The sequence below is a fragment of the Protomyctophum bolini genome (genome assembly GCF_963924005.1).
Source record: "Protomyctophum bolini genome assembly, chromosome: 21".
In the NCBI taxonomy this organism is placed as follows: domain Eukaryota; kingdom Metazoa; phylum Chordata; class Actinopteri; order Myctophiformes; family Myctophidae; genus Protomyctophum; species Protomyctophum bolini.
The window spans coordinates 12,689,073-12,833,251 of NC_137882.1; the positions used below are offsets into that span (position 1 = coordinate 12,689,073).

General features: G+C 43.4%; 5 protein-coding genes across 5 annotated transcripts in view; 4 read left to right on the top strand and 1 right to left on the bottom strand.

Annotated features, from left to right (window-relative positions):
* Window positions 1-37,958, top strand: part of myripb (myosin VIIA and Rab interacting protein b) — a gene marked incomplete at its 5' end in the record, with an annotated part of 160,646 nt that extends 122,688 nt beyond the window's left edge. The window contains 17 exons of the mRNA XM_080793321.1: window positions 37-173; window positions 14,291-14,371; window positions 15,618-15,715; window positions 16,561-16,641; window positions 16,857-17,033; window positions 20,708-20,870; window positions 20,973-21,253; window positions 22,804-23,055; window positions 23,482-23,634; window positions 25,894-26,135; window positions 27,023-27,521; window positions 29,475-29,537; window positions 33,027-33,215; window positions 33,583-33,744; window positions 34,058-34,153; window positions 34,315-34,387; window positions 37,109-37,958. Of these exons, the coding sequence (XP_080649447.1) occupies window positions 37-173; window positions 14,291-14,371; window positions 15,618-15,715; window positions 16,561-16,641; window positions 16,857-17,033; window positions 20,708-20,870; window positions 20,973-21,253; window positions 22,804-23,055; window positions 23,482-23,634; window positions 25,894-26,135; window positions 27,023-27,521; window positions 29,475-29,537; window positions 33,027-33,215; window positions 33,583-33,744; window positions 34,058-34,153; window positions 34,315-34,387; window positions 37,109-37,146 (2,785 nt within the window). The 3' untranslated portion in view covers window positions 37,147-37,958. The remainder of the gene's footprint in view (window positions 1-36; window positions 174-14,290; window positions 14,372-15,617; window positions 15,716-16,560; window positions 16,642-16,856; window positions 17,034-20,707; window positions 20,871-20,972; window positions 21,254-22,803; window positions 23,056-23,481; window positions 23,635-25,893; window positions 26,136-27,022; window positions 27,522-29,474; window positions 29,538-33,026; window positions 33,216-33,582; window positions 33,745-34,057; window positions 34,154-34,314; window positions 34,388-37,108) is intronic.
* A 10,469-nt stretch (window positions 37,959-48,427) lies between these two features.
* shrprbck1r (sharpin and rbck1 related) lies at window positions 48,428-71,272 on the top strand. The gene is made up of 14 exons (XM_080793939.1): window positions 48,428-48,887; window positions 49,587-49,761; window positions 58,921-59,007; window positions 59,624-59,765; window positions 60,000-60,090; window positions 60,588-60,927; window positions 61,740-61,858; window positions 63,149-63,331; window positions 65,827-65,987; window positions 66,345-66,456; window positions 67,008-67,187; window positions 67,944-68,042; window positions 69,019-69,162; window positions 69,739-71,272. The coding sequence occupies exons 1-14, from the start codon at window positions 48,615-48,617 to the stop codon at window positions 69,817-69,819; spliced, it is 2,187 nt and encodes a 728-aa protein (XP_080650065.1). The 5' UTR covers window positions 48,428-48,614; the 3' UTR covers window positions 69,820-71,272.
* Window positions 71,273-75,183: 3,911 nt separating this feature from the next.
* Window positions 75,184-104,314, top strand: oplah (5-oxoprolinase, ATP-hydrolysing). The gene is made up of 28 exons (XM_080793666.1): window positions 75,184-75,334; window positions 75,849-76,065; window positions 77,990-78,181; window positions 81,637-81,751; window positions 82,819-82,942; window positions 83,546-83,741; window positions 83,921-84,086; window positions 84,360-84,498; window positions 85,220-85,287; window positions 85,706-85,878; window positions 86,068-86,211; window positions 86,862-86,974; window positions 88,169-88,339; window positions 88,949-89,086; window positions 89,524-89,662; window positions 90,348-90,460; window positions 90,886-91,037; window positions 91,429-91,589; window positions 92,095-92,196; window positions 92,364-92,538; window positions 95,091-95,275; window positions 95,687-95,833; window positions 98,624-98,758; window positions 100,531-100,680; window positions 101,000-101,157; window positions 101,475-101,635; window positions 102,058-102,155; window positions 102,333-104,314. Exons 2-28 carry the CDS (start codon window positions 75,895-75,897, stop codon window positions 102,495-102,497), a joined length of 3,951 nt encoding a protein of 1,316 aa, XP_080649792.1. The 5' UTR covers window positions 75,184-75,334; window positions 75,849-75,894; the 3' UTR covers window positions 102,498-104,314.
* Window positions 104,315-106,764: 2,450 nt separating this feature from the next.
* On the bottom strand, window positions 106,765-109,262 carry foxh1 (forkhead box H1; the record flags this gene model as incomplete). The annotated part of the gene is made up of 3 exons (XM_080793323.1): window positions 106,765-107,733; window positions 107,923-108,027; window positions 108,771-109,262. The coding sequence occupies 3 exons, from the start codon at window positions 109,260-109,262 to the stop codon at window positions 106,765-106,767; spliced, it is 1,566 nt and encodes a 521-aa protein (XP_080649449.1).
* A 6,153-nt stretch (window positions 109,263-115,415) lies between these two features.
* ppp1r16a (protein phosphatase 1, regulatory subunit 16A) lies at window positions 115,416-140,978 on the top strand. Its single transcript, XM_080793483.1, has 11 exons — window positions 115,416-115,455; window positions 126,282-127,534; window positions 130,069-130,139; window positions 131,668-131,813; window positions 132,029-132,132; window positions 132,898-133,022; window positions 133,162-133,287; window positions 133,458-133,533; window positions 135,539-135,668; window positions 137,546-137,708; window positions 138,375-140,978. Exons 2-11 carry the CDS (start codon window positions 127,288-127,290, stop codon window positions 138,924-138,926), a joined length of 1,740 nt encoding a protein of 579 aa, XP_080649609.1. The 5' UTR covers window positions 115,416-115,455; window positions 126,282-127,287; the 3' UTR covers window positions 138,927-140,978.
* The last annotated feature ends 3,201 nt before the right edge of the window (window positions 140,979-144,179 follow it).

Sequence of the window (144,179 nt, forward strand, 5' to 3'; positions counted from 1 at the left end):
CTTCCTCCCTCCCTCCCTCCTGTCCTTCTCCTGCAGGGTTTTGAGGGTGCAGTCTCTGGAATGGTACTACAACAATGTGAAGAGTCGCTTCAAGAGGTTCGGCAGCGCTAAGGTCCTGAAGACCCTGTACCAGAAGCACATCATAGAGAGCGGAGCCCTCTCTGATCTCCCAGGTAACTCCCTACTCCTCTGCCTTTCATCGCATCAAACACACATCGGCCTAGCTGGGTGTCTGTGGTTGATTTGAGTTTGTTTTGTGGGTTTCCTTTTATCTTTTGTTTTCAGCATTCAGTCAACATTTGTATTTCTCCTGCTCCGCTGTTGCTCCATTCTGAATCTTTGGTTTGGGCCTATGTACCAGTGCTGTGCACAGGTTGTTTGGTAACTATCGACCATTATTTGATGACATCGGTTAGTTCAGTCAGACAACTCACGAATAGATTTAACCAATATTTATTATAGAATGAGAATACAAGAGTGCATATAATATTTTATCATGGCGTTTGGCTCTGCTACATTTTTCTCCCTGCTCTGCACAATCAAACACCATCGTTAAACATTAAGGGAGATAGATATACAATATGGGGAACATAAATATGTATATATGGGTGGTGGTGGGAGCAAACATCACATAACAGCAACCAGGAACCATAAGCAGAAGGAAGGCAGGAAGAGCATGCAGTCTAGTGAGCTTAAGTAGCCCGCCCAATTGGTCAGCTGACATGTGGGCCTTGCACACACTGAATACACCCACATAGTAATGCAGCATATTAACCCCTTGAGTATATGAATGTGCCCTTGAGCACGGCATGAAACCCCTCGAGTATATCTGACTGAACTAACTCTGCAAGCTACGTATCATTTATCGACATATGCAGTTATGAAGCCGATGTGGCTCGATCTTTAACCTTTTAAAATCTTTCAAAAATAGCCGATATACAAGCTAGTATAGCTAGAAAGGCTAGTATTTTATTTTTTTGTTTGCTTCTAAGTTTTATATTGTTCTCAAATAGAAACTTTAATCAAAAAGTGTTTGATTAGAAAATGTTGCTTTTACAAGAAATATAAATGAAACGTGAACATCAGAGACCAGTGATCTAGGACTCTTCAAAATGGGATCGGCATGGGTCTGGATCTAGGTTCATATACAGCAGCTCAACTGTGGATTTTCACACAGAGAAAGTGAGCTGCAAAAAGCATTATAAAATCAAAAACACTTATTTTCAGGAATCAAAGCTAATTGTTTGACTACACACCATACTGATTTCCACAGTTACAACTTACGAATGAGTAATTTTCATTGTTTCAGCTCAGTTTGCTGTCAAATCAAGGGTTGTGTAAGCCAGGGGGCAGCAAACGAAACGTACAGACAAATGCTGATGGTTGCTGATTGCTTATTTGTTCATGTTGCATGATTACCCATTTTCCACACGTTATACTACAAAAGTAGTAAATAATAGCCAACCTACAAGTTCACAATGTGTGGCATTGTGCTGCATTGTGAGCTTGTATACCGGTATCTGCATATTTTAAAATGTTTTGATGTGTGACAATGAGTCTGAAGTGTGTCTGAAGGTACAAAGGTGAAAACTACATTGGGTCCACTAGAACACAGGTTCTTTTTTCCATTTCCTAAAAATTAACCGTTTCGGACATACAAGGTTTCCACCCGGCAGCAACATTGTGGTATAGAAAACACTCCATGCACAGGTTTGAGTTGGGCGTTGGAAGAGTAATCCCAGTATGATATCAGCAGCTTCTCTGTAAGCCTAATAGAACAGACAGAGTGCCATACAGCTGGGCATGTACAGTAGCACTGTGAATAAGGGGAATATAAAATTCAAGTGCAAAATAAGTAGTTTTTCACTGCTGTTTCTCAATACTCCCTGAAATCCTTGTCCAGAGCTTGAAAAGCCAGCAACACTTTCATGTATGTAGGCTACAATGACTGTGTGACTGCGTGCGTGCGTGCTGCCTGGTGGCGTGTTGGCTCACGGCTGTGTGTCTGCTTGAAGATCATGGTGGATACATGTCCCATGGGTAGCCAACATGCCCACTAATCCAACCCGCAGGCTGGGCCACTGTGATTCATCCGTGTCTGTATGTGTGTGCAGCATCAGGGAAGGTTTGATCCTACCGCCTCCAGATGCCACACTTTGGACCTTAGTCTTTAGCTACAGGGCTTTATTACAAGCTCTGGCACACAGTCAAAGTAGGATCTTCTATGCCTCTTATCTCTGAAACTACGAGCGCTGTCCGTGGTTATGATGATCCATCCGAGGTTCGGATGTGATTTGTGATTTTGTATCGCATCGCTCCCGACATGTTAACGTTTCTGGCGAAAGGTAAACAGCATGAGCTCATGCTAACATAAGCCGATCGTTACAATGGCGGCCTCCAAGCCGGGAAAGCGGAAATGAAAATGGCCAAATATAGAGAAATATCCCTGACAAAGCTTACCTACACTCGACTACCACCTATTGGCACAGAATATCGAATAATTGAACATTTCAGGAAAACGTTTTTCCCACACTAACACATCTCCTAACATCTCCATTCGTTCGACATTGCATGCTGCTATGGAGCTCCTCTCTTACATCACCTAGAGAGGAAATAGCATTCTGTTTTTCTATTATTGTATCAACTCACACAAGCCCCGCAGATTATACTCCCCCAAAACACTACTTCCTCTCTAATATTAAAAATGTTTGGCCACAGGTCCACATCAGAAAATATTTACTTCCAGGGACCCCGATAAGAGATGATTTTTGTTAAAACATTTCTAAATTCTTCACCATTCTTTGTCAGTTTTTCAAAACTAGCTGTGAATAGCCAAAGTCTAAAATCGGGTTAACGTGGTTAAACTGACTTTGATGCTATATTACTTCATTTTGTTGGAGACACCGTGGAGCCCCTTCAAGGACCCCGGGGGTCCACGGACACACTTTGAGAACCACTGCAGTGGTTCTGCGGTAATATGTGTGTATCATATCATCATGTGTTTTGTAGACTCAAATTGTGTATTCATGTGCATGTGAAAGATGTGTGGGTTGACACTGTTTGCTCTGTGCATGTGTGGATGAACATGCGTTCATATCATGCATGCACATGTACAATTTATTTATACTCAATCGGTCGGTTGTTGTCGCTTGTACAAGTCGGAGGCTGTTTGATTTATTGACTTGCCAGCATCTCTCATCTTGCAAAGTGTGAGTTATGCATGGGTTTTCTCTCTATCCTGACCTCTCTGCTCTTGTGTGCGTGACTGCGTGTGTGTGTGTCCATGCATTTTATTGCTTTGCTATAGCTAAGAGACGCACGTATACGCAAGCACGTGCACGCACGCACGCACATTTGTAATACTGTAACTATCCCAAAAATTGCTGAAAAACATAAACATATTTGATCTTTAAACAACGATTTTTAAAATGTAAACATTTTTGCTCACAAGTACTGTATAGTATAAAAGCACACACACACACACACACACGCGCGAGCGAGCGCATGCACACACTCAAACACAGCCCTCTCTGTGTCGTATATCAGGCGGAATAGGTTAAGACTGTAAACATGGCCACAGAATGAGCAAAGACAGGACCTGTCAGAAAAGGGGATTGGGCTTTAATTTACTCCAAAGGCCTTGTCTTCAAGAGGACATTTTCCTTTGTAGCGCTTGTGCCTAATTTGTGTATGAAACGGAACACAACTATTTGTTTTACAAAATATACGATGGTGACAGTTTATCCATATAGGTACAACTAAAACCTTTATGACCCCTCGGAGGTCGACCTCGGCTTTAATGAGATTTCACTTCAGGCTCTGAATCACTGCTCCCTAAACTTAGTGTTTTGCTTGGTCAGCTCAGCTGCAGTTGTGGATAGTAACAAACTTCATTTACTTGAGTATATACTGTGCTTAAGTACATTTTGGAGTGTCTGTACCTTACTTGAGTATTTGTATTGTTGGATACTTACTTGCTGTATGACTTTCACTCCACTACATTTCTTGGAAGAGGAGAAGTATTAATTAACCATAGACATATAAAGGCTCTGGAGCGTATGTGCTCAAGGGAGGGCTTCCTTGCGAAGCCCCGCGGAAGCATGAGTGTCTCACAGAGCGCATGTTCGGGTCTGATAAGTCCCGGAAAAGATGAGCTGTGCACAACGTGGCGAAAGCTTGTAGGTCTTGGGAGTTGAGTATACTTTGCCCACCACTGCTGAGGTTTCACTTTAGGCTCTGAATAAAAACAGCTCCCTGTTGAACTTACAGTGTGTGTTTTGCTTGGTCAGCTGTGGGAGCAAAGAGTTTCACATCAACTGCATCAGATAATGATGACAACCCCAGAAATGAAAGACTGGAGGTTTGCATGTACAGTAATGTGTAACCGGCCTCTGGAACATAAAACATCCTCGTATACCTTTCTCCCCTATTATACCGTTGCTGTCGGGCGCAAACATTGTATGTCCAAAACTGTACATTTTCAGTAAATGAGGGGGGGGGGGGGGGGGGGGAACCTGTGGTATTTATTATTTAGTAACAAGTTCTTTTTAATATTTTGCGTTCGTTAAATATGTATAAACCCCACAGGCTGATTTTCAGCCTTGCATCTCTAATTTGGGCATGTCATTGTAGGCAAAATCTTTCCATTTCTTTAAAAAATATATATCCGATCTACTGTTTAACCACTTCAACCCCATATGGTTTAGCTGAGTCCCTCTGAGCTCTATGCTAGTGTATTTTCAGCTTTCTGTTATTGTGGGGAAAGCTTTCGCTGAAAATAGCCGCTATAACTCGTCAGCTATTTTCTAACTTTTGCACAACCTTGGGACAAAGCATAAATATGGCATTTAATTCATGAAATAAAACCACTGAAAAGATTACATTTATAGATACCAGGTTTCTGGCCAACTGTGACAATATATGACGAGCTGTGGGCTCCTTTCATATGTTGTGAAATAGGTTTCATTTATCATCCCCCCAGCGATGCAGTAGCTAGTCAAATCAATTATAGACCAGTGGGAAATCACAGGGCAAGTGACAGTCAGTGAGAGAGATGTGACTCTTTTACATCTATCATGTCCCCGGAGAGAACATAATGACCTTCACACCTAAGTGGAAGCCAACACGAAAGATGGTATTTATACTTTGTACTTATACGTCCATCATCTCCACTGAAAGCCCAAGAAGCAGCTACCAGTCTACTGTGAGTATGTGTGTGTAGAGAGTGACAACTGACTCTGAGAGGCCCTCCTCCGATGGTGGTCTATACAGGGGACATGTGGTCGGCAGTCTGCTCAAGCTCCCCGCATTTTCATGCTCACACTGCTCTGCCATGCCCCACCTTTTCATATAGGCGTACGTATACGCGGTTCAGGGTCCATTGCCGGTGTGGTAGAAGTTCTCCTTCAACTCCATCTGAGTCCAGAATGTACTGGTGGATACGTGTTTCTTACCTCACTGTGTAAAAGATCATGTATTTGTTCCTTATTGATTGAGCTGTCTCCCCCCCCCCCCCCCCCCCCCCTACTTCTTCGTCTTCCCTTTCTTTTTATGGACATACTGTAACAAAAACAATTTGTGGTGCAACAGCGTGGTGCATAAAAATGTATTTCGCCGCATTGTTTTACACCTGTAAACCTTGTTGCTTCATGTTACAATGAAGTTGATTCGTTTTAGACAGAACCTCAGGAATAGAACTAACCATCTCTCACACACACGTACACACGCACGCATGCACGCACGCACGCACACACGCACGCCACACACACACACACACACACACACACGCACACACGCACGCGCACTAACACTTGTCAAACAGTAAAATGGACAAAGATAAGGTTTCAACCACTGATAGGCATCGCTGAATGCTGTGACACATTTTACAGCAGAAACAGATATAGGACTCACTGAGACGTCGTAACCTAAACGTTTATAGAATGATAGCGTTCACTTTAACACTACATACCTGTTCCTCTTCCATTTATTTATTGATCTTGTAGATCCTGAGAGGTAGATCCTGTAGATCCTTGTAGATTTATGGATCTTGTAGATATCTTGTAGATATTTTAAGCGAAGATATTGAATGTCGAGTGAAAACACAAAAGACACTAGGGGAGCGCAGTGCAGAAACGGGCACGTTTCGTGTTTAAGAGCTCCTTCAGCAGCCATTGCTTCAAATTTTTGGCGTGATAGTTTAAATTTAAATCTTTTCACCCTTTCACCCTTTTTCCAAAAAATATATGTTAATGACGTTTAGAAGATTTAGAACACTTCCTGGAGTCTTTATGTGTGCAATATGTGATTTTAGATTTTAGCAGTGTCCATGATGTCACATAAACTGGTCTCACTTCCTTCCTGGTCTACATCAAGGAAGCTCTGAGAAGGAAGTGAAGTGGTCACGTGACTGGGCTGCGCCATGACACTTTCATGGACACTTTCATGGGAGCCAAACTACCCGGAAGTTTGGCAGAATGCATTGGAGTCAATGAGAGCTCCGTGACCAGCTCATGAACAAACATTATTTATGAACAATTGAGACCTTTTGTGAAGTAATCACTTCTGGAAAATAACAGAAGACATGTAACACATTATTGTCTGCTGTGTTGTTATTCAATGTGTACACTGTGTAATTTTTATAGAGGTATGGTATCTCTATAAAAATAGAGATACAAAGTACATTTCTTTGTACAAAGTACATATCGCGATACTTCCCACCGTTTTCTGTCTGGCAGCCAAATATCGCTGTTCATGAATAATGTTTGTTATGAGCTGGTCCAGCCAGCTCCATTCACTGCCATGTACTCATTGCACTCCCTGTGTGAGTTTGGCTCCCATGAAAGTGTCCATGAAAGTGTCATAGCGCAGCCCAGTCACGTGACCACTTCCCTTCCTTCTCAGAGCTTCCTTGGTCTACATGTTGTCTCATTAAGACAGCCCTCCCCCTATCCACAAGGAGGAGCAGTGCACCAAAGCATTATGGGAATTGTAGTCCAGGAAGGGAGTGAGCCCAGTGTCTGTGACATCATGGACACTGCTAAAATAGAATATCTAAACCCACATATTACACGCATAAAGACCCCAGGAAAGTGTTCTAAATCTAAACGTCATTAACAATTCAAAAGGGTGAATTGCCCCTTTAACTTTTTCCCCACCATTTGGTGCCCTCCAAGGTTAGTGCCCTGTGCTGCAGCACCTAAAGCCCTCCACTGGTCGTGCGAGTCGTCAATCTGTCCATCAGGAGCAGGTGAGGTGTGTCTTGCTCAAGGACACCTCCTCCTCCTGAACCACTTACTATACACCACATAGTAATTTACTGTCCCTGTCTAGGATTGGATAGCAAGACCACACCTTTATTAGACTCTATAGGGCTATAGGCCAGGGCTATCTTCCACCCGGCGCAAGAAGGTGCTAAGGGGGGCATTGCAGTTGTCTACGCTATTTTCTAACGAACGCGGTTGTAGTTTTTACGTAATATTAAACGACCCCTTTAGCTGAGAGAGAGAGAGATGAAGCAGGGCTATATATCGGGAAAAACCTCTCATCCAGTAAGAATGACGTGAACCCATTAGCCTCCTGGCTTTATTTATCTGTCTCTACTCCATGGACAGCAGTTAACCGTCGTCAATATCCATAGAGCTCTGACTCAAGGACGCACAAGATTCCAGGCAGCATCTTAAATTGGTGGTTTAAATGAAGAAGAACAGAACTGAGCAAGTGATTATTACCGGTACTGGTACATTGATATGTCAAGATATCTCGCATTTGTCTGACATTAGTAATACACTTTTTTCGGAAAATGTCAATATCCTCCAATCGACACCATTGCAATGTTCCAGGCGTTCCCCAGCTAAATAATATGGTATTCATGAACCAATGAATGGACCCTTAAAGGTTTGTAACGCTGACCATGTACAAATGGAACCAAATGGACCCATGAAGGGTCCGTTTGGTTCCATTTGTACACGGTCAGAGTTATGGGGGTCCGTAGTCTACTGCATACCAAAGTGGGAGTCATTAAAAAAATAAATAAAAAAAGTTTGAGAACCACTGTGTGGTTAAAACATTAATATATCCGTGTTTTGGAGCATTGTTGTGGTTGTTGGGTGTGGATGTGTGATATGACTCAGCTCAGTGTGTCTGTGGGGATTGAAGGGCAGAATGTTAAACAGGAGCCCATGGCCACTGCTGTCAATGTAACATATTCTGTAGCCTCATGGCAAACCTCCACAGGAGGCCATGTGCAGCGCAATATCAACACACGCAAAATACATATCGCAAAAAACACAAATATAACCTCCAAGATTTTAACAACTGGCATAGTTGATGATGACTGTGTGTGTGTGTGTGTGTGTGTGTGTGTGTGTGTGCGTGTGCGCGTGCATGCATGAGTGCGCGCTGTGCGTGCGTTGATGTTGATGGAGCAACCATGTGACCTCGGGCAGCTGAACATTGAGCCTGGCTGTACTCTCCGGGGTCAGGAAATGTATTGATCTCCATAAACCATCTGGTTTTATCATGCACGCACGCACAAGCACACACACACACACACACACACACACACACACACACACACACACACACACACACACACACACACACAGAAATCTCTTTTTTCCTCGTAACATCAATCCAGCCTTCTCAGAACATGCTGCACAGGGTTTATCACACTCAACACGATTCAACACATATATACTGTATAAGGATGTCCGATACCTTTTTTTGCTCCCGATCCGATTCCGATCATTTTTTGTGGCTTTCGCCTTTATTTTATATATTTTTATGGAGGGACAGACAGTAGGCTGACAGGAAATGGGGAGAGAGATGGGGGGGGAAGACATGCAGTAAAGGCCGTCGGGATCGGGAGTCGAACCCCCGGCACACTGCCAGACTGGATTACCAGCCAAGGTGCCTGGACCATTGAGCCATGACCCAGGCCCCGATCACGTTTTTTAGCTTTCCGATCATTTGAAAATTACGTGATCAGCAATAGACATTGTGGGGACAATGTTCTGGTCTTCACAAGACAAATAGTGGTTTTATGGTTACATTTGGGGTAGTTACTGGTATGCTGTGTTCACACTGACAGATACAAAGATAGTCTACCTTTCATTTCCAATGGGAGCCGGCAACATGACGATACAAAGAAAAAAGCTACAAAAGCTAGAACGCTATGAATACATTGAGCTGTCTTCAAGTTCACATACAACAAAGCGACAGATCACCATAGCTTTTGTTTGTTTGTGTCTGCCTGTGTGAATGCAGCATTAGGATTAAAGTTATGAGGCCAAATCCGTTCACAAAACATTACATCCAGATTTGATTGGCCAATCTTTCGTGTGACATTGTCTGACCAATGACCATCACTAGTAAAGTACATCCTCTCATTATTGGACTATTACCCTCTACTGCCTCTAGGCATCCATATCATGGGCATGTACTGTATGGGCAAAGAAAAAAGGCGAAAATGGTTTAACTTTTTTATTTTAAAATAGTGCTGGGGACCCTTCCTGGAACCTCCTCAAGGTCAAGGAAGGACCCATGGCATGGGGTTCACCAGACCCCACTTTGAGAACCACTGGTATAGACGAATTCAGAAACGGGTCTCATGGTCGCAGTATGAGGTATAAAGTACGGCAGCCTTGTGTTCATAAAACAGAAAGATTGGTTATTGGGTAAGACTGACGTTATGTATGTTTCAGGACCTTTCACTGCTTCGTCTCAACCATTACTCAATGGCTCTGGTCTCAGCTACAGCGGTGGATATTTTGACATAAAATGTGTAAAAACAGTCAATACGATGGCAACAAGACCCACCAAAATAAAATGTAGTCGACTAAATCAACTGTAGATGTTATGATATTTAGTTGACTAAAACTAGACTAACACTAAAACATTCCAGGTGACTAAAATGTGAGTAAAACTAAAATCAAAATTTGCTGCCAAAAACAACACTGCATTACACAGCCTGTAATTGTCTGTACCTACTGTACAGCAACACAGCTCTGGACAGACAGGTAATTCCTAAATAGGAATTATAAAATAGGGATTAGTTGCTAATGGAATAATTGCTTGGCTGCTTGCAAGACAATGATATTCATTTAGCATCACTGCACACATTTTACTACAATGTGTGTGTATTCCTTCAACCTGACATTCCCATTAAACTAGGCTATGTTTAATTTCCATATAGCCTATATACATCCACTTACTTGGAAATGGAAATGGAAGCTACAATATATTACAGTATATGCCTACGCATAAAGTAAAACATCTAACTATGCTCTCAAATTGTGCATTCATTAGTCATCTCCATCACTGTCCTCCCTTGATAATACACTTCTGCCCAATGCCCACAGGTACAGATAATCCGTCTTTTATTTTTATTATTATAATTGAAAAACAGTTGCTTTATGTTAGCCTATTGCTGCTAGCTCTGACTGACCCTGGCTGAGATGTCTCGAGTTGGTCCCGCCCACGTCAGTAGGTTTAATGTCAAATTATTATTTAGTTTGCTTCAGCGCATCCATTAATTTATTCACGCCGTCGTAACAACATACACCTGTAGGTTACCGCGACTACAATTACATTTTCCATACGATGTTCAGAAGTGATGTTAAGAGAAGATAAAATAAATTCCGCCCACAGAGGTTGTCGTATTTAAAATATATATATAATGAGGAGGAGGTGCGTCGTTGCGTACAATATTTATACGTCACACTATCCGTGTTTTTTTCATTGGCCCGTTTGACTGTCAAGGGTTCAGCCTCCAGGAAGAAACCCTAAATACAAAGTTATTACACCATTGCACATAAAAACGACTCCAGGGTGTCTAATGAAGTACGGTCACCTCATAAACACATGAAAAACTGGAAAAATACAAAAATTGTGGCACTCCATCTTTAAATCCTATACGCTACGGCCTTAATTCTACATTGTCCTGGACTTGCTGAGGATAATTCCCTATATGCTGTTGGGCCTCTCCTCTCCACACCCTCCCAAATGACGGTCCAACCAGGCGAGAACAGTACAACTCCATTTGACACACAGCATGATCCCACTTCTGCCAGTGTGTGAAACAGCTCTCGCACAGATCCTGAAATAGAGTGCCGGTACAATACACATGTACAAAGTGTTCTCCCATCTAGAAGGCAGCCGGGGCTGTGCTGTGACCTGATTGCAATGTCCCCGGTTCGATTCTGCACAGCTTGGCGTGCTGCTCGGCATGTTTAACTCCCCTGGTTCTGCTATGGTGAGTTACAATAGGGTCCAGAGAACAGCAGGCGACACCATCTCTTAACAGCCAGGCGCCGCAAACCGCTGAGAAGCCTGAGACTGTCTTTGTGCACTCATCCTGAAAGAGATGGGGAGAGAGAGAGAGAGAGAGAGAGAGAGAGAGAGAAAATAACTATCTCTGACAGAAAATGCACAATCTTTTTATAGTTTCACAAGATAGTATTACCCAAAGTAAGTAAAAGTAATGTGACACAGCTCTGTTTACACCTTTATTTAATTCCTATTTATATCCAATACTTATTTGCAAATACGGTACATTGTTTTATTTTGATTGTCTTGTTCCACTTCTGCTTTGGCAATGTAAACGTACGTTTTCTCATGCCAATAAAGCTCCTTTGAATTTAATTGAATTGAATTGAGAAAGTGATCTCGGTACATAGCCTACAAGCAGAGCAACTATACATTTAATATATATATATATATTTTTTTTTAAAGTGAATGCAAAATATTGAAATACAGCTGTGATTTTTTTTTATCCCAAGCTAAACCTTCCTATGTGGATTTATGACAGCACAATTCTTATGGTTGTGTGTATCTTATGTAACACAGCTCTGTTTGCACATGCATTTCTTTATTCCCCATCTAATTCCACATACTGTACCTTGTTTTGTTTTGATTGTCTCACATTTGCTTTGGCAATGTCAACGTATGTATGTTTTCTCATTCCAATAAAGTCCCTTTGAATTGAACAGAGAGAGATACAGAGAGAGACACTGACTGACTGACTGGGGAATTGGACTGGGGAATTGCGTGTTGTGTCTTGATTTGAGACTACAGGCTGGAAATGGAGCTTCGTGTGTTGTCTGCCACAAGAGGGCTTGGGGATGTTGGGAGCGATTACATTTTGACTGAACAGGAAGCAGTTATGGGGCTGAGATGCAGACTGTGGTCGGGGGAATGAGAGGAGAAATGAGCCGGATGTCGGTCCTCTGACTCCAGTGGTAATCTGTCTGTCTGTCAGCGCTATCCTAGTGGTCTGGCACAGAGTCTTCCCTATGTTGCCCGTCTGTCTGTCTGTCCGTCTGTCTGTTTATCTTTTTAACTCGTCCGTGGCTTGGTGTTATGGTTTAGCATCTTTGCTTTGACCGTAGGATGACATGAGAAGCACTCAACATGGAGAAACATGGGAGAAACTTCTGGCAGGATGTAATGGCAGCTATAGAGTACATGGTTCTCAAAGTTCTGATGTCTTGCTGTCGCTAACCTTCATTCCTCTCCTATAAAATCAGTTAACCATTTTAAACCTACAGTATACATTCCTAATCCTATATAGGATAATACAAACGTTATTCAATATTAACCACTTTTGCTGGGGACCCCCTGGAACTCCTAAGGAGAGAACCACTGCTCTATTTCAGTGACAAATAACACTACTAGCTTTCTTCCCTGCTGTCAATAAATGTTTTTCCAAATATCTATCTTCTCCTTTAATTTTTCCTATCTTCAGATTTGGTACCTCATATCCCCTTTTGTAACTGACTGTGTATCATTTTACAAAAAACTAGTAACTATAACTAATTATACTTTTTAAAAGTAACTTGAACATCACTGGTCAGAACATCATTGTGATGTCAGGCCAGCTCTGCTTTTGTGCTGGTTCTGGACAGCCGACTCGACACCGGGCACGAGCGGTTTTCGAGTTACAGGCGTACGTACTGTACACATGTACAGAGACTTGGTGCATTTATAGATACTAGAGAGGTGCTTGTGGGGCCTCTACGGCGGTGCCCGTTGGGCACTGGCCTACTTGGAACCCACCCAGATATTATGTCTGTGTCCCTTTTATGCCCAACGTCAGAATGATGTCAGATTTCTGTATGTGTCTCTCTGACCTCCTTTCCACCGGTTGGTTCCCAATGGGAACCGGTTTCAGAGGACTTGAAGTGGACCACAAACACCTCAAACATCTTAAAAAAGGCCCACCAGTGACTCTACTTCCTCAGGAGGCTGAGACAAGCTGGCCTCAATACCTCAGTGCGGGAGGCGTTCTACAGGTGTGTAGTGGAGAGTACTCTCACATTCTCCATCACCACCTGGTATGGGAACTGCTCTGCTGCTGACAAGAAGGCACTGCAGAGGGTGGTGAAAAACGCCCAGATCATCACACACAGCAGTCTCCCGTCCATCGAGGACATCTACACCAGCAGGTGCAAGAGCACTGCGGCTCGCATTATGGAGGACCCCGCTCACCCAGCCCATGAACTGTTTGCCCCGCTCCCCTCGGGTAGGGGGCTGCGCTCCATCAAAGCCAAGACTGAAAGGCTCAAACGCAGCTTCTATCCGGGGACTGTCAGGCTACTGAACTCCTAAGTAAAATAAAATGCACTTTAGCTGTTTTTATTTATTTCCAGCTTATGGAGTTCTGTGTCAGGCATTCCCAAATATGGAGTGTTGTGAGGTCAGAAAAGGCCAGCTCTGTGTCAGGCATGCCCAAATATGGACTGTTGTGAGGTCAGAACAGGCCAGCTCCATATCTGGACCTTGGGCAGTGGCCGGTCCAGAGCCCGGGCAGAGGCCTTTTTGTGGTGGTTCTGGACAACCGTGGGTCCGACCGACTCGACACCGGGCACTGCACTGAGTGCACTCCCTGTGGTGGTGTGGAACGCGTGCGCTTTTGAAGTCTGTAGGGCTATTGGAGCCTCCTAATCCCTTATTTGCAGATACCTGTAGAATTCATGTTTATCTAGCAGCTCGTACAATATTTATCACATAGTTAGATCTTTGAAACTCTCCAACTTCTCATCCTTAGTACACATTGCCTTCATTCCTTTATCGCTCCACTGCTTAAACCCCTTATCATATTCTGCAGGTTTAAATGAGCTATGAAAGGCCACGCATTTTCAAATCTTTATATCCTCTTTTAGCCTATTAAATTCAACACTAATGTGGCATTCAATGAAACTATACCGTAATTATATAATTCTCTCTCTCTCTCTCTCTCTCTCTCTCTCTGTCTCTCTCTCTCTCTCTCTCTCTCTCTCTCTATCTCTCTCAGAAGACAGTCTTCACGAAGGCAGTAATGATAATGATGGCAGCATCTGTGGCAGTGAGGCCGCTTTCTACAGGCAGAGTGAAGGTAACACATGGTACTGTGTGTGTTGTGTTGTGTTGTAACTTGTGTTGTGTTGTGTTTAGGGTTGGGATCCTTTTGGATTGTAACGATTCAGTTTCCTAACGAATCCCCCTTAACTATATGCACTTTATACCTATTGGGAGCCTATATTTATTGTTGAACTGTCCTATTGCTGAATGAAATGTCTTACTGCTGGAATTGTTCTATTAATTACATCTTGCTGACCAATTAATTTAAATAAAGACTTTTGTATATTGGTTACACTCGGTCCGAAGGGTTCCCTTTTACGGTTCCAAATGGACCCGTAGAAGCCTGTAACTCTGAGAGGGTGTAAATGTGTACACTCTCAGAGTTATGGTGGTCCTTGAAATTAAAACGTTTGAGAACCACCTATTCCTCCATGTTGGATCCTGTTCCTCCGATTCCTCCGGTTCTAAACCGCAACCTGTGTCGTGTCGTGTCGTGTCGTGTTACAGAGGCAACATTATGAGTCATATGATGAATGATAACATTGAGATCTGATCTGTATTTTGAACACATTTTTAAGCCACTGAGGTTTCATTCTGCATGCTGTCGTGACATTATCTGGGTATGAGTCACGGTCTGACCCTGACCCTGACTCATACCGTAGACTCAAAAACTATTTAGAATCAATTAGCATCAATGATACTCAAACTCAATGTGTGCACAGACTGCACACATATACCCCCCCCCACACACACACACACACACACACACACACACACACACACACACACACACACACATATATATACACAACGAGCTTGCACACGATTAGGCAATCCCCTCCAACATTAAAGCTAACTAATTTGCATATGATTATGAGTTGTTTGTGCAATGATACAAATCTGCCATTTAGATTATGATGATGATCCTCAGAAGACTGAATGCAAACACAGGATGTGTCACTGATGGAGAGAAATCACACTATTACGGGATGGTGTTCGTTTTTTGGAATTGCAATTAGCATTTTGGTTTAGAGCCATCAAATGGAAGTCTGCACATGTAACGTGTGTGCGTGTGTGTGTGTGTGTGTGTGTGTGTGTGTGTGTGTGTGTGTGTTTGCACGTGTGTCTGTGTGTGTGTGTGTGTGTGTGTGTGTGTGTGTGTGTGTGTGTGTGTGTGTGTGTGTGTGTGTGTGTGTGTGCGTGTGCGTGTGCGTGTGCGTGTGTGTGTGTGTGTGTGTGCGTGTGCGTGTGTGTGTGTGTGTGTGCGTGTGCGATCTCAGGACACAGCATGGCAGAGACGCTCACAGTTGCACTGCGGGTGGCTGAGGAGGCCATAGAGGAAGCCATCGCCAAAGCGGAGGAGTTCAGTGACAGCTTGGTGAGACAAACATTCATTTTACATGATGATGATTTTGTTTTCAATTGTTTTGTCCCACTTTCAATGTGGCAATGTAAGTGTATGTTTTCTCATGCGAATGAAGGCCCTTTGAATTGAATGGAATCTAATTGAATTGGGGTGCCGACAGCGGAGCGGTTAAGGTGTAAAACCACATAATGCCCTGTTTCCTGACAGTCCTTGGTTCCATTCCAGAGCCTGATGGACTTTTGCTGCATGCCACTGCACGACCTTCTGTCCCATGTTCCCTGTCTCTCTTCACTGTGAACTATTGTATCAATTAAGGCAGAAAAAGACCCCACATACATTATCAAAAAACGGAATTGTCTCTCATTCTTACACCCCCCCCCAACATACACACACACACACACACACACACACACACACACAACCCCCTCTCTCTGTCACGCATGCTTCATTTATGCTCTGTATAGTACACCAGTGCCGTGATGCGAAAACAGCCGATACACAAGCCCACAGCACGCCGTGGATATCAGCTGTTTTCATCGTGCGACATTGATGTACGATGAAGCATTTGTTGGGCTTAACACGAAGCATTTGCTGGGCTTAACTTCCTCTCCTCTCTCCTCTCTCCTGGTTTTCACTCCTCTCTCCTCTTTCATGGTCTTCATATCAGAGAGATGCAGCCGTGGTTTTCTCATTGAAACTCAAGCCAAAAGCCTCTTGGTAATTCACAGCCACTTTGAGAAAGCTTTGACGTGTGTGATTGTGTGTGTGACTGTGACTGTGTGTGTGTGTGTGTGTGTGTGTGTGTGTGTGTGTGTGTGTGTGTGTGTGTGTGTGTGTGTGTGTGCGTGTGCGTGCAGGAGAAGCAGAATGAGGCTCGGTATCTACGGGACCACAAAGAAGAGCTTATAGAGGAACTCGCCACAACCATTGTGCAAAAGGTAGGCTGTGTTTCTTTTATTCACTTGTCAAGTTACATTTCAACATAACAGGAAAACTCTATATACTATCAAAGTCTGTTTGTCTCAAAGGAGGACAAGCGTAGCTAATGGTGGTTTACAAAATGTGCTGGTGCAAAAGGCATACACGAGGTAATTTGACATAATGGCGAAATGGCCGCCGTGTGAACATGGATCAATGTACGTATGTCTTTCAGATCATCCAGAGGAGGAAGCGTTCTGAGATGCAGACAGAGTATGAGTTGGTCTGGCCCCTGCATCAGTCTCTGAGTCAACCTGCCAACCTGCCATCTCCCTCCCAGGAGTCCCAGCCTCACACTTCCTCCTCCCAGGGAGCCCAGGACCAGCTCAAGACCTCCTCCTCCACTCTGTGGGTCAGTATGTAGACCAGATGTTTGTCACTGCACGTACTGTATATACTGTATATATTTGGCACCTGTCAGCATGGAGCGTTGGGGGGGGGGGGGGGGAGCTACTCACTGGCAGGAGAGTCAGTAGGGTAGCAACACACAGAAGTATGTGGGGAGGAATTAATTGGTATCTACTAGTAACTAGTCGCTAGATACCTCCGTGTTGATCACATGACTATAGAGATTATGTGTACAGATTTGCGTGATGTTTGGACAAAATCTGTAGGAGTAATATCAAAAAAATAGTTTTGTCAAAATTGGCCTCCTGGTGGCTCTTTAACAGGGCAATGTTGAAAAATGCAGACCAAAGGTTTTTCTTTGGCCTCTAGGGAGTGTGCGTGCAAAGACATTTTATATTTCTTTGCACGCACAGCCTCCTGGTGGCACTATAACAGGCTGATGTGGGCCAGATGTTCTGCTTTGTCATCCAGCCCGTTGATCCGGCCGACCGGACGGACGGAAGGACAGGGGGCAAAACATAGTCTCTCTCGGCCACGCCTTCGGCCTGGCGGAGACACAAGCATTAAGACTGTATACACGCATGCAGCTTGCATTTAAGTTCGAAAATCTAAACCTTTTCTGGATCAGGGCTGAGGGCCCACTTGAAAATCTCAAAAGCGTTCGCGGCCCACTCATCTGACCACTGAACACGGCAGCTGTACGGCTGCCACCAACAAGTTGGATACATGATCTAACAGAGCTTACTACAAGCTGAGCTGCGCTCCACCCGCTGTTTTCCTTTTCATTCTGCTCAGCTCCGCCTCCCCATATGTACGTAGGCCAGGCATTTTCCTTTCATGCTCTTGTTTGGATGACCCACATTTCAGGAACTACAAACAGCCAACGGCGCATACACTCATGCACACACTCGTGCACACACGCACTATGCGCACGCACACACACACACACACACACACACACACACACACACACACACACACACACACACACAAACACAAACACACCCCTGAGGCTGACACACCAGCTCGTTTAATTGCCTGGTTGAATCTTTGTGTACAGTATGTGTGCTATTTTCCATCAATATTTTGTGTTAACAGTTGTAATTAAAACAAACAACACAACCGGGAGTACAAGGGTTAGGGTTAGTTCGAGTTATTTCTGATTTCTGGTACTGTATGTCATTTTGAACTTGACCTTCATTGTGACTTTGACCGTTTTCCCCCCCAGTTAATCATCTCTTCAGTGCAGCCCAGAGTCATAGAGTAAGACAGAGTTACGACAACTCCGTTCACTTCATGGGGCCAGTCCAATCTTCTACATATACTTCTTGTCCGGAAGTTGGACAGAAATGCATTGGACTCAGGCATCAGCCCAGCTTTAATGATCTTAAATCCCTTTATTTTAGATTGTATTTTAGTAATAGTACAACATAAACATTACAGAGACTTTAGTTGAAAACTATGTATTTCAAACTCCAGCTTGTCCCTGTTCAGGCTGTATGAACAGCGCTCGAGCGCTCAGTTTTCTGCCTCAATGTCCTAACTCTGTCTTACTCTATGGCTCTGGTGCCCCTCAATGTCCTAACTGTCTTACTCTATGGCTCTGGTGCAGCCTAGATGATTGATTCACACAATTCAGGTTCATTGTCACATCACATCACGAAACAAAACAAAATTTGTTTTTGTGCGAGCTCCATCGTGTTTTGCTATTTCCAAAAAGAAGATAAGAAGAAAGGAAGGAGAGACAGGGGAGCAAGAAAAACATTAATATAATATATGTTTTTTATAGATAATGTACACACATATACAGCAGCTGTAGCATATCCACCCGGTATAGTATGTATGAGTTGCATCAACATAGCAGCAAGTACAGTGTACATGTATATTAGACATTATGGTGCAAAAGGAATAGCAGCACGTTGTACACAAGACGAAGGTGCAAAGAGCACATTGTCAGATTCCATCATTCATGAACGCACACACACACACACACACACACACACACACACACAGTGATTACAATAGCATGACCTCCGTTGCTGTGAGCATGGTAATTAACATTTCATATTAGCTGTTATTGTGTTGCCATTAATAACAGAGAGAACAATTAGCGAGCTGTGTGTTCATAATGGGGCACTTTAAGCTTCAGATTTACACCCAGTGTAAGAGGCCATTGTTTAAGGCCGTGGCTTTCTGTCAAGATAATATTCTATAATAGGATTTAAGCCTCTCACAGATTTATGGTTCTTATTAAGTACAAATTGTGAATTTGGGGGAACTTAATGTTCTTACCTGCCAAAAATGAAAGAAACTACTACTGCTCTGGCAAAGAGCTTTGGCACGAGAGAGAGATATTTCAGTGTTCATTAATTACTTAATACCTCACTAAACGGGAACATTCAAGATTTGAATTGTTACATCTTGTGTACAATTACTTTATTCTGGTTCCTCAGACATTATAGCATCAATAATAAACAATATCATTAATTACTTAAATACCTCACTAAACAGGAACATTCAAGATTCACGATTTGAATTGTTACATCTTGTGTACAATTACAATTTATTCTGGTTCCTCAGACATTGTAGCGGCAATAATAAACTATGACAAAGAAATAACATAAAAATAATAATGAGAGAATAGCAGCAATGGTAAGACGGACAGGATAACAGTTTGTATAATGGTCCTATACTGCACTTGAGGGGCTTATAAATATCTATGTGCATGTATCTCTATGGGTTTGTAAAAGCTGCAAAGTGCTATGTCCCAGTATCAGTGGCTTGGAGGTCCCTGGCATAAAATATTTTCAGATGGTGGTCTGCGGCCAAATAAGTATTAATTTGGGGGTCCTTGACACTAAATCGTTTTGAGAACCACTGCGTTAAAATAACATTTTATTCACACACACAAAGTCATGGATGCCAGCTTCAACGTCCCACAATGCCTGTGGACCAACGTGTCAGATAATATTTGTTGGTAAATGTTAGTACATTAGTTGTTGGTGTACTACCAGAGGCTTTGCCTTCACAGTGCATGTACAGTTCACACAGTGACAGCGTCAATCACACAAAATTACACTTAACAAAAAACCTTCCAGCATCATGGCATCGTCGCTGTCCAAAACACTTAATTCTCAGCCAATGAAAAAGATAATCCGTGTTCCAATGGATCCAATCCATTGGAACACGGATTCAGTTGATACTTTTCATTGGTTCAATATTTATAACCCACAGTTAAAGGTTCCTTGCACGCACGCACGCACGCAGGCACGCACGCACGCACGCAGGCACACACGCAGGCACGCACGCACGCACAAGATGCTTTCCTGCAAGCGCAGTTAGTTGAATTCCAGCTCCCCCTGCTGGTGAGATGAGTGAAGCAGTACATTTTTGTCCATGCAGGATGCAGCACTGTTATCTCAGAGGAAATAACAACATACTCAAGCACTGTACTTTTTACCTGAGTAGGTACATTTTTCTCAGAGCGAAATTATTCTACTTTTTACTCCACTACAATTAGTTGAAAACTGTAGTTACAGGTTTCTTTGTATAGATCTAGATTATTATTACAAAACATAGGCTACATTAACCAATTAAGACGTTATACTTGATTTTTTTAAGCACAATGTGAACATAAATAAAACTCCTCAAATGTGCGTATGTGTTTCTACACTGCAGCGGTCCCGTTCCGCCTTCTCCCTCACCAGTGACGACTCCCCGGAGAAAGGCCCAGGGGAGGTGGGTGCTGTTGGGAGCTTCCAGGAATACGCGTCTCTGAAGAGGGAGCCCAAGGCTGCCTCTCTGCCCACCTGGAAGAGCATGGACCGCCTGGACAACTCCTGTAAGAACCCCACAATGCTTTGTGTTTTCTACATTGTCTATGTTTCTACATTGCCCCAATGCAACAGATGATTTGTTATAATCCATTGTGACCCGCTCCCAGGCGCGTCCTCGGTGCTCCAGAGCCCGGATGGCAACTGGATCGCCCTGCCGAGCTCACAGCTTTCGCGGCCCAGCCTGCTGGCCAAGAGGAAGAGCCTGGCGTACAGCGTTCTGGAGAAGGAGTCCGGCGTCGTCTCCGCCTACGACGAGATGGGCTCCGACTCGGAAGGCGGCGATGACGAGGGCGGCTGGGTGGCGGCGCTGCGGCAGTTTCGCCGCAAGCTGTCCGACGAGACCTACTACACAGACTCACAGCATGACCCCGAGTGGACGTACACCCAGGTTGTAACCCTAACCCTCTCTTTTCAAGGCTTCGTGTTTGTTTAGATTTTATTAGTTTTCGTGTTAGTTTAGTATTGTGATATGGGGTAGTCAAGGGCTAGATTCTACATGCTCAGAAGAATAGGAAACATAGTCCAATATGTATGGTAGAGTAGAGTATGTTAATACAATATAACATACAATTGCGGTGGTTGTTTTTGGTCTCCCTGCTCTTCTATAGGGCATAGCAGTGGGCGTGGTTTTCTGGCACAGCTGAAAAAACCTGCCATTCATTCAAACTGGCCCCCTCCATCAAGACTTTTAAATCCTGCCTAAAGACCCACCTTTATACCTTGGCTTTTAACACCGTTAACTTTCTATGGTCCATGTTTTGTGTCTCTGTTTTTGTATTGTTTGTTCTGTGTGTTCTTGCTGTTGTTTTCTGTGCTTTAGCTACAGTGTATTTAGTTTAATTTTTCTGTACAGCACTTTGTGCCTGTGGAAGGTCCGGAGGGACCGAAACGTTGCTTCATTAAATAAAACAATAATCTTATGCCGAGCAGATACACAGTGTGCGGGTGTACCTTATTGCTTTCATTTTGCACTTTTGTAAAACTTAAATTGTAAAATGTGCTTCATAAATAAAGTGGATTGGATTTGATTGGAATTATTTTAAGCCTAGAATCAAGCCATCCAGGATCCTGGTGATTCATGACCATAATACCTTAGATTCTGCGAAGAAGGAAAAAAATGAATATTTAATTATAAATGTATACTACTATACTACTATACTACATTTAATAAACATGCTTTGTTTTCAAAATATCAAAGGTTTTATGGTCATGATTCACCAGGATCCTGGATGGCTTGATTCTAGGCTTAAAATAATTGATATAAATAAATATTTTTGTAAAAATGAATGGCAGATTTTTCAGTGGTGCCAGAAAACCCTGCCGACTGCTATGCCCTATGGAGACATTTAGATCCTGTGTCTAGCTTGGACACCACCTTTGACACGACTCTGTTTCTGGTTTGAAACGAACATTGACCTGAAGGTCAAAATCCAGTTGCTCCCGTAAGCAAGCGGGCATGCTTTGTAAAATATTTCAGCTCTTGCACAGGAGACCTGCTGGTTTCAAATTCGGGGTAGAACGGGAAAGCTTTTCGTTAGTTTTCGTTATAACTCCTATAATAACTATTGTTTTTATTTTTTTATTATTTTTATTCTACTTTTTATTGAATTTTAATCAAACATACATGTAAACGAAACGACTATGACAATTGACAATACATACAACAGAAACAAAACAAAACAAGACAATATACGTACAATACACACAAGGGGAGATATCTGCCTCTCTTCTCTATTGATGATCATAATACATCACCCCAAACAGGTGCATCTGCTTCTACAGGTTAAACAGATTTAACTGAATTTAAACAAAATCAGGTCTTATGTTAGAGACACGAGTAATCCATCTAAACCAGTTATCTGTGAAGACTTCAACTTGACCTCTAAAGCTGAATGTAATTCTCTCCATAATAACGTATAATAACTCTTGTCTACCCAGCACCTTCCGGTCACCTCTCCGTCGTCGGGTCAGTACACCAACACGGAGACCCTCAACTCGGACTCGGAGGCCTCGTCGTCCGTGGTGTCCTCCTCCGCCGCGCGGCGCTGCAGGTCTCCCCACAACCTGCTGAAGACGGAGACCCACCTCCACCCCCAGCACCAGGCCCTCTACCACCACCACCACCACCACCACAACGTCCCTCCACACCCGCTGCACCCAGACACACTGGACGTCAACTTTAACCCCAAGGTCATTCGTCCCCACCTTCGCTACTGTTAACACTAACTGTTGCATTAACAATATATCTATTATAAAGTGTTATATTAATATCATGTATGGTTCTATAATACTGTACCCCCCCAAATTCAAATTGACTGTATTTGGCCGCAGACCAAAACATTTAATACAAGATTTGTGTTGTTAAAATGTTCCAAATTTGTGTGATGTTTTGAAAATAGCACATCAGCTTTTATCAAATAGCCGATAGGGTATAGGTGATTAAACTGATTTAGATTTTAGATTTTGTCATATTAACTAATTTTGCCGGGGAGCCCCTTTAAGGACCCTGGGGGTCCCCGCCCGGACCCCCTACTTTGGGAACCACTGGATTAAACGATAAAGTATTGCGACTCTTGTCCTAATTGTAAAGTGAAAGTGATATACATTCACCTTCAGGTGTTGGGAGACAGCAGCGAGGCCGAGGAGAGACACAATGAAGGTCATGTGCGAAGGTCACGGAGACGCAGGAAGAGCAGGAGAGGGTCGCCAGCAGAACAGGACAGGACTGTAAGCCAGAGTCACACACAGCCCATCTATCCAATAGTACAGGTAAACTTATACTGTACCACACACAGCCCATCTATCCAATAGTACAGGTAAACCTATACTGTACCACACACAGTCCATCTATCCACTAGTACAGGTAAACCTATACTGTACCACACACAGCCCATCTATCCACTAGTACAGGTAAACCTATACTAGTGTACCACACACAGCCCATCTATCCACTAGTACAGGTAAACCTATACTGTACCACACACAGCCCATCTATCCACTAGTACAGGTAAACCTATACTGTACCACACACAGCCCATTTATCCACTAGTACAGGTACACTTATACTGTACCACACACAGCCCATCTATCCACTAGTACAGGTAAACCTATACTGTACCACACACAGCCCATCTATCCACTAGTACAGGTAAACCTATACTAGTGTACCACACACAGCCCAACTATCCACTAGTACAGGTAAACCTATACTGTACCACACACAGCCCATTTATCCACTAGTACAGGTAAACTTATACTGTACCACACACAGCCCATCTATCCACTAGTACAGGTAAACCTATACTGTACCACACACAGCCCATCTATCCACTAGTACAGGTAAACTTATACTGTACCACACACAGCCCATCTATCCACTAGTACAGGTAAACCTATACTGTACCACACACAGCCCATCTATCCACTAGTACAGGTAAACCTATACTGTACCACACACAGCCCATCTATCCACTAGTACAGGTACACTTATACTGTACCACACACAGCCCATCTATCCACTAGTACAGGTAAACCTATACTGTACCACACACAGCCCATCTATCCACTAGTACAGGTACACTTATACTGTACCACACACAGCCCATCTATCCACTAGTACAGGTAAACCTATACTGTACCACACACAGCCCATCTATCCACTAGTACAGGTAAACCTATACTGTACCACACACAGCCCATCTATCCACTAGTACAGGTAAACCTATACTGTACCACACACAGCCCATCTATCCACTAGTACAGGTAAACCTATACTGTACCACACACAGCCCATCTATCCACTAGTACAGGTAAACTTATACTGTACCACACACAGCCCATCTATCCACTAGTACAGGTAAACCTATACTGTACCACACACAGCTCATCTATCCACTAGTACAGGTACACTTATACTGTACCACATGCAGTCTGTCTATATCCACTAGTAGGCCTATGGGTAAACTTATGCTGTGTACTGTACACATTCAGTCTGGACAGTCTATCCACTAGTGTGGGTAAACTAATACTGTACCACTGGTACACACACACAGTCCATCTATCCACCACTAGTACGTATAGGTAAACTTAATTATTGAATTATTGTGTCAGGAATGCGACAAAAACACAGAAATCTCCATGAATACAAGGCTTCATGGGGTGAGTATTTGATAGAAACTTTTTTTAAATAATGTAGTCAAAAGTATTCCTATAATAGGCTAGTTCATGTATAATGTATTTGTAGGTCCGAGGGAGACCCTTGTAACCTGACTCCGCCAGCTGGTGGCGGCAGTGAGTTCCTCCTCCTGCTCCCATCTGGTCTCTCTCGGGCAGAGACGATGTACTCCGAGCCATTTCTGACTGGAGAGATATGCGGCCGTATGCGGCCGCTAGAGGCGGGATCAACGCGATATTGATGACGTATTGAAGCGCTGCCACAGTGCAAATGTAAACACAACCTAACAAGACTACAACTCGAAATTATTATGGAGATATCATCATTTTTGTCCCGCTGCTTCCGGTTTATCGTTTCTGCTTGAGAGAGACCAGATGCAGGCAGGAGGGAACTTGTGAACTCAATACTGCCGCAATCTGGCGGAGTCAGGTTAAGACCCTTTGGGTCTCGAGCTGAAAGGTACACTGCTTCTATTGGGCATTGGTAATTCACTTTTATTATATTAAACAATACATTATTTGAACGTCTGTCTACAATTTCGTGATTTTGTGTTCAGGTCATTGACTTTATTGTAGAATATATTTTCACCACTAGAGGGAAGCAACTCATCATCCTTCTGTTTTAGAGAATGTTTTGGAGTAATCTCTCTCTCTCTCTCTCTCTCTCTCTCTCTCTATAGCACTGGATGCTTCCTCGTGTTGTTAGCAATTTTTTGAACTTTCTTGCTGTATTCCTTAATTCCCCTGTCTTCTGTTTCTGCTCTCCCTCTCTGTCTATCTATGACTGGCTGTCTCTCTCTCTCTCTCTCTCTCTCTCTCTCTCTCTCTCTCTCTCTCTGTATGTCTCTGTTATAGGAGGACAGTGACTTCCTGCTCGATGCGTTGCTGAAGAGGAGTTCTAGTGAGGAGCAGTCGGGTCCTGACAGCGTCCCTGATGTCCCCAATAATCCAGCACTCACTGCTGTCCCAGACACTTCCACGTCCGACGCCATAACCCCTGAGGACCTGGGCACTCTGGCGCCTAACTCTGTGGCCCCCAGCCCCTCGGAGGGGGCCCCCTCCCTGACCCCCCCTGGTCCCTGCTACTCTCCCCCCAGGTTATTATAGGAGTTTATTATATTTGTGAAGTGAGGGGAGCTCTTATCATCGTACAACATCCATTCATTGTCAATGAGAATTGTGTAGGACAAAAATAGCCGATTTGCTATTTGCAAATATGACGTAAATTCTCCATTCATTGTCAATTTAATGTTTGTGTAAGACGAAAATCTACACTATAGCTGAATATAGGAAAAGATGTGGCTTGCTAGTTTCGTTTTTAGCTGTGGAAAATTATTCGTTTTAGTTTAGCCTTTTAAAAAAAAGTGCTAGGCCTGGGCCGTGGCTCAGTGGTCCAGGCACCTTTGCTGGTAATCCAGTCTGGCAGTGTGCCGCGGGTTTGACGGCCTTCACTGCATGTCTTCCCCCCCATCTCTCTCCCCATTTCCTGTCAGCCTACTGTCTGTCCCTCCATGAAAATGGTAATCAGGGGTGAAAGTCAACAAGCGTCGACATGTTACAGTGTGACGCCATGCTTAAAACTGGTACAGCTAAAAAATATTGGAACATAAGATTTCATATCCACTCAAAACACCCAAAGAAAGAAAACACAATACAATTTCAGTTAGTTCTTGTTTTGCTTTTCTTTTTTTCCCTTCCAATTGAGCTTATTTCGTTAGTTTTGCCATACCAGCTCAGTGGCCTTGTGGTTAGAGTGTCCGCCCTGAGACTGGGAGGTCGGGGTTCGATCCCCGGCCGCGTCATACCAAAGACCCAGTGCCTCCCTGCTTGACACTCAGCATCAAGGGTTGGATTGGGGGTAAGTCCCTGCGACATACTAGCGTCATGTCCAGGGGGTGTACTTGTACATCAAGCTGCCTCACGCTACAGAAACAGGAGATAGGCTCCTGCCCTACTTATAATAAACCATAATCTCCCCCACCAGCAGTCCAGGACCAGGGCACCCCCGGGAAGAAGAGCTCCACTCCAAACTCAGCCGCCTGGCCAGCCGGGCCAGCAGCCAGGACGAAGACAGTTCCTCTGAGGACGACAAACCCACACACAGGGACGCGTCCAGGCTCAACGGCAGAGACAGAAGCCAGCTCGAGGCGGGCGGGAGACCGCGGGACAGGTCGAGCAGCAGGGAGGGACAAAGAAGCGGCGAAACGGCAGAGCAAGCAAGCGTGGAGGTCAGAGCGAGGGTGCAGAGGCTGGAGAGAGGAGGAGGAGGGAAGGGCTCTGAGGAGGAGGCCAATGACAAGGTGGAGAAGCGAGGAGGCGAGGGGAGCAGGACAGAGGGAGGCAGGCAAAGCAAGAGACAACAGAAACGAGAAGTGGAGGAGGGAGCAGAGCGGAGAGCACGGGGGGAGAGGAGGAGCGGCTCCAGCGCCAGTTCCCCTGCTGTTACCCCATCTCCTCTGGAGGGGGCGCTGTTGGATGGACAGGTGAGATATGTTAAATGTGATTATCTGTCTGTCTTCACCAAATGTTTGGCGGCTAGTCTGTGTGTTGTCTTTGTCATCTCTTCTTCCTCCTCTGTCTTCTAACCCATCCTCACTAGATAGATAGATAGATAGATACTTTATTTGTCCTTTCGGAAATTTGTTTTGTGCACAGCAGTCATCAGGATATACATAAAACATGCAAACAAACAGATCACAGACAGTACATAGACAATAAAGAAACAGTGCCAACAGAAGGCCACCAGTCATAGTTCCAAGAGGCATCACATCACACGGAACTGAGATGGGGCCTGCTTGTTCATAAGTCCTATACTTATGGGAACAAATGATCTTGAGGCCCTAGCCTGCAGGGAAGGTACCATATACCGTCGCCCTGATGGTAAAAGATGGTATTGGCTGTGTAACGGGTGTGTGTTGTCCCTAGTAATGGCTTTCCCCTTCCTGAGTACCCGGGTCTCATACATTGAGGTCATACTCTCAAATCGTACCCCAGCTATTTTGCTGGACACGCTGATGATTTTATGGAGTTTGTTCTTATTAACCAGTGATAATGAGCCATACCATGAAACAAAACAAAATGTCAATGCACTCTCCACAAAGGATCGATGAAAGAGTGCCATGATATTTTTTTCAACGTTATACTGTCTCAGTCTGCGCATAAAATGCAGCCTCTGCTGACCTTTCTTGTAGATGGAATGAGTGTTGGAATTCCATGTCAGCTTGGAATCAATCGTTGTACCCAAGTACTTATATTCGTCCACCATCACTACCCCATCCCCACCAATGACTATTTCCTGGTGTGCATGGGCACCAGTCCTAAGGTCCAATATGACCTCCTTAGTTTTTTTGATATTAAGCTGGAGGGAGTTACTCCTGCACCAACCGGCAAACTCGTCCACTGTTCTTCTATAGCTTATCTCATCATCCTCAATCAGACCAACAATAGCTGTGTCGTCTGCGAATTTAACAATACAGGTGTTATCTGACTCACTCCTACAGTCGCTTGTGTACAGCGTGAACAGTACTGGTGAAATCACGCTCCCTTGTGGAGCCCCCGTGTTGGTCGTAATGGGGAGAGATATTGCTTTATTCACCTTGACCTGTTGTACCCGCTCAGTCAGGAATGACTCCACCCACCTGATGATATTGGTGTTAACACCCATATCAAATAGTTTCCTCATCAAAATATGAGGTCTCATTGTGTTAAACGCAGAGGAGAAGTCTACAAAGAGTACTCGAGCATATCGTTTCTTTTGAGGTTTATCTAGATGGTAGTAGATTTTATTAAGCATAAGAAGAAGAGCATCATCAGTGCCCCTCCCCTTTCTATATGCAAATTGCAAGGGGTCCATTTCATGTTGCACATTATTAAGGAGGTTATTTAAGATAATGCGCTCCAAGCTTTTTATTAACAATGATGTCAAGGCAACTGGCCGATAGTCGTTAAGGACTTTGGGATTAGACATTTTCGGCACTGGAACTATAAGCGAGGTCTTCCACGCTTTTGGTATATAGTGTGTATCTAGCGATACCTGGAACATGTGTCTCAGTACAGGGCTGAGCTGCTCCCTACACTCCTTAAGCACATAACCCCTTATCCCATCGGGACCCGGTGCTTTGCGTGGGTTAATTCTATTGAGGGTTCTACGCACCTCCTCCTCTGTAATAGTAATTGACTCACTACTGCTGAATTGTTCCCTTAACAGATTGCGTTCAGTGGAAAAGTCTGAAGTATCAAATCTGCCATAAAAGATATTTAGCTCACTGTGTCCCCTACTTCCTCTCTTATCCATGTGGCATTCAATGTCCTCTTTCTCTCTTTCTATTCTCTCTCTCTCTCTCTCTTTCTCTCTCGCATCTCTGCTGTCTACTCTGTCCTTGGATGCTTCCCTGCGGGGCTGTGTACATACGTGTGTGTGCGTGTGTGCGTGTCAGAAGGGACAGAAGGACTTGGCACTACAACGGCGGCTTGAGTTGCTTAACTCTCTCTTACACCAGGTGAGAACCAGCAGCATCTCTGGGCAAGATGCTCTGTTTGAAGACTGACTCACACATCAGAACATTCACTCAGGCACACTCACGCTTCTATGCAATTTCCCCTGACACAGACCAGTAAGACGCGCAAACGCGGGAAGCGAACGCAGCTCGTACATATTCACCATGACTCATGCGTTCGTGTGTCTGTGCCCTTTGTGCCCATATATGGAGCTGAGTGATTTGTTTGTGATTGATGCAACACACTCCATTTTTGGACGTAGCTCCATATATGGGCACAAAGGGGGGACACACGCACACACAGACACACAGACATGATCTGCTAGGTCTCATAGTAAGTGCTCACTGTGTTCGCAATAAACAACAGTGACACGACAGGAAGGAGGGAAAGATTTGTGGTGCTGTGGGTGGAGCAGTGTTGCAGTACCTGACCACCACCGCAACGCTTAGTCTACTGGTTCTAATCCAATGTGGTGCATCCGGCTTTGACGAGCATCTTTACAAACACAATTGTGCACGCACGCACGCACGCACGATATGTTAAATGGAGATTTCAATTGTTAAACCTTAAGACAGATGAGATGTGGATTGTTGCTTTTTAACATTAAGACACGTGAGACGTGGATTGTTGCTCTCATATAGATAATGTACTTTTATGTTTTATTCCATAAAGCCGTATACAGAGACAGAATCAAGTAGGCTACATAGAGGCAGGCAGCAAGCTACACACACACACACACACACACACACACACACACACACACACACACACACACACGTTTGAGCCAAGATGATTCAAACGGGTATAGTTGTAATTATTCATGTTCATTGTTAACATGTCAAAGGCCAATGCTCCTCTCTTACATGACACCTCTATGGCGGTGGTTTATTTCTGTCCGTTGTCACAGCTTCCATTGGAAACTAACATGATGGTAAATGATGCGTGTACTGTACTGTGTGTATAGTGCCTTCATCCAAAGTGCTTTGTCAATATATTGGGATATGCGCCTGGACCGCTAGGCCAGCGGGCACCCCGCCTGGACCGCTAGGCCAGCGGCACCCCAATATTCCATAATTTTGGTTGAAAGAAGATCACATCATCATATCATACTATAATTCAGTCAATGTCTGTCTGAGTGTGTGTGTGTCTGTGTGTGTGTCTGTCTGTCTGTGTGTCAGAAACAGCATGTTATCTCATCATTGCCTGCACCAATCACTTTTCACACAGGCATTGAGGCCATATGGAGGTCTTAACGGAGCCCTTTTTTCGATTTGACACATTAATGATTAATAATGAATTTATTAGTGAATTAAAACGCACCCGGGCGCAGTACCCCCCGTGGCCACAAGGGGGGGGGGCAAATATCTCACAACGGGTAAGGGCTAGTTGATGATAACTTTAATCGTATTCCATTGAGTTAAATATTCATGCCAGAAATGATAGAAACTCAATTTTGTGTCAGATTGTTGATTTGTCTCAAATCTGTGTTAGTTACACACCGATCCCTCACAGTAGTCAGATGGCGCTGGCTTTGCTCTTTGTAGTGTATTGAGAGCACCAGCTCTCAACAAGGACCCATTTCTCCATCGACATTGCCCTGTCAATAACGTTATCTCACAGTCCTCCTTTGCTTTTCACTTGTGTTTTTGTAACTCATGAGTGGTACTGGGAGACTGTGAAAGTACATGATGTCACAGTGTGTAACATTTTGATCTTATCTTGTATTGTTTCATGTTTCATGAGAGTGGCAACGTGCCAAAAGGCCCAGCCTTTTTGGACCATCAACAGCTAGCGTGGCTAGATGAGAGAGGATCAATGCATCGCCTGCTCTCAATGATCAAAGCTTCCGCTGATGATTAATACATTATTGAATCACGTCCATCTCTCTTTCCTACTCCCCCTGTTTTCATCTATTTAGACATTTGTTTTCCGTCACCTTCACATGCTGTGCTCACAGTTCCACGAGCACAGATTAGCCCCTTTTACAGTCAAAATACACCAGTATACACTGCAAGCTTTTCTTTTCTTTTTTTCCCCTTTTTGTTTGTTTGGATGCATTTAACATTTCCGTTGGGCCTATAGCATGAAGTGGTGATACTAAAGATTTTCTAGCAGCAAAAGATAATCATTCAGCTTTTAGATACATATTCTGTTGAACACTGCGAGGCAGACGGGGCTACAGCAGAAGAAGAAGCCACCGGGTGCCACTCCTGCCAGCTAAGAACAGGAAAACTGAGTTTACAATTAGCACAGGCTTAAATTTAAGATTGGAAAAATAGAAGATTGATAAACCCTTCCCTGGTCTCATTATTCTTTATTTCTGCTGAAACATAGGGATGGTGAGGTGGTGATCTACAACATGAAAGAATGCATCCATATTATTTTTATAGTAAAATAATACATGATACTTAAACTGAGGGGGCAGAATTTGCAACTGAACGTGCCAGGCCCCCTCAGGTGCCCCCGTGGCACCAGGTATGGCATCCATCTTGCCTTTGTGTTGGTGTAATGGAGTGGGCCAGTGGGGGATATTTATGTGGGCTTCTTGGTACTAATTGAGCATCTTATTGAATCCTTGCCCTGAAATATTATGGCAGTTCTAAAGGCGATATGGGTACACGCAGTGCTAGCAGTTCAATGAAAATACTTATCAGCCAATTTATTAGGTACCACCTGTACCTAATAAATTGGCTGATAAGTATTTTCATTGAACTGATCACTGAAGAACATCTTGACATAAACGGCAGGGAGGAGAGAGGGAGAGTGTCATCCACTGTGTGGGGGGAAAAAAAATCACTTCTCTATCCATCTTCATGTTGATACCTCCCACAGTCACCCCACCCCCTTCTTTCTTCGCTTTTCTGGACTCAGTGCTTTTTCCAGGCTGAGCACACATGGTCGGAGGTGTGTGTTCGCAATGCAACCAATGAATGCATTGCTTACATTAAGTGTCAGTTGAACAGCACTGAGTTTGTGTGTGTAATTGTAATTTTGAAAACATTTCCACCTTAACTTGTGCAAACGCGTAAGGCATCTTTACACCATACACTGTAAAACACCAAGGGTGTCCTTGGCACTTTTGCTGATTTTAATATTATGCATGTCCTTCCATTTGCAATGGAAGGTGAATAACAGTCTAAGTCCATAATTTATTCTGACCCCTCCCTGAAAAGGCCTATAGCTGTCCTGACCCCGCCCTTATCCATAATGTATACATTATGGATAATTTAGTGTGGACTTGGACTGTTATTCGTCTCAACTGCTCAGTAATTGAGATAGAAGTGAGCTCATAGGAGACGGCCATTAAACATGCAGGGTGAGATCGAGCCCAGTTATATACAAAGATGAGAGAGGAACTTGCTAGTCACAGGATCAGCTTACCCAAAACAATGTCTCAAGATGCCTGTACCATGTAATGGTATATATTATATATATATATACTTGTATCTTTATCCGTGTGACTGTCTGTGTGTGTTGTGTGCATGGAGCAGAAGTACTCTGCAGCGTCTCTCTGCAGCATCACCACAGAGGTGCTGAAGGTGCTCAACGCTACAGAGGAGCTGATTGGCGAGGCTGGGAGCGAGAGCCACACCCCCGCAGAATCCATGAGATCCTCCCCCATCTCCAGCAGTGCCGAGACCTCCAGGCTGGACCAGAGACTTACCAAGATGGAGGAGAACGTAAAGACACATATGGCATTTTTCCCCCACTAAGTTTACTGTACCGCGCCCAAATACATCCGTTTTGGAGTTCCTGACATGAACATGTTTGAGAAGCACTGCTTTAGGTCGACTCGAACACAACTCTACTCTAGGGAAAATAGACAACCATAGAGTATAAAGAAGGATAGAGACCGAACTGGAGCGTTAGCCCCGCCCCCCCGCTATTCATTTCAGTGGCAGTTGCTCAGTGGCGTCAGTGGCTCGAGCGAGCGGAAGTTTAGCCTAGTGCTGCAATTCCACATTTCGCCAGTAGGTAGTGGCATCTTCAACGTTGGATAGCCTTACTGGGGGCTTGTGGACAACTCCTTCTCCCGTTTCTCTGCAGGTATACCTGGCTGCAGGTGCAGTGTACGGGCTGGAGGGGGCGCTGGGGGACCTGGAGGAGTGTGCACGCTCTGTCAGCAGTGGCACCACAGACACGGAGCTGGCCTTCCTGGAGGACCAGGTGGCCACGGCAGCTGCACAGGTCCAGCAGTCTGAACTAAAGGTACAGGGAGTCGCTGTGGAAAGAGAGAAGTGCCTCAATAATTGTAAAAGGACACATTCAAATGGAGTGGTTATATCAGCACAATGTTGCCCTGCACTGTCTAACTCAGTGATGTTCTGGCCTGGAAACCAGACGAATCTGCCACAGGAAATAATTAAATACCTGAGGAGATTGGTCTGGCACTCCTCAGTTTTAATTACATTTCGCTCAGTGAAGTGAAGTTAGTGAAGTTCTGCTTGGTTCACTAGCATCATGTGAATGCTCATGCGTGTCAGTCAGACAGTTCCTGGTAAAGGGTATCTTCTCCCTCCAGATATCAAACATCGAGGCCAGGATATCAGCTCTAAAAACAGCTGGCTTGAATGTCACTGCCTGCAATCGTTTCTCCAAGTTCAAGCCAAAACCTAAGGTAAATTTAACTTTAAAATAATCTCTATGACTCTGTCCATTTCCCCTCTCACCCTCATCCTTTTCACTCTCATCCCACCCCACCCTTTATGCTTGTGTTATGTATATTAAAATAAGAACAGTATTCTTAAGAGTGTTCTACTATATTACTTCTCCTTACAGCCTCAAACCATCGACTCATCACGTCATCAACGGAGGAAGCTACCAGCCCCTCCACTTAAAGGTGCACTTCAAGGTAAACAAAAACTAGGCCTAAACACAAAACTATTTTGTATGCAACAAAATGTAATTATGGCAATAATTTCATATTGAATATTATTGCCTCCAAGTGTAATTTAAATTGCATTTGTTTGTTTGTTAATTATTTGACGATTTTGATGTGAGAGTGGAGTGAAGAAAAGTAGGAATAACGTCCTTTGAATGTGTTTGATGGGAGCATGGCTGTCAAATTAAAAAAATAAGATGAGAACTAAATGGATTGCACTTGGTATAAGAATGGATCCCTGCACCAACACTATGATATTGTCAATACCAGTACAAGACGCCCTGAGGGTATGAAGCGACCTCACCCTAAAACAACAGAACTTCTTAATACAGCACAGTTAAGAAGCAGGATTTAAACTATTAATCTGGTGTCCGTGAGGTCAGATGTCAAGTTGCTAGCCGGCTCCATATAGGTGATGATCCAGTCTTCAGGGTTTGAATAATATAATGGCATTCCCCCCTCATTCTGTATGACCTTGCTGAAAGAAAGCCCTTAGGTGAACTTCAAGACAAGCAAGGATAAATGTTATAAAGCTTTTATTGAGTCAGGACATACATATTCAATTTCAAATCAATAAAAACACCAAGGGTGTCCTTGGCACTTTTGTTGATTTTAAGGCTTTGTAACTTTTATCCTTGCTCGTCCTGTTGGTTCTTGGAGTTTGCCTAATTGGTTTCTTTCATATATGAAATGTGGGTACCTCTTCACGCCCTCGACTGGAGTTGCCGCTTTCTGAACGCTAATCGAGAGCACTCAGGTAGCCTTTGCTCTATGTATGACCATGACTATGTATGACCATGACTATGTATGACCACAAAAGTGAATTCTCTCTTCATACAACAAATTTCATGAAAATATGCCCACACATTGTCAATTATCCAGTTATTTTGTTACACTTTCCACACTTTCGCAGTACCTAGATTTCTTTGAAGATATTCTGCTTGCACATATTTTAGCCATGAGGTGCTTGCAAAGCATCCTGGCTATACTGTCGATCATGAGCATAGTCAGGACCTAGTGGACACTTTTTCAGGATTGGCTGCCTCGTCTCTAGGCTACCTACCTCTAAGCCAATGGGATACTTACCCATAAAGGCCAAACCCCATCGTCTGAACGGCAAAAAAGAAAATCATCGTCTGAACGGCATGAATAGTCTAGTCTCTAGTCCGAACGGCACTTTTCTCCCCTAAATAATCAAAATAAGGGTAAAAGATGCACAACAGAGACACGCACCTGGCAGTTATGACATGAGTGTCATTCTTGTCTCTGTATTTCAAATCTCTTGTCCCTGCCGATCATAAATTGGCAAGACAGCAGACTGATGCCCCCTCTACATATTTATTAACATTCCTCTATTTTTAGCATCAATACAATACCTGCTACAGTGTATGACTCGTATGCATTATCTCATCCTCCTCTTTAGGGATCTATGACTGTCAGTCATCTGTCGCCAATTATAAAATTTTAACTTAAATATTTGTGGGAAAATAAATAGTAGAGGTACTGCCGTGGTCTAATGGCACAAAGATTACACACACACACACACACACACACACACACACACACACACATGTGGGCGAGAGATGTTGGGGGGGAGGAGGGGACTTTTGTTCACACAGTATTTTCCAGATTTAAAGAGCAAATTGAATGCTGAATGAATGCAAACTGCTATGCTAGACGGAGGCTAAGTAACAGAGAAGCCAGTAAATGGACACACAGAATATAGCAAGGCACGGTTCCTTTGAAGGAGTCCGTTTTATTTCATGTAAATGAATGGATTTTTCTTCTTTTTTTTTTTTTACTTGTAAAAAATGCCCTTCAGTAATGTCCACACATTAGCTCTGATTCACTGTGGCTGTTCACTGTGAGTCATTCACAGCTCCAAAGAGACACAGGACAATAGAGTTGAATCAGTGGCTATGGCATGTAATCATAGCATTGATAGCAGATGAGTGCATCGATCCTTTCAACGACAATAAGTAGGTTTTGAGGTGATCGGGTTCTCGGGTTCTCCTAAAAGGTTCATTTTAATCATGTGCTGTCAACAGGGGTAACCCAACCTGGGTGCCGTGAGGATATTGTAGGCCCCCAAATAATTATCAAAACACTAAGACGAGTCGACAATACAATATTAATGTAAAAGAAAAGTCATGGTGTTTCTTTCTTTAAGACCTTGAAAATGTTGCTTTCATTGTGGTATCGATAAATAAGAACTTCGAGTGTACTGTGTTTGTTCTATTGATCCGAGCCGGAACACAATAGATCGATTGATTATTAAAATAAACATACGGTACTCTGAAAATGCGCACGTAGGCGCACCCATCTGACCAGTTAACGCGGCAGGAGATTTGGGCCATAATCCAGAAAAGGATTTGGGGGGCGCACCAAATGGGAGGAAGCGGGTGGATTTTGTTGACTTGTCATGTATTACTTCACTGTTACTAACTGGTGTCAAGTTTAAAGCAGGTAGGTTGCACACATTTAGTTCCTGGCTGGTGCTGGACTATAGTAAATGTAAAAAAGATGGGAAGTCCGCACACAAATCAGCTCCACAGTGTTTAGTTTATTTAAAAACAAACTCTGGCATATCACAGTTTCACGACATTTCAGCCATTGTTGGCCGTTGGTGTGATGAAGGCAGACTTCCCATCTTTTTTACACTACCTGTGGTGTCCTCATTTTTATTTCTAGAAACGTTGGAGCCAGAGCAACAGGTGTTACAACCATAGTTACAGTCAACAGCACAAACAGCCCCCCGGGGGTGGGACATTTTAGACCCCCTGACGGATGGGGCCCGCCCAACCCAGTGCCTTGATCCAGTGTCCACCTCCAGCTCTGGGGCCATGCTGGGTGCCAACACCTGCCCTGTGCAACAACCCACTCAGCACTCATCAGTGAGCCAGGCACGGCACCAATCGCTCACAGGCATTCTAATACTAACACAACAGTCCTTTTACACCCAGCCCTGGAACCTTCAACCTATAGACCTGAGAACAAGACAGTGTGTCTCCCCTGTTATCAATTCATCCTCCGTTTCCCAACCTGTCTGCCCTATGAACATCTATGACGGACTTACCAACTTAAGACAACGCACTACACCGGCCGACAGATGGCATGTCTCTGCCTTAAAACCTGCTTGCGACTGCGAGACACCTTCCTGGCCAAAACATGGCCAGAATTTCCATCTTAAAAAATAATCACTGTATAGAGGGGGAAAGGGTACATTTTTTTTCCTGTCTGTTTGCAAGATTGTTGTAGGTGTTTTAAATAATGTACAATAAAGAAGGGGAATTATGTAATTCAGTACATAATTTAATTCCCCCCCAAAAAGAAAGAAGTTAAACCATATTTAATACCTACTGCATCCCTCACGCAAACATAATATAATGTCTTGAGGAACAGCAGAGCCCTTACCAAGCCTCATGAATGTTTGTGTCGCTTTCCACATTTTGGCTATCAGGTTAACAACAGTTGGGAACTGATTGTCATGTCTTTTTAACATTTTTAAATGGATTTCATGCATTACCAGAGAAAGGTATATTGGTATCATGGTATGTGTGTGTATAGTACAGTTACCAGGGCCAAAACTCATTTTTGTCCTCCTTTCTTTTAGTTTTTTTGTTAACTTAAACTGCCCTTAATCTATGATTTATGATTGATGCCAATAGTGGAAAGCAAAGAACACTGACCAATGAAATTATTTAAAACAGTGTCTTTATTTGACTATCAAGGAGGACGTTAACGTAACAAAAACAATGTAACAAATGAATGCAAATGTTACTAATTGGTGTTTTATTACCAGAGCACGGTATTTTATCCTAGCCGATCTACAAGAGCTTGTAAATTGACTATTCTTGGTGTGAGACACTGGCCACTCAATCAATCAAAATGGCCACTATAATTCATATTTTTCTTTTGGCCAAGTCCCATCGGGGGGTCGCCACAGCGGATCATCTGTGTCCATCTGGTTCTGTTTTATGCGTCTTCCTTCTTGACTCCTGCCACCTGCATGTTGTCTCTCACTGCATCAATAAACCTCTTCCTCTAGACTCTACCTGGCAGTTCTATCTTCAGCATCCTTCTCCCAATGTAGCCTACCCCATATCACTCCTTTTCGCATGTCCAAACTATCTCAACCTCGCTTTCTGATCATGTCCTTCCCTCCTACGAGAATCGTAGCATCCTCAATTCTGCCATTTGAATACAATACACTCCAATGTTTCAAATGACGTGGCTTTCCACTTGTTTTACCTTTTTGCCATATAAAAGTTTCAGAGATTTTGTGTTGCGGTCGGAAATCTCCTGAAAAAGATCTAAACACCATCCAGTGTGTGACAGGCTTTATAACAAATGTCATGAAACCAAGATTTTTGTTACGAGCAATTTATTTTTGTACTTAAAGGTTTTTATGCAAGTATCACTGAAACCGGTACTATTGCAAATTCAAAGCTTTTATTCTCTCCTTAAAGGAGCCGTCTTCTGTCCTGTCTGACTCTCTTATGTTTTATGACTGTGCTTTCACTGTAGGCCTGAATTTATTTGGAATATTTGCTCTCATAATCGTGTGTGTGTGTGTGGGTGTGTGTGTGTGTGTGTGTTATATATATTTATTTTGTATTATTATTACCGAAAACGGTAACACAAAGATATTTTGGAATGCCACCGGCATTTGTACTGGTAGGAATCTGGAGATGAGATATAACGTTTCATTTGCCAGATTTTCAGATTCTAACAGCACTTCCTCATAGCCACATCCATTTCTGAGTAAATCGATATCTGCCAGGTTATCAGTGTTATCAGTGCAGCTGAAGTGCAGGCTTGAAATGATCTCAATCTGAACTAAAGCGTAACTGATCATATTCACCTGGCAGCCATTTTGCGCTTACGTTATATGTACAGAACCAACGTTATACCACCCTACACTGGAGAACTGGCTGCCATGAATCCCAGCATGCCTATCCTGGGGGGAACATTCAGCAAAAATAGCAGATCTATAAGCTCACAATTAACGCACACATTGTGATTTGTGAGCTCGTAGATCTGCTATTTTTGGGCAGACGGTTAAAAAGAGGTCCAAGAAAAGTTGTAACTCAGGTCCAGTTTACTAAGACTAGAGGGTTTAAGTGTTATGTCTGATCTATATACAGTATACTTGGTTGTACGGCGATGTCAAATTGCTGCGAGCTTGTAGATCTGCTATTTTCAAAGGAAAACAATTCACACATCATTTGCAGAATGTTCCTGTGCATTTGTGTAGGTCTTGTTCACACAGGTGTCCATGTATAAAAGCATGTTTCTGGTTTTATCAAATAGATGTACAAATGAGAAGCACAGTCAAGGGGGTCCAATCATTAATGTCCTGTATTTTTCTATTGTAAAAACTAAACTAAAAACTAAACAAATATTTTATCTCATCTCAGAATTTCTTGTATATGTGTGAAAAGATGGATATGATATAGAATAATATATGAAATGCCGAATCATAAGTTGCCCAAACATTCAGTGTTGTTTGCAGAAGACAACCTCGAACTGTGATGACTTCTGAGGCTGGATTTACACAGGTGTCTAACCTGATTTACTGTACATTTACTGTGTCATAATCAGTTGTGTTAATCCAGCTTGAATGACAGTTTGGTGCACTGTGCACAGCTCCTTGGTTGGACCATTCTTGTGTTGCAATGGGCGAAATATTATCAAGCAAAAAATGCGGATTCTCTATGTGCCACAAAACTGTAATAAGAAACAAATAAAATTTGCAAACCTAAAAAAAAAGTGTCCTTGTCTTGAAACTATCTTAAAAACAAATGCCTTAGGGTTAGGGCATGTGCCCAGCCAACTATACAAAATGGTTGAATAGTGTGTGTGATAATCTTCAACACAACAGATACAGGGAAGCTGTCAAAACGGATTTGTTACCTTTATGATTTTAAACTTTGGGAAGAACTGGGACTGGTTGTCAGTGAAATTGGAACATAATCAATAGCCTAAATGTCTCATAATGTACAGATTACAACTTTTTTTTTTACATTTTGGACAACAATTCACTTGAATAGTTTATTTCGGTCTTAAAACATGTATATTACAGCAAACTATACAGAAGATGTTTGGACCGAAAAGGTGTATAGGCTGAAGCCGTAGCTTATAGTGCCTACCCTTTTAACTTATATTACACTAAAGTAATAACAAAACGAACAACAAAACGTTGATACAACAGGCAAACAAAGGAAGACATCCATATTTCTGCTGCCATTACAGATGGATCGTAAAATATATCGAAACCAACATTTTAAATCAATAACTGACATAGGTTAGTCGAATAATCGAGAGGTGCAGGTTTTTGTTTCCATGATCGTTTTCAAATGTCATATTTTTAGTTTTAAGTCCTGTATTATACATTGTTGTACTATGATCGTGTGCAAAAATCTACAAGCTCAGCTTGTGAGCTTGTAGATCAGCTATTTTCAGTATAAATGTATTGTATTTTTTAACAATCGTTCATTCATCATAATTGAGGCAAACGTTTGACATAATCGTGATATTTATTTGAAGTCATACCGCCCTGCCCTAAAATATACAACTCTTATCCAACTGTGAATAAGAAAGATGAAAGCACCAGGGGGTGGGGCCGGGGGACATGCCGTCATGGTAGCCAGTCTCTCTCCCCCTCATCCAGCGTCTTCTCCTGGGTCTCCTTGTCTCGGAGGGTGGTGAGGAGAAGCTCCACGATGCTGACGAATGCAGGCTGCCTGCCGCTGTGCCTCTTCCCAAAGCGGCCGATCGGTCGGACCCCACGCCCCACATACCATAACGGGTCTATATTTGGACCTGCGGACCAGTGTGCACAAGTGAGATCCTCAGTGTTATAACTGCATATTTTGACAAGTATATATATGTTTTCAATTAACAGTGAATTGTGTGTGTGTGTGTGTGTGTGTGTGTGTGTGTGTGTGTGTGTGTGTGTGTGTGTGTGTGTGTGTGTGTGTGTGTGTGTGTATTTGAAGGGATCATTTGAACATCAAAGTGTTCGTCCGATTGAGATACCCTATGACGTACTCGTACTGTATTTATCTTAAATTCTTTCTCAAGTCTCCTCGTTAGAAAGAGAACCAAAACATTCTTGATCACAAAGTGAGAAATCTCGTTTCAAGATGTGGATGCATGTTCTGGCTCATAGCCCACCCACAAGGGGTTGAGCAGTAAATGTAATTCTGCTGTAAAGCTCTGGTATATGGGAATGCATCATATGAATTATGTTTTTAAGAGGGATTGTATGCTTTGAGAACCTGTACATTTGTTTGTAGATTATGTATTTAGGTAGTTAAAGGATTGGTCCGTATTAAAAGTATCTCTACTACTTTATTAGCCCTAATATTAACCAGAACATACATGTGTCCAGATCTTGTACACTGGATTTGTCAACTATATATATTTGTATCTCTGACATAGTAGCCCTAGATGATACAAATTAAAATAAATCTGTGTCGGAATCCAGAGCGTAATGTTGCAGATACTATAGATGTCTATCACTAGTTATAATATAATTATTATGACATCTAAACATCTGTATATTATTTTCAGCTATTCAAATATGGAGACAACAAATATGAATTCCAATTTCATCACCATTTATAGCAACGGAAATGGTATTTGTGTCTTTATTTCTTAGTTTTTCATAATTCAATAAGCATAATGAAGCATAACTAATGACATAAAGAAGTCATTAGTTGAAGAAAGAGAGCATTTATTTTGTAATTAGTTAAAGCTGCATGAGGCATATTATCTCAAAAGTGTAATTACCAAACTGATAATTATTTCTGAACTAATAGCCTCCAACTCTTTTTTTTATCCATCCTAGAAAGCACTGACAATATGTTACTCACAGTCCAATCGATCGTCAAAGATCTTAGCCACGTATAACCTCAAAATAAGTCACTTAATAATAATGCAGGTTTATAAAACTGAGGAAAGTCTTACTTCTGTTGTCGACGTTGTGGATGATGTGGAAGTTGTGCTCCACCCTGGTGCTCTGAGCGGAGCAGGCTGAGGAGAGGAGCTGCAGAACAGCCAGCAGCACGCACATCTCATCTCTGAGTGCTCCTCCAGCGAGCATCGCACTGACTCAATGCACTGGCTGACTGCCGAATACAAACTAGAGTGAAGCAAGCAGTAATGACACCGGTTTAGACTCGGTGGCTCTCAACCTTTTTGATGTCAAGCACCCAGGGCCCCCAAACGCTCAGAGTGACTATAGTATAGTAACTCTGAGAGGGTCCAATACAATCCCCCCAAGGACCCCTGTCTGGACCCCACGTTGAGAACCACTAGATTTATTCCAAATAAAGGAATAATTCTAGAAACGATTTGCCCACATTAAGATGAAATAGCATTTAAATTGATAAAACTTGTAGCCTATTTCTGCTTACAATTCAAGACAAGTATAGTGTCTGTAAAACCAAAGAAGCAAACATTATCTACTTACTTACAGCTAACTTTGGCCACACGCTGGGGTTAGTTGGCCAGTGGAGCAGCAGGTGGCTATATATTCCTGATGGTCGCTGTGACTGGTGGGGTCGTTTGGTGATGAGTCAGGAACGTCAGTCACATAATTATGTGGATCCAAGAATGGGCTGGACGCCCCCAGCCCCCCTTCCATCCTGCCAAGGATGGGGGGAGGGGGGGGCTTTTAGATTTATTATATAAGTAAGCTAAAATTATAAATAACTCAATATAATATTTAAAAAATACAAATTACTTAACCATACAAGTCGATCTACAAGCTCTATGGCATAACTAAACCCTTAACTCCTGCCTTTTGCATGGTTTCCTCTGCCATCGGTGTGTACATGCATGGGTGACTGTGAAGTACATTGTAATGTAAAGCACATTGGAAGATGCTATAAATGCAGTCCATTTAATATTTTCCTCTGAGATGTAGTGTAGTAATAGTACAAAGTATATCAAAGAAATGGAAACTCTACACTCAAGTAAAAGAACATGAAAATTGTACTTAAGTGGGCCTACGGTGCTTTAGTAAATGTACTTAGTTACTTTGCAATACTGCCCCCTCCTCCTCGCTGACCACATTTCCTGTTGAGAATAGACCTATAGGTCTTTAATGGGGATTTGGTTTGGGAGTTTTCCTGTTGTCTGGCACGGCGCAGGGCAGTCCATCAGAGACTCGGTGACATGTGCACAACATTAAATGAGTTAACTTGGGGGGGCATCCCACACCCCTGCACGTCAAGTAGAACTGTCAGACGGTGACCTAGGAAATGTGGTGGGTGGTTTGGGATGAGGCTCAGCTGCACTGCAATCCCCATGATCACAGCAAGTGTCTTAAAGATACATTTTTATCATTTGTTACGGTATTTTTAACGGGTCTTTTTTAGCTCTTCATTGTTCTCAAATAGATTTCGTTTTCTCTTTGATCATCAATAAAATAAACTGATGATGTGCCAGTCCCCATATAAGTAGTCAATGTAGTTTAACGTCTAATGAAAATGTCTTCCATTAATCAATTGCGTAAATCATTATGCAAATAGGTCCTGTAGTGGGTGGATAATTTCAACAGGTGGCCTATATGCCAGCTGGTTTATGGTAGATATACTGAGTGAAAACCCAACTTCAAAGTTCAAATACAGTAACCTTCTTGTTACAGGGTTTCAAGTAGATATAGTGTTATATCACAGGCTGCCTGTCAGAGATCTGGGCTCAAATCCCCAGAATACCTTGGATGAGATTTTTCTTTTTTTGCTGCTCTGTTGCATCATAATTCTCCCTGAGTAAGATCATCATACTTCCTTCACTTAGGTAATGGGGTCCAGAGTCAGACACTGGATTGTTTTTTTGACCGGTGTGACGTATCCCCCAGTGATCTATACTAGGCCCTCTACTTTTTTCCTTTATAGCCTATAGTATAACAAAAATCTCTTTGTTGAAAATAGCTGATTTATAAGCTCAGAAGGCATTGCAATGTGACATGTTGTGTGTTTGGTGATCACCATCTTGTCCGGACTTGGGTTTCATTTCTTTCTACTATTGACCTACAGGAGCTACAATAAATCCCACACGCATCCACGTACTTCGCAATAGGATTAGTCACTACAGTGAGTCAAATGTTGCTGCTATGATGCCTGAATTTCTCTCAGAACTGGTATGAGCTGTATTCCTGCTATGACGTCTTTATGAGGAAAGTCCACAAAGGGCGTCCTTCTAGTTTCAGTCATGACCTGTATATGGAGGCTGCCTTTGTAACTCAGCAAGCTTTGCAATGCTTACAATATATGTTCTGGGTACTTGCCTTGAGGCCAGTGTTGTATGTCCAGTTGTCCACCATCCTCACTGTCCTATCGCAAGAACCAAAGAATCAGATATTAACTCGAGTGCCAACTACCGACTTACTATTGCCCCCCAAAATTGGGAAGGCAAGTCCTTGGTACCTCGATCCTAGATTATTCAGCTACGTATTTAATTACTTGCTGGTCCTTCTCTTGTTCCTGTACTGTTGATAATGAAAGCTCTTCGTCGCTCTTCTTTCCCTTTTATTCAGCTCTCTCTTGGTCAATCGAGATTTATAATTCTGGATTCAAATTACAGTCTCCCCCTAGTATGACCTTTGTCCAAATTCTCTTGGCCTCTTGTATGTATGTATACATATGATATATGTAACTCGAAAGTAGTATACGGTGGTCGGCTGGACCGAAAGTGGTATGTATGTATGGTAGGTGTGGTTATAATTGGCTATTGATGGTGACGTAATTAAGATATGTTTCAATTTTGGGTGGGTAAAAGGTAATGTATGTATGTATACACAGCCGATTATAACCACGCCTACCATACATATATACCACTTCTGGTCCAGTACAGCTGCAGACCACAATACTTGCGCCCTCTGCTTGCACAAGTAATTAATGTTAAACTTTCATTCATATTCTACTACATTACCATAAATAGTAGAGAGGGCAGATCTGCTTGACAGCCCCGAGTGAATAGGTCCCCCGGCCCAGGCTCTCACCTTGCAGGAAAAACAAAACTCTCTTGGCAATAGAGAGTATGCACATCCATGATTTTCCCATCAGGACACGCCCCCCTCATCTAGACTGAGTGGCAAAACATTGAGCATTGGAGTTTGGAAGCGCTCGTTGGAAATCACTCAACCGTCCTGCGTACCACACCTGTTTCTAAATGTCACATAATGCAGGAGGCAGCAAAATGTTGTGTTAATATTGAAAACAAATACTTCCAAACTCTGACACTTAGAAAAAATAATCAAATGCATGGCATTTCTTGACAGAAAGTAGCTCATAACGTTTCTATGGTGGATTCTTATGAAACAAAAACTTTGCAGATAGATAGATAGATATTTTCGTACAGCTGCAATGTTGGTGAGTTTAACATTGTTTAATGCAATCAGACAGGATGTTCTGTTTGGATGAATGGGCTGTCAAGGCCAGAAAGGTCTAGAGCCACCTAGAGATCGAAGAACCACAGAACAGGAGATGAATAAGGCACAAAAGCTGTCATGGCAACAACTGGAGTGGAGGGCACAAGACTGAAGGGGATGGAGGCATTTCATCAATGGCCTCAAGGCCTAAGTATAGTAAGTAATAGCAGGTTATCACCACCTTTTACCCACGCTTGCAAGGTTCAAGGTTCAACATAATTCATATTCAAGTCAACTAACTCCACTTTCAGTTCAGCACAGAGGGTAAGAGTATATCTGCACCATGCATGCACACGGCGCACGCACTCGCACACGCACGCACAGGATGGACTGGACACCCATTGATTGAGAAAATCTTTGGCTGCAGCATGATTAATAGTTTGACCTGACTAAAGGCTTTGGCTCTAAGTTATCCCCCTTATTTGCCATGGTGTTTTTTTGTTAATGAGTTGCCTCATAAATTTAAGCCTACAGAGGGAGTGAGTGGGCTGAGGCCTGCATTGATCTGCTTTGTAAAGCCTGTTAAATGGTCAGTTTAAGCATGGGTGTTTTCTGGTGGCGGGCACAATTTTGTGTGTTTAGATTTGAGAAATGTGGCTACTAATCCACTGTACTACAATCTGTATTTTGACAATACAAAATATACTGGTATGTGCTTACAATAGCACACGTTTTACTGATAATTATGCAGCCAGATATATATTAAATTAAACATCAACACATTAAACGCCATTGACATTGAAGGGAAACTTACGTCATATGTAAACGAGCAAATCTGCTATGTTGGTGGGAGCGCTTTTCAAATAGGAACCACCTACCGGCTACCTGTAGCAATGTCAAATGTCTGCTAATGTACAATGACGCCCCTTATTTCACATAGGTGTGATGACCTTTTTACTCAAAAGGACCCAGTGGCCTAATGGATAAGGCATCAGCCTCCGGAGCTGGCCATTGTGGGTTCAAGTCCCACCTGGGTTTCATATTGATCCTGGATCCATTTCAATTGTATATCATTCATGAAATTCCTATCAAGACAGGGACCCTCCAGAAAAGAAGGTATGTTAATGTTGTTGTTTTGCATGTTATTTGAGTGTATTTTCTTTATTTCATTCATGCTTTTATGCTGTATTGTTTATGCCATGTTATACTAATCATTTGTGTATGTTTTGTTGTTGTTTATCAGTTCGACGTTGGTTTGTGTGCTCACAATTAATCCATCAGTATGCAGAACAACTGACTCGTTTTTGGACAAGAGCAGAGGGAGTGATAGTTAGGATAAATTGAGAATCTTATGAACATTCAGGTATAGGATCACACTTTTTGATTGTCTTTCTTCCTGCTCAGATGAAACATGGAGTCTGCTCCACACCATCACAGTGTGATCTGTGATGCCCAATTTACTTTCATTAGTCATCTCCTCAACCCTGCTAGTTCCCTCTGTCTGGTCAGGTGTAAGAGCAATTGGAAATTGTTCAAGCTAACCTGCCGAGAGCAGACGTCGACAGAAAGAATGAAACACCATGCTTTCTCAAGAAGTGTGATCTTCTGAGGTGGAAATGTTCACAAGTTTCTCGATTACTTTGAACAATGTGTGTGACTGACAGGCCACAAAAGGCATCTGCCTGGGCTCTTGACAATGCCCCTGCCCAGGCTCCATATATGGAGCTGGCCTGTTCTGACATCACAACACTCCATATTTGGGCATGCCTGACACAGAACTCCATATAAGGTCCACAGTTAAATACATGCCTGCCTAGTGTAGGGTCTGGACTATAGGCATATACCAAAAATCTCGCATCAATGCATATGTCTCAACAAAACTCATATCAGGAGCAAGTTAATTGAAAGGGAAGAGAAACCCAAATTAATATCTCTTTATCTTGCTGTAATAAGAGGCATAGATATATGCTATATACTCCTACGTAGTTCAATTATGCTGTCAAAATGTAAGACACAGCTAGTGGCCGAATGCCTGAATGGGTTGGCCCATTGCAGAATCCTGCTACTAGTTCTTAGATTTGCAAGCCTTTAGTGGCTTTATTGGTTTGTCAGAAGTCAGAAACTAAAATAATAATAACATTCTGAATTTAATTTAAATATCCTGTACAGGATTATTGACACAATGCCACCATATTCCATAGCATAGCCTATTTTTGAGTAATATATATATATATATATATATATATATATATATATATATATATATATATATTCGTTTTAATTATTACTGTGTTCTCTGTGTCTGAAATACTGTGATTTATTATTATCTAATATTAAAGATTTAAACGTAGAGTTCGTTGTCGCATTGCCTCCATCTCGTGGCCAAAAACCTCAATAACAATCATAGACCTTTTACATTTTACACCACAAGGACCACAGTGCATTGCGTTAACATGATACTGTAGATCCCCTAGATCCCATATCCCGGCGGGATGGCCACGCTTTGATTGGCTACCTGGTTGCCAGACGTTACAAATGAAAATAAGCAGCCAATCGCAACAGCGTCCCGCCCTCCCGGGCCATGGGACTCTCAAGTGTTACCAAGGTCTCACGCTTCCTGTTGTTATTGTAGTAGTTAGAGTCTGTATCGAGCCACCGCCATGGGACGCAGAAGAGGCACACTTTGAACTACTTTAGTTTTGACCACCCGAACCACAGCGACAGGGGGGCGACTGACCGCCAGGAACAACCCGCGCTGTGTTCTGTGTGTCGTCGACATTCACTAGCCCGCATGAGTGCGACCGCAGCGGCGGCATGTCGCTGAGTTCAGACGGGTGGGCTCACACCCCCACAGCGGAGCCGTCCGCCTCTCACTCCGGAGGCTATGGAGCGTCGCAGCCTGCTACTGGCTGTCACACCGTGCTCATGTCGGTGCGGGTGTCAGTTTGCCATTCAGGCATTCGGCCACTGTGTCTTCCAGGGGCAGGAGGCGATGAGTCACTCCGGTTGCAGCTCAGCATGGACCCGGGAAAGTCCGGGGAATTCCGCCTCTCACTGCGGGACGCCAGCCAATCAGCCCGAAGTGTGGTAAGTTAAGTTCAGTCAACAACATTGACAACAAACAACAACTTACAACAACATCATGTTCTGGAATGGAACTACAACAGTGGTTCTCAACCTTGGGGTTGGGGGACAAGCATTAATTGTGTATTACATTTTGGCCGCGGATGGATCAGAAAATGATTTGGGGGTACTCTCCTACACCAGTACCCCATACAAGATTTTAATTCATGCAAACTGAATAACTGATTGTGTGATGATGATATTCACGCATTTAAATGGACTCCTATCCCATTCCCTGTTCCAGAGCGTAATTTGCTAAACGCTCTGGACCAGGGATAGGGGTCCCGGGCCGGACCCCCACCTTGGAGCCTCAGCTCAACAGCCTGCATGTGTTGATATTTCCATTGGGAAAAAAACGTAATTAACCATGAAATACAGACTGTTATTGATAATGTATTGACTTTTATACCATCTTAAACAATATTGTTTCTTTTCTTTTATTATTATTATTTTTACACAGCCTACATTTAGCCTCAACTCAGCAACTATGACAGAGTGACATAAATCTTTTATATGACCTGGCTACATAATTCATGAATCAGTTGCAGTATACTAAAATTGTGATGATTTTCTGCTTCCCCTCTCGTGCCCCCTTCTCCTTTCTCTCTTTCACCTTCCATTTTTTTAATATCCTTTTTCGATGTTCCCTTCCTCTAATGTCAGTCGATTTCAGAGTTTGACTTGAGGGCGATACACTACGAGGTGAAGTCCCCCAGCTGTCATGAGCTGAGCTTGGCTGCACCTCCATATGACCGCATCAGCTTCAACTTCCGCTGCGAGCGGGAGGCACAGGAGTGGGCTACCGTGGTCATCTCATCGCTGAGAGAAGCACACAGGGGTCAGTCCATCATGTCCTCAAATGGCTCTTTTTGACTATGAAGGGTAATCCGGAACCTTCCATAACCTGAAACAAAAAAATCATGGAAACATAACGTTTCCATTATAGGTACGTCTGCGTCATAAGAAAATACTCAAATAGCCATCTACAAGCGTGCAACACGTCAGATCGTGACACAGCTTGTAGATCGGGTATTTGAGCTATTTTTGTATAAGTATACGTTCTAGGTTCCCAGAACTCCACCTCATGCGCAGGGCCCCAAATGAGGTTCTGAGAACCATATAAAACGATAGTTACGTATGTAACTACGGTTCTATGAGTCCTGAATGACCGCCAGAGGCGGTGCTTTAAGCACTGAATACGTCCCTTCGCGCATGCGCAGTCGAGTATTTATACCAACAATGTCAATTTTGACCCCGTGATGACCCCCGGAGTAGTCTATAACTTCCGGCAGTCACCTGGGGCTCAGTCCCTACAGAATCTTCTCGCGAGAACACGAGGATTCTGAGTGACAAGAGTGCCTCTGGCGGTCATTCAGGACTCATAGAACCGTAGTTACATACGTAACTATCGTTCTATTTCGTCCCTGCTGACCGCCAGAGGCGGTGCTTTAAGCACTGAATGACTTATACCAGACAAGTCACGAGGAATCCTGATTACAAACCTCAAAGGGTAGAACCGGAGGATTCGGGGAAGAGGACCACGTCCAATGGGTGGGGAGTGGCCACGTTCACCCTGTAAAATCTTGAGAAAGTGCCTGCCGAAGCCCATGAGGCGGCGGCACAAATGTCCTCCAAGGGCACCCCTCTCATGGCAGCCCACGATGTGGAAATGCTCCTTGTAGAGTGGCACCGTACACCTGATGGTACGGGGAGGTTACTTACCTCATAGGCGTGGCTGATTGTGTCTACAATCCAGTGGGACAGGCGCTGCTTGGAGAGAGCGCCGCCTTTGTTCACACCACTATGGCAAAGGAATAGCTGCTCTGCCCGCCTGATGCGTGCAGTAGCTTCAATGTAGGCTCTCAGAGCCCGGACTGGGCACAACAGCTCCAGTTTGTCTGTCCCCTCTCCAGGTGGGGGGTTAAATCGAGCCAGCCTGATAGGCTGGTTGAGGTGAGCCTGCGACAGCACCTTCGGGAGGAATGCTATGTTTGGCCACAGCGTGACCCCCGAGCCGTCTGCGTTCCACCTCAGACATGTTTCACTGACTGACAGAGCGTGCAGTTCACTGACGCGCTTTGCCGATGTAATGGCCAGGAGAAGGGATGTCTTGTATGACGCCCACTTCAGCTCGGCCTGTGCCAAGGGTTCGAAGGGAGGCCCGCACAGGGCTTCCAGTACCCGGTTAAGGTCCCATAACGGAGCCCTCGGAGCTCTCGGGGGATGCAACCTCCGAGCCCCTCTCAGGAAGAGGGACACCAGGTTGTGGCTCCCTACTGTGCGGTCGTTAATTGCCACATGGCGGCAGGAAATTGCTGCCACGTAAACCTTCAAGGTAGAGGGGGACCGGCCCTTACCTAGTAGAGATTGTAGGAACTCCAGGATTTTGGGTACAGGGCAGTGTACTGGGTCTTCGCCCAGATCCCTACACCAGCTGGAAAACAGCTTCCACCTGTTGTCATACTGTAGCCTGGTGGACGGCGCTCTGGCGTTCAGTATGGTGTATCTCACCGGGCTGCTCAGCAGTGGCTCCGGCCCCTGAGCGGCCAGACGCACAGCTGGAGGCGTTGTGGGCATGGGTGCCAGATCCGGCCTCCCAGCTGTGACAGTAGGTCCCTCCTGTCGGGGAGGCGCCAAGGCGTTCCGTGACAGAGGCTGTGGAGCAGGGAGAACCATGTCCTCCCTGGCCAGAAAGGGGCCACCAGCAGGATGGTGTGACCCTCCTGAACGACCCTCTGGAGAACTGAACGTACCAGAGGAAGTGGTGGAAATGCATAGAGCAGCTCCTGTGGCCAGGGGTGCGCCAGTGCGTCCAGGCCTAGAGGACTGATGGTTTCCGCTAGGGAAAACCAGCGAGGGCAGTGGGTTGACTCCCCTGAAGCGAATAGGTCCACCTGTGCTCTCCCGAAGCGGGCCCAGATGGTGTGCACCACCTCTGGATGGAGGCGCCATTCCCCTGACGGGGGCTTCTGGCGGGAGAGGAAGTCTGCGAGGTGGTTCCGCTCCCCTGGTATGTGCACCGCCCGTAGGCTGGTGAGACGGGGGGTCGCCCACGTCAGCAGGTCTGTGGACACCTCTAGTAGTCGTGCAGACTTGGTTCCGCCCTGGTGGTTGATGTGGAATACGGTTGAGGTGTTGTCTGACCGTACGAGTATGTGCCTGCCTCTCAAGTATGGCAGGAAGCGTTGTAGAGCCATGTGCACCGCACGTAGCTCCAGCACGTTTATGTGGTCTCGGCGATCTTCCGCCGACCACTGGTTGCGAGCTGTCCTGCTCTGCCACACCGCACCCCAGCCCAGGGGGCAAGCGTCGGTGGTGACGATCTCCCTGCGAGAGGGAATGGACCCCATAGGGACCCCCCTCGACAGGTAAGCCCTGTCTCTCCATGGGGCTAGGGCGAGTAGACACTGTTGTGACACGGTTATCTTTTTGTGTCTGTGTCGCTCGGCGTCCAACTGAAAACTGTTCAGCCACCTCTGCATGGGGCGCAGTCGCAGCAAACCCAGGGGGACAACGGCCGCCACGGACGTCAGTTTGCCCAAGAGGCGGAGGAATGTGATGAGCGACAGCCGACTGCCTCTCCGGAACATGGGAAGAAACTTCATAATGTCGTCCACCCGGCGTGAGGACGGACAGGCTTTCATCGTTCTGGTGTGTAACGCCAGACCAATAAATGTTGTGGTTTGGGATGGGATCAGGCAACTTTTTTCCACATTTACCTTTAACCCCAGCCGGGCTGCATGGGACAGGAGACGTGCTGTGTCCTCGGCTACCAGCGCCTGGGATGGCGCACAGATCAGCCAGTCGTCGAGGTATGGCAGGATCTTGACGCCCTGCGATTGGAGAGGCGCCAGCGCCGCTGCCACACACCTCGTGAATACTCTCGGAGAGAGGGAGAGTCCGAACGGCAGAACTCTGAACTGCCAGTGGCGGCCTCGATAGGCAAACCGCAGGAACTGGCGGTGTTGCCGAGCAATGGGGACATGAAAATATGCGTCCTTTAGGTCCACTGATGTGAACCATTCCCTGTGGGCGATGGATTGCAGGACGTCCCTTGAGGTCAACATGTGGAACGGAATGACCTTCATGTATTTGTTTAGCACCCTCAGGTCTAAGACGGGGCGAAAACCGCCTGTCTTCTTTGGCACTAGGAAGTATGTGGAGTAGAACCCCCTGGGGTGCTCCCGGGGGTCTACTGCTTCGATGGCGCCCTTGGCCAGGAGGATGGACAGCTCCTGGTCTAGGGCAAGGGCCTTTGCCGGGTCGGCTATAGTGGTCATTCTGACCCGGCCGGCTGTGGGGGGCCGGCGTCGGAACTGAAGCTTGTACCCGTGGGTTAAGGTGGCAATCACCCACGTGTCCGAAGCTTGAGCAGCCCAGTACCTGAGCTGCTGAGGTGTAAAGTATCCGACGGCCGGCCGCGTGGTCTCAGCGTCTGCCCCCCCGGCCCCTAGGGGCCCTGGGGGGGGGTCCCCCAGGGCCCGGGGCACGAAACTGCCTAGTAGAGGGCCGGCCAGGGTTATGGCCCTGCCTCTGTTCAGTCCGCTGGGAAGTGCGCTGGCCCCAAGTGGGGGCCTGTGGCAGGCGAGCTCGGGTGGCGGCCGAGGGGCCTCTGCTCCTGTTGGGAGGTCCCTCTGGGGGAGGCATGCGCTGTCGCCTCAGGCTTGACAGCTGCTCCTTGTCCGCCCTGGCCCGGATTGTGCGGTCCAGCGCTTCCCTCGCAGCTGGGCCGAATATCGCTCCCGGCACCACTGGGAGACCGCGCAGGGTTGCCCTGGTCTTCTCAGTCAGGTTGGCCTGAGAGAGCCAGACTTGGCGCCGCGCCTGAACGAGAGTGGACATCATCCGTCCCAGCTCTCTTGACATGAGGCCGAATGCCTCCAGTGATGCGTCGCAGAGGGTGTTGGCGTCTGCGGGCTCTGCGCTCGCGTTGTTCGCCTGCAGAGATGCAGAGAGGGCGAGCATGAGGTGTGACAGGGAGTTGGAGATCCTCCCGGCACGGGCTCCTGCATCATAAGCCCTTATGAGGAGGTCATCGGTGGTCCTGCACTGGGGTCGGGGGCACCTGGTGTCCTGCCGTAGCGCCTCGTCGGGGTCGACAACTAAGGAAGCGATGCAGGGCTCCACAGCCGGCATGCGCTGCAGGCCGACTCCTTCCGGGTTGTCCATGGCCGCGAGCATACGCCCATCGGCAGAGAGACGAGAGCAAGCCTTCGAGTCTCTCCAGCAAGTGTGTAGCTCCTTCAGGAAGTCCTCTGAGTGAGGAACGGTAAAGCTAGAGGGGGCTGGCTTGTTCTTGAAGAAACGGCTTGACGGGGCTGACTCCGCCTGCTGCGGTCCAGCCAGGCCCTGATGATCAAGAGCCATGTACAGGGCGGCCCTCATGGAGCCGCCAGCCGTCTCAGTCAGACCGGTCTGGGCTGATGAGTACGAGCCCTGCTCAGAGGCCTCGGAAGCCGCCTCTGCCCCATCCGCCTCACTTTCGTCATAGTCGTGGAAGTGGGTGGCTGAGGCCGCCAGGGACAGTGTGTCCGGGTCCTGACCCTCAGGGATCAGGTGCGGCATCGGCGGAGTAGGTGGTTCTACGTCCTCCGGCTGGATCTCGGGCTGACGGGCCATGAACATGGCCCTCATTAGGGCCAGGTCGGCAGACATCTGGTCGACCTTAGATGATAGCCTATGGTCAGGCCCCGCCCTTCTCTTGGAAGCAGGGGTCGAGGTAGCAGGTGTGGTGGATCGACGCTTGGAAGCCCTGGTCTGTCGTTGGTTTAGCATGCCCAATGGGGGAAGCTCACCGTCCACCTTCTCCACCTGTGCCAACCTGGCTATCCTCACCTCCCGGGGCATGATGGTGCAGTTCATGCATGGGTTGTCGCCGAGTGCCTCCCTCAGATGTTGGGGGCCAAGACACCCAGGGCAGAGGTCATGCCCATCCTCTGGCCGCAGAGGAGCCTGACAGGAGGTGCACAGGTGGTGGCAGGGTTCGTCCATCGGTAACCCACAGATGTAGCCCAGAGCGCGGACGCTAGTGGTTGCTAGAGGTGGAGCCGTATGCTGGAGGGAGGGAGCGCAGACGCTGCCTGTGCCAGCAGAGGCTACTGTTGGCTGTGCTAAAGGCCGCTTAGCTGGAGGAAGGGGGCGCGCACGCCACCTATGCCGGCTAAGGGGTGCTTTAACAGCGATAGAACAGTATATATAATATATAATTATATATAGTATATAATAATAATACAATATATATAATATATAATTACATACAGTATATAATAATAATATAATATATATAATATATAATTATTATTATATTAATATATACTATTAATATTATATTATTAATTAGTATATAATAATAATAACAATACAACGTATAGTTACATATATCTAATTTGACAAACAACAACCTATAAAGAGGCAGTGACTCTATGCCGAAATTAAAGTACACTCTTGAAAACAGTGACGACCAAATCAGTCAAGCTAATTCACATATCCGGGGTTACTGAAGTAACGCCAAACTTAAACTATAAGCTTAATAGTATCATTAAATAAGTACACTACAGTACACAGAATGAGTGTTACTCGAGTTGCACCGTGCTGCGGCGTGCCGCGTCGCAGACACGGGCTAAACAGAAAACTAAACAATAAACAATAGCAAATTAGCAATGTCGGCTAACGTGCTGGGAGCGGGCAGCGCTACGCTTGCCGTCACTAGCACTACCGCATAGCATACAATTCAATTAAATGCATGCATGGGAATCAAACAGTGTAAGCTGGCAAAGAGACCCGAACTTATCCGTTCAGCTTTAACCAGTGCTGAACGGGACGCTATCAGGTCACCGATCGTAGCACGCAACCGTGTGTGTGGCAGGGAAGCAGCGCGCACGCAGCCTATGCGCACAGGGGTTGTTTGCTTACCTTTAGTTCGTTCCCACGGGGAAAAGAAGATATAAGATGATAAGATGATAAGAGTCGCAGTTCCTGGAGGGCGAACGCGCGTCGCTACTCCGACCAATAATGGTCACGGGACTACCAGCAACTCAATAGTTCTGTAACAATGCAGTTCAATTCTGCTGTAGAACTCTGTACTGTGTACAACTTGCGCAGCGAGAAGAAATTAGGGACTGAGCCCCAGGTGACTGCCGGAAGTTATAGACTACTCCGGGGGTCATCACGGGGTCAAAATTGACATTGTTGGTATAAATACTCGACTGCGCATGCGCGAAGGGACGTATTCAGTGCTTAAAGCACCGCCTCTGGCGGTCAGCAGGGACGAAATAGAACCCAGCCATAGCATGTGGAAATCCTGAACCTGTGAAATATGTTACATGGATGGCACCCACCCACGGTATTTTCTGCATAGTTCTTGTAGTAGAAAATAAGAGCTCAAATAAATATGACTAACTTTCTTTGACGGCACAGGGGAGAAGATCTGGAACAGGGTATGCACCACAGGTCATGTTGAAACCGTATGGTGAAACCATTCCAAGCCGCCCATTTGTAGTGCCTGGAATCTAATTTGCACCATGGTGATGTGGGGTGGTGCATATTGACTTTGGTGTAACAAAACCAGCATTTTAGAACGGAACAAAGAAGCTTTTCACTGCTCTGCTCGTGTGTGTGTCTGTGTGTGTGTGTGTGTGTGTGTGTGTGTGTGTGTGTCTGTCTGTCTCTTCGCTCACGCATGTGTGTGCTTGATACAAGAGTGGGTGGATACCTCAATGTAAAATTGTTTATTGTCCAAAATGTTGAAGTAAATATTTGAAAAATGTTTGACAAATTAGATAATTTTACATTGAGGTGCCCACTCTTCATCAAATGTCCACCGCAGTACAACAATTGAACTCAGAAGCAGCTATCCAAGCAATCACTCTCCAATTTTCAGCTTCAAAGTGCATTTAATCTCCACCAAGATGGTCATTTATGTTAAATTCACACAAGGCATATGCAAATATCACATAGAGCACATTTGTCACCTTGTCTATCTGTTGCTTGGAGATCAAGAAGAAAAAACAACTATGGCTGGAAGTTGTTAAACGCTTCCAGCTTCCAAAACTTTTAAGTTGGCCAGCATATGACCCTGACTTCATACCAGCAGTATTAGACAATAGGTATAAACAATGGCACCACAATGGCATCACTTCTATATGTACTATGATTAAAAATGGAAATATTGACAGTTTTGAAAACCTAAAGCAGAAATATGGGTTGGCTAACCAGGACTTTTTCAGATACTTGCAAGTAAGGGATTATTTTAGTAAAAAAGTAGTCAAAAAAGGGTCTACTCCAGGTATTACAACAAGCCTAATCACTGTATTTACAAATGCATATGGCTCAGGAAGCAACAGGGGTCTTGTGAGTAAACTATATAATGGATTTATGTTGTTGAAAAAGGACTCTACAATATATGTGAAAGAGCGATGGGAAAAAGAGTTGGGAATTGATATAAGTGATGAAGTATGGATGAATATATGGGAAACGCAATCAACGACCACTAATTCCTTGACTTGGAGAGACTTTTGTTGGAAAAACCAGATTCGCTTCTTTATTACTCCAAAAGTCCAAACAGACTGGCAACCATATGGACTGTTGGAGAGAATGTGGAGATACAGTGGTTGATCATGCACATGTCTTTTGGTCTTGTCCTGTAATTCAGCCATTTTGGAAAGAAGTGACAACACTTATCTCAAACATTATGGGTTTTGGAATAGATGATTCATTCACATCTTTGTACCTAGGACAACTCCCAGACGGGCTAAATCGGGATGACTCATACTTACTTAAGATTCTACTTGTAGCAAGAAGAAAAAACAACAATCCAGCATGGAGTCTCAACTGCAAGCACTTTTGGACCTAGGCATTATTTATATGCATTGGGAATGATGGAAACGGACTAGAAGAAGATGTGGCAAGTTTTTGTTAGTCAAAACAGGGTGGAAAAAAGCAGGGAGGGGGAATAAACAGTTGTAGCTTTGCATCTGGAAGTTTAACCCAGCTCAGCTTCAATTTGTAGCTTTTGCAGCAGATACAAACGTCAGATTTGCTTCATAGCTTCACGTCGCTGGCTGTATCTGTATCTTTGCATCTGCCTGTGTGAACACACCATTCGTCCTACATTAGGGAGAGGATGTACAGTATATGATATTTAATCCACAATGCATTTAAAGCGAGGATATTCATATTACATTCAGTCATCTGAGCCTCCGTCCTTCCTAGCAAAGTCGCAATGACAGCTTAATTGTCACATCACAGAGTTTAGGTATGAAGAAGTGGGGGAAATTCCTTTTTTACCAGCTGCAAGCTGGTCAATATTAGCTTGTCAAAGTTCCGACTGGTAGATACACACTGGAGATCGACAGGAGATCATAATGCAGCTGGTAATTAATTGATTTAATCAATTTGGGCTTGTTTTTGTGTGGTCCTTCATTAGTCGTTTTTCATGAGAAGAGAGAGGATAGAGTAAGAGCAGAAGAGAAATATTCAAAAGCAAATGTACATGTATGCAGGTATGTACATGATGTTTAGAACATTTACAGAACTAGAACAATAGACCTTTTCACATAATAGTCTCATGTGCAGGTGAGACATAATTGTGCAGCATTATCATACAGGCCATTGTGAACAAAGGTGCCGTTTCTTGTGCAACAGCACCAAAGCATGAGAGCGCCCCTACAGGCTACACTGTACTGTACATCCAGAAACGTAAGCCTGTGTGGTAGCCTGTGTTGTCAGTTTTGGATGACCATCTCTTCCTAATCTGAAAGGCAAAACAGGTTCCAGATCAGCGGCACTAAGAGATGATCTGACTGTTCACCTCTCATTGAATCTCTCTATGTAAGAGGACAAACAGTTTAAGCCTGATCACTGTGGGGAAGTCTATCAAGTATTCTGGATGGGTAGAATGAGGAAGTGTTTGTTTGCCTGTTTCTGTTCTTTAACTCTCTGTATGTTTACTGTATATCCACATGTCTAAATGTCCTGATTGTCTCCTGACATCCTACAGTGGCAGACATTGTTTCAGCTGAAGACTCAGGAGGCCTGCCTCTGGATGACGTCGTATCTCAGAGTTCTACAGATTTACCCCGCACAGGTACATCATCTTCCTTCCTACCTTACACAGGCCTCTACAGAGTACTAAACCGGCACACCGTTAGGTAGTGCCCTTAAGTGACATTTTATTTAGGCATCCACTAAATAAGTTACTACTACTAAGTTCTTATTTCGTTGATGCCTAAAAAAATGTTACTTAAGGGAGCTACAGTGTACAGATCTTTCTCTGCCCTTTGGGACTTGCAATCCAAACCTTGCTCAAAATAGAGGCCGTAGTGTAACGTAGGTTTTTGTGCCAAATCCTCAGCAGTTCATACAGTGCACCCTGGGCAGTATTACACAAACCACTCTGAAAGGAAATTATGTTTGAAGATGGAAATGTTGATAACAGTTACTCCTTACAGTAACCACTCCAGACTTTCATTTAATATTCCAGAAAAAGCATATAGCGTCTGTCCCTATTCTGGGGTGAATATACTGTATAAAGGGATTTGGTGTAGTGGGAAATACTAGTGTACTGGGGGACCCCGGACAACTAAGTATATATGGTTTAAATAGTTTATACTGCGCTTGTGTGTTTGTGTGTGCGTTTCGATGTATGCAATGCATAGCTGCTTGGCGTGTCTATTTATAATTCTATCTGTCTGTGTCTACAGAGGAAATGTGTAGTGAGCTGACCAGAGCCATAGAGGCAGGTGACATGCAGGCTGCCTCTGTCGTTGCCAGCAGTCTGGCCCGCCAACACACGGCACTCAAGATCCAGCCTGCTGTCAGGAACTATGAAGACACCGAGATCAAGTAGGCTCATATTTGTATTTTGTATGTGTGTTGAGTTTATTGTGCTGCTCTGTTAGTCTATATCTCAATGAGATATAACCTTTAAGTTTTAATAAAAAAATACAAATGTAATGGATAGCCTTAATGGTCAATGTGCCGACTAGATATCTGTAATGTCTGAGTTCAAGACCTGTTGACGTTCTTCCACACTCGAAACACGAAACAAAAAACTTTTATTTCCATTTTGTCCCTAAGCTTGGCTGTTGTTATCGAAGATTCTTCCTCTTCTTGTTGTGTCACGGTGAAAGTCTTCCCCAATACGACTATTGCAGCGCTGAAGCAGCAGGTATGTCTGCCGAATGTCCCGCTGCTTTTTGAAATTTTTTGAGCATCACAGTAACTTTTCTTATCTTCTCAGATGCAACATAATCTAAACGGTAACCTACACTGATTGTGCGTATAACCATGTCCGCTTCTATGGCCAACACGGAAGTGCCTCTCGCCGGCTACAATTGCGGACTGTTTTTTTGCCGATAAAGTATCGTTTTAGACAGCAACGGAGCGAAGCCGTCTCAAGTGTACTTAAGCACCACCGCACCACCGAGCGAGCTAAAGCGAGCGGGTTGTCGTGCCGAACATTCTAAAGTTAGATTGAACCGACTCAGCGCTGTTTGAGTTGCGACCTGATTAGGCACAGAATAATAAATCTTGTTCTGGCTAGAGCGTTTGTCCCCACTGCCACTCAAAGTGGCTACTGGCCTTGCACAAGTGGTATAGAGTTTGGGATGACACTTATCAGATAATCTCATCCTTCTGCCCCCCCACCCCACCTCCACCTCTCAGGTGTTCCTCCAGTATGGTTTCCACCCGTGGGTGCAGCGCTGGGTTATCGGCCAGTGTTTGTGTGCGGACCAGCGCTCCCTGGCCTCGTACGGGGTGCGACGGGGCGGCGACACTGCCTTCCTCTACCTCCTGTCGGCCCGCCACGCCCACCTGACCCACCAGCTCCTCCAGCAGGACCAGGAGAGTGCCCTGCTGGTCAACTCACCAGCTCCCTCCATCCCTTCTCCTGCTCCGACTTCAGCTGTCGTCCCACCTTCGCTCTACAGCAATGGCCCCTCGTCTCAAGACCACAGGCCTTACTCCACCCTGCCTCCTCGGCTCGGTGCCGGCAGCAACAGTGGTGAGAGAGCCCATGTCATACTAGAAGGAATGCGAGCACGACTTCTGTCAAAGAGGAACAGTACAACACAACACAACTGGTGCACATGGTTCCTAAAGTTAACTAAAAGGGAAATGATGCCAGCACTCACATTATGTTCTTCAATAGATATACAGCTTGTTTAAGTTTAGGATGGACACGCTTACGAACTATGCTTTCATCAGCCTTGGAATGCTGCAACCTAGTCCTGTTGCCATCCTAAACCTAAATAAACGTAGTACCTATTGAAGCACATGTGCTTACACCAGTGGCTCTCAAACTGTTTAATTTCAAGGACCCCCTGTTTCGTATGCATTAGGTCACAGACCCCCATAACTCTCAGACTCACAGACCTGTAAGGGTCCATGGTTCCTATCTATTATTATTTAGCTTGGGCATCCCCTGGAATCCCCTGAAGGACCTCTGGGGGTCCTGGACCTACTTTGAGGACCACTTAGATTCCCAAACACACAAGCTTGCACACTAACGCAGGGGAAATGTTTTGACTTCTCAATGACAATAATGAGACATATCAAGAGTTTTGGCCTATACTGTGTTGGCAGTGTTGGGCAATAATAAGTTACTTTTAATATATTACAGTAATATTATTTTATAGCCTTTTTGGCTGATTGGTGACTAAAAGGAGCTGGCTATACAGTTTGTGTTGTTGTACATTCCAAAAGTAATATTGGCCAACACTGTGTGTAGGTATCACAAACCGGTCCTACCACTGAGTTTAAACACACATGAACCATGCGGTGTAGTACAAAGTAGAACTGTCCTGTCTTGCACAGGTCCTGGAGCATCATCTGGGTCTGACAGGGGGAACATCAGTGACATCAGAGACCTCATCAACCTGGAGATGCTGCAGCTCAATGAAGCTCTGGGCCCCGTCAGAACACCTGCTGTCCAGGTAAAGGATGGTCCTCTGCTGCTGTGCTATGGCTGTAACCATTTTAAATGTATCATCCTGCCCTCTATTTTCGGCATGTCATGATATAGGCAAAGATAGCAGTTCTACAAGCCCGTGACGTGTAGTTAGCTTGTAGATGGGGTTCAAGAGGTTACGGCTCAGTGCTTGTGCAGCTGGCCTGGGTTTGAATCCTACCGGTGGTCCTTTGTCTTTCCACTGTTGCAACGTGCATTGAACAATTAAGACCTATTTCAGGCTTCAGCAAGTAAGTGTGGCTGTCGGTGGGACTGTCGGTCAGATATTGTAAATATTGCTAGCCAAATATTGCTGGCAGGCCAGTTCTGGCCCCTGGGCCTCATAATGCCCACCACTGCCCTATATTTTATATAACTGTATTTTATAGTTTGTCTATTCTAAAATAGCCAATCTACTTCTTATCTTGTGTATCGTCTATTTTCGAAAAATGTAACAAGTACTTACACTTTTGGTACTTTATTTATATTTCGATGACTACTTTTGTACTTTACTTTTGTAATTTTGACTACAGGACTTACTTGTAGCAGAGTATATTGTGGTATTGCTACTTTCGAGTGCAGGGATGTTTTTCAAAATATGAACGCAGCAGATATGGGAGATTTTACTCTGAAAGGTCCCCCACTTCTGTTCTCCACCAAAACCGGTAGGCATAATGTTCCATTCTTAAGTCTCTCTAGAAGCATTAATATTCCAAACGAGAGGCTTGTTGAAGTCAGAAATTAAGACAGAAGTATGCCCATGGAGTGTTCTCTAGATTAGGAGATACGAGGCATTCTTTCTGAGCCGTAATCAAGGAAGTGAACGACAGCGTGCATACGCGAAGCGGCAATGAGTATGGTGCAGAAGGAGAGGCCAACCAAATAAATACATAAATAATCAGAATTCAGAATGCATGTCCAAGGGAACCTACGGTTGGATTAGAAATGACTGCACGTCCTACGGTCTGAATGTGTTAATAAGTAAAAGATCTCAGATTTGTCTTTTAATTTATGGAATTTTGTAAGTTTTTTATTTCTTCATGAAATTACTGGGAAAAATCATTGAATTTTGTTAATTCATGAATTCTTTTTGTTTTCTTTTTTAAAAGTTTTTTTAAAATGTTTTTGAAATAATAATGATTAAAAACTAAATGTAAGAAACCAAAAATAAAAGGATCCATAAAGATTTCTCCACGACCCACAAATGGTTCCCACTGTTTGGGAAACTGTTCTAGGCCAATGTTACAGAGGGTTAAAGGACCTTGTGTTTCCACAGGGTGCGCCTCACGGTTGGCCGTGCCCCTCCTGCACCTACATCAACAAGCCCACACGGCCAGGCTGCGAGATCTGCAGCACTGACCGGCCCCGGTCCTACGCGGTCCCAGGAGGGTACCGACCCGACCCCCTGGAGCTCCAACGCATCCAGCAGGAGAAGGAGGCTGTCCGACAGTATCAACTGGTAGGAGACACAGTCACACACACACACACACACACACTATACATACATACATACACACATATCGCCATGCATGAACAAGCATGCAATCTAAACACGCACATTCAACTGTAACACACATTTGCAACGGAGCAGGCAGTCGGACATAATTGCGAACGCAATGAGCACTTACTATGAGACCTAGCAGATCATGTCTGTGTGTGTGTGTGTGTGTGTGTGTGTGTGTGTGTCCCCTTTGGAGCTGAGTGATTTGTGAATCACTCAGCTCCATATATGGGCACAAAAGGGGCCAAGTCCACATATACAGTAACAGCGGGACAGACAGACACACAGACAGACATGCACACACACGAGCTGCGTTTGCGCGTCTTACTTGTTATACACAATTGGTCTTAACTTCTTGCAGACACAAGACAAATTTACTGGCGGTTGGTTTTTCTTAGGGCAGCTTTACAAGGCACCCCTGCAGCTACAAATAATTGCTAGTGCTTGTTTTAGCTTTTTAGGAGTATCGGGTGAATAGGGTCTCTACTACTAGGGTTTTATACGTATGTGGGGTTTTATACATATGTAGGGTTTCATACGTATGTAGGGTTTTATACGTATGTAGGGTTTTATACGTATATAGGGTTTTATTATATACGTATGTAGGGTTTTATACGTATGTAGGCTTTTATTATATACGTATGTAGGGTTTTATACGTATGTAGGGTTTTATACATATGTAGGGCAAACGTCAGATGGATTTCTGGATTACACAGCGTCCAGGGAGTTGTCAATCACAGAAATATACACATGGAATTGTGTGCCAATTTAACTTTTTGATTGGATTTCTGGACTCTGCGTCCAATGAGACGGTCATAGATTTGATCCCAAATGATATTCCAAGTGGGGTGAAACAAACATGTAGAGTTAAGCCTGACTTATAGTTGTGCACCAGTGTGGCGCACCGAAAATAGCCGATCTACAGGCGCTCGATGTCTCGCACCATGACGTATTGTTAGCTTGTAGATCAGCTATTTTCACTGCGACAGCATAATTAAGTATAGGTGAGGCTTTGCAGGGCAGTGGAGGGTGCTGGGTGAGGCTCTCTCAGGTTGACTCTCTTCTCTTTTGTCTCTGTTTTTTGAAGGAGAAAGGGAGAAGAGAGGAGCTGAGGAGTGCTGGGGCACAAAACAACCTGGACCAGGACTACTGAATGTGCACACAAACACACACAATGACTCTTTGCGCTGACTTGCACTACGCACACAGCACTCTGTTTATCAAGAAGAACATTTCAGACTTTTCCGAGCTGAGTAGGAACTGAATACAGGTCCTGTGTGCTTGACTTGACCATTGGGGGGGGGGTGTCCATATGATATTATTTGATTGGTTATTATGTTTATGATGTGATTGAACAACTCTAATTAGAGTTGCAGTGTTTTACTTAATAATCCCATTGTAGGCCTTCCTGAGTCTGGTGTTGGCCCAATATATGCCACAAACATTGAAGTCTCCAATTCCAATGTTTTGCATACGTGTATTTTAGAAGGTTTTTGCCAAACTATGCCAACGCAGCCAGTGAAGAGAGAAAGAAATGTTTTACTCTCTCAATCTTGTGTTGAAGATCCATTTGGATCATCGCAGTTATCGTTCATGTTCAGTGAAGAACTGAACTTTTGCTTGTCGGTATTAAAAAGGCTATTGTTGCCTTTAAGTTGAATGTATGAGGCAGCAGTTGTTTATATGTTGTCGGATGGATCAAAATAAAATATTTTGACACAATTGAGTGCGATTGCGTGTATACTGTATGTGTGAATGCACAATTGCACATGTAGTTATTGATTCAGTCAGTGTTGTATGTATTCATGAACACGTTAAAGGCTTTTCGTTGTTGTCTGTGGCCCGCAAGCGTTCGAACCTGTCAACAAACAATTCAAAGTCGGATCATAAATTGCCGGATTATCAGACACAATCAGGAGGATCAAATGACCTGTGCTCCTCTCCATATTGTCTGCTTGAAGCGCTCTACCAAAAAACGCTGGGCGCCAGGAGCGCTTAAGCGCAATGCTCGAACGTTGAGAAGAGCTGCTCTCCAGAGTCTTTACTAGTTCACAGCTCAAAAAAGAAAAAACACTTAGTGTGGACTGTGGACACAACCCCTTACGACTCCGAGAGTCCCATTCAGAACGCTAGCGTCTCTTATTCTGGGGCGTGCATTCAGTGAACATTTGCCGATCTTTAAAGGTTTCATGACATTCATTTTCATTTTTAGTTTTTCTTTTAGGCTTTATGACCTCAATTACACCCAAAACCCCATTCAGTGAATTTTCTGAAGTTTTCTCTGGGGTTTGGAAGCCTTTTGAGCTGCAATGAAAACTGGCACCTTTTTTTAATGTCACAATCCCTTTAAGCCCACAACGCATGTGGAGGGAAATACTAGCAGATCTAGTACGGTAGTCGCACTGCATTTGCATTAACCCTGGTTCCTTCCAATGCACCAACCCTTGTCCCAGTCCAGGGAGGAGGAACGACGGAACAACTTTGCCCGGCTGGTGATGATGGACGGCCAGGACCTGATCCCCAACCCCGAGGCTGTGGACTGTAGGATCTGTTACCTGGACCTCCAGCCCGGGGAGGGGGTGCTGCTTAGGGAATGTCTCCACTGCTTCTGCAGGTACTATACTGTCTGTAGCCATGCTGCAGTGCAACGCACACTATTTTCTTACCGATTATTCTGTCTATTACTTTTATTAGACTTATTACTATTCATATAATCAAAAAGTTAAATATAGAGATAGGAATGAATAGATAGATAGATAGATATATCTATAAACAGAATCAAATGTCTTACTGATTCACCAGGAATATATTATAAGAAATCTATCTACAATTAATTTTAAGCCTGGAACCAAGCCATCCAGGCCTTTGTTCCAGGCTTAAAATGAATTTATATTTTGGAAATCTCTGAGGCAAATGAATGAGGTGGCACCACGGTGTGTGTGTGTGTGTGTGTGTGTGTGTGTACGTACAGAGAGTGCCTGCACTCCGTGGTCATGCTGTGTGAGGACCCGGAGGTGGCGTGTCCCTACAGAGATGACACGTACGCCTGTGACTGCACTCTGCAGGAGAGAGAGATCAGAGCTGTGAGTCACACTATCTACCAAGCATCCTAAAACTAAACATTTATAAAGACAAGTAACTCAAACTGTATTTTGTGCGTGTGTGTGAGATTTAGTCTTTGTCAATATTTCATACATAAGCCTAAATATTTTGAGTGCATAATGCATCTCTCTCAATATCTCTTCAAAACCTCTTCAAAAATAGTGAAAATAGCAAATCTATAAGCTCACAACGTGTCGTAAGCTTGTAGATTTTCTATTTTTACAATAAATTTTCCTGCGCTTGCCCCTGACTACCCCATATTACAATAAAATACTAAATAAAATACCACTAAATAAAACATGCAAAATGGATTTATGTTTTTTAAACTGTGTACGATAATTGAACATTTCCCCTTTGGCAACGGCTTACCGTATGTTCTGTGTTGATTAATCTTATCTTATGGGGGTCCCTGGAATAAAACCTTTTCATGTGGGGGTCCACGGTCAAATTCTACTTCTATAAATTTGGGGTCCACGACATGAAAATGTTTGAGAACCCCCGCCCCGTTATGATGCATGTCTCTGTCTCACAGCTGGTGTCTGCAGAGGAGTATGAGCGCTGGCTGCAGAGAGGCCTGTCGGTGGCAGAGTCTCGCTGTGAGGGCAGCTACCACTGTGCCAGTCCAGACTGCCCAGGCTGGTGTGTGTACGAGGACACCGTCAATGTCTTCCACTGCCCCGTCTGTAGCAAACACAACTGCCTGCTCTGCAAGGTACAGTACACACATGTTGCTGTCACGGAAACGGTTGACAGCATGACGCCACATCGCAAAATCTCGTTAACCACATAATCCCTATTGGCTATTTGAAGATATCCGATCTACAAGTTTGCGACCTGACAAGTTGCGAGCTTGCTAATTAAAATTGAATCTTGAATTTTTTTAATATTTAGCAAATATTTTAGCAACACAAATCTTGTATGGGGGTCTGCAAACAAATACATTTTTATATCCGTCCTTGACATGAACCAATGCTATATACGATATTTTCTTTATACCAACGATAATTACTTTTAGCTTTTAGTCTCACAGCATTGAGACTGTGAAAGAATATTGTGCAGTGTGTGATTGCATTTTTCTGCATGGCCTGAAGTACTGGCTTAGCATGTGCATTCACATTTTGTCTTGTCTGGACGGTTACTTTTCTGGGTGTAACGCCCGAAAACGCCTTTACTTAACAGGGGTTGGGAGGGATCCTACGTAGTACACAAAGAAAACGGTAAAAGATGGATGTCCAGTCGTAGAGCTCAGTTTCGGTGTATTTATTGCAAGTTTGTGCAGATATAATGAACATACCAGTGATAATGTATCAATTCTCCAGTTATTTTGTCTGTTGCTGGTAAGACGCGGTGTGCTCCCAGCCTCCGACTGCCACCAATAATATTGCCAACAAAATAATACACCACCATCATAATGGCTCCTACACTAGTGGGTAAGAGCGTTTGCTAAAGGCCTAAATTCTCTTTCCAGGCCATCCATGAGGGAATGAACTGTAAACAGTACCAGGACGATCTTGCGGCTCGTGCTATAAATGACTCTGCTGCTAGGAGAACAAGGGATCTGCTCAAGGTCAGTGGTGTGTTTGTGTGTGTGTGCGTGCGTGCGTGCGTGCGATGACTTGGGCTAAGTGTGAATGTCTCTGTCGGATGGAAACCGTGTATATGTCTAAACCGTTGCTTTTCAGGAAATGGTAACAAAAACGTTTTCCAGTGTACAATCCGTTAATACTTTTCATTGGTTCAATATTTATAAAAACCCAGAGAGACACATTTAAGACTCAAGCTCTATTCTCAAAAATATTGTTAAAAGCAGCTCACGCTAATTTCGCTACTTTTGCATGACACTGCCCATCATCAGCGATTTCCAATAAAGCCAGACTGATGCCAGATTTCGTAATCTGATCATGATTTTAACCTAGCCCACTAATTGCAGATGTTTTGACTGAAGTCAAGTCTTATAAAAATCAGCTGAATAATTGCAGACACCGAAGTTGTCACAAAAGTCAAATAATGAGTGACCGCTATATCAGTCTAGCTCTAATTTCCAAACCTAGAAAAGCATCATTTAGGAAAGATGTTGAAACAATGCTGTGCTGTGTCTTGTCCTGCACAGAACATCCAGCTAACAAATGAACCTGGAATGCAGGATTCATTAGTCAAATTGCAGATACCGATATTAACGGTATCTGCAATTTCAGCCTAATAAATGCAATATCGGTGTCAAACTTATATCAACATAATATATCTGTTTTACAAAAATTTTACTTGAAAAAGTTGAAAAAGCCTTTTGTGATGATGAAGGCTGCAGATTCAAAGAGTGTTTTCATTGTTTGAACTAATATGTACATCAGTCGGCCTAATAAATCATCTAATTAGAATTATGCATCTGCACCCAGAATCTAATTTCCATAGTGGAGACTCGATTTGACCATACAAATAAATGTAATTAGATATCGGCCACAATTTCAATATCGTGCATCCCTATAATTTACTTATTGGAAAATCTTGAATTGAGTAAATTCCCTTCACTTTACCTGCAATAACAGACTCTGGTGCGCTCGGGGGAGGCCATGCACTGTCCCCAGTGTGGCATCATCGTACAGAAGAAGGAAGGATGTGATTGGCTACGCTGCACTGTCTGTCACACTGAGATCTGCTGGGTGACACGGGGGCCACGCTGGGGGCCAGGGGTAAGAAGTCCTCCTCTCTCATTCGTTGTTTTGTCATCACCATAGCAACATACTGTACCAGTTTTGCCGGCAGTAGTGTTGACGCTGATATGTATTTCCTTAATCACTTAAACCCTCTGACCTGGCTCTATATTGGTCGGCTCTGTTTCCCCATGCATCTACACCAGATCTCTTCATTGAAAATACATCATTGCCAAACATTACACCTATGATATGGAATAGGGATGCTAGGGTTCATTTGGATAAAATGTTAATAATACATCTTATATTAAATTTATGCTATGAAATGCATTTCTCTCAACAAGCCAACTAAAGACCTGTGCTGCATGTCATCTGACCAAACTCTTTCAGTCGAATAGTTGCACAATGATGAAGACGACGAGACATAATGCTGTAGCTCAAACAAGCCATTAAATCACTGGACAGGTGTGAAAGGGGTGGACAGGTGTGAAAGGGGACAAGAGTAATTTCTCCACATTTGTTTATCAGTAGTAGTTCGTATCGGCCTTGCTTCTAACTTAGTTTCTGGGCAGGAAAATAAAAGTTGAAGAACCATCCTATTCCTGTTCTTTTAAGGGTCCTGGAGACACTAGCGGAGGATGCCGCTGCAACGTCAACAAGCAAAAATGTCATCCTAAATGCCAGAACTGCCACTGACGACACGGTGTGTCCACCGGCACAATTTATAATATGTCACACAACCGCGGCGCCCACTGAAAATATGTTATTTTCAGGAAGTCACACGGTCGTATGTATGATGAAGTATAAATTTGCCATTAGCTATCTAAACGGGATAAAAGAGAATTGCAGATTTCGGAAAGGTGTATTTATGCCAAAGCTGACTGTGCAGGACAATTATATGCAACAAAAGTGAATACTTCACTGGACTACATTTTAACCGAAAGAAATCCCCTCTTTTGTTTTGCCAATACTGTAACTGTCTATTGCTGATAAAACAATCTATTTCCTTGCCGTTCCAATATTATGCAGATCACAACTACAATTGTATTCTGCCACTTAACCTAGTCATATCTGAATTTAGCAATTTGACTGGTATCCAAAAGTTAATTGAAGGTAAATACAGCAATGGTGGTCAATTTTCATTTCACGTGTGCCTTTCAAAATTGATGGCACTGCAAACTTAGCATTACAAGTTTGCAGGTTTTGTTTTGCTAGCTACCAGGGAGCTAGTTACCACACACTTTAGCCTTCTTCCTTTTAGTTCACAAAGCTTCACAAATTATGCCTTAATACATTTTTTTTCGGGGCAATGTAATCTGTGAAGTTGTCATGCAATTCTCTGCATAGTGACTGAATAGACATATTGATAGCCAAAGGTTGCGTGTCTTTGTGTCATGGCATGCATGCATGCAGGCTTGATGTACGTGTGTGCATATACCTTTTGTCAAAGGTAGTTACGAGTGCCTCTTATTCTCAACCTGTTTATTACTATTTATTACTGACACGATAAGCAATATAGTTCTTAATGGTAACCAGTTGTTTACACATTAAAATCCAGATCTGAGAGTATAAACATTGACCTACACTATTATTACTGATTTACACAAGGCAATATGCACCCTGTCACACACCAAAAATAACTTGATCTACAATGTGTCACATCCGCAACGTGTTGTGAGCTTGTATATCGGCTATATTTTCAACGTGTGACACCGGCAAACAACTAAGTGTAAATCACCCTTTCATTGATGCAAATAGCCTGCATCCTGCAACTCACTAAATTAAGAAAGAATACAATCTTATGATATCACTCTCCGGGGCTCCTGGGATGCAGTACTGTACTGTAATGTCATTAAAGTAGGACTAGGACTAAAATGTCCCTGGGACCCTTCTAAAAGGACCCATTACATTGAAAACCTATTTACATCACTGCCCTTTAGAATAAATTGACACAGAGTTATACTGTGTGAGGTCATTGAGGACGTGGTCATAGTGCTGACTAGGTGGTGCAACATCGAAATAGTTCAAAGGCTGCATTTGCATGCCTCTCGGTATTCTGTTACTATTTTGGAAAAGCTTAAAAACTGGCATAATGTGTAATGACATTAACAACAGCTTGGGATAAGCTCAAATTCCGGTTAAGTGAAAGCAGAGAATAAACCAAAAAATAAGCCATGTAAAAACACATTTAATGTTAAGTTGTTATCGTCTTCAACATAATATTTGGGAATAATATAAATATCCCAGGCCATTATAAAGGGATTCTTGCGATTGGAAATATCCTGAATATGACCTCAACCTGGATATGAGGTCATATCCAGAACATTGTGCAAGTAAACGCACTGAATGGCAATAATTTAACATAAATGAAATGGGTGTGCACTAGTAAATACCCTATAAGGTGATTAGTTACATTTATATAACATATTGCCCTTATATGCTCTTGACGACACTACTACTGCCTTTACCTGAATAGTTCATGCTACTTGTTTGTAAAATATAAGCTCAGAGTTGATGATATACCTTTGTGCCTTAATTGTCAATAAATCCCTTTTGTGTTTACAACATTGATGTCTCGTGTACTTTAATTGTACCAATGTGGTATTTTGTCTAGAGCCCGGCTGATGTATCAGTTTGGCTAATATATGGGCCATTAATTGCCTTTTTTTGCGACTTGATTTGATTTTGATTTGAAATAGATTTGATTTTTTTTATTAACTATTTAAAAAGGTTATCACCTTTTTAAATAGTTCATTAAAAAAAATCAAATCAAATCAAAGATCTACCATCTCAGTGTGACGTATTAAAGGACTAAAAAAAACTAAATGTAATGGGGCTTAATTAAATGCTAAACAATAGTTCAGTTTGTGTATTTCATATTTAATTGTTTGCTTGTAAATTGTATAATTGAAGCTAAATGTTGTTTTCAAGTAAAGTTACAAAAGCCATGGCATGTTTAAATGTAGGTGTTTTCTCCTGGTGTCACACCACATAGAGCCACAAGGGGGAGTAATTGTACATGAGTTTCAAATATTTCAGACATGATTTCAAATATATTCTCCAATTCAGCTTAATTTCTCTCCTTTTTCTTTTTTGCACCCTCTCCCTTTCTTTAATATGTTTACGTTTTGTATTACTATTCTACTGTTGTTGTTGTCTGCTGCTGCACTGTCTGAAGGAAGCAAACTTTTTATTTTTTCTTCTCCATTGCTAGTCAGTGTTGTAGGCTGATTGTTGGTCAGGGAGAGAAGTATGTGCTAAAATGTAGTGAGGGACGTTTGGAAGACATGTGCACCCCCCTGCCCATCATGTTTGAACCGTTTGACCTGTTAATCAATGTATTCAGCAGCTGTTGAACCCAGCTCACTGGCACTGGCACTTATATACTCTGTAACGTTTGTTATACATCTGCTGCTTCTTTGAACCATACACCTTATGTTATTACATCTGCTGCTATTTTTGATAGCTGATCCCACTGCTCTTTTTTAGCTATGCACTCATTCTTTCTTTCTTTAACTGGTGGCTGGACCTTGTATGACAAATAATTTTATTTCACCCATGGTTTTATACCTGTCAGCTTGTGATGTGACAAATTACAATACATTTTTTTTGTTGAGTTGATACCAGGCACTTTGACTTAATTTTGAAAACATGTTTTGGTGATTTGACTCAGACCAAATAAAGCCAATTAAAAAAAAATCACATCTTTTATACATTTCGGCTACTTCCTTCAAAGCATAGATACTCAAATCAGTATGCTTAGCATTGAACCAAGCTGGTTGTGGTATCAATATATTAACAAACTATAAGAGAATTCTTTAGATACAGTAGTACCACATTGGCTAGTGCAATTGGCCTGGCGGTATATCATTATCCAGGCTCTCAGCCATGCCAGCTTGAACCTTGATGACAGGAACAATAGTAACAGTCACAACTGGCAACATACCATGAGTCATATAACCCAGTAAAACAAATGGCAAGACGAACATTTGGGCTTGCAAACTTGAGGTGCTCTGTAGTGATTCGATCTGAAACTAAACTCTATGATAGAAATGTTTAGCCCCTGTTCAAAGCTCCAATCTTCCAAAAGTCTATCATTATTACAAAGTAACTTTTCAGCCATAGTCAGCTCTCATCATTTTTTTGAGTTTTCAAACACAAGCTTTTTAGAACATACCCCTGTGTGTGCCTATAGAACCCTGCATGCAGTAACATGCGTGTTCCAATCTGGCTTGATGATGTGTGCCTTATTAGAGAAAGCAATGTATGATGTTAGGGGACTGAAACCTTTTTGACATGAAATGCCATGTTTTCATTCTCTCGATAGTATGCCACATCAACATAATATGTTTAAGTTTGACACCACATCAAATCAAACTAACATTTCCAACAGATTTTGATTGTTTTTTCCTTTTCACATCAGGACATTGTTATGATCATTAGACTCTGAGTAATACCCACTATCTCCCAGTCAGAGTTCAGTGTTTGAATCAATGTAGAATTGTGTGCAGGATGTAATTTGCCTACATATTTGACAAATATTTAATCAAAACAAAATCTCTCACACACTTAGCCTTGCTGGCTCTAATCTAGTCTGAGAGGGTATATATGCGCGTGACATCATCATCATACCCGGAAGTTATGCGGAAACGACTACGAAGTGGCAAAAACTACTTTCTGGCCTTGACAGCCCATACATCCAAACAGAAAAGTCCTATATCTGATTGCATTAAACAACGTTAAACAATGTTAAACTCACTTTGCCACGTAGCCCAACCCCCTGGGTCAGCCCAATCCGAACCGAACCGGGCTGACCCGTAGGGTCCCTGTGCGGTGATGTGTTTTCGTATGGAAATGATAGAACGCGGACATAAATACCTTCGGTAACATGGTTTCTGTGCTATTTGAGGGCTTCTGTTAGTTTGAGGGCTTCTGAATGTGTGAACTCTAGTTTACAACGTACACCGCTGCGAATTCTCCTGTGCCGCGGAAGCCGTTAAGTATTTTTAATCTATGTTTGACCGATTTGGAAGCTATGATTCCTCTCCCTTCCTTGTTTATTTACCGTTTATTGTACCGCCTTCCGCTGTGCGGTTGGCTTGTGCGTGGCTACGTTCCTGCCTCTGATCTGCTCTGTCATAGCTATAGCTAGCCAGATAGGCGGTACAATGAGGTGTCAATAAATAAGGAAGGAAGAGAAGAATCAAAGCGACCAAATCGGTCAAACAAAGTTTGAAAAATACTTAAAATAAAAACACTTAACGGCTTCCGCGGCACAGGAGAATTCGCAGCGGTATTTATAGGTACTTATAGTTCACACATTCAGAAGCCCTCAAACGGCGCAGAAACGACATATCCGACGTATTTATGTTTATTTATGTTCGCGTACCAGGTGGCAGGGTAGAGGTGGAATAGGACCCCATGGTAACTGGGTCTCAAAAATGTCAGAAACTTCAGTACCATTGGGTTCTGCTTGTGGGGCTATTTGCCACCTCACTTTGCCACTCGATGTCCCATTCATGTTGAAGGCTATGGACCAGAGCTACATTCATGCATGCGCATAGCAAACCCTCTAGTCAAGTGTTAACCTCAGGGGTGTATCATACATAGGCTACATAATTTCGTTCCAAATTATCTTTCCTCCTAAAGTTTTACATTTTAACATAAAACCTTTTGCAACATATTTTGCTGCATGCCAAGACAAGAGATTACTCCTCTCCTCTCTGTACCCACATGCATTGCGTAGGCTATTGCACATTTTTCAGAAATGTTTGTTCATTCAGGTCAAGTAAAGTGGACCTTTTTGTTTAATAATCCCCATACATCTTGATCTTGATAAATTGAATACACAGAACTACAATGGAATCAAGCCCTCGGGGCTTTTTGTGTTATCCAAGTGTTCAATCAATCATGTGACAGAGAGAGCCTTTAGGTATCCTGGCCAGATCCTGGCTCCACTGGCTCCACAGTCCACAGAGCGTGTACCGTAAATACACAAACAGACGCGCAGCAACATTTAGGCGACGATAGCCTGCCCAGTGAGTGTCCGCTGTAATAAAACTCGACGGCGGAAGGACGCACACTGGCCGGGCTACTATAAAGAGGGAGGGTCCGGGAGAAGAGGATTTCTCAATCGCGGTGTACTGTGGAGTTCACAGTGTGAACACATACAGTCAGATTTAGCATATCTCAACTCGCTGCAACAGAGAAGGTAAGACGGCTAGCAGGTGCCAGCCTGTAGCACTCACTCACTCATTCCGTCAGTCTGTTTCTGTTCGGCATACCGTATGTAGTTTTGTTTACACTGCGTGCATGCACAGCAAGAACTAAACGTTGGAAACGTTGCATGTATATCCTGAAAGGGCTGTGAGCTCTCACTCAACAGTCTGTTATTTCACGCGTAGTTACTGTATAACTTGTAATGTCGTAGTCTGTTCGGGAAGGCTTTTAGTGGGAGGCTGCATGCTTGGAAGCTATATACTACTGTATGTTATTACTGCTAGTAGGTTGTTTGGCATGTCATTCGGCCAAAAGCAAAGAATTCAGTGAAGCAAAATGTGCAGCTTTCTTGAAGGTTCACCTATGCATTAGCAAGCAGTGTTGAGGACTGAATAAGTTGGATTATTTGTCAATAATGTATGCTACGTTTGATCAGCATTGTTTCTGCAGAATTTACAGTGAGGCGGTCATTGTTTACTTTCTCCTCTGTCTCTTTCATGTTTCAGAACTTGACACAGACCCAGGAACAGCTTGTTTTCTTCTCTGTTCCCTATGGCTGAGACAAAGGGGAAATTTGACTTTGCTATAGACCGTGGTGGAACGTTCACCGATGTGTTCGCCAGACTGCCAGATGGTCGAGAGAGAGTTCTGAAACTGCTGTCCCGAGACCCTCAGAACTACAGGGATGCCCCCACGGAGGGAATCCGCAGAGTCCTGGAGCAGGTAGGGAGGGACAGGGGTGTAATTTGGGGGTTCCACTCCAGGGAACGGAAATTGCCACCCCTTTCACATTGAACCTAAACATTCTGGTCTTTTATTCTTATTCACATTCTTCCACCTTTTGTTTCTGCAACAGTTCATTCATCAATCACTTAATTGCTATTAACAAGCTTTTTGGGCATGTCATACAGACAGAAATGGTGAAAATATTTAAAAAATGTTATTTTTCTTTTATTCTTCTTTATTTCAAAAATATATAAAATAAAAGTTTTAGAAATTGGGCGTAAGTGGCCACGTTTGTGCCAACGGCAAAGTTTTTTTTATTGAAAATAAAATATCACATATAGTCACTTCAAGACGTTTTATTTGTCTGTCACATGCTCATTCAGGTAGGGACGTGCTTGGCTGTATAGGCAAACTAGGCGGCCACCTGGGGCACCAAACAGCAGTCAGGGGGTCTTATTTTTAGCTTTCCAATCCATTCGGGCCGGGGCCCCTAAAAACAATCCCTAAAAACAATGTGGCGTAGTTACATTATGGGGACTCAATGAGTCAGGGGGCCCCATGAGATCTCAATTAATTAATTAATAAATATACAGCTCTGAGCTCTCCAATCTATTTGGTGCCCCTAAAACAAATCCCATTGGGTAGAGTGACCCTTTCCCCATGCGTGAATTCAGTTTGTGTCCGAGCATAGGCATGGTGACGCCCCGCCTGCCTGTGATTGGCCTACCGACACTGCCCGTCTTGACTGTCCTGCTGGATAGTCTGATGCGAGGTTACTCCGTGGTGGGAAATAGTATGGTATGATACAAGAGAACGCTAACTTGTACGTTTTATTTTTGTAGAAGAGGCAAACTAATATTGTTTATGCCGTTTGCTTTGATGGAATAATTGATTGAACATGCATGCCATAATATGATTTGATATGATATGATCTATTTCCCTTCATCTTTATCCATTTTAGTGTAATAGTATTAGTTTACTATAATTAGATTAATACACGATAATCAGTTAGTTACAAAGCTGCATTCTGTTGCGCGTGCCAAGCTGTCACTCTTGTAGCCTATTATTTATTTCACCACGGAGTAACCTCGCGTCTATGAGGACAGTCAACACGGGCAGTGTCAGTAGACCAATCACAGGCAGGCGGGGCGTTACCATGCCTCAGCCATGCCTATGCTCGGACACAAACTGAATTCACGCTTTTCCCATGGGGTGGGGGTCTGGGACATCATACTCACCTGGCAGGTTCAAAATGGACCCTTACAGCTCTGTAACTCAGAGAGCTTACAAATTGAACCAAATGTTTTGTACAGTTTCAGCCATATTCCAGTCTTTGAAGTTAGTACCACTGCCCTGTGTTTCAAGTGCATGAAGTACCTTTAACAAAGTCTCTTCATTAAATGCTATGCATGGCAAGGTCATGCTTTTTAATAGAGTGCAAACAACTTGCTGTTTGCATTTCTGTCACATGTTCCCTGTGTGTGTGTGTGTGTTATATTTATTTTGTATTATTATTATTTTTAATATAGTGTAAAGAACTTATGAGAAATGCTCTTTGCATTTCTGTCACATGTTCCCTGTGTGTGTGTGTGTGTGCATATTCATACTACTATGTATTTGAAATTGCTTGTTAAAGTGTGTGTGTGTGTGTGTGTGTGTGTGTGTGTGTGTGTGTGTGTGTGTCTGTCTGTGAAAGAATCCGCACACCAATTAATGCTCCCAAAATATCTTTACTGGTAGGTAACGTTTTGGGCCGTTACCTATCAGTAAAGATATTTTGGGAGCATTAATTGGTTTGTGGATTCTTTCATTTCTTCATTATACTTTATTTTGATCCAGCACCCAGCCTATAGGTTTAGATGTGCGTGTCCTTTTTGACTGTTTGTTCAGCCTCCCCTATTATGTGTGTCTGTCTCGTCAGGAAACGGGGCAGGTTTTTCCCCGTGACCAGCCCGTGGACACCTCTCTGATTGGCTGGATCAGGATGGGCACCACGGTGGCGACCAATGCGCTCCTTGAGAGGGAGGGAGAAAGGACTGCTCTCCTGGTCACCAAGGGCTTCAAGGACCTGCTGCATATTGGCACACAGGCCAGACCCAAGCTGTTCGATTTGGTCAGTAATGCTTTCATCTCTCTTCACTTACAGAGAGTATGCACATCATGCATCACTTTTCCACCAAGACACGCCCCCCTCATCTAAACAGAGTTTGGAAGCACTCATTGGAAATCACTCAAACGGTCCTGCTTCTGTGGCTTGAAGCAGCATTGTTTCTGCAGAATTTACAGTGAGGCAGTCATTGTTAATGTTTCTAAATTGCACATAAGGCAGGCGGCAGCAGGACGTTGCATTATTGAAAACGAAAAGTAGCGCATAGCATGTCTATGGTGGATTTTTAGGAAACAAAAACTTTGCAGATACTCTGCAATGTTTGTGCATTTAACATTGTTTAATTCAATCAGATAGGACGTTTCTGTTTGGAGAATGGACTGTCAAGGCCAGAAAGTAGTTTATTGCCACTCTGTAGGCGTTCCCGTATAACTTACGTGTTGGGTAATGCGCATTACGTAACGCAATATATTACGTAATATGTTACCGAAATGCGGTAACACGCAATATAATACATTACTTAACAAAAAAACAGTAATCTATTATCAAAATCATACTAGGGATGTATACATCCCTCTATAGAGCAGCTGCATGTCTCTCAGTGCAGTGACATTCTGGAGGGCCTGGTGTTGAGTTGGTCGGACCCACGGTTGTCCAGAACCGCCCCCAAAGGGCCTCTGCCCAGGCTCTGGACCGGGCCCCTGCCCAGCGTCCATATATGGAGCTGGCCTGTTCTGACCTTAATACACTCCATATTTGGGCATGCCTGAAACAGAACTCCATACATATATGGGCATAAAAGGGAGAGAAACATAATATCTGGGTGGGGCATGCATTTCCAACTTGCATCGTTCCAAATCGGCCAGTGCCCAACGGGCACCGCTGTAGAGGCCCCACGGGCACCGTTCTAGTATTTAAAATATACTAGATCTATAAGATCACAACAAGTCATTTCATGAATGATGCGTTGTGAGCTTGTAGATTTGCTCATAGGGCTCAAGTCCTTAACTTGCCAAAGCCATTTCATGAGACTTTTCCATATGTTCTATGAATTGTAAATGTAAAATTAATTTAAACTGTATAGTGCAATAGCCTGTAGTAGCCTGAGGTGGGAGATTTGCTCTGTTGACATTGGCCTGTCACTTGGAAGTGGATCCACAGTACAGACAAGGGAACAATGAAAGTCCCCTGATGTGAAAGCCTTTTGTGTGAGCAAATGGTTCTCTCTTGTCGTGATGAATGTGAGAGAGAATGTCTTCTTTTTAGGCTGTTTCCCTGAACGAAAATAGGGAATTGAATGCCAACATTTACAAATACTGATCATTGTGTTATTATCACTGCCTATGACAATGGGTTCAACCCTCAAGGTATCACAAGCTACAGTATGTCACTGCAACAGTGGGAAAATGTCTCACTGTGTTGAAACAAATAGCTATTGTAATGAGCCATTTCTATGGAAGAATTTCATCTACTATACAATTCTCTGATTAACTCTTTATATGGGTGTTTAGAAAAGGAAAGTGCCATTATTGGACTGGGCCTTTAAGCAGTTGAGTGCCAGGCTGTTATTGAATGAAGTCAGACACAAATTCACTGTTCAGGTTCAGATTCCGTGTTATTAAAGGAAAGGAAAGGAAACACTAGTGGTTCGGGGAAAACTGGAGGACATACTGTACATTTAAGCAACAAATGCAGTACTGTAGAACTTTAATAAGAGACTGACACGTTTCGGCCTAAACGTGCTGGTTTCCAAGTACTGCAGCTGTTGTTGAATTTTTGGGCTGCATGAATATTAAACAGATGCATGCACACCACGCATGCACCAACACACACAACAGTAACAACACCACCAATAACAACAACATGCCATATCCTAGCCACACATGGGATCATGTATGCTATTCTTTAGTAGCTGAGATGCAATGAGGGACCTCATTGTGTCTTAGGGAATGAATGGAGGCTTCAGGTTTGGAGTTTGCCCCCAGCCCAGTGTTCCATTAATGGTTTTACTAGTCACTTATCAATCCCAGGCGACCCCACAGACACCCCTGATTCTTATGCAAAGCAACCTAAAATAAGTGAACTACAGTGTCCTTAAACTGATCTTTGAAATGCATCGTTATTATCCTCCTCCATTTTCAGTACAGTCTGGTCATCAGTTTGAGGGACTGCCACAAGATAATAATTGCCAGTGCTTTTTTATTACTTTTTATTATTTTTATTATCAGTGGTAGTAAACATCAGTCATCCATCCAGTTATCGAAATGATTACCTCAGATATTAGCAAAGGCTTTGTTTCTCACGTATATGGAGAATTACAAAAAGTGTCAAATACCTTTATGGGAATTACCACAATATGGAATATAGACCTGAAAGATTATGGACATGTGGATTGGAAGAGAGTGTGGAACAACATTACTATAACCTCTCGTAATTATAACCATCAGATGATGCACTATAAACTAATACACAGATTCTATCTAACTCCAAGAAAACGCTGTCAACTCCAATTAGTACCAAACCCGGTATGAAATTTGTGCTCATTGAGAACGGTGGGCACATATGTACATATGTTCTGGGAGTGTCCCAAGGTCATGACATTCTGGTCTCGGGTAGCTAGGACCTTATCTGAAATATTTACAATCGAGATTCCATGTCTCCCTCAGATTTTTTTGTTAAATGATGATTCCACACTCTCAATACCAGTCATTTAAAAAAAAGTATTCTTTGCTGGAACTACTGCAGCAAAAAATCTGAATGTATTAGGGTTGGAAATATCAATTGTGAGAACTAATGGAGCAAAAAGGCAATCTATTGAAGCACTTACAGAGGCTGTAGAAAAGGTCAAAGCACAACTATAATGCCATAATGTACATGGATGTATGTAACTATGTAATTATGTATGTATGTATGTATGTATGTACGCATGCCTACTTTTCAATCTTTATTTATAAGTCTACCAGCCAAGATGCCTATATATTGTAAAATGTAAAACTAACTGATGAAATGTCTGTTCTTGTTGCAATGATAATTGGAACCTTGGGGAGGGTGGGGGATGGGGGAACTGTAATGAAAATGAAAAATGCTTAATAAAAACTTGGTCACACAAAAAAAAAACATCAGTCATTGAGGCATTAGATAAACGAGCTTATCCTTATGTCTGATGCAGTGCAGTAGTACTCTACTGTACTTCAATGATATGTCAATTATACGCTGTGACGCGTAGATCTGCTTGTAGATCTGCAATCTTAAATGCACCTAAGGCTTTTTTCAACAGGCAACAACACTTCCTACCACTATTGTCATTCATTGTGTGCTTTTGTTACTTTGCCTGCCACAGGAATTTCCTCTAAGGGATAAATAACGTTTTTTGTGTGTGTGTGTGTGTGTGTGTGTGTGTGTGTGTGTGTGTTTGTGCGTGTGTGTGTGTGTGTGTGCGTGTGTGGCGTGCGTGCATGTAGGAGGTGTCGATGCCTGAGGTTCTGTACGATGAGGTCATTGAGGTGGACGAGCGAGTCGTTCTCAGACAAGATGGCTGCCAGCTGCCTAGGAAGGAGCCCAAGCGCATTGTTACAGGTATCACGATCAAATTATGTGAAATTAATTGGTGTATATATATATATATATATCTTTAGTGGCTATGATAGCATTTTTTTCTCCACCAGACCGAAGGCATGGGGAGAGAGTATGTTTTGCACTCCGTCCGTGAGTCCGTTAGTGAGTGTGTGCGTCTGTCCGTCTGTTACCAGCTAATCTCCGGCACCGTTAACCCGGTCGGTGCCAAATTTTGCATGCACACTCCCTGGATGCCAACGATAAACCTCTGCCCCAAATTGTCCAGAACGGCCTGTTATAGCGCCACTAGGAGGCCGTCTTTTGAAAAACACAATTTTGGATATTATTTTTGGAACAAAATGCCTCAAATCATCCAATTGCCATCCAAGGCGTAAGAAGAAATGGCACCCTTTTCACATTGGCCTATCATAGCGCCACCAGGAGGCCACAACCTGCCCTGCCCCGGTGGAGACATGTGCCCCGAGGGGCACTTTATCTAGTTGTATAGTGCTGTATGTCCCCCACAAAGATACTAATCACACTCACAGCTCAAGCTGCTACAAAAAGGAAACTTACGTGTTACGGCCCTATCTTTGTGTAAATTGTGCATTTATATAGCGTTTTTATCATTCTTCACATAGCTTGTGCTGTGCATTACATTCACCCATTCACACACACATTCATACACCGATGGTGGATGAAACCATGCAAGGCACCAACCTGCACATCAGGATTCGGGAGCAATTAGGGGTTCAGCGTCTTGCTCAAGGACACTTCGACAACAAATCTGGAGGAGCTCTACCGGCCACTCTACCCCCCCCGAGCCACTGCCTCCCCAGGGTCACACTAGCCCTATAGCCAGAGTAATAGCGTCACGCATGTACCACATAAGGCTATACAGTTTAGCGTATTCCTTCCTTGGTTCAAATTCGACCTGAGGCTCTTTAATAATGTCTTTCTCCTGCCTTTCTTGTCTCTCTGTTCACTGTAAATCTGCCAGGAAGTTTTGTTTATTTGTTTTCCTCTACACTTTTCACTACTGTGCATTTTTTCTCTAACGTGTACACACACCTACTGTTGGTCCTCAGGCAGTACGGGGGATTCTCTGGAGGTGTGGAGGGAGTTGGATCTGGAGCAGGTTGAGGAAGACTTGAGAGGAGTTCTGTCGCGTGGCATCACTAGTGTGGCTGTTCTGCTGCTGCACTCATACACGTCAGTACATGTCGTATGCACCTTTATCATAGAGTCACTTTAATCATGATGGTCTACTCCATTCTGTTTGTCTTTGCTGTGGGCCAATTCTGCACATCAAAATTGGGGGTGTTAATTCACTTGTCAAATATTTTCATGGCAAGTGTGATCTCCAGAAGACCCTCTGTCTGGCTCTAACAGGCTGAGTGGTGTGTGACAATTCAGTTGAAGTATTCCTTGGGTAAGCTGGGAGAACAAGAACGCAACACAGAGACAGTATCACGCTACAAGTTTAATACACAGACAGGGAATACATATAGTGCTGGATAAATGACGTGACAATAAGATATGAGACATAGAATGATTGTGAGGTTGTAAATCCGCTATTTGAATAGCTGAAAAATAAAAAGTAAAAAAAACTCTTGAGAACCACTGCTTGGAAGGACCCATTTTACACTCTTACACGTCTTTAAAAGATAAACAATACCCCTGACACACAGCGCTGTCTGTAAGCTAACAATGAAGATGCATTACTGTAACGGCTGCATGTCAGACTTAACATAATCATGTCTTCTTCTCCCAATGTGCTCACTCTCTGTCTCTCTCTCTCTCTCTGTCTCTCAGGTGGTCTACTCATGAGAAAGCGGTGGGTTCCCTGGCACGTCGCCTGGGGTTCACCCAGGTGTCTCTGTCCAGTGAGGTCATGCCCATGGTGCGGGCAGTGCCACGTGGCTACACGGTGTGTGCCGACGCCTATCTCACCCCAAAGATCCGGCAGTACTTGAAAGGCTTCTCCGCCGGCTTCAAGGGTGCCCTGAAGGTGTGTGTGTGTGTGTGTGTGTGCTGTGGGTTTTTACGCAGATTTGTCTGTGTTACCACTTACTAGTAAATCCATTCATATCTTAGAGGGCCCGTGGCCGAACCCATCCCACCACTTGGTTAACACACTTTTCTTTACAGTGAAATAACCACCTCTCTCCCCCCTCTCTCTCTTGCCAGGATGTTGATGTGCTCTTCATGCAGTCCGACGGGGGGCTGACTCCCATGGAGCAGTTCTGCGGCTCTCGGGCCGTCCTCTCTGGCCCAGCAGGGGGTGTGGTGGGTTATGCAATGACCTCCTACAGCCAGACGAACAAGAGGCCCGTCATCGGCTTCGACATGGGCGGTGAGAAGAAAAACAATGGATATTATTACACGCACAGAACACTCGTATAGGAATATAATGTGAACCTTGACTGCCCCAAAACCCCACACTACTCAGCATGGACAAATTCAATCGAACCAGTATCCTTCAAAGAGTAGTTGTAGATATTCAAAGGGTGGTTATAGAGAAAAAGGTTCATAAGAACGGACAATCCTGCATTTTATACGTAATACAGGTATAGATTTTGCTATCAAAGTCCAGATCCTTTTCCCTGACTCTCTGGTTCACCTCCAGGCACTTCCACCGACGTGAGTCGCTACGCGGGCCAGTATGAGCATGTGTTTGAGGCCACCACAGCAGGGGTGACACTGCAAGCCCCCCAGCTGGACATCAACACTGTGGCTGCTGGTGGAGGTTCACGCCTCTTCTTCAGGTTAGTGCACGGGGGTGATTATGAGGGTTGACCTACGAAGGTCAAAATGAGACGAGGCCTCACTGGGTATACAGCACTGACAAATTGGTGACTCAATGAAACGGCTCCGCAACGCATTTTTGGTAGCAGCCCTACAGTATGTTTGAGAAACACTGGTCTAAGAAGGTCTGTGGTCAGTTCATGTGATTAGATATGAGCTGATTGTTGTAGAGATTTGCAAGATAAGCTGCAGACAGACACCCTCTGCGTGACTGAAAACATAATCCCAATTTAAATGTGCTGACCTCCACTGTCCGAGTTATGCCGGGGCCAAATGTTGTGTGACAGATAGACAGACACCATTACCGTTTTTGCTTCTTTCTTAGTCTTTGTCTAGGCTTGAAAAGGCCTAGACAAAGCCTTTTCAAACAGGGCTCCCAGCTCTGGAACAGCCTGCCATCTGACCTGAGGTCTATTGGCTCCTTGGCTATTTTTAAAACTAAATTAAAGACTTTTATAGGAAAGCCTTTTTAAACCGATAACCAATGTTTGCTTTTTAATTCCCTTGATAATGTCATTTTATTCTGCCTGCTGTTTTATTGTTATTGATTGTTATGTAACACTGTTGTTTTTATATTGTTAAGCACTTTGTGACACTGTCAAAAAAGGTGCTATATAAATAAAGTTTATTATTATATATTTGTCTGTAAATGTCTCTCTCATTGTGTTTGCTGTGTTTCAGGTCTGGGATCTTTGTGGTGGGCCCGGAGTCTGCAGGTGCTCATCCCGGTCCTGCCTGCTACAGAAAAGGTGACCTTCTCTCACTTCCTCACATGATCCTTTGTTTGTGTCACACTGTTTCCTTCTCCTATTGCTGCTTATTTGCTTGTACACATTTTTTTGTTTAGTTAATGTATTTATTTTTTAATTTCAAGGACCCCCAATTTGGTATGTATTGGGGCCACAGTTATGGGTCCACAGACCCCATAACACTGAGAGTGTACAAATGTGTGCACTCTTGCGGCGGTTAATTTCTACCACTTTATCAGATTAAAATTTACATTTAGAATCTGGACAGAGGCAGCTTCATGCACCCCTCTCTCTTTGGAGGGATAATCTGGTCTTGCTAGGGAAAAGCTTCAAACCGGCCTAACTCCAGATTCAATTTAGAATCTGTCTCGAACTCTAGTTCCATGACATAAAGTTGTTTTGTGCACGATTCTTCTAGGTGGCCCCCTGACTGTGACAGATGCTAACTTAGCGCTGGGGAGGCTTCTCCCTTCCTTCTTCCCTCAAATCTTTGGGCCCGGAGAGAACGAACCCCTGTCGCTGGAGGAAACCATGAAGCACTTCCGCCTTCTTACCCAGGAGATCAACTTCGAACTGTCGAAACAATCAGAGGTACCAAAATGTGTTAGGCATACCTACCTACTGTAAATACAAAGCTGGCTGCCATGATGTATTTCTGATGCATGGCTTATTTAATTTAGCATAGAAGTAATACAAATATGTACAGGATTGCAGCAATTGTAAGATTTTACATACAGTGTTAATATTATGGTCATTCATTCATTCATTCATTCATTTCAGGCCAAAAACACCAATGGGGCTGGCCACTCACACAAAAGCAAAGATGCAGGCAGCCGATCAGAGATGAGTGTGGAGGAGGTTGCCATGGGATTCGTCCGTGTTGCTAACGAGGCCATGTGCAGGCCAATCAGAGCTCTGACACAGGTTGGGTTTTGACATTTTGGATGGGGCTGCAAACTTGTATTTTCAATATTTCTGAAAATGTTTGAAATGAAACATTTTGCCTATAATGACATGGACAAAATAGGGATTTATTCAATTATCGATTACTGTCCTAATGGATTAATTCGATTAACTGTTTGCCTAATAGCAGTATGTGTCTTAGTCTGCACACTGGAAATGCTCCAAAAAGCTCCGCTGTATTTGATTGGGTCAACGTTTCCATCAATCAGATCTTCATCAGGACATACATACTGTATAAGTCCTGATGAAGAGCTGATTAATCGTAACGTTAACGCAATAAAATCCAGTGGAGCTTTTTGCAGAATTTCCAGTAAGCACACTACTTAATTTTGTGATACTGCTGCTTGTCTTGCACCTGGGCCATGGGATGTGCGTGCGCTATCCTTTTCATACAAAACTGGTCTTAACCTCTTGAACCCTAACTCTATTAGGGTGGGCATGTCATAATAGGCAAACATTCTGTGAAGAGACATTTTTATAGTTTCATGTATAATGGGTAGTTTTGACAATCCCAAAGCACACATGGACTTTGGTACAACAACGCTTGCCACAGAATTTGAAAAGCACTGAGCTCTCAACTCACTCTCTTCACCTTCTGTCTCTCCCTGCAGGCCAAGGGTCACGACACGGCCCAGCATGTGTTGGCGTGTTTCGGGGGAGCGGGTGGACAGCATGCGTGTGCTATTGCGCGGGCCCTGGGGATGAAGACCGTGTTCATTCATAAGTAAGAATCATGCACGTACAGTACAAAATGTACTGTAATATTGAACTGTACGTGTGAATGGGAATGAATACTGTGGTCATTCATAAGGGGCTGCATCTGCATGTACAGTACAACATGTACTGTATTGAGGTATGTGAGGTATGTGTGAATTGGAGTGAAGACTGTGTTCATTCATGAATGGGGGCTGCATGCGTGTACAGTACAACATGTTCTGTACTGTATGTCTGTCTGAGAAGGAACATGACAGGTGTTGAATTCAGCTGAACAGTGTGTGCTTGGCTGGAGTTATAACGCCTAGTGCTGATGTGATTTGTGACAACGGACAGATGCATGTTGTATCGGCCCTGTTTTTCAGTGATAAATCACTGACAGGTGGCGGGAAATACTGTTGCAGGGTGGGCGGGCTGCTTGGTTGTGTGCTTGCTCTCTGCGTGCGTGCGTGTGTGCTTGCGATCTGTCCGTTATCTGCACTTTGTTTTTGTTCCATGCAGTTGTGGAAATTAACTAAGTACATTTACTCAAGCACATAATGGTAATTAAATCAATACAATTGTAATGTTGCCAATTATTTGGGGGCCCGCGATATCCTCACAGCCCACCAATGGGCCCCTGGCCCACAGGCTGAGAACCACTGTAATATATAGGGTTTTAAAAAAAGATGTTAAGTGAGGGACGCTCTTAACATACGTCATCATACTGAACATCATCTCATTCTGGTCTATCACAATTTGCTTTCCTCACTTTTGTCTTCAATGTTTGTGTTTACACACTTTTGTGTCGCCCTCAAAGCTGGACATATGAGGGGCTAGCGCCCGTCAAAAAAGAGTTCTTCCTTCCACTGTGACTGTGTTTGCAGATACATTGAATGTGTGCTGTCAGCGTACGGCCTGGCTATAGGGTTTTTAACCTTCCACCTGTGGTTGCAGGTACAGTGGCGTGCTGTCAGCGTACAGCCTGGCTATAGGGTTTTTAACCTTCCACCTGTGGTTGCAGGTACAGTGGCGTGCTGTCAGCGTACGGCCTGGCTATAGGGTTTTTAACCTTCCACCTGTGGTTGCAGGTACAGTGGCGTGCTGTCAGCGTACGGCCTGGCTATAGGGTTTTTAACCTTCCACCTGTGGTTGCAGGTACAGTGGCGTGCTGTCCGCGTACGGCCTGGCTATAGGGTTTTTAACCTTCCACCTGTGGTTGCAGGTACAGTGGCGTGCTGTCCGCGTACGGCCTGGCGCTGGCTGACGTGGTGGAGGAGGTGCAGGAGCCGTGCTCACTGCAGTACGAGCAGCGCTCCTTCCACCAGCTGGACCGCAGGGTGGAGCTGCTGTCAAACCGCTGCCGGGACGAGCTCCACGCACGTGGCTTCCACAGGTACCAGCACCCCCCCCCCCCACATCACCACCACACACACACACACACACACACGTGACGCTGCTGTAGGGCAGCGGTTGCCAAACATCTTCACATGAACGACCCCCAAGTTTATAATTATGTATTTGGCTGTGGGACCTCGTTAAAATACTTTGTGCCAGGAACGATTCAAGTCGGGAATGCATGCCCCACCCAGTATTGCAATACCTGTTATACCTGTTGTAGCCGTCAGAGTACCAGTTGTATATCTCTCTGTCTGTGTCCCTTGTATGCCGATATATATATATACAGTATATATGGAAGTTCCTGATGTCCATGGCATGCCCACGATATGGGACATATCGGTAAATATTTATATATATATATATATATATATAAGAGAGAAGATTTGACAACATCTTTGAACAGCCGGAGAATAAAATAGGTGTTGTTCGTTTTGCTGGGAACCACTTGCAACTCCCTCAAGGACCCATGGTGGTCCCCTGCCTGACCCCACTTTGGGAATTGGTGCTGAAGGGTTAGGATTAACCTGCTATGGTGGAACCAGAAAATGGCCGCCACTGCTATGCCCTATGAAGACATTGACCATGTCTCTTCTTCTCCTCTCAGCTCCCAGATCACCATTGAGGTGTTTCTCCACCTGCGTTATGAAGGCACCGACTGCGCTCTGATGGTGACCGCCGACCGCTACCCCAGCAACACCCATTCCTGCGCATCGGGTGACTTCCGCGCAGCCTTCACCTCGCGGTGAGTTCCTGTGTGTCCGCTTGTAGAAACTGAATTTCTTTGGTGAAGAAATTGCTAATAGCTAATGATGTGATGTTGTGGGTTTTGCTGCTTTTGCACAAAAAATATACAACAAAGGATAAAAGTGGTTAATCAGACTAATCAATTCAGTTGATTATAAAACAAATCTATAAGAATGTTTTCTTGTCAATTCATTGATTTAAAGCACACATATCTCTGTTATTGAATGAATCGAAAAAGTAACCGATGGAATAATTGCTAACAATCAATAGCTGAAGACTCATGTTAATATTTCACTGGGTTTCTTCCATTGGTGATAAATAATGTGACATTAGCCTCCCATTCAGTGATCAAGTACAGCTTTCTCGTTTACACTGCTCATGTTCACCTTTATCACATGGATGCCTCTCTCCCTCCCGCTGTCTGTCTCCCTGCAGCTATCTGAAGGAGTTTGGTTTCACCATCCCAGACAGAGCCATCATGGTGGATGACATCAGAGTGAGGGGTTCCGGGAAGTCTGGCATAAAATCTGTCTCTGAGTCAAACCAGGGATACGGACAAGCCAAACCTGTCACGGTACCCGTCAGCTTGTCCTTCGTGTTTGGCATTAACCACTTAATTAACCAATTCAAAATCATCTAACAAAAAGCAATCCTGTGTCAGTTCACTTACTCTAAACATTAAAGGGATATTTCAATTTAAAACATGTTTGGGATCATTTTAATCTCTACTCTCACGTAGACAGTACACCCCAGACCGTTTTTAAGTTGCTTGATTCAGTATTTGGTATTTGATACCGATTTAACCAGACCTACAAACATACCGGTAATAGATTCATCCAAAACACTCGTCCTTGGTTCTATTGTCTGATATCGTCCTTCTAATACGTAAGGGGGTGTGTTTTTTCAATTACCCTTTTATTTTTTATTTTTCCCAAAACATTATAAAATATAAATGAAAAGATTAATGTTGCTTGATGTTGAATCAAGCAACTAAAACGCTGTCTGGGGTGCTAAGAAAAGCAGAGTAGATGTTATAATGACTATAAACATGTTTGAAAGTGAAATCCCCATTTTAGAGTAATTAGGGTTTCTTACTTTACTGGTCTGCAAATCAGTGGGTGTACAAATGGACCCTTACGGGTCCACTTGGTTCCATTTGTACGCTCTCGGAGTTATGTTTTCTTTATTTTTTATTAAAAGCTTTGATAATCACTGTACAATATTAATGTATTATTATTAATTTACGCTCATATCCGCAGATGACCAGATGTTACTTTGAGGATGGGTACCTGGAGACCAGTGTGTATTTATGGGAGGAGTTGCAGTGTGGTCACACTATCACGGGACCAGCCATTATTATTGATAAGAACAGGTGAGCATTACCCAATGATGTGACCAGCTGGGCTTATCCTAGCCTTCCACCTGTAGGCTACTAAACGGACCTGCTATTTGTTAGTGAGAAACCATGAAAATGTTGACTGTGCAGAGACTCAACCAGCACAATTTCCTAGGTCTGTCCCCAGCTGGTTTGGATCTGTGTGAGGTAGTGAAAAGAAGCAACGTAGTAGTGACTATGTTGTTTTGTGTGAGTGTGGTTGTCTAACATGGATATGTGGAATTGGCAAAGATGAAATTGGGTAGAAACTGAAGATTTGACAGAGGATGACCAGATGGCTCACAACGGCTAAACACAGTGTACTGTCTGTGTCTCCTAGCATGGCATGCCTATCATCCTCTATTATTGGGACAGATCATGTCCCAATGATCTATGAATGTGTATGTTCTCTAATCCCTCAGCACCATCCTGGTGGAGTCGTGCTGCCAGGCCCAGCTGACTGCGAGCGGTGATGTTTGCATGACGGTGGGCGCGGACCCGTACTGTGCCCTGGGAACTGAACTCAACACAGTCCAGCTGTCCATATTCTCACACCGCTTTATGAGCATCGCAGGTCAGCGGCTACTAGTAAAACCGTATGGAATATCAAAACCCAGTTTTGTAACCTTTGTGGCGCCCCCCCTATGGGTGGAAGTGACATCGCTTTTGGCTCTGCGTTGTTAGAGACCCCTTGATGTGTGATTCAAAATTTGGAACAGATCGTACACGTACAGGGATATCTCACAAACCAAATCATAGCCAATCGAAACGGAATCTGAAACATCTGAGACATAACTTGAGAAAGACAGTCACACTTCAGTATGCTTTGAAGAATGTCAACAAGTGTAGTACCGTGAGTTGTGGTTGGGATAAACATGTCGGCCCACCAAACGACGACAAATTGTGAAGCAATTTATATAAAGCTGTAGAAACGCAGACCATTCACCCCTTCTTCCCGCTTACAGAACAGATGGGCCGCGTTCTCCAGAGAACTTCCATCTCTACCAACATCAAGGAGCGCCTGGACTTCTCCTGTGCTGTGTTTGGACCTGACGGGGGCCTGGTGTCCAACGCCCCACATATCCCTGTTCACCTGGGAGCCATGCAGGAGACCGTTCAGTACCAGGTACGTTGTATGCTGCAGAAATGTTTCATACATAGAATGCATAGAAACAGCAAGGAACTGGAATATATAGGAGATGAGCAGACTTATGACACCATCACATCAGATTATGATAGACAAGATTTCTGCCAAAGCATGAACTTGAAATACACTATAGATCCCACCCAGGTAAACCAAGAGCGTAGCAATATACTATCAAAAATAACTGTACATGTAACTATAGGGTAAACAATTAACCTAGCATCTGTTAAGTAACATACTATCTAAATTGAAAATATATTTTTTTACAAACGGTTACAAAAAAATGAGAAAAAGATATGTCTGCATTGTAGGTAGCCTTGATTCCACAGCCTTTGTCATTTATTTTCATGCATATCAGAGTTCATGAATGGCATCTCATCCCCCGTTGTGGGTTGTTTTGTTTTACACAAACTGAAGCCTGTGTGCATGCATGCACTCACACATTGAAACACCATGTGTTCTATTCTCTCGTCCTCTCCGTGTGCAGATCAGAGTTTTGGGGAACACTCTGAAAGAAGGTGATGTGATTCTGAGTAACCACCCGTCTGCCGGAGGCAGCCACCTTCCTGACCTCACCGTCATTACCCCGGTCAGTCAGTCTCTCTCTCTATCTCTCTCTCTCTCTCCCTCTCTCTATGGAAATTATTTCTGTCTGCGCAAGTGCCTTCCTTCCATTCTCTTCCATTTTACCTCCTCTCAAAGATCCTGCTCCCCATTTAACTCTGACCAGCTTTAATTCCCATCTCTCCCCCACAGGTGTTTAGAAAAGGAGTGAGTGGTGCGGTGTTCTTCGTAGCCAGCAGGGGGCACCATGCGGACATCGGGGGGATCACACCTGGCTCTATGCCCCCCCACTCCACCACCCTGCAGCAGGAGGGGGCCGTGTTCACCTCCTTCAAACTGGTCACAGGAGGGGTGTTCCAGGAGGAAGGTACGTGTTCACCTCCTTCAAACTGGTCACAGGAGGGGTGTTCCAGGAGGAAGGTACTGCCACCCACAGGACGCTCCATGTTATTGAATGCAGCCGTTCTCAGCTTCTCACTGGCCGCTCCGCTCACGCACGTGATACCACGCAGGCGTGCACGCTATATTATACATTGTAGGCTACATACTACATGGGGTGACCCGACATCCTGGCTTGGCCGGGATTGGCGAGAACAGTCGCTCACGCAATACAGCGACATACACCTGCGCGGACGGACACTCATTTTGTGGGTTCGATGCGTAAGACAGTAGTTCTCAAACTTTATGTCAAGGACCACCACATTTTGTTTTATAGCAGATCGACAAGCTCACAATGCATCTCACATTTGCATAGCGAGGAAATTGGGGAGAAAACAAATAAATAAATAAAGAGGCCTTCACAAACGCTGTAGTCGCTTCAGACATCATGATTGGTAAACAATAGGGGTGTAACCAGTGGTGTCATGCTCGTAGAACGCAGTACCACGGCGTGGTACCAATATTCTAATAGGCGCTTCTTGCCCAAGCTATAGGCTGGGCTGCTGAAAGATGGAGGTGAGAAAATTGTCGGCTCCTCCGACAACAATAGACACATTGGCTGTCCCATTAGCACCTTTCCAGGCTACAAAACCTGCCGACGCAACTCGTGCATATCAATGGTCCATGTCTGACTGGTTAGGTAGGCTGTAGCCTAGTCAGTAGTAGGCACGTGTGTGTGTGTGTGTGTGTGTGTGTGTGTGTGTGTTCAACACAGTATTATCGTGTGTGGCTCGTGTTGTTTTATGGTAATTTAAATTAATTAATTTGTCACGAGTTGTTTACGTTTGTAAAACTCATACTAGGCTATCAGCTGTTCTGTGTGTGTGTGTGTGTGTGTGTGTGTGACGTGTGTGCGCGTGCACGTGACGTCATTAAAATGCAATGATATGATATGTATCATGAAACTTGCTTGTCGATACGATACATGAAGGTTACATGTTCATTTAGAACGATATCTGTAAAATCGATATAGTAACTATTTACCAGGCCAGTTGGGTTGTCATTAGCATCAGTGTCGATAACCAGAGCAAATTCTGCACTCCCCACAGTCACATTAGCATTAAGTACAGGCCTCTGTGGAGATACTGGTCTCACTGCGAAACATTGCACACATTGCAAAGAACATAAATTAACCATAAGAATGCAGGCAGACTTTCAATGGACTTTAGAGGATTCAGACAAGCGAGAACTTCTGTGATTTGTGTAAATCCCAAGAACCCACGTCGGTATCTGAGGAATGTTGACTAAAATAAACATTGCAATAGCATCAACGTGACTCTGTGGAAACTGTGTGGGTTTTGTGGTGCCCTTTAGGCCATTCTGACCTGAGATCAGATTCATACGAGGTTTCCACTGGACACACACTGGTCTGATGAACCCATTCTGACCTGAGATCAGATTCTAAAAAATGTCAGTCGTTCTTCGATTTTTCAAAAATAGCAGACCTACAAGCTCGTAGCGCGCCACTCGGTGGCGCGCTATGAGCTTGTAGATCTGCTATTTTTCAATAGCTAAAGCATAACATGATGCTAACACCAAAATGGGTTCCCGGTCAGAATGGGTTAGGAGTGCAACAGTAAATCGAACTAATTGATTTAATTGATTATAAACAAGATAATTGATCATCGATTTTTAACCCATTTAGGCCTGACGTCGAAATTAAAAGAAAGTCTTCTGAAATAATATATATTCAAAGATTTGTGCCGCATTTTCACGAGCCCAAGTGGCGAGCTTGTAGATCTGCTATTTTTCAATAGCTAAAGTATAACATAATGCTTAGTTAAAACACCAAAAGGGGTTCCCGCCCGGAATGGGTTAATACAAAATTATCTATTTTGGGGGGAATATGAGATTCTTTTTTCATTCAACTTTTGTGTTAAAGGACCACTTCTCAACTTATCTTCATATAATTGGTCCTCCCTAATGTTCATGAGAAAATGCCACAATTTTTTTGTCTCATAGGAGAGCTGTTGGCAGTTCAGAAACCCGTCCACCAGTGACATCATCGTTAGACAGATTATTTTTTAAACAATATTTTTTAATATATATTTAGATTTTTAGCATGGATTCCCCATCGATGATGTCACTGGTGAACGGTTTTGATCTGAAATGCCCATAGCCCTCCCATGAGACACAGAGAGAGTAGAGAAAATAAATGGTGGAATTTTATCATGAACATTAAGGAGGACCAATTATATGAAGGTGGAAAAAGTGTGATGTGGTCCTTTAAATAGCAAAAAAAAGAGCTCACAACACATCACATTGCATGGTACAACAAAGTATAAAATTGGTTAAAAGTTTTAAAAGGTTAAAGAAAAGGAATTAAAGAAACAAAAAAAAGTAAAATGACTAAAAGTAACTAAATTCATTAAACATTAACTACAGTAATTATTCTAAAATAGCTGATATACAAGCTCACTCAATTCCTTTCACGTCTTCCTCCTGTTCCTCGCTCTCTCTCTCTCCTCTCCATCATATCAGCTGTAACTGAAGCCCTCATGGCTCCGGCCCAGCACCCAGGCTGCTCCGGGACGCGCAATCTCCATGACAACCTGTCAGACCTGCGGGCTCAGGTGGCAGCCAATCAGAGAGGCAGCCAGCTGGTGGGGGAGTTGATTGACAGCTATGGGCTGGCTGTGGTCCAGGCCTACATGGGTTACATACAGGTGAGAAGGGATTGGGTCCGCCTCTCACACGTTGTGCTATGTTGTGTGTTTAACAGTGAGAACGGTTTGGGTCAGCCTCTCACATGTCGTGTTATGTGTGTGTTTTAGCAGTGGTGTTAAGTCATTAAGTACATGTATTCAACAAGTACTGTACTTAAGTGTGAAATTCTGCCCTACCTGTGCCCTCATCAAACCCTGTACACTCAAGACACTGCCCCCGCTGCCACCCTTATATCTCCATATATGGAGCTGACCTGTTCTGACATTTCATATGCTGATCTGACCTCATCAAACCCTGTACACTCAAGACACGCTCCATATATGGCCAGTGCACGCCACCTCACCCTCAGGCGTCTTACTGGTATTGTGTGTGTGTGTGTGTGTGTGTGTGTGTGCGTGTCCGTGCATCAGAGTAATGCAGAGCTGGCTGTCAGAGACATGCTGAAAGATTTTGCCTGTCGACGGCGGCAACAGACCGGCTCCTTGGAGGTGGAGTCAGAGGATCACATGGACGACGGAACACCAATCAGATTGCGGGTCCAGATCAACGAGGAAGAGGTAAGTGGGGGTAATTTTGTCATGATAACAAAAAGCATGATTCCTCTGCCAGATGTGACGTGTTGTTAGCTTATAGATGGACTATTTTCTGCAAATTATTTTTAATAAGGGAAAATTAGCTTAAGTTATGGAAGATCTGGAAAAGAAATGCTTACCACTAGCTTTCTTCACAGATGTGTTCACAGAACTATCACAGAAAACAATGTTCCAAGCCAACCTTGGGAAACATTATGGGAGCCAATCAAAGTTGGGGTACACAGAGGCTTGTGACATGGCCAGGAAGTATTTTTTACTGAAAGGTAATGGCTGGAACAGATTCAGCACCCCAAAAGAAACCTATTTACACACATCAGAAGCTCATAGTGGGCCTGATTCACAACGGCGTTTACGGTGATAACATGACGTGAAGCTAGCGGAAAGGCATTTACGTGGATTTCCCACATTAATTTGGAATTCATGGAAATGGCCGTGAACTTGACGCTCACGTACGTTGGTCGGAAACTCCGTCAATTCCCACGGGACGTCTTTAGGTGGCGGAGACGGGAGACATTTGCGGAAGCATACACGTGAGATTTATTCAGAAGGCTTTAGTCTTCATGCTGAATCAAAAAATTGTTCCCAAATCTCAGATAAAATATGTAGGCATGTGTCCCCACCCCATGACATATTGGTCGATCAGCACAAAATAAATGATAGCCTATATAATAAAAGCTGAGTGCACTTGTATGCCTAAATGCATGCATTTCCCATACAGAAACTGCCCCTGCAAGCCCGACACCTTTTTATTTATTCATTAGGATATTACTATAGCATGCGCGATTGCGCTTCTCACTTGACAGCTTTCTACTCGCAGTGCAACGCGTTGTGAGCTTGTAGATCGGCTCTCGCGCATGTTAAAAAACAAACTCACAATTATAATAAGAACATATAGGCTTATCTGCATTCTGCACTACGAATCCAACATTGTTTAGTGTAGTAATGCCTGCAGTAGGCGGCAGGCCTATTGAAATTGTTTTGTTACGGAGCTCCTTGAGTCAGTTGACTGTCGGTCGGTGTGTGTGTGTGTGTGTGTGTGTGTGTGTGTGTGTGTGTGTGTGTGTGTGTGTGTGTGTGTGTGTGTGGGGTGGGGGGGGGGGGGGGGGGGCAGACAGCAGCGTGCTGCCGATCCGATTCACATTGGAAAATGAATGGGCTATATAGCCCTGTATAAAAAATAGAAGACCACATTAGCCTGGGAGGCGGCCTTTTTTCCGACAGCATTCTAGCCGACGGGGCAACGGTCCGCTCCGCAGCTCCACATTCGCTGCGATGCGAAAAAGCGATGGTCCGACATGCGCTGCTCCCGTGCTTGCAAATATGAAGGACAGACTTTATAATTATGTATTGATATTGATCACATGCATGGATGCCACACACAGAATAGTTTAACTCACTGGATAAACTCACTGGATTATAATTTCTTAAATTCTTCAGACAAGAGGATCCCAATTATTCACTTATGAATGTATAGGCTATACTGTTCTTTATCGCGCAATGCCCCCCTCCCTCTCTCCCTCTCTCTCTCTCTCTCTCTCTCTCTCTCTCAAAAGACGACTTTTGCATTGACATATATCCGATATTTTAAATATCGGATAGCCTATGTTTTACCCCTGACTGCAAAGGTGTGAGTGCAGCACCCGCCTTGGTCCCGAACTTAATTAATTAAATAATGATATTGCAGCGGAGCACGCACCGTTGTGGTGCATGCTCCGCTGAAGCAATAATTATAATTTCCTTTGGTGTCCTTTGATGGATTGATGTCAGTTTGTACATATATAGTAGCCTACAGTGGTAATATACAATGGTGCAAAAAAGACATAACATAAAAGCCCTAACTGTCCTGCTCCTACATGTGTAGAATTATTACATTAATAGAGTGCGGGCTATATTCATGCAGTGACCGCGGCTGTGAAGCCTTTTTTCTTTTTTTGACAGACCAAACTTCTGTCTGCTGAGTCAAGCTTGAAGCCTTTTATGGTGCGATATGGGGCGTGGATCAATGCAAATGAGGTTGTCGGGTGATTTTCCGATCACTTTGCACCCACTGCATTCAGTATGACATACACCTGCGATACGCCAGCGCACCTGTGGTACACACCACTCTCTGAATAACACGTCATCTCAACGTAGCTTGATCGGACGGATAAATACGATATCTGTTTCCGCCACAGTGTAACGGTGGCGTATTTCTTTTTAATGAATCAGGCCCAATGTCTCATAATAATTTATCCTAGGCCCTCTGTGTACCCCAATTGGCTCCCACAACGTTTCCCAAGGGAGTTGGCTTGGAACATTTTTTTCTGTGATAGTAGACACCTTTATGAACACATCTGTGAAGAAAGCTAGTGGTAAGCATTTTTTTCCAGATTTGCCTCAACTTAAGCTACTTTTCCCTAACTATTTGGCCACAACCAGACTAGATCCCTGGCACAAACTCAGATGGTGGTGTACATATTAACCCGTTAAACCAGAAGAGCATCTGTCATTTCAGATTTTTCCAATGGCTATTCAAACATAGCAGATGTACAAGCACAGTCACTTGCTAGTTTACACTGCGAGCTTGTACATCTGCTGTTTTTGTACATTTTTGAAAAAGTGTGAGAACTACTGATTTAGAGGGCATTTAATTTTGTAGGCCTCAGGTCTTAATGGCTTAATATGGGGGTCCGACCTTGACATGAAAATGTTTGACAACGAGTGGTTTTAGAATGAATGTAATGTACGGTATGTTATGTCCCTGTCACCCTGCAGGGCAGTGCTGTGTTTGACTTCACAGGAACAGGCACAGAGGTGTGGGGCAACTGCAACGCTCCCCGGGCCATCACACTGTCCGCTCTGATCTACTGCCTGCGCTGCATGGTGGGCCAGGACATCCCCCTCAACCAGGTACAGCTTATCACGGGCCCATCTACTGTATTCAGGTGGACCAACGGCTCCTGAAAAACCAAAAAAATCATACCCGTGTTAACTGAGCGGTGCAGGCTGTGTGTGTGTGACCGGAATGCAACCCGGTTTGCAATGAAACCACTATTAGATATGTCAGTATATGGTTGGAACCCCAAATAAATGATAGAAGAGATCAATGGATTATGTTACCATTGGGTGTGCTAAATGACATACTAAAAGTTAACAACTTGAAAGGCATTGTTTTCAAGATGGCGTCCACGATGGCTGCCGGGAGCTTAAATGCCTGTTTCATTCCAAAGTTGCAAACCGACCACTAGGGGGCGAGCCAAAATAGTTTGCAATGGTTTTTGAAAACCTTATGCCCATACCTAACACCATGCCAAAAGGTTACGAAGTGCATAATTGTTATGATGTTTTACATATTAAATCACAGTTTATAAGCATTTTAGCTAATTTTAGCTACTGTGGCCATCTTGAAAACGATGCTTTTCTGGTTGTTCTTTGTTCTTAAAAAAATTGTATGTTATTTAGCACACTCAATAGTAACAGAATCCATTGAACAATCTCTTTTATCAATTATTTTGGTTTTCAACCATATATATATGTATCCAATATTTGAGTCTGTGCAAACATACCACTAGGGGGTACTCCCAACACGTTTGCACAGCTTTTTGAAATCCTTATACCCATACCTAACACCACACCAAACCAAAAGCCGAATCTTGCTGATTTCTTACAAGTCCACTACACACACCTTTACCTTATGGAGGTCATAACGTAACCCTTTTTCAATTTATCAAAATGTATTAGCGTTTTTTGCCAACTCTGTATAGCTGTATGCGCACAATTTTCGCCGTCACTGCACATGCACGCCATTGTCATGGTTACGGTCCGTTTATAGTTTTCGACATGGACACGCCGCCTCCAAAAACACATCTCTCCACAAGCTTAAGCTCAGCTGCAGCAGAAAAGGGAACATTTCACTGCAACACGTGGCCCCACATGAGTATTAGCAACTCAACGTATAGAACTCAACGTTAACACTAGCGGCATGTTGTTTACTAATGGAGCAGGAGTCGGGACACGGGTGTGTGTGTAACGATGGGTCGCGCGTGCGTGTGTCGAGCAGACGGGACACGTTAACTATTGATGCTAATAGTGTTATGATTACTAATGCACGATCTCTTGAGAATGAGGCGAGCCTCTCTCTCTCTCTCTCTCTCTCTCAACGATCGTGTGTGTGTGTGTGTGTGTGTGTGTGTGTGTGAGAGAGAGGGAGGGACACAGAGGGGTATAGACAGTGCTTTGCTTAATTGCTTCGTGGACCACTCAGGGGTCCACAGACCGCCTGCCTCAAACTCTATATATCAATAATAGCCTATGATCTATCTTCGAACGGGTAAGGACTAGTCAAGATAATAATGAGGAAAGCTGAGAGGAAAGGCACAGAGGGAGCAATTTGTTTCGAAAATTGCTTTAAATGTACATCCAAGTATATCATTATTATGGCCACCTCTGTGCTTTTTGTCGGCTTTCTACTCGGTTTTCTTCTTCTTCTTCTTTCTAAATTGAGCTGATGGCTTTGAACTTTTCAAAACATAATAAAGACAATCAGCTTTCTATAAAAAAAGAAACATGCCTCTATACTTCAAACTGCCTTCATGGCTTTGAACTTGGTACAGACCGGTAGAATGGTAATGTGAGGCTAACAGACTCACCCATCGTCCTCCCCTGTCTGCCTTCATCCCCAGGGCTGCCTCACTCCAATCAAAGTTATCATACCCCCGGGCTCAATCCTCCAGCCTTCACAGAATGCAGCAGTGGTGGGCGGGAACGTGCTGACATCACAGAGGGTGGTTGATGTCATCTTCCGGGCCTTTGAAGTGTGTGCCGCATCACAGGTGAGGAAGAGAGGGGGGGAGGAGTGTACATTTGGCAAAAATCACTAAATTACAAGCTCAAAATGTGCTGTGGATTTGCTATTTTTGGCAAAGACATTGGCAGAAGACCACTGAGGACGGAGGGACCCCTGGAACCCCCCCAAGGACCCCAGGGGGCCCCGGGCCATACTCTGAGAACCACTAGTTATTCAAAGTTCAGTTAGATGGTTTGTCTCTCACAAATGTGAAAGGAATAATAATAATAAGGAAAGTGTATGTACCATAATTAGCTTAGTATTGATCACTTATCGATACTTATCAATCACATATTTGTTTTCAGGGCTGCATGAACAACATTTCCTTCGGCAATGAGCAGAGTGGATACTATGAGACGGTTGCCGGGGGAGCGGGGGCGGGGCCAGGCTGGAGTGGGCGGAGCGGCGTGCACAGTCACATGACCAACACACGCATCACCGACCCAGAGATCCTGGAGAAAAGGTGAGCACACGTCAACTTATGTAGTCTTCGGTAAAAGATCAAAAAGTCATACCGTGTAACATTCATTTTAGTTTTTTTTTTAATGATTTATTAACTGTAAAATACATTTCCGGTACATGTTGATGCAAGTTTCGTGGGCAGACACTATTCTAAAGTGTCTAAAGTGCAGAACTCAGGGCTGAGCCATAGCGAATATGAAATAGTTTTGTCCTCTAGAACTTTGTCCTTTTGTATGAATGTTCCGCTTCGTTCAGGAGTATGCTGGAGGTTTAAGTGTTCTGTTCAGTTCTGTTCAGATGTTTGCATCTTGTTGGCAGGTATCCAGTGGTCTTGGAGCAGTTCGATCTGAGGCCCAACTCGGGTGGTGCAGGGAAGTACCGTGGTGGAGATGGCGTGATCCGCAAACTTCTCTTCAGGAAGAAGGTTCAATTGTCCGTGCTGACGGAGAGGCGCTCCACCCGACCCTATGGTCTGAAAGGTATAACCTTTGACCTTTGCCTGTACAAAAATTGCATATCTTCATTTGGATTGGTGGATCAATTTTGTGATTCCATTCATCACTTATGCGTCTATAATGGCTAGTTGATCAGCGTCACCCAGGGCTCTTTACTTGGCCCGCCTATTTTTTCCCTATACTACACAAATATCTATTTTCACTGAATATTTGCCTATTATGACATGCCCATGTATTCAAATATATTGGACATACAAACACACAACCAGGTGTTACCTTTGAGTTTGTCATCAATCATAAATTTGTTTTTCGATTTTATCTTTTTCCTCAATCACATATTATGACTTGATCAATATGGCCCTTTTCTTTCTCACCCTAGTGAAATAATTCGATATTTGACATTTAATAATGTTCCTCGTTTGTGTCTTTTCCCTCGTGTCCTTCAGGAGGGGAGAGTGGTGCAGCAGGTCTGAACCAGCTCCGCAGGGCAGACGGAAGAGTCCTCAACCTGGGAGCCAAGACCACCGTCAGTCTGGAACCAGGGGTAAGAGAGAGAGAGAGAGGGAGAGAGAGAGAGAGAGTGTGTGTGTGTGTGTGTGTGTGTGTGTGTGTGCATGCATGCGTGTGTGTGCATGTTCTAGGATGCTTCTTTGACTATGTAACGTTAAGCACATGGTCATTATAATACGATATACCCTTTAACCTCTGTCTCCCCCTGCAGGACATGTTCTGTCTCTATACCCCTGGAGGAGGAGGTTACGGGCCAGTGGAGGAGGAGGAGGCCACCAACGGAGCGCCTGCAGCCAAGAAGCGCAAGCGCCAGAACGAGGCCTTCGCCGAGAGAGGCAGCGTGTTTGAGTACCGCATGGCACAGGAGGCCGTGTGACACACTACTAACAAGACGGGGAGAGATAGAGGATGGAAGAGGAGGTTTGTAAAGGAACCTTAGAGCGGTGGTTCTCAAAGTGGGGTCCGAGGAATCCTCCTGGGGCAGCGAAGTTAGTTGATGTAAAGGAACCAGAGCAGTGGTTCTCAAAGTGGGGTCCGGGGAATCCTCCTGGGGTCCTTCAGGGGCAGCGGAGTTAGTTGATGTAGCATCAAAATAATTTTTAAGCATTTTAACCTTTTTATATGCGTGTCAGCTATTTTCAAATAACAACAAACAGGTCGTTTTGAGGAAGCAATCTGATTGGTTGAAACAGCCTTCTAGCCGTGGTTCAAACAAGCACCACTCCACACTTAATCAAAACAAATAATTCTGAATTCTGTTTCCCCAGAGTGCAGCAAACTCGGTGGCTAGGCTAGCTAGTTTCTTGGAACATTTGTGGTCGTAGTGATGACATCTGTCATTAAAAAAAAATATGTTTTTTCAGTGATTTTATTAGTTTTAAGGTAACTGTTGTATGCAATTGCAATATTGCGGAACTCGGCTAAGTCTCGTTCCTGACCGCATCACTGTCGTGGCAATAATCATGTTAAATATAGATCAGTTTGGGGGTTCTTTTCATGAAAACATTTGAGAACCGCTGACTTAATCACTGACCTTTATTGATCCCTTGGGGGGGACATTCCGTAGTCAATGGCAATACTGCACTTATGAAACGTAGGACAAATATAGTAAAAGAGATAAAGATTGGCGTACCTAATAATATAACATAGGAAAGAAGTGTCAGTACAGGGGTATTAGGAAAACATGACCAGGTATGCTACAGATATAAAACAAGGTATAAAAGAAAATAGCCCAAAATGTACATGCACAGACAATCTACCTCGGCAATGTAAGTAGAAGAGACCAGTCAGTCTACAGTGGATAGTGAGAAATATACAACATTACAACTTGAGAAATCTGTGTACTGTGACTCAGCGAGACAAAGAGGTCTGTTTGGCACAGCATGCATTACCAAAGATGGAGAGGGGGGGGGGGGGGGGAGGATAAGGACGAGTAGAACCACCTTCCACTGTTTATTCTGCACAAGACAAATAAAACACAGTTTGTCCTTGAGTTACATCAGCATATTTTGAAACCTTCAGCAGAATAAAAAAAAAACCAACAAGCATCTTTGACATTTTTTTTCTTCGCCTTTATTTGACCGTTATTGGAGAAAGATACAAATGCAATGGAACTGGCAGTGTAATCTGGCTAGTGTAATCTTTGTATTTTTTCTGTAAGGACGAAAATCGGATTGAAACCATTGGTTCCATTGATCCAAGCCAGGACACAATCGATTGATTGATCATCAACAACCTAAACATGCTGAGAATGCACACGGACCACCCATCTGACCACTTAACGGCTGCAGTGTTAAGTTGTCAGATGTGTGGGCCGCGAACGCTTTCAAGATTTTCAAGTGGGCCCTGATCCAGAAAATGTTGAGAATCCCTGGTCTATGTAACAATAACATTATTTCCACACAGGAAACATTAAACTAAAATGTAGTGTACTTACTGTATAAGGTAGTGCATATCTTTATGTCAATACAGGCCTGACTGTGAGAGATTAGAGTGTCCTTGAAGAAGTTTGAAACGCTGAGGAAGGCTACAGAGACTCAACTTGACTCCCTGAGTAGAGCACGCCAACGCTTTTGTTTTCCTTGAAGAAGCCAACTGCTGTTAAGTGAAGTTGACCACTGCTTTATCCCCTCATTGCGTGTTTCAGTTTGTACTAATACATGAGCCCTCCAAATAAAACAATTTCTTTAAACACTGGATATCCCTTTGTTTCTGTCACAGTCAAATAGCTTCATATTCAAATATAAAAACATGCTGAGATGGCATGATATGCGTTTGTGTTTCTCATTGTTCAACATTTGTCCATATGACAAAATGTTCAGATTCAAGATACGCATGATTTTTTTCAAGTGGTCATATACGTTTCTGCTAGAATTCCCCGTTCGGTGAAGAGTTATCCTAGTATAGAGCCATGAGGGACTCCTGTCAGCTAGGGTAAGTAGGGTTAATAGGTTAAGTTTAAGTGTATTGATCTCATACTGCCACCCTGTGTTCAGAACTGCACACGACACTGCTTTCCAGAGAGGGGTCACTGTTCCTGTTGTGTTGTAAACAAAAACCTTCATGACAAAACAAAGACTACTATCACTAACTTCAAAACGGATTGAATTGTCTTACATTAACTCTACTAAGAGAACTCTACATAGTTACACACAAGTTTAAAGGACATTTTTTAAGAGAGATTAAGACCCAACTGGATTGTGTGTGTGTGTGTTAGGGGGGAGGGGGGTTCTGGGGGTGCAGGCAATGGCATGCATAAGCCTCCTGATAAGGAGATACTGGCCACTGCAGTCAAAACAGCAGGAGGCTGATGGTCACTGGACTTGTTGATGTAAATCATCTCTGTGTGTGTGTGTGTGTGTGTGTGTGTGTGTGCGCGCACGCACACGTCCGTGCATGCGTGTGCACGCACGAGCGCACACGTGCTTCCATGTGTGTGAGTGTGTGTGTTGGAATCACAGACTGTAACCGCAATGTAGGGGTGATGGACTGTGGATCAAAAGATAATAGATCTGAAGATCTCTATAGATCACAATTCCTGTGGTAAAATAATCTATCACACTCAAAGGGCTTGATGCCCTACTGACCCCTACTAACCCCCTGCTGTTGCTACTTGAGCACTTCTATCTCTAGTACTTGAAGCTGCAGCATTAGGCTTTTGGGCAGTCATGGCCACTTGGCCAGTGGTGGAAAGTAACCAAGTACATACTTGTGTATGGTACAATTGTCTGCACTTTAGACTTTAGTGTAATTGTAGTGGAGTGACTTTCACTCCATTGCAAAGACAAATATTGTACTTTTGACTCCACTACTTTTCTAGGAAGGGAAAAGGTACACTATGAATCAATTAACCATTTAAGCCCCATGTCAAATAGTGAAAATATGCAATGTTTTTATTTGAGGGAATATGTCTAAATGTTAATTATACAGCAATGCATCAAGATATATAAAAACAAATCTACTTTATTTGTACTTTATTTTAAAAGCATGTGCTTTTGAAAGTATTTTTTACAAGTATCCCAGTACTTGAACTAAGTACACATTTGATTTCACTTATACCACTGACATTAATCAGGGAACATATCCAAAATATTTGAAATCCTAACAAAAAATAAGTAAATATAATCTTGTGTCTTGGAACAAGCCATGAAACAAGTTTATTGAAACAGGCTCTTGCCAAAGTGGTAATGCCAGGGGTAGAGGCTTTAGTTCCGAAACCTCAATCGACAATCCCTAACCTAACCATAACCACAAGCACGGGAGCAGTGCATGTCGGACCATCGCATTTTCTCATGTGTCCCATTTTATCTGAAGAGAAGCACACAATAATGCACAGGATAATTTAGTTTTAAAAAACAAAAACATTTTATTTCATTGCCCATTAGGCACATCTTTCATATTCCAATACTCTACTGTACAAGCCTTTTAAAAGACAACCACAACCATGAATCTGGCGGGAGAATAAAACATTCAGCTGTCACGGTGGGCAGATAAAACCGCTTCCCTGATAAGAAAATTCATGTTCATATCAAAATAGTGCAAAAAACAATGGCAGTGCAAACTCCCTGTACATGTTCCATTCAGTTGACTTTCTGAGGTAAATCGTTGTGCTGTTGTATTTTATAATGAAGAATAGTTGTACGTTTCCAGTAGACTAACTAATATCTGAAAATATGCAGTATTGCCAACACTTGGAATAACATTCTCATAACAATTATTCCTTTGCTTATTAGACCAGTGTTTCTCAAGCATTTTCATGGCATGTATTTGGCTGCAGAGTGCAGACCCCATTTGAAAATATTTTGTGCCAGGGACCACCATAAGAGATGATTTGTCAACATTTTTCAAAGATTGTTGATCTACAAGCTGTCGCAATGCATTGTATGCATGCTTGTTAATAAAGGGACCCCTGGAACCCCCTTCACTGACCCATGGGGGTTCCCGGACCCCACTTTGAGAACCAGTGTATTAGTCCATCTCTCTAGAGTGCGAGGTAGTGATTGGAACCGTATCCGGGGCATAGGGGACATGCAATACCTTTGCAGAACTTGACTATAACTCAAGTCCTATAATATCTTTCTTTGTGCAGTAATGTTTCCTTCAACATAGAACATCACTGCCCTTAGTGATGATTAAGAGTCAAGTCAGTAATGGAGTAATGAAGTCATGTTCAGGGGAGACGGACTCTGAAGGGCATAATGCGGTTGATGGTGGGAGTTCTGATGGGACTGTTGGTGGGGGGCCGCTACCAGAGCATCAAACACACTCTTGTTGGGTGGCACAGACTGTAGCATACTGTCTAGGTCCATAATAAGGGGAGGGGCTTGAAGGGAAACTCGTCCACTGGGAAGGATCGGCCAATAGGCATGACTTAGGAAGTGTCCGGGCGCCACATGTGTACCCCCATAGCTGTAAAGTGGGATGCCACCATGCAGCGGCATTAGGGGACCCCCGTTAAACCGCATGCTGGGTGGGGCGACGGCGTTGGGCGGAGTGTATTTGGCATAGGAGGTGGGTAGCTCCCACGGAGGGGCAACAGAGTTCCGTCGTGCCGTTTTATGAAGCGGGGGCCTGCAGTCCTCGTAACCGTCTGACCCTGCCTCACCATAGGGAGGCATGCGCTTCCCCGAGCGCGACAACCCCCGCCAATCCTCGTCGGACGACGACGAGGCTGGGCTGGCGGAGCTAGCGGACGTACTGCAGGTGGATGGTGTGTACCGCTGGGGAGGGGACGGCCTAGGGGGCAAGACAGACCCCCAAAAGTCCCGGCTAGCCCTCTCCGCCTCCCCGGCAGCACTGGGCGGTCTCAAGCTGTGCAGGAGGGAGTCGATGGCGAAAGACGAGTCCAGCTTGGGTCGGAACGGGTCGTCCTGCGGCGGGGAGGGGTTTCTGGGTGCAAATGGAGGTGTCAGGACGGTGACAGGACGGGTCTCCGCTTCCGGCTTGAGGGTCTGTCCGTGTAGGATGTAGGGGGCGAGGTCCTGAGCGAAGACCGTCTCCTCCTGGCGTGCCACGGCGGTATTTTGTCTCTTCAGGAGCTCCAGAGGCACACGGCTCAACTCCACTGACCAGAAGTTGCCCTTGCCCTGCGGTTTCCCTGGATCCTTTAACACCTAGAGGAGAGTGGAGAATGGTCAAAATGAGATGAGACACAGGCACCCACACACCTCCTTTGAAAGACGAGTTATCAAAAGTACATGCATTTTTTATGGGGAAGGGAATCCCCAGGGTTCAGTACCATGCAATGTGAAATTCCTACTAATGATGACAAAGGACTGAAGAGGATTTAAACACACACATACCTTGACAAAGCAGTCATACGACGAGAGGTTGTGCCTCACAGAATCCCTCCAGCCCTTGTAGTTTCCTTTGAAGAAAGGGAAGAGCGTACTGATCTCCTTCAGAATCTGAAAACAAACCAGTGTGGTGTCAGTATCACTTCATCTTCTAAAGTGTGTGTAGGGAATTTGTCTTAGAGTCTTCTCACATACTGTAGCAGCACAGCACATAGATAGTTCTCCACATTATCACCAAAGAAATGTGATGTGCAGAACAACCTCGACCGAATTTCAACAGACCTTTGTGTTTATAAAACATACTCAGACCATATTGCACATCATATTAATTAATACCCAATAACAGATACCTTTCTATAATAAAACAACACTATTTTCATGTGTACACTTCTACCTTGTGCAAGAGAGGGGTAACCAAATAGCAAATGCAATGGTGAATCTAGACCACCTGGAGTTAGCCTATCTTATCAAGCCACACTCTCTCCGATAAGAATCAGTGTCTGGTTTCACCACAGTCCAACCTTATCAGAACAAACCCAGAATGGCATGGTCCCATGGTGTCACCAAGAGGTTTCTGTTTAGTGTCACTTTATCAACAGTAAACCGATCTGTCATTAAAACATTATCCTACTGAAAGGAAAACTCAAAATAAACTTGCTGCCGTTTCACTGTAATACTATAAGACTTTAGCCTATATTTTAACATATTTTCTAAATTTCAAAATAAATACTGAGGATATTTTATTTTCACTCAATCAACATTGCCGTGCGTAAAATCATGGGCGCGCGCTCTGACTAGTCTCCATTAACCACTCATATTAATTCACACCGGTCAGCAATGATTTGGGTTTTTACCTCTGATAATGTAAGTTTCTTTTCCGGTGAATTCTGAATCACCATGGCAATCATGGCGAGGTATGAGTACGGTGGTTTAGGATATCGCTGATAATTCTTTTTCCTCCCAGCGCCGCTGCTGTTCTTCTTATCCCGCTGGTCGCTGTCCCATGAGTCGCGGTCATTGCCTTCGGCCTCTAGGCTTGAGGCGATTTGGGGCGTCTGGTAGTCCTGTGGTCTGCGGTGGTCAGGTCCAGGTGGTATTAACTTATCCATGTGCAACGAGGATCTGCTGAGGTGGTCGCGGGCTGCAACAGGCTTCTCCAGCCGGGGTGGCTGCTGTGCAAACAGCTGTGCCGGTTGGTGGTGGTGGGGCCAGTACGGTGCGCTCCGCGTTACACTGGTCGGTAGATACGCATTACTGCCGGAGTCAAGTTGAGGATCGTAGTGGGCTCCCAGGTAGGACAGGGCGGGCGGTGCCAAGAGACTCTGTCCCCCCTGGTGCTTTGTCATGTTGATCAGTCAGGGGGAATACTGTGCACTGTCGGGCTGACTGGAGGAGGATGAAGAGGGGGAGGATACGAGTCCGTCCTTAACTTGTGGCAGACTGCTGGCTCCAGGCTGACTCTATTTGAAGAGCAAACAATTAACAGTTTCATGTAAATCCCCGCTGCGTAATCGACAACAGAAATGGGGCGTTATCTGCCGAGTAGAATTTACTGATCGCCCTGGGAGGAGGGGGGGCTGTGTTTGTGTGCGAGAGAGAAATAAGCCATGATATCAACATACCACTTATAACAGAAACTCTGAGCTGGACTGTGGAAACAGAATTCCAATTTCCAAATGAGTTTACACAGAAAGTGAACAGGGCTAAAAACGTGCCTTGCATACAGTGAGATTAAACGTATCCCTAATTTACTTACAATTTATTATATCAATATGTATTATAGGCATACACAGTATTGTCTGGTTACTGTCTGGAAGGACACGGACTAAATCAATCATAATTTTCTGCACTGCTGCAGCTTACTGGGCACACAAACTGTGTGTCAGTCACATCAAAGTGACAGGATTCCAAAGCTACAGAGAAAGTGGGCTTTGTGGGGGATGGAACCCAGTGGAGGGGAGAAATACACAGGAATTTGGGATGAGGCTTTCGGTCAATCAACAATTGATATCTATCAATATACATACGGGCAGTGAATATACAAACACCCAATAACCCAGTTTGGCAATTGGAAGATGCTAATTGGGCCTATATTCTAGAGATGATTATTATTATAATAACTGTTATTATATTATCCTATTAATAATTTGAATGTCATTATCCAAACTCGTAGGCCTACCATTGCAACCATATTTGAACACAATCTCATTATTTTATAATGTGGTGAACGGTTCACCACACTTTATGTTCACCGTGAACCATATAAAAGTATCAAAATATTATCCCCAGGTCGGGGAACAACTACTCCCAAATAAATAAGCATTAAGCAGGTTACTTCAAGCAGGGAGAATTCCCTGTTTCTGTGGAACCCACCACCAGCCTGTGTGGTGCCTGTATAATTAGTCAACGGATTCTTATTCTAAATAAATGAATATGGGGGAAGATTTGAGCTCTCCAAAAGTGCCCTAGTGAGCGCTTGGCAGTGGGGGGCGTATTACGCGCAGCTGGGCCTCCATATAATATGCAGATGCTTTCAGGGTGAGAGAGAATAAGTTTCGAGAATTGCATGTTGTCTATTGTTCAAGTTAATGTAGTGCTAATGTCCAAACTCTTGCTTCCCAGCAAGACAGTGAAAACAAGTTGGATTGGAACCACCGAACCAGGCCTGTTCCCATTGACAAACTAGGGGACGTTCCTTCACAGCTAATTTGCATGTGACGAAATACGGAGGCTGTATTCACCACCACCATTTGTGGGTTTTGTGGAGTTTACAAGCTGTTAAGTGTCGCGCTTGGAATTCACACCTTAAACGGGAGCAATAGCTATCCCCCTGCATTTCTCAACGGTATCATAATATGTGCATAACCCAAAATTCAACTGATGATGCGGTAAGATTAAATCAACAGTTTGACACTTTTCCAGAATCCAGGTGCCATGCGGCTTTTTAACAAGCCAGTGGGCTATCACACGGATCATGGGAGGTTGTAAAATGGTATTCTCGAAGTAAAGCAATTAGGATCAATTGTACGGTGGCATTAAGCCCAATTTGTTCATTATAGAGGCAGGCAGTAAAACTTCAACCAAGAATTGTTCTGGTCGACAGATTGCATGCTTTATTGAGGCAGGCATATGCCTCAATAAAGATCACAACCCACATTTTGCAACATTTATCAAATTCCCATGCAGTTGTAGGCCTAGGCTTACATCGTTTTTTAACTATGTTCTCTTACCACGTAAACTGCCCCCCAGTAATGCTTTTGCAGTAGGGTTCTTCTTTCTAGTGTTTAAACTAACTTGATCTAACATGGCGAAGTGCTCATCTCAATCACCTGTCATGATTGCAATGCAAAGGTGTTGGTTTTGAATTTGTCACATGTAACAAATTCAATGCTACCCTGTCGCCCTCTTATGGTCGCATTTATATTTGTGCGAGAAAACTTCAACTGTGCGTGTGCGCGCAAGCTTGAAATTCTTATTCTCTGGTGTTCAAATTGGTTGAAATTGTACACTCTGACTATGAGTATTTTTATGTGTAGTGTATATTGCCAGTGGACTGAGTGGAGGACAGTACTAAATACTTATAATAATAAAAAGTTCACAGGTTATTGATTTTCATGTAGGCCTACTAGATTTTTGTCTTTTCAATAATTTTCAGTAATTTCAATACGTGTCGCATTGCTATTCATTTTAAAAGAAAAATGTACTTTGTAATCTGCATTACAGTATACATTTACAGAGCAACTTTCACTTATAGTTGTGTCACATTTGACCAGGTGTATTTGACTCAAGTGCTGAAGACCCATAAACAATAATAAACTAGGATGTTGATGCCTACTCAGCTTTGCTCAAAATCATTAACCCTATAGTAGTTCTCAAAGTGGAGCCTAGGGACCCCCAGGGGTCCCCTTGAGGGGGTTCCAGAAAGTCAAATGGTCCCTTGCAGTTCTGTAACTCTGGAAGTGTACCTACAAATGGAACCAAATTGACCCTTGCAGAAGTTGCAGGTCGTTTTGGTTTGATGTGTACACTCTCTGAGTTATGGTGGTCCATGGCCTAATGCATATCAAACTAGGGACCCGCTCCCTTTCTCCGGGGGGTTGGTTTGTAAAACAAACTGATTTGAATACAACCTGCTCGAACAGGTTTCGGTTGGATTGGAGAGCCATGACACGAATGAGAAGAAATAGCACAAGGCTGTTTGCACATGGACTGTGTCTGGACAAATCCCAGCAGTTCTCATATGCTCACCGATACTGAGCTGAGATGAAGAAACTGAATTCAGCAGAGAGAGAGAGAGAGAGAGAGAGAGAAAATAATTTTATGTCTACATTCATAAGAATGTTTAATGGTCGTATAGCTACAATACTTTTAATAATTTGCTTGTTTGCTTGTTGATCAGACCTCCAGAGCCATAGTGTTATAGACTGGAATGATTGTCTGATTCGCTCCGTTCATCTGATATTTTATTTCTTAAACCAAACACGACTGCCTCCGTCTGGATTCCATTTTTATTATGATGATCTCGGTGATTCATCAAATCTGACATTGAGAAACAGTGACTTATGGCTACCTGCACTTGTGTCTTTTATCTTGTCTAATTGTTGGTATACTTTGTCCCCTTTATTTTTAATATATAAATTAACTGGGGAAAAAAATATATACTTGTCTTCTTGCCAAGAGGACCAGCATTGCTAACAATGACCACACAGGTCTTTCTATGTGTCAGTTTTGTGCAGTGTCACTGCTGTGTTGACTGCAGGTCAGTGCAGAGGTCAACAGCACAGGGTCACCATTGTGTCTATGTATTAACAACTGTTTCTCTGAAACTTAAAATTAAGGAGTTCCAGGCATTACAGACAGTCAAGTTGCGTCAGTTGATTTGGAGGTTGATTTCGATAGATTTGACTGTTTAAATTTCATATAAAGCATGACATTTGGATCCAATGAGTATTTGGCAGGCTACTAATGACAAATTACAAGTAATTTAATTTATTTATTTATTTATTATAGTAGTAGTTTTATGACTCTTACTTATACTCTTAATCCACTACATTAATATTCCAACACATCGTTACTCACTACAAAATAAAATCTGAATATATGTTATTTAATATCTCATAAACATGTTATTGGATTATGCAGGCTACTATTCGCACAATAAGAACTGTCACCAAGAAAAGTTGCTCTCTCTCTGTGTGTGGCTAAAAGTGACTTAAAAGTAGCTGTCTACATTGAAGCTTATGTGGCTGTCTGGCTGAGGACATTATTCACATTAAGACAAAAAATCACCTTGTGGTATACAATCGGCTTCTCTGTGTGGGAACAGTGGTTTTGGTGCGACTGCATTGTTCATAAGTGAGGTAAGAACATAATTGAGTTAACAGAAAGTGCTCCTTTTCCACAGCCATCCTTGAAAAAGAACGCAGAGGAGCACTTTCTATTGGGTGCAGTTAGTTCACGGGTCAGGGTGTCTCATCTTTGTGAGAGACAGAGTCGTATTTCTTTTTGTTATGGCACCTCGGCTGATAAGGGCACAAAATGGGCTCTTGGTGGTGTGTCGTTCACAGAGATACAATGATAGAAAATACATCTTTAATTCGTGAACATCAGTTGAGAAAACAGAGAATGCCCACAGCACTCTGAATTGAATAGGACATCTCGGTGCACAGCTCAACAATATCATGAGAATGCAGAATCATGAGAAGACAGCCAGCAGGCCCAGCACTCAATGTCATTTTCACATTGTCCACAGTAGTTTTATTTCAACGTAGACTAGAGCAACCAACTTGTTTCAACCTAATAGGTCTTCCTCCGTGTTGTAAGACCACTGATAAAGCCTAAATATTTTTCTCAAGACCATGTATTTTGTCTGATCAGTTCAATAGCGTATATTGCAACTATTCCTAACTGAATACCGGAGAACTCGCCAGTTTACCAACTCACCGCAGCGAAAAGTGGAGAGAAACCATTTTCAATGTCTTCATCGTTATGCTAACATCCTGTCTTCATCAGGCCTATGTCAAACACACAGATGTTACAGTTCATTTCCAAAGTGATACTATTATTATTTTGTGCAATTAAATGGTCAGCTAGATAATGATTAAAATGAGAGTATGAATACCAATGATAGTACCAATGATATTTCAGGATATTGTTTACTAATGAATTACATTGTTTCGGTACTTTGGTGTTTAAACTTTAGCATTCCTACTTCATCTAGTGCAAACTCTAAACAACTATGCTCTCTCTCCCTCTCTCTCTCTCTCTCTCTCTCTCTCTCTCTCTCTCTCTCTCTCTCTCTCTCTCTCTCTCTCTCTCTCTCTCTCTCTCTCTCAATTCAATGCAATTTAAATAAAGGTGAAGTAAAACTAAAATGCACTAAATGTGAGTTGAGTCAAAAAAACGGCGAGTTCTCCAGTTAGCTTCCCAACCTGGGCCCATTGGTAAAACTTTTTTTTCTTCCAGACAGCATACACAGTTTGTAGTTTGAAGTGGAGTTTGTCTATGACATCAATTAAATAATTATCCAGGCATCTACATAAGTATAAGCTTTTACACATGCATGTTCAAAATTGTTCATTAGCCTTTTGGGCTGAATGATCTGTGGTTCGAGACAAAACACTATACTAGGATAAAATCCTGATGAAGGTCAGAGTGTGATCAAAATGATGAATTTACACTAAACAGTGTCAGTGGAGCTTATTTGGCCAGTGTGCAGACCTTATTACACGTGGCTGCACTGCCCTTCCTCTCTGCCATGTAGCCTACTAAAACACACAACGCTTTCATGCATATGGATTATAGAAATACTTTAACTTGCCAGCCTGCCTCCACTACTTCTAGTTACAAAGACGATTCTGTACTTCCAAAGTACTGTGCAATATAAAGGATTGACAAGTAATGTATCCTCTATCAAACATCAAAATGCATAAATGCAGTATGAAACGGGCACAAATATGACACCATAATGAAACACAGGTGTTATATAATAGATTTTCAGGCCTTTGATCCTTTGATTCCAGGCTACCATGTGTGCCATGTTTGGTGAGGATTGGAGCAACGGTGTGCCTGTGGCCCCTGGTTGGGGGACCATGTCGTGGCTATTGTCATGCCAGAGTGGCAGAACCCTGAACAGGGTTTGTGTCAAGTTTGGTACAGCTTGGACTTGCACTTGGCAGAAAAGTGAAGATGGAAAAGTGAGGACGCAAATTGTGATTTATTTTAATTGATATATGCAGCACATCAAAATACATTTAATTTAACGTTTTTTTTTTTTTTTAATGACATCATTACATTTTGACGTCATTATTTTTTTAATGACGTTCATTTTGACATGACAACGTTTCAGTTCACTCTGAGTTCACTGAGTGAACAATATCGCCCTCTCGCGGCCACTGCCCCGCAGTGCATGAAGGAAGGAGTGGCGGTCGGCTCGGTTGTTATGGTTTCCCCTGAGGGCGACAGCACAGCCAGCAGCTGATTCAGTTTCACTGTTTCACAGCAGACCTGCTGACACTCCGGCCAACACCGACTCAACAGGTAAGAGAGCAGCAAAAAAAATGCCATGTTTGTTTCATGTACCTTCGTCCCTGGACGCTGTGCGCGTTTTTGCTCTTTCTCCATTATATCCGTAGGCCTATGAGTTAAATGAATACATATTTCAAGCCCATAAGTAATATCGCCAACTCTTCCTCTATGTGGAATAAAGCCGCGTACATCGTCAAACCAACGTCACAGAAAGCTAACTAGCTGGTAGCCCGGACATTATGGTTTACCTGCGTGCTGTACTTGATGGACGGTATAATATGATAAATGTGTTCATAATGAATGTAAGCGGGTAGTCACAACGTGTTAAAACCCCTAACCACCTGTTGAGCGTGCTGTTAATTTGGCAGACCGCTGGTTAATCTGGTGCGTTCAGGCCACAATGATAATCCTAACCCTAAATTCTACAGTGTTATTTTAATGCAGCTCATTGATTGTATTGCTGCTGATATTTAAATGTACCTGATTTTCACAGAGAAGAAACACTTCTCACGAGTGGGGAGTTTGTTTCTTTGACAGGTGAATTATATGGCCATGTGTCAATCGTTTTCTTTTCTTTTTTTTGTTCTTTTTTTTATACAAATTATAGCCCCCTATAAAATGTTGACATTTCCATTGAAGATGCCTGTGTTAACTAGGGCAGTGCAAGTTTCATTTAAAAAAAAATGTTATAGTTTTCCAAAAGTAAAAAAAAAAAAAAAAAGGCGGATGTGCCAGCTCTAGATCTGCTGTTTTCAAATAGCTGAATGTGTATTTGGTCCTCACTTTGAGAACCACTGAACTATAGGGGACATCAGAATGGTAGAGATTACATATCATTGATTAGCACTGTCACATGCACATTTGTAGCTGTATAGTGTATATGAAGGTCCTTGGGATTATCACAAAAACCTAGATTATGCATTGCAACATTGTGTATGCACACAGTTGTTCACTGTAACCTTGTGATCTTTACACGAGGTGACTGACTGAATCCAAATGATCCTTAACAATGGTGGCAAGGTTTTCTGAACCCTGTTCATTTTATTTGATTTTACAGAACCGTAATAAAACTGAACATAAACCATAGTCCAACTCCATACTTGAGGTTTCTCTGCGAGGGCTTTGGTCTCCTTTTTCACTTGAACCCCAAATATCAGCAATATTTGGCTAATCATCACTCCCCTGGTGTTCGATACACCAGGGGGGATGATTAGCCAAATATTGCTGATCTACAAGCTCACAACGGGTCGGAAAAGAGTTGGTGTAGAGGGGAAAGAGAAGTTATGTTCCGTTGTGCATAAACTGTGCTTGGGCTGCTTTAATTTAGACTGTACCTGACCAATAAACACTAATCTAAAGTGATTACTGATTGTAAAGTAATCAGACAAAGGACTCAACCCTAGTACTAGAGGTCTAGAGTCCCAAGTATAGATATTCCAATCCTGATTAAATATAACTGTCTACAAGTTCAAAGTTGCTACGCTATGCCAAAAGTACATTGTGGAAGGAAGGCACCGGAGCAGTCTCGGACAGTTAAAGCCTTTATTTACTACAGGGTGCAGGCAAAATGACCATGTTTCGATGTCGATACATCTTTGTCAGGTCATAGTAGCCCAACGAGGCTACAAAAACTGGCTTTGAGGATCGGGGGCAGGCCCTTCAATTAGCCAATGTCACACAGCCAGTAATAATGAATACATACATCCTTTTTACATTTGGCGAACTCAAGTGGAGTGTACAAAGTACATTTCATGTTTTTCTATTGATGCATTGTTGTATAGAAATCTTCCAAAAATTATCATTAATAGTGACACAAAATAGCAGATCTTCAAATCTATGTGTGCAAATGAAGCGTTGCTTATGTGGCAAGTTGAGTTCCCTGTGAGTTAAAGCAGCATTATGTAACTTATTTTAATGAATACATTTACATTTTGTCCAATCTTTATGGTAGAGTATGTTAATTATAACTTATACAATTGCTGCGGTTGTGTTTTGTCTCCCTGCTCTTCTATTGAGACATTTAGATTGTGTCAAAGGTCATGTCTCACCTAGACACAGGATCTGAATTTTGACCTGATGGTCAAGATTACATTTATCCCCTGAGCAAGCAGGCTGGCTCGAGTCTGTATGCTGCGAAGCCGGGTTCAAATCTGGGGTAGAAGAGGAAAGTTACTGCAGTAGTGCTGCAGCCTGCTTTAACCACTTTAACACTATTCTTAAAACAGACCATAGAGTTACAAAAACACGTATTTTTTTATGTCTACCGGTACACCAATCCAAATATCTTCGTGAAGAAATAGACAATCTGCTATTTTTCACGGATGTTCCCCACAGAATAGGGTTGCTGGGGTTAAATTCACTTGTAAAGTACCATCTTAGAACTCTGCCAAGTTGTCATTTCATAAAGACTTGTATATGTCCATGCCCAAAGTTCACAAAGGTAGTCTATATTTGGTGATGTTTGTTGTTTCTGTAATTGTAAAGTGCTGACTACTGAGTCATGAATGAGCTGTCAAATTCCCTAGTCCACTAAAAACTAATTTTAACCATCCAGAGCTTCCCTGTCCCATTGTACACAATACCAGTGATGTAAATAGGTTTTCAATTGGGATGCGGGGATGGTCTTTTTTTAGCCCATTTTGAACTGAGATCAGATTCTAAAAATGTCTTCTACATCCTGACAGTTTTCTGAAAAAGCTATGTTTCTGTCAGTGGTTCTAGCTATTGAAAAATAGCAGACCTACAAGCTCATAGCGCGCCACCGAGTGGCGCGCTATGAGCTTGTAGATCTGCTATTTTTCAATAGTACCATCTTAGAACTCTGCCAAGTTGTCATTTCATAAAGACCATGCCCAAAGTTCACAAAGGCAGTCTATATTTGGTTTGAGTCATGAATGAGCTGTCAAATTCCCATGTCCACTAAAAACAAAATTTAACAATACCACCATTGTACACAATACCATTGTACACAATACCAGTGATGTAGATGGGTTTTCAATGTAATGTGTCCCGGGATGCAGGGATGGTCCCAGGGACATTTTATGAGTCCCACTTCAACGACATTACTGTACATGCCGAGTACAGTAGTGCATCCCGTGGATGCAGAGGTCGTTGGTTTATTGCGTCCCTTAACTAACGTTTTGGGATGCAAAATGCACCCTATTTTAATCTCTGCAATACAGCGAGAAAGGCTGCAACTATCCTAATTAGCCATAATTGTGTGTGTGCGTCACTGTGTACATTATTATGAATGAAAGGAGGATGTTAATATTCGCCACTCTGGCCATTGTTTATATATATTTGCATCTTCTTGTATGTGTCTTCCTGCTCTGTTTCCTGAACGTGTGCTCCCCCCCCCCCCCCCCCCCCACACACACACACACACACACACACACACACAGTAGTCTCACACTTCCTGGGTAGAGGCAGTGAGGTCTCCTCCTCATCCTTCCTTCTCCTCCATTATTTCTCTCTCTCTCCTATCCTCTCTTTCCTCCAGGCCTGTTGCTCTTCCTGTCACTTTTTTGTGGTTAATGTCAAGGACCTCCATAACTCAGAGTGTAAAAATGGAATCCATATGTACTGTATATACTGTGTGTATGGACCGATTCCGTAACGGGTCACATGGTCGCAGCCTACGTATTTCCTGTAGGCGGAGACGACACATCTGCGGTTTCCCCGCACCAAGCTTCTACTACAGTGAATGGAAAAGTGACTGATGTTAGTCTGCTACTCTTTTACCTGCTTTTTACTGACATTACAAAGATGCCCAGAACATCGGGATGAACCCCTGTGTAGTTTATGGCTGCTCCAACAGTAGTGGCAACATTAAAAAAAAAAACTGAATGTCAAAATATCTACTGCAGTGGCTGAGACCAGAGCCATTGAGTAATGGTTGAGACAAAGCAGTGAAAGGTCCTGAAAGATACATAACGTCAGTCTTACCCAATACCCAATCTTTCTGTTTTAGGAACACAAGGCTGCTGTACTTCTTTATACCTCATACTTTAATGCTTAGTAGATAAGCAGGTAAAAGAGTAACATTTGAGGCAGACTAACATCAGTCACTTTTCCATTCACTGTAGTAGGCTGCGACCATGAGACCCGTTACAGAATCGGTCCATATACAGTATATCGTTATACTCTGAGAGTTACAGACCTGTAAGTGTAAGGGTCCATTTGGAACCCCCTCAAGGAACCCACAGGGTCCCTGAACCCTACTTTGAGAAACACTGGTTTCTAGGTTAATGGCAGTGCACGTCGAAAATAGCTGATAATCAACAGAAAACGGCATAACTTTTTTCTGTTAAAGATCTACCGGTATCGTTTTTTTTTTACAAGCAACATGGCCAGATGATGAAGTATAAACTCTTTACTCTCGCCTCATGCCAATTTTGTCCCACTCTGCCTGATGGTCTCTCTCTCTCTCTCTCTCCTTTTGTGTTCTTATTAAGATTGTTGAGTGATTTTATATAGGGCAAGTGAAACCCTTTACACATGACAGGACTTAGGAAGTACAATCCCTGCTCTTCTAATCAACCCTCTACCCCCCCGCCACCCTCTCCCCTTCCCTCCCACATCATTTAGTACTTTCCAGTAAATTAGTCTGCAGGGCCAATGGTTCAGATATAATATGGAGGATCATTCCAGAAAGCACCAAACTCAACTGTTTGTTTCAGTGAATGAATGCAGGAGCCACGTGTGTCAGAACTGTAGCCATAGGTCATGTCAAACTGCTTTGTTAGGCCGCTGATACTAAACAGCTTTTATATGAAATGGTCTTGTGCTGCCAAAACAAGCTCCCAACTCACAACTCTGAATGTTTTTTGAGGTTCATAGAAATAAATAGTTTTGGCATTATTTGTTGCAGATCGAGACAACTCGACTTGCCTACAGCTCACCTTTTTTATTGCAGCGTTACCAATAATGTTGGGTAGCTACATGGACATGTCACATACAGTATACATAGACAACTGTCCAGCATTGTCTTCCATTTCACTATGTTGTTTTAAATTGTATTATTGTATGGCTATGTATGAATCAGTGGAGTCTACTAGTCTAGTGACCCCCAGGTGTCCTCGAGGAGGTTCCAGGGTGGAGATGTACCGATGTTTGTGGGCAAGACACTGAACCCCAAACTGCTCCCGATGTGCTGGTTGGTACCTTGCATGGCTTCCGCCGCAATTGGTGTATGAATGTCTGTGTGAGTGTGTGAATCTATGTAAAGCACCTTGGATAAAGGCGCTATATAAATGCACCATTTACCATTTACCACACACAGCATGCCCATCGCTCAGTTCACACAGGTGTGATTTGTGATTTCTTTCCCTTCCTGATTCGGATTCCTATAACTTGCGTATCTATCGGTCGATACAGAGTACCGATCCGATACCAGTGTGGAATTTAACAAGATCTAGGACAGTGGCTCTCAAAGTGGGGTCCAGGGTCCAGTAGTGCAACATCAACGGAGGGAGGCGTTCAAAATGCTATCAGATTGCCATAGACTAGCATACTCGCCGATACCGAAACCAACACTTTAGGCAGTATCGGCAGCTTTTCCGATACTGGTATCTGTATTGGAACAACTCTTTTCAAGAGGGTCCCCAGCAAAATGGAAAAGGCTGTGAGTTTGTAGATCTGCTATTTTGGTAACATTTAGAAACATTTTTATGGGGGGGAAAAAGAGAAATGAGAGTCTGCGATCCTTGAAATGAAAATGTTTGTGAACCACTGTTGTATGAAGTTAAAATGTGTGTGTGTGTGTGTGTGTGTGTGTGTGTGTGTGTGTGTGTGTGTGTGTGTGTGTGTGTGTGTGTGTGTGTGTGTGTGTGTGTGTGTGTGTGTGTGTGTGTGTGTGTGTGGCGCTCATAGTGGTCTTATTCATTCCAGTTGTTTGGGGAATGTTTATTTTCCACGGCAGCTAGGGAACACTTCCTGTTATGTTATTAGGAAAGGTGCAGAGGGACAATGAAGGCTCATTTATTTAATGCCCAATAAAGATTGTGTTTTATATCAAGCGATATTTGTCAAAACAAAAGTTTCATACAGTGTAAATTAACCTTGGCGACCATATATATATTGTTATATAATACAATTTATAACATCCTTAATTCCTTTCACACATTTAACCAGTGTTGTAGCCTAGGTTTCTTCAGACTATAATCTTTCCCTCCACGACATGCATGGAGGGAAAAATGGTTAATGGTTAATGATTAATGGATGAAATGATTAGCAGACAGTATACGCTTATTATCCCAAACTGCATTTAATGGATGCTGGGTTTCATGTGGTTAAAAAAAGATACCTTTATCTAAATGTGGATGTCTAAGTTTGTATGATTCCACACATCCTCTTTTCCCAGTCTGGCTGCATGGCCAGACTGGCTCTTGTAGACAGTATATTTTGCCACCAACCAATTACACTGTGTGCCTGCCTGCCAGACGCATGCATTTTTGTAAAAGATGTAGGAGGTTGTAACTCACTGGCACACGTCTCTGCTTCTGCTGCCCACCACTGACACTAATAACAAGGACAGAATGTTAGATATTCACAGTCAAGTGTAAATGTTTTGACTAAATATGGGTATGTCACGTGTCTTTTAAAATAGTCCATTGAGCAGCTATACCCCACAGGATCATACAGTAGCACTTTAAAGTTCACACCCCGTTGAATTACAGTACCTTGCTGTTCGACAGGGAAAAGGCCATATTTTCGAGTGAAAAAAGTGTTTGCGTCTAGACTTTTTTTGGGGTTGTACAACAAAGGTCTAAATTAACCATTACTCCATGTTCCCTGGCTGTTAATGAGTCAGGAGGGCTGTGTGTGTGTGGTGCCAGACAGCAGAATGACACTGAATGAATGGAGCTGACACAGACACAGGCTACACTTGACAGCACCTTGACTGCCAGACTAATGGTGCTCTCACTCAGGTTCCCATGCAATATTAGGCCATGGACACCCTTTTTTCACCATATGCTTGTCCCACTTCGGTTGGAAGGTGCACTCTGACACATTATAACTAAAAGGGCAGCTGTGGCTCAGGAGGTAGAGCAGGTCGTCCAATGACCCGTGGGTCGGCGGTTCATCCTGGCTCCTCCTGTCTGCATGTTGAAGTGTCCTTGGGCAAAACACTGAACCCCACCTTGCCTCCAGTGGTTGCCACAATTGGTGTGTGAATGTGGGAAGTGATAACGCTGGCGTTGACTGTTTGCCGCCTTACCTCCCTCTCCCAATGTATGACAATCTGAACGTTTATGTGGATGGGTTATAAATGGGGATGTGCATAGTGCAAAAATCAGGTTGATGTTTGACCATGACACTCGTGACGGACGAGTGTCGTGTGTGTGTAAGTGTCGTACTTATGCGATTATGCGTGCAGCGTAAGGGTCCATTTGGTTCTTAACTAAAACATTTAGTGGGTGTTGCAGGGCCTGCCCAGACTTTAGAGCATACTTATTTACACACACCTCGACAGTGGGTCAGGGCCTGCCCAGACTTTAACCACATGAACCCTAGCGTCCCTACTATGTCTTATCAAAATAGGCAATCATTTGGTGAAAATATGCAACTCACAATACAGCACACATTGTTGTGAGCTTGTAGATCAGTTCAGAGAAATTTGGTGTAGAGGGAAATGAGTAGGAAAACGCATCACTGCCTTCCAGCAGTGATGAACTCTGTTTTTAAAGTAGGGATGGGCAGCATTTTTCCGCCAGGGGCCACTTTGATAAAGTGAGTGAAGGGCCACACATTGGTCTATTGAATTGAATCTTGAAACACACAGTGCTTATGTTAAAACTGCATGAATTTGGTACGACGGACTACTTCAACTAGGCTTTTTTCTTCTTCTTTTTTTACAGCTGTGCTGTATCACTCACATGATCAACCATATTCCCCGCCTTATGTGTCAGACTAATCATATTAGGCAATGAAATAGTGAAAATAGACAACCTACACTACAAGCTCATCGCTCTAGATCGTCTATTTTCACTATTTTACAATGTTTTTCAAAATTATAAAAATTGCCTAATAAAATGTGTTATAAATATGGATCCAACAACAGTTGACATTTGATCCAACAACATTTAACATTTGAGTACATACACATGGAATGTGGAATGCAGGTATATGTAATCAAATGGTATATGTATTCATTACTAATAATTAATTGGAGGCGACTCAGGCGAGTTAAAGGCATTCCCTTAAAACATTAACATAATGTTTGTTTTTGAGGACTTGTCTTCTCTCTCTCTCTACGTCGTCCTCAGACGAGCCCTCCATCGTCGTCTCCAGTCATCTCGGCTCTATTCGAGGGACGGATTGAAATGGTCAATGGGCCAGGGTCTGCCCCGTGGGCAGTATGTTTCCCAGTTTAATGTCACCTAACAGTATGTCCCCCATAACATTATTACAGAAAGGCCTCAGTCTATAACTTGGCTATATGTGTATATCTGGGTGTGTTCTTTGTGGCAACTTCATGTGTCATTGTATGGTCCTATTTACCAGTAACCAGTCTCAACGCTCCATTCCCTGTGTGTGAATGGCTTTAGCTGGAAGTGGTGTAGTCTGGTGATCAGAGAACATGTTATTAGCAGAAGGCCATGGAGGTCGTATAGACTCGTAGGTCAGCCAAGGCCAGGTGGAGCCCTTTTGCTCCAAAGCGGGTTGGCAAATAAAGGAAACTGGTTTTAAGAAGTGGTCGCCACTGATGTGTGATTCAGAATCAGATCACAAACAAAATAAACTGAGACGGATCTGATGTCTGCAGATCTCTCCTTTTTGTTTTAACTATCTTTTCTTATGGATGGATGCTCATTAATTTGTAATGAGAGATTGCTGAATGCTGATATATATTGCAACCCTTGTGGTGTGTGAACAGTGAACACCCTCTAGGATGCGTGACATGAAAAGGGTAATGGCGATTTTTATGGTGTTTTTTTTAGCACAAACGGCAAAATCCGGTAAACCACTGTTTATTGATTATTTGCCATAATCATATTAACTTGGCGTTGTACATACAGTATAACATAATATCACCAATGGCAGCTTATCAGTTAATAAAAAAAAGAGTTTGTCACAGTTTTGAGCTTCACTACCCAAACATTAACATTCCAGCATTTCTTCCAGCAGTCTTTCTGAAGCTGGGTAAGTGTAAAGACATTATCCCTCTAATACAACAGCTAAAGTTCCTAAGGGATTGCTGCAAAATTCCCTTCACCCTGCAAAGCCCCGCAAAACGCCCAAATCATGTTTCCCTTTTCATTTTTTCCCTGTTGTTGAAAAGTCTCTACAGAGAGGAGATTACCCCATTGACACTGTGACTTAACCCCACCTGTTCTTCTGAGTGCTTTGATTGCAGGAGGCAAAGTCGAACTATTTCAAACCTTTCCTTTTGCCCTTTAAGAAAATATGTAGATTAGAACTCGCTGGTCTTATATAAGGAAGATAAGGTTTTCAGATTATCAACACATCAAATGAATATGTTCATACTATATTCTATAATATTCATACTGATACTATATCTGGCGCTGGTGTGGCGTAAACTCTTGTTTATCTTGGTACATTTATTCGAGTAATCCTTGTCGCTCATGGCCACCAATTCATGGGTCTATGGGGAAATGATAACCTATTGCCTGAATCTAAGGAAATCCTTACATTGTTGGCACTGACAAAAGAGAGGCTAGGTACATAAAAATAGAAAGCTACTCTAACACCAAGACAGTCCCCGGATCAGGTCTAATACATGATTATGAAAGTTTAACCTACAACTCGAGATACTGTATACTAGAATTCACTCTATATATGTGAGTGACTCACTATTATATGCCGGCTTGTCTTTGCCTTAATTGGTGACCTCAGCTAAAATAATGCCACTTGACCTGCTGCCACTACACAGTATACCCAGGCTTGTTTTATGCACCAGTAGTCACATTATGCACACTGTCAGTCCGTCAGTCGACCAGGGTTCCTTCAGTTTCAAGGTGTTCCTGCAGTAAAATGTCTATAATGAGGCCTGTAATATATGGCCCGAACAACTTAAAGCCTGATTTATGTATACACGAATGCATCGCTTTCATCTTGTTGATCCGAGTATAAATCAGGCATAACACCTTTTTATGAGGAATCCTTGTAACCTAACCTAGCTATTAAAAGTTCCCCATTGGTCTGTTTGCCTCCCTGTCATCAGGGGATTTACGGCTGTGGTCGTCTCGATACCAGACGGCCCCTTTTGCATATGGATGGAGTTGGGTTATGCGCGTTAATCCAGCCTGCTACTGCCTCGTAAATTCACTCTCCCTATCTCTCTGAGTGTGTGTCTAGTTGACCTTCCTCTCAGGGCTCGCAGGCCTCGGACCTAAATAATGGATGAGGTACCTGGAAAGAGCGGAGCATGCAAGCCCTGTTGCAACCTGCCTGGCTGCAAGAGGGAGGGAGTGAGAGAGAGAGAGGGAGGGTGGCCTCTTGTGCGACGGAGGCTATCGCGGTTAGAGAACTTTGCACCGAACTGCGGGCGCACACTAACCGTTAAACCCACTTCCTTAAAACGTGCCGGTCTCGCTCAAGTCTCGCCCAGCCAGCCAGCGCGCATGGCGGCGGCAACGCAGCACCACCTCTTACTGCAGGGCATGTCAATCATTAATGAAAAGCCTCCCACCGTCTCCGGTTTCCTCCGGGAGAGGAGTGGGAGAGGAGGGAGTTGTGAGGAGGGGGGCGTAGGGGTTAAAGATAACAGGATTAGTGGCACGGTGGAGTGTATACATTAGGCGTGTATACTGTACATTATTCTGTAATTGTAACGCGGCAGCACTCTCATTCTCTTTTCTCTCTCTCCTTCCCAGGTGTGAAATGAAAACAAAAGGAGACTAGGGAGGAATGAATGAATCCCTGAGAACCCAAGTTGTTTTTGCACCAAGCCCTCTACTTCTCCCGGAGAGACGTCAACGTAGTTGAGAGAAACTACAACAACAAGCCGCCTTATGGAATAACCCTGTAACCTCTGGCGTCACTGAATCGAGCCTTGTGCGGCCCGGTGAATGTTCCCTTTTTGTAGCCCCATTCCTGGTGGAGTTACACCTCTGCGGCCTTCTTAAGAATGTGTGAGCTGGATCTTCCTGGCTCACGAGGTAGCAGTCAGGATGTATAGACTGTACACGCAGACATTCAACTATATTATGTCTGAGGATGTTTTCTCCTAGGTTCAGTGTTGTTTCGGATCTAAGTCGTGGACATGTTTAAGCACCACTATGGATTGGACGGTGGTTCAGTCTTGGACTGAGGAGCAGTAATGTCTCTCTGTGTCTCACTCCAGTGGATTATAGGCCCAGATACCTACAGATGACATGGATGGGAGGAATGAGAGACTGTTTCACTCCACACCTTGGATGGCTCTGGCTAAGACTCGTAACCATCTTCTTATCTCGAGGAAGAGATAAGGGGACGTCATCAGTACCTTTATTCTTGTTTTACAGGAAGGAAAATGAGTTTGTGAAACATGGAGACGAGACGAGAAGCTGACACTGTTTTTCTTGCCGCTTATCTCTGGAACCATGGAGATATATGTGACGTGACCTTGTAAAAGTTATGCTTTGGATTGGATTTATCCTGCTTTGATAATTAGCCCAGTTCATTAATTTCGACCATAGTTGTTAGTTTTTTTTAATTCGTACCACCTATCGCGTTAACCTCAGGTGTTTTGGGCCTAACACAAGGACCCAGTGTAGGGGAACCGGGGTAGACGTCATTTATAGAATCCTGACCCCGGTTTTAAGGTGCACGGGAAAAGCGTGGAAGTGGGGGAGTTCGGTTAGGAGAGCACTGAGTGGCGGCGGTGGACTCGCGCGGGACATGGCGTCGGAGCACGGCGAACTGCTGGCCGAGATGGCCACCGTGGGCCGTCTGAGCGCCACCGACCGGCTGAAGCACGCGCAGAAGCGGCGCGTGCAGCAGCTGAAGGGCTGGGCCCAGATGGAGAAGGACTCCGCCCGGGGCTCCAGAGCCAAGGCGGACAGAAAGAAGCCGCGCACCTCCAGAGTAAAGTTCCCCAACGCCATCACGCTGCTTGAGGCCGCCTCACGCAACGACTTGGAGGAGGGTGAGGGTCACGTGCATGCGCACACACACACACACACACACACACACACACACACACACACACACACACACACACACACACACATACACTTGGGGTTTTGCTGGCGGTTAAACTCTTTACTGGGCCACCATGTGAAACACAACCTAATACTTGCACTTGAACCAAGCTAAAGCCTCTGAGAACCATGTGAACTGTTCAGCTCAGTCATTAATCCTATAGGTGATATTTAGTGAGAGATGCAGTAAAACTCTGAGGTTGATCCACTAAAGGTAGTTGTACTAATGTGGTATGGCTTTAACCTGTTTTGGACATATAGGCTTAGAAGAAGTCTGCACTTACAAATGTATAGAGGCCGATTCAAAAACGAAATCCTGACCAAAGTTTACTGAAAACTTTGTCCAACATTATTATTATTATTACCCTTATTATTATTGTATTTCTTTTGAAGACAGTGTGCGGGACATCTACATGCTCAGAACTGTGACACGTGAGATTTCTAGATGGGCTGTTTTCACTGCATGACAAATACATGGATACATCATCGTTTTCAAACTTATCAGGCTAGGCATTTGCTTTCAATGGCTTTATTGTCTCTGTCGCTTGGCTCTGGGATGAAGGCATGTGCACTCATGCACGACACGTGCGCACACACAGATTACACACAGCCAAATCCACATGATAATCTTAACTAATGGCTGTTGAATATGTGCCGGGTGCAGTAGGCTACTCGGTTCAGACTAGTCATTGGTCCGACAAACGACAACCTACCTCAAACCCCTAACCTAACCATAACCGCAAGCATGGGAGCAGCGCATGTTTGTGCGTTTCCTGCATGTCGGAATAATGCTCTGTTGGAATTACGTGCGGATCCCATATGGGCCAAGTATAATTTATGTTCATAAAGAAGAGTATCTACCTAGTGAGTCAAAGGCGTATGTCTTTTTTTTTACTACCTTTCGTCAGGGCCAAAGATTTCCATACTAACCCTTTTCTGGTCCTCATCAGAAAGGGGACATTTTTATGGTGAAGACAGATTTTATTGGGGATGAACTGCTAACAGAAAGAATAGTGGTTAGTGTGCCAGCCCATACCACACATACCATACCAGACTACACCTTCCGTGTAGATTGTCCCTGGACCAGGGGTCAGCAACCTTTTAGACATGAAGTGCTTTCATTTTCATTGAAAGCGCTTAAGTATAAATATGTCACCAATTCAACATAAATGCTGTAACAACATTTTTTACATTTTCCTTCACATGTACAGGACATTGTACTGATCATTCGAGCAATAACCCCTCCTATCTCCCAATCTCCCACCCCATCTTATTCAAAGTTCAAAGTTTGCATAGTCTGTCGTGGACATAGGCCTACAGCAGCTTTGCTTTGAAAGACCCCTCATGTTTACTCTTAAGTGGCGCTTAACACTGGACGTTCAAACATAATTTTCAAGACATAAACATATAACAAAATCATAGTTGTCTGTGTGGGCTGGAATGCCAAACATCTATTTTAGCTTACTTTGTCATTTTTGCTATTGTTCCCTGAGCCAGAACTGAGGCAGTGTTATTGTGCAATTATTGCGAGCTGGCATGTGACCTACTGTAAGGAAAGCTACAGGTTTTGAGGTGTAAAACTAAATAAAATCACACCCGTGTATAGTGAGGGGCGCTTTACCAACCCTTATCTTACATCATCGCGAAATCATAACATCATATGGGCCGATTTGTTCAGTGACAGACACAACAAACATTAAACTATGTTCATTGTTAATGGCATTTAATGTTTGTGTTGGTGACAAAACAAACATTAAACTCTGTCCATTGTCAATGGCATTTTTGTCTAGACAAGACAAATATTAAACCTGTATATAGGAGGGGCTAGCACCCCTCAATAATGGGCTGTGTGAATAAGATGAAGGATTGCATGCAGGAGTTAATTTGCTTGCAGATGTGTGGGAACCTGAATGAATTGAATACATGTAATGAAATCATCATGTCGTAACATGGACACTAAGCCGATTTGCTTAGACACTATGACGTAGAATTCTCCATTCATTGTCAATGGGAATTTAATGTTTGTGTAAGACGAAAGTCTACCGATTTGCTTAGACACCATGACGGAAAATTCTCCATTAATTTTCAATGGGAATTTAATGTTTGTGTAAAACGAAAAGAAGTAATTCATTTTCAATGAGACCCACGTTTCTTTTCTGTACGTGTGGAGAAGACGAGGGGCGACAACGCAAGTGGATTTACGTGGGCGTGGTCCTGTGAAATTGTCGCGCGCGCGTGTACACGCCCGCGACGAACCAGACATGGATTCTGTTGAGCCTTTTGTTTACGCTTGCGTTGCCCCTCTTGAGCAGACCTGTCGTTGATCCAGGCGACAACGTCTGCATTTAGGGATTTTGAGATTAGTTGTGGTTAGGGATAGCTTGAGCCAGCAGGTTGAGTAAAATGGGTATTTCTAATGAAACATTCCTTTTGATGTCCCCATAAAGACGCAAAGTAAACGTGTATGTGTTCTTTATAGTGAGGCAGCTGCTTAACAGTGGAGTCAGCCCAGACCTGTTCAATGAGGATGGACTCACAGCCCTGCATCAGGTACACACACACACACACACACACACACACACACACACACACACACACACACACACACACACACACACACACACACTACTATACTTATGAGGATACCAATATCAATTAATAATACAATGCATCGCGTGATGAGCTTGTAATTTAATCGGCTATTTTTCGTGCACGACCCTGGCATGCAACGTAGTATGAATCAGGCATAACTCCAACCACTAAAACCTAACCTCTAAATGTCCAATCCTAACCACAACCTGAATCTTTTCCTAATTGTAAAGCTAAATAGTTTTAAACCATAGATTTTTCTTCGGAGGACCCGAAAAATAATTAGCAAATTCTACTATATTGTTATAATTGTTATAATATATACACACGCACGCATGCCCCAGAATTTGGCATTTATACTCTTGACTCTCTGTATCAAATGTATACACATTCATGCATCACATGCGGGACGTGGCTACCCGCACAGTTTAACGGTAACAATAGTTACTGAGGCGACAGGTCACCTTTTGTGTAGCACGAGTTTATGTTGTGAGCGGTCATGGCTTTGAGCACACTAAGTGCTGTTTGCCTTTTATTTTGTCTGGGCCTCATACTTATCTGAAGTGCGTTTACATGAACACACAGATGCATTCCCACAATGTTAGTCACTAGTCAGAGGGCCAGGCCGGCTGCATGCTTACATTCCTGTCCTGGGTTGAAGGCGAGGGAACCCCTTCACTTCACTACCATGTTGAATTTATTTAAGGGATAGTTCTGTTTTTTTTTGTTTGTTTGCACATGCCAAGTTTGTTGGCCAGTACATCTACTGCAGGGGTGTCCAAATTGCGGCCCGTAGGCCAAATGTGGCCCTGGGACGAATTTTATACGGCCCACAGCTTCATACCTAAATTGTATTATGAGCGGCCTGGCCAACAAGTTTTTTAACCTGGGCATTTCCCAGAGTATAATTTGTCACTGTTCCTTGTTCCTTGTATTTTGTTTTTTATCTTGCTTGTCTAGTTACATTTTGTATTGTGACATATTGCTGAAAAAGGCTGAGTTAAACTTTTTGTTCACAGAACACACCTGACAAAACACTATTGGTATTAAATAGTGATAGTTGAATAGAATCGGTTTAAATGCGATGCATATGTATGTGTTATAGTCAGGAGATGTAGTTGGCCCTTGGGTGTTTTAAATATTTTCTAATATGGCCCTCTTTGAAAAAAGTTTGGACACTCCTGATCTACTGGCTAGCTAGCTGACCCCATTCATTGACATTAGCCTCCCACAAAAATGTTAACAAGATTCCAGACATTTCTCAGTGACCGTAGTGGACTATTTGACAAGAATCTTTGGGATGTATGATATCAAACTCGAATAAGAATAAATAATGGAACGCTCCCTTTCAAGGATGTTTAACGCCTGAAGAACATTTTAATTGTGTGTAAAAAGACAATTTTGCCACAGACAAGACCAAGTTTTAGCCACAGACACGTTTGTCTGTGTACGGACATGTTGATGACCCTTGATGTCTTTCTCTGGCCAGTGCTGTATCGATGACTATGTGGAGGTGGTGCAGTGCCTGCTGGATGCAGGTGCCACTGTCAATGCCTGTGACAGTGAGCTGTGGACGCCGCTGCATGCTGCTGCCACCTGTGGACACACAGGTCTAGTGCAGCTCCTTGTGCAAGCGTGAGTGTATTCATCAACTCCGTACAGTTCTTTCTTTCCACTGTAAACTGGGAGTCTTTTTGGATTATCTAGTTTACATACAAACACAATGCAAATGTGGCTGCAATTTGACTTTCAAAAATATTGTGTGAGTATGTGAATATGTTGCTTGAGTACTACTCTAATGTTGTCGTGTGTGTGTGTGTGTGTGTGTGTGTGTGTGTGTGTGTTCTCAGTGGTGCTAACCTGCTGGCTGTCAATGCCGATGGCAACATGCCGTATGACCTCTGTGAGGACGAGGCCACTTTGGAGCTGCTGGAGATAGTTATGGCCGAACAGGGTCAGTAAAACAGGCCGTACCCTAGCTAAGGCTGCGTATCCACCAAAGTGTTCCCAGCTAAAAATGCCAAGGCACTCACCTAAAAAGCATCCAAACGCCCGAGTCTAGAGTATTTCAGCGAGCGAGCACAAAACGGACATTCTCATCACATTGCTGGCGTTACCAAAGAACACGTTGCTCCCGTTGTAAAGATTAAAAACATGCGCTGTGCTCAGAGGAACCGTTCTGAACCACATGCCAACATGTCTAAAACGCATACAGTACATCGCCAGTATACTCAATAGAATACATCCACATTATGTCTGGATACGTAGCAGTGCTTCCTCTGTTTGCCTCCTTGGCCGTGCTTACTGGGCTACACTACAGTCAATACTACACTGAAAAGAAAAGAAAAAAACTGAGGTGGAAATCCAAAAGTAAATAAACTTGCAAGACATTTGGCTCAAGAATCTTCCTGCTGCTAATGCGTTTTGGCCTTCACCAGGGCAGATTAAAAGTTGGAAGAGCAATAAAGAAGTGCATACTTGTGCGAGCCAAATGTCATGCATGTTTGTTTACTTTAGTACTATTTGACCTTTGTGCTTTCTTAAAACATCCACATGTATTTCCACTCGACTGCCAGGCAGAGCTACAGTACCTCCCTGCCTGGAACAAACAATAACCAGGACAACCCAGTAACCAGAATTTACAACATTTAGTAGAAAAGTAGCAAGGCAATATGCACACTGAAAGGAAATATCCCGTTCCGTCTTTCTGTCTGTGTAGGGATAACTCAGGACCGGATAGATGAATGCCGGGGTGCTAAAGAGACGGAGATGTTGACAGATATCCGGGCTCGGGTTGAGAGTGGAGTGGACATAAATGCTCAGGACGATAATGGAACATCTCTGGTGAGGCACAAGGAAATGCATTGCATTTGTAAACAACACGTAGCATCAAATGCATCTGGTATCGATCAAGTATTTTAACTCTTGATTGTATTGTAAGGATTTGTGTATATTCAACTGTATTTTCTCATGTCTTGCCCAGCTGCACATAGCGGCTGCTAACGGCTACATGTCTGTGGCGGAGTTCCTGCTGGAGCACAAGGGTCAAGTGGAGGTGAAGGACGCTGATGGCTGGACACCGCTGCACGCCGCGGCCTGCTGGGGACAGGTTGGTTTCTGACATTCAGCTTGTTGTCCCCTTAGAGTGTGTGTGTACTATACTTATGAGGATACCAATTAATAATACAATGCATCGCGTGATGAGCATGTAATTTATTCGGCTATTTTTGGTGCGTGCACGTTTATGTGTATATGAATTTTGCTGTATTCTTTGTGTAGATCCAGATGGTGGAGCTGTTGGTTGCTCACGGGGCCAGTCTCAACACCAAGTCTGTCCTGGAGGAGACTCCTCTAGGTAATAGACCCCGCCCTGCTGCTATATAGTATTTAAACCTACTTAAGTGTACAACTAAAGGCCCAAATACAGCTGGTGGATGACAGCAGGGGTCCTGAGTGCTCGGGGTTGTATACTAGGTCTATACGACCTCCAGGGCATTCAAAACGTTTGGATGTTGATAGACGGATGTCTGTCTATCTATCCTCCTAATCGTCATCAAATTGCATAAGCTGTACGAAACTATAATGTGTCCATATTCAAGTGAAAATGCATAGGCTTATTTCCCATGAAAGAGAATAGCTTTTTGATTGTTCTTTTCAAAATCTTTTTATAACAGCCCAGGAGCAAATTAACACTTTGTATCATAATGAATCCATCCAGGAGAGTTGCAGGATGTGTTGTACTGTATGTCACACGCACTGTGGTTTTTATGGAGATTGACTTATATCACTGTTTCAAATTCAGCAAGACATACTGGTATAGGCTTTGTACATGCAGCCAGAAAATCAAGGTTCTAGGATTTGTATTATCACATCATTGCTGTTGGGTGGAAACCTCATGTGTGTCCAAAACGGTACATTTTCAGGATTTAAAAAAGTGGTAATAATAAACGTTCGTACAAGCTCAAAACGTGATGCATTTTGAGCTTGTAGATCGGCTATTTTTGCTACATTTGTGTGCCACTGGACTGTAGTATGACAAAATAGGGCATTAAATAACTAAAAGAACCATAAAACATCAAAATTTCGCGATAAGAAGTTTCTGCCCGACAGCGACAGCTACGACATGCACTTACAATACAGCTGTGTTAACACTGCAGTGAAATTCCCTCCAAGTTACATGAATTCTACTGCCAGTGCCTGCAGTGTTGGCACAGCTGTATTGTAAGTGCATGTGACAATTAAAAAATAAAAACGTTGGCAACAACAGACATTTTTCAAATTCAGAAATGAAAGAAATGTAAAGATTGTGAGACGACCTTGAGACTCCCCCACACTCATTGGGTCCAAGTCCTGTCGTGTTCCACATGTCTGCCCTCTCTCTGCCCTCAGCTTCCTGTTTTGCTACACGCCTATCTAAAAGGAAAAACAACAAAACTGCCAAAAATAACCCTTACTAAACACTCACACACACTGCCGAACCGTACCGCCTGGGCAAAAAGTTTGAGAGATCTACAAGTTCACAACGTGTTGTGAACTTGTAGATCATTGCGGTGCAACGCGTTGGGTGCTTGTAGATCGGCTATTTTCAAGATAATGGTTTGTGGAAATGTAGTTAAAGCTACACTATGTAACCTTCATGTTCTACCCCAGATTTTAACCTTTGTGTCTCCTGTACATTTTTATCACCGAGCGTCTGAGCCTGACTGCTTGCTATGAGGAGAAATGTAATGTTGACCTCCAGGTCAAAAACGGGATCTAAATGTCAATAGAAGAGCAGGGAGACCCAATACCCCAACATCAATAAGTTACATTGTATTAACATGCTATACCTATACCATACAGATTGAATAATAAATATATCAAAAATCACATAAACAAAGTTACATAATATAATACAGCTTTAAGATATGTGGAGAAACACCTCCCTCTGTTGGATGAGGAACTGAAGAGACTTTGTCAATATTTTCTTCCCACACTCCCTAATTAAGCTACAGTAAATTTAATTATTTTCCATAATACAATAATATGCAGATGTATTACATGATTAAGCATACAATTGCAGGTAGTGCTGAGGCCAGTCACATCAGTGAAAATGATTAGACGAAAAGAAGAAGAAGAAAAGACAAAACTGAGGTTCATAATTCTTCGACAAAGTTCAGCTCTAATCTTGCCAGTACCTTATTTAAATTTAAATTGATCTCACAATGTCTAGCAAATTTACATCCAAAACTCACACCCAACACAACCCATCCCCTTACAGCATGTATTGACACTCATTTTAAAGATGGAATCTTCTAGTGCCATCACGCTGACATGAAACAACTGTAAACCAAATAAACAAGCACAATGTGTTTCATCAGATGTGTGCGCTGATGAGGAGGTGAGGGCCAGACTGATGGACCTGAAGCACAAACATGATGCCATTATGAAGAGCCAGGACCGACAGAAAGGGACCCTGCAGAGACGAGCTTCTAGTGCTGGAAGCCGAGGGTGAGGAGGAGGGACAGGGGGATTGTTTTAGGGAATACTGGATGACTCGCCCTGGTGCTTGCCCGTTTTTCCTCCCGGAATTTTCACCAGTGAGGGGGATAACTTTGTAATATGCTATTGGCTGTTTGTATTCTTTTTGGAAAAAGATACTCCTGTGGAAAGGCTATATTATTTGACTTATATTAAACTTAAATTTTATTCATTTTTCATGAACAGAAATGACATACAAGGACATACAGAAAGCAAAAAGACAAACAATCGAACATTACAATATGTGTTGCCAACTCAGTAAATAAAAAGTAAAAATCACACCTGTGTGAACCAAGTGGTGCAACTCCCCTCTCTAAAAGCTGAATAACTCCTAATGTACGAAAATCCTCCGAAAATCGCGCTAATTGACCAAACCATGGAGAGCTCCGTAGATGAGGAGTTATTCAGCTTTTAGTCTGCCTGTATAATGGGAGGTGGGCGGCAGCGCGCATGCGCGATCCATAATAAAGCTAATCCAACGGATTTGCACCACTTGGTTCACACAGGTGTGATTTTTCCCATTTGTTTTCAAAAGACTCAAATTAGCAGTCAATTTAGTATTATTTAGTATATGTAAGGTTTTGCCCACTCAAATGGTACCTCGTCAGATAATCCCCACATATCCTACAACAACTTCTGTGAACAGACTTTACTGTAGTAGCTTTTCATAAATTATATTTGTACTTAGGCTGTCTGCTGTCATGAAAGTTTATAGTTAGAGAAATTCAAAGTCCAGCCGTCTGCTGTCCAGCCTCTCCCACCCCTCACTGGGGAAAATTCTGTGAGGAAAACAGAAACGGGGTTACCGTTTTAGGTACAGTAGACCTCATTAATCCCCGAAATTCAGTTTAAACCTGTGTGGTCCGAGGCCCACTGGTGGGCCGGAGGATATTGCTAGTAGTGGGTGCCCAAATAATTGGCAAAGATTTTAATTAAATTAATTAAAAAATAAATCATGGTATTTGTTTTTTTTAAAGATTGACAAATTAGTTTTCAATATGATACAGATAACTTGAAATATACTATATTGGTTACATTGATCAAAGCCAAAACACAATCGATTGTTTGATCGTTAAAATAAATATTTCCCCCGAAAATGCATGTGGCCCACGGATGAGTTTTCAAGTGGGTTCGATGATCAACTATTTTTTATTTCATTTATTTATTTATTCCGAACATATTAAAACATAAATGAACAGACCAAGGAAATAAAGGAAGATCTAGATTTAAAATAGTAAAACATATATATTATCCTTAGTTCATGTTCGAAAAAGCAATAGGAAGAAGTTTAGTTAAAAACGTATCGAGTACTACCCCTTCTTTGTGTATCAGTCTTCAGTTAGGCTTTCTGCCACGTGATGCCACTCGCATTTTAGCGAGGTCAAATGAAAAGCAAAGTTTCCATGAACAAAAAATAAAAAAGTATACAAGACTAGTCTATAGATCTACATACATTTATACACACACAAATACTATGCGTACACACTTGGCCCAGCTATTCTATCATATATATATATATATATATATAACTTTTATTTATTTATTAATATCTGTTAAACATTTTTTTAAACTTGTTCCATGTTTCACATCTTTTCAATTCATCTCTGCATTTGTTCCACAGGATAACCCCTTTCACTGAAACACAGTGGTATTTTTACTGGTCCTCACTAACGGTTGATTAAACATATATACTCCTCTCAGATCATAATGACTCTCTCTCTCTTTTGGAACAACCTCTGGATGTTCTGTATTACAATGATCAACTATATTATAGTGGATCATTGTATAAAAGAAAGTATAGCAGTTGCCTCATGCTGATAACGCCATGTCTCTGGTGCATTATGCAGTAAGGTGGTCCGTCGTGTGAGCGTCAACGAGCGATCCAGTCTGTACCGGCGGGAGCATCACAAGGAGGCCATAGTGTGGAAGGAGCGCGGCCGGCAGCCCGAGCCACAGGACGACGACGAGGACAGACAGACGGACAACGAGCTGCACCAGCACGCCACCATGGTCAGTGTGGACACCATGACACAGCAGCCCTTTTGAAACATGTCAGCTAGAAATGAGCTATTATTATAACCCTTGTTTAACCAGTCAAATACATTCATTGAGACAAAGTCTCTTTTGCTAGGTAACAGCTGGGAATACATCTCTGACGTTTGCTTTTTGTTGTTAGAATGTATGTCTTTCTGCTGTCCCCAAAATGATATGTATTTGGCTGTGGACTGGACCCCCATCTGGAAATATTTTGTGCCAAGGACCCCCAGAGAAGATGCAGGGACTTAATTGTTGTTGTTCATTTTACTTAACCTGACTCCACCAGATGGAAGACGTTTGCTTTACATTTGTTTCACAACGTACCGGTACTTTCATCTGGGACCACTGTAGCCCAATCGCTGAAGAAGGCGGGCCCTTTTGTTTCTCAAGCTACTTGGCAGGTGATTAGCAGATCCCGCCTGTAGCTTCCGCTGATTGCTCCAAGTTGTGAACTTGTGAATCAATACCGCCCCCATCTGGCGGAGTTGGGTTACATTTTACTGGGATCTGCCTGAAACCCCTCAAGGACCACTGGTGGTCCCCGGACCACACTTGTAGAACCACTGGTTTAAAACGTATTACCGTGGTCTGCTGCTTTACTCAGGCCTGGTCATGTTGAATGCTCTCCACCATCTCCAGGTTGCTAGTGCCGGAGCCATGTCTCGCCTGGAGGACGGAGGAGGGTTATCGGAGAGGAAGATTTCGTCCACCCTGGGGAATGGAGCGACGGATGTATCGCTGGCCTCCGCCGTCCCTGGTGAGCTGTGGGTGGGTGGAGGCCTGTCGGAGCGCAGTGCCTCCTACGAGCTGTGTCCCGCGACAGCGTCTGGTTCACTCGCCGGGTCCAGAGAGGCAGGCGGGGCGGACAACATGAGCCGGGAGAAATCCCACCACACCCTGGCCGACCTGAAACGCCAGCGGGCGGCCGCCAAGCTCAACAAGTACCCGGCGCCGCCTCCCCCCTTAGCCCCTCCCCCCGTAGAGGAGGAGCCTTCCGTTCCGCAGGGCGAGGGGGTGACGCCGCAGCCTCAGACCCCACAAGATGTCCAAAGCACTCCCAGCACTGAACGGGTGGCCACCCCCAGCGTGGTGTACTTCACTCCAGCCAGTGGAGACCCTCCACTGTTGAAACTGAGAGCCCCCGAAGAGGACCCTCCCAACACCAAGGAGCCCTGCTGTGGACTCATGTAGACACACCACAACAAACACAGCCCTTAAACACAAACACAAAGAAGAACACATGTTTGACACTCTAAAGTAGTGTTTCTCAAACTTTTTCATGTCAAGGACACCTAAATTAATGTATTTGGCCATGGACCCCCATCTGAAAATATTTTGTGCCAGGTAGGGACCTTCATAGAAGATGTGTATTCTTAAAATGTTTCAAAAATATTCCATATTTTTCTAAAGAAAATCAAGATTGTTTGAAAATAAAAAACTACAAGCTCACAGCGTGTCACATGGCGACATGTTGTGAGCTTGTAGATCAGCTATTTTTGATTAGCCGATGTTTTAGGGTTAAAGTGGTCAAACTGTATTTAATGCTAAAATAACTATAGTATTTTGCTGTGGGCCCCCTGGAACCCCCTCAAGGACTTCTGAGGGTCTCCGTACTAAAGTGGCAAAACAATTTTGAAACTGACATGCTTCTGAACAGCTTTTTTCTTTTTTGTGTTTCATTTCTCTTCGAGAGAATTGCCACATTTCTTATCACATGCTACTGAAAGTTTGGCCTGTGCTGCATCTCAGCACATATTAAGTTTGTTCTTTGACCATTTTCATGATCATTTCCCCTCTCTGAATTGGCATCATTTTCATTTTAAGTGTCAAGAGTCAAGTTGTTTTGCATTGTTTAGGTGACAATCGGACCAAATGAATGAGATTTGCAGTTCATGATTGACTGAATGTAATTAGAGGGATGTGTATATACTGTAATCTCTAGGTCCAGAAAATGAAGTTAAATCAAGCAGGGATGAAGGCTGTTTTTCTTTTTTGTAAAATACTGATACGAAAGGTACCTGATTTTCATTTATTTATCCTATTTATTACAAGATGGTTGAGATTCCTGAGAGATGATAGTTTCTTTGGTCTGCATTTGCATCACATTTACACATTTTTGGTTTTGTTTATTTAAATAGTGAACTGATTAAGGACTAAGAAAAGTCTTCATTTTGATAGTTAATGGTGCAATTTATAAATGAAAGGTTTATCTGAAAGATTTTGACAGATTCTATATTGAAATGGTTGTTCAGTGTTCAAACCGTCAAGATAAGCTCTTTTGGCATTTCTGTTATGTTTATTTCTTGTGTCCTATGAAGGCTAGAATCAAATTGTTTATTCCATCTGTTGCGGTTGTTCAAACTGTACCGTTTCTGGTAAACTTTTGGCACAAAACATTTCAAGTGTGACAGATGTTATCGAAGATTCACAACGTTATACGTACATGACTACATGTCACTGTTGAACCCTTAGAGTATATATATAGACATAATGACAAGCTTGTCAAGTATTGGTGCCTTAGGTTTGACTGCTGGCAGACTTTGCACAAAGTTCCACAATGAGGTGGGGTATAGTAAGCTGCTAAATTTAATCCTGGCTGGCTGAACTTGCCCTGAGGCTTAATCTTTACTGGGGTTTTTTTTCAACGTCCAAGGGGTCCATTCCAAATGTAACCTTAAGGGTCCAAATGGGTACAAATGGAGCTATTCTCTAATCTTTGAGAACCCCCAATCTACACTGTACAATTAACTTAAATTAACTTTCAGAACGTACGGATAGAACCAAATAGACTTATGCCTTTTGGTTCTTTTTGTATGCTCTCCGAGGAACACGCCTGTAAGGGTCTGTTTGGACCACCTGGTGGTCCCCGGACCCAACATTGAGAACCAGTGATCCAGAAGTCATCGCATGAACCTTTTGACAAAAATGAACGAAATGTATTTAAATTTAAATTAGTGTTAGAGCAGGGTCATGTGACAAAGTGCAAATTAGCCCCTGATTTGTATTTGGTTGTGCATTGTGCTTGCACTGAAAATAGATTTAGAAGCTCACAACGCATGTGTTGTGAGACACTGGTGTGCAAGTAAGTATGAATCGGGCATTACTTGCTCCATATGGATTCCCAACTGACACACTGATGATGATGATGCACTCTTTTTCTTTCGCGGTCACATTACATGTTTTTGCCCGTTTGTAATTTGTACTGACTGTCTGAACAGTTTGTGTCTGACTCTGACTGTACTGTCTGACTGTCTGTACAAAAGAAATTTTTGTCATGTTTTGTGTTCATGATTTTTGTATTGATTCTTTTTTTTTTTGTAATGTAAAATGATGTTATATTACCTGGTCTTAAAGTGTGATGATATAACTTATTTCTTGTATACTGGCTATTTTTGGAGCTAAGTAGTGAGCTTGTGACATGTCATGTCACTCTGTCTTTTTGAATCCCTGGACGAGGCGGTAAGCGGTGAGCAGGACACGTGAAGCTCCCTCAACAATATTTCTGTCAATGTGCCCTTGAGCAAGGCATGCAACTTCCACCTGTACCAGTTAAGGCCTTTTCGTGTGGGAAGTGACTGACACCTAGTAATTCATTTTCAATGGGAGGTGAGGGTTATTGTAGAGGGGTGTGGGCAGGCAATCTGACAGGCGTAGCGACAAGCGGGCGTGTTCCCGCGAAATTGTGGCGTAACACGTTCCTCCTCGTCATGTGCTCATTATTAGCAAACAGTTGAAAACTTAACCTAGCTACTAGGTATGAATGTGTGTAGGCTATGTAGCCTATATGTATGCAACAGTCCTCCATGTTGATGTGACATAAGAATATGTGGGTAAGGTTAACCACTTAAACCCTCTTAATGACGAAATGGACCTGAGTTACAACTGTACTCTGCTTTTCCATCTTCAACAAATCTCTTCACAAAAAATAGACTTATCTACAATTAATCTCCAAAGATCGTAGATCTGCAATTCTTTAGGTAATGTTCCCTCTGGAATAGGCATGCTGGGGTTCAAGTGGTTAATATGATTTCCTTTATTTTTTATTTTTTTACTTGAAACAGTGAGAAGCCTTGCATTGGAATAAACATAAGGATAAAAAAAATATGTTAATGTTACATGCTACGAAGGGCCCTATAACCTCTTTTATGTGACTGACTGTACAGAATGATAAGTTTCTAGCTTGACTTTCTTTCAACAGTTTTTCACCAGTTTCTGTTTTTCATTTTCTTTCATTCTAGAGTACACAGCTACCTGTGAAGTACAGAGAATGCATGGAGGTAAGTCAATTCACTGGGGAACAATTTAAGTTTGGGCCACTCACAAAGCATGTATCATGTTCTGACCAGGCTTCTCAACTGTGTCTCAGGGGAGTAAAATGGCATCAGATACAGTTTTAGTTCATGTTATGTCAAAGAGGAGTCTATTTTGATGGATTTGGGGAACAGAAATTGACTGCACATGAAAAGGGAAGCTTTTGGGAATGTCTACCCCTTGTGGGGAACACCTAACATTACACATTTCACTTTCCAAGCATCTTGGCTGTCTATCCAGCAAATCAACTGTGCTTGTTTCTGTTTTGTGCACCTGTGTAACCTATATGTGTAAAATCTTATGGTACAATCACTTCAAGTTTTCCTTCCTTATATAATTCAGGAAATATCTGAGAGTGAGTGAGGGAAGGAGTAAACGTATATACACTGTTAGTAAAAGCATATATGAGCCTGATGATCATTTACAACCTGCTGTAATTGCTGAACAGTGTGGACACTGTACAATGTTTGTCTTGGTGTGTCAGTATTTCCTCAGAATTGCTCACAGCAAACACCCCTGCACTGCCATCACACACAACCTCTCTCTTAAAGGCACTTTTTTAACCATATCCATATCTGTGCTCACTGAAAGATTGTATCATTTCTGTCAACTCATTCTGTATGTCAGGGGTGGGCTGCGGTGCTAGCCCAGGATAGCTTGTAGATTCACCTGCCGATGGCGCTGGGTGTTCCCTCCTCCTCATCAGTGCCCATACCTGAGGCGGGGTTGGTGAAAGGGCCTTCTGTGTGGAGTTTGCATGTTCTCCCCGTGTCCCCCAAAAAACATGCAGTAATCCTGGTCTCTAAACTGCCTCCCCCTGGTCAGCCGGGGTGCCTGATGGAGGGGAAAGGAACTGGTTGGAATAACGTGTTCCTTCCATTCGCTATGTCCAACCAGGGAAACTCCCCCCTGTCAGGTGAAAAGAAGCAGCTTGGACTCCTCGTGCATAGAAGGAAGCATGAGGTCAGTCCGCTGCCCCCCCAGGTTGGCTAGAGCCCAGGATCACATTAGATAACAGGGGTGAAAAATGGGTTACAAAATCGAGTCAGTATGACGATATGTCAACTCTATGTCGAAGTTTTCATGGGTGTTCATAGACCAGTGCTTTTTAAGCAACTGGTAAGAAAGTATTTGGCTCTCCAAGTACCACCATAATAACTGATGTTAAAATACAGGAGCATATACCTGTCCTTTTTGTTAGTTACAACTGATGATATAATGTGATTAATCAAACGGCTATGTGTGCTGTAATGCTCATTTCAGCACGTAGGTTGGATAGCATATTTCAACCAATGGTCAGAAGAACTACCTGTAGTAATGTTTCATTCCCCTTTTTTCTCCATTTTTGGGCATTCCTCTGTGTACCACTAGTGGTACTAGTACTAGTGGTTGGGGACCTCTGCAGTAGGCTACGTGAGAAAATATTCTCAGTTACCATATACACCACTTGAGATATTAGTGTGTGATTTAAAAGGAGATAAACCATGACCATGTGGTGTGGTGGCCTTCTCCCTGGTACGCACTGTGTAGTAACATCACAGGAGGCATCACATGTTTGTACCCCATTTGAGATGGGATCAAATGTCTTCTCCAGACTCTTTCCAAGACATGCGGTTACTTCCTCTCCCCCCTCTCCTTCATTCTCTCTCTTCCTTCCTCTCTTTTTCCCCCTCACAAACATCACATTCCTTGATATCTTAGCAATATGTCAGCAGAATATGAATACAAATGCAAGTATATGTTATGGAGGCACATTGGAACAGATTTGTTTTGAAATACAACCCAATTGACGTCACTCACTCTCGGTCCATGATCAACTGCTCCCTCCCTCTGCACTGACAGGTGTTCCAAGGCCATGTCAAAAGAGATTCATTTCTCACTTCTCCATTTAACAACCCTGTCTTCTTACATAGTCATATCTTGAGTCTAACTCTGAGAGTGCACTGTCTCACACGGACTTAAATTAACACTGAATATTTTACTTTATAGACAAGGCAAGCAGGACAGTGAGCAGATGGTAGTGCTGTCATTTCTCGTAGTGATGACAGTCATTACTCTGTCATCACTGTGATGTTATATTCTTGAGTTGATGGTTGGTACATTGTAGCCTGGCTAATAAGCCAGACTAATATC

Coding starts and splice junctions, on each gene's coding strand:
- shrprbck1r (XM_080793939.1), top strand. CDS start 48,615: ATGTCGCTGAGTTCAGACGGGTGGGCTCACACCCCCACAGCGGAGCCG. Junction 59,008..59,623: donor TACAGATTTACCCCGCACAG/GTACATCATCTT, acceptor CTGTGTCTACAG/AGGAAATGTGTAGTGAGCTG. Junction 67,188..67,943: donor ACAACTGCCTGCTCTGCAAG/GTACAGTACACA, acceptor TTCTCTTTCCAG/GCCATCCATGAGGGAATGAA.
- oplah (XM_080793666.1), top strand. CDS start 75,895: ATGGCTGAGACAAAGGGGAAATTTGACTTTGCTATAGACCGTGGTGGA. Junction 86,975..88,168: donor AAGACCGTGTTCATTCATAA/GTAAGAATCATG, acceptor CTGTGGTTGCAG/GTACAGTGGCGTGCTGTCCG. Junction 101,636..102,057: donor CCGACCCTATGGTCTGAAAG/GTATAACCTTTG, acceptor CGTGTCCTTCAG/GAGGGGAGAGTGGTGCAGCA.
- ppp1r16a (XM_080793483.1), top strand. CDS start 127,288: ATGGCGTCGGAGCACGGCGAACTGCTGGCCGAGATGGCCACCGTGGGC. Junction 127,535..130,068: donor ACGCAACGACTTGGAGGAGG/GTGAGGGTCACG, acceptor TGTTCTTTATAG/TGAGGCAGCTGCTTAACAGT. Junction 133,023..133,161: donor ACGATAATGGAACATCTCTG/GTGAGGCACAAG, acceptor TGTCTTGCCCAG/CTGCACATAGCGGCTGCTAA.